The sequence below is a fragment of the Pyrus communis genome, chromosome 5, assembly GCF_963583255.1.
Source record: "Pyrus communis chromosome 5, drPyrComm1.1, whole genome shotgun sequence".
Lineage (NCBI taxonomy): Eukaryota > Viridiplantae > Streptophyta > Magnoliopsida > Rosales > Rosaceae > Pyrus > Pyrus communis.
In genome coordinates, this window is record NC_084807.1 from 28,618,319 (window position 1) to 28,744,746 (window position 126,428).

The 126,428-nt window shown below is 35.9% G+C and overlaps 5 protein-coding genes and 3 pseudogenes across 5 annotated transcripts; all 8 read right to left on the bottom strand.

The window, feature by feature from the left end:
- Window positions 1-1,151: 1,151 nt before the first annotated feature.
- On the bottom strand, window positions 1,152-3,210 carry LOC137734564 (cyclic nucleotide-gated ion channel 1-like; annotated as a pseudogene).
- A 1,769-nt stretch (window positions 3,211-4,979) lies between these two features.
- Window positions 4,980-6,493, bottom strand: LOC137734565 (protein CNGC15b-like; annotated as a pseudogene).
- A 3,424-nt stretch (window positions 6,494-9,917) lies between these two features.
- On the bottom strand, window positions 9,918-19,084 carry LOC137733238 (cyclic nucleotide-gated ion channel 1-like). The gene is made up of 8 exons (XM_068472386.1): window positions 18,917-19,084; window positions 18,752-18,823; window positions 15,665-16,109; window positions 15,367-15,561; window positions 11,494-11,831; window positions 11,279-11,390; window positions 11,072-11,158; window positions 9,918-10,798 (listed from the first exon to the last, which is right to left on the bottom strand). Exons 1-8 carry the CDS (start codon window positions 18,952-18,954, stop codon window positions 10,328-10,330), a joined length of 1,758 nt encoding a protein of 585 aa, XP_068328487.1. The 5' UTR covers window positions 18,955-19,084; the 3' UTR covers window positions 9,918-10,327.
- An 18,956-nt stretch (window positions 19,085-38,040) lies between these two features.
- LOC137734566 (cyclic nucleotide-gated ion channel 1-like) lies at window positions 38,041-48,977 on the bottom strand. The gene is made up of 9 exons (XM_068473806.1): window positions 48,913-48,977; window positions 48,536-48,560; window positions 48,178-48,401; window positions 47,877-48,045; window positions 47,580-47,775; window positions 39,713-40,019; window positions 39,478-39,589; window positions 38,626-38,872; window positions 38,041-38,549 (listed from the first exon to the last, which is right to left on the bottom strand). Exons 1-9 carry the CDS (start codon window positions 48,975-48,977, stop codon window positions 38,041-38,043), a joined length of 1,854 nt encoding a protein of 617 aa, XP_068329907.1.
- Window positions 48,978-50,536: 1,559 nt separating this feature from the next.
- On the bottom strand, window positions 50,537-57,703 carry LOC137734567 (protein ANTAGONIST OF LIKE HETEROCHROMATIN PROTEIN 1-like). The gene is made up of 3 exons (XM_068473807.1): window positions 57,696-57,703; window positions 51,645-52,751; window positions 50,537-50,606 (listed from the first exon to the last, which is right to left on the bottom strand). The coding sequence occupies exons 1-3, from the start codon at window positions 57,701-57,703 to the stop codon at window positions 50,537-50,539; spliced, it is 1,185 nt and encodes a 394-aa protein (XP_068329908.1).
- Window positions 57,704-71,497: 13,794 nt separating this feature from the next.
- Window positions 71,498-75,334, bottom strand: LOC137734569 (cyclic nucleotide-gated ion channel 1-like). Its single transcript, XM_068473808.1, has 8 exons — window positions 75,270-75,334; window positions 74,524-74,856; window positions 74,217-74,391; window positions 73,912-74,103; window positions 73,300-73,604; window positions 73,065-73,176; window positions 72,210-72,458; window positions 71,498-72,133 (listed from the first exon to the last, which is right to left on the bottom strand). Exons 1-8 carry the CDS (start codon window positions 75,332-75,334, stop codon window positions 71,627-71,629), a joined length of 1,938 nt encoding a protein of 645 aa, XP_068329909.1. The 3' UTR covers window positions 71,498-71,626.
- Window positions 75,335-90,398: 15,064 nt separating this feature from the next.
- Window positions 90,399-93,874, bottom strand: LOC137733145 (cyclic nucleotide-gated ion channel 1-like). Its single transcript, XM_068472305.1, has 7 exons — window positions 93,807-93,874; window positions 92,710-93,175; window positions 92,411-92,608; window positions 91,842-92,146; window positions 91,608-91,718; window positions 91,147-91,399; window positions 90,399-91,046 (listed from the first exon to the last, which is right to left on the bottom strand). Exons 1-7 carry the CDS (start codon window positions 93,848-93,850, stop codon window positions 90,570-90,572), a joined length of 1,854 nt encoding a protein of 617 aa, XP_068328406.1. The 5' UTR covers window positions 93,851-93,874; the 3' UTR covers window positions 90,399-90,569.
- Window positions 93,875-99,697: 5,823 nt separating this feature from the next.
- LOC137734570 (cyclic nucleotide-gated ion channel 1-like) lies at window positions 99,698-113,291 on the bottom strand (annotated as a pseudogene).
- Window positions 113,292-126,428: the final 13,137 nt, after the last annotated feature.

Consider the following 126,428-nt stretch of genomic DNA (forward strand, 5'->3'; position numbering starts at 1 on the left):
TTTAAAAAAGTAAAGAGCACCTAGACTTGATTTAGACATGGTAATCGTGTTGTGTTTATCTTGTTCGTGTTGTTTTCGTAACATATCAGATAACTTAAAGGATCATGTCGTGTCAAACTCGTTAAAATGAACAAAAAATATAACCCAAGCCGAATTCTACCCGTTAAAATTAACAGATAATATAACACGACCCGTTATTGACTTGATATTCTCACTTTAAGATCCATGGCACCTTGTATTTGGCCATTTCATGTAAAAGAGGAGGGAATCTTGATATGCCAGAGACTTAAGAAAATCATTCCCGCCCAACTCTGCTGCCAAACGGTTGGAATATGCTGAGGAACAGTTTGCATTCTTGTGCAACTCTTCAACAGATAAACTCTTTGGATTAATCTTATTTTCCACTATTATCACATATATTTAATTTTGTAAATTTGTCATTTGAGATAAGTGTATCTTGTAACTGATTGATTGATGTAAAGCTTGATACATACAACACGTACACTCACTCATGGTTAACTGAGTTGATTTGATCATGCACAAAGCCATTTATTCTCTCACTGCAAAATGTTTAAGTCAAACTAAAGACTAAAGTGAATTACAATTCGAGTTAGTCAAACCTCACCTCTTGAACAGTAATACGGCCGTTGCTGTGCAAACAACATTCCCCTCTTTTTCTTCCTTTCCATTCTCTCCTTTTCATCCTCCCTTCAAATAAATTCCCAACTTAAAACTACAAACTGGAAGTATCGGGTTCGAAACCCACTGCTTGTGTGAAAGCCAAACTTGTGAGAAATGCGTGTGTGAGTCTTATCGGCCCTCGGAAAAAACTGTGGCTTGCCACTAGTTGTCTCAGTTGTTTAAAAATTACTTTTGGTCGACTATTACACATGAAAGGTTAAATGGATTGGCAATCTTGTGCATTGAGAAAGTAGTTGTAAAGGCTTGATTTTGAACACTTGTAGTTGACTTAATTACTTAAACCACTTGTGCTAATGTCTTCTTCTTGTTTGATTTTCAAAACATATCTAACATCAAGCACTATGTATATAAGGTTTAGATTACACATGATCAATACAAAAACAGAGAAACCCTACCCTGGCTAAATATCAACAATATTGTTTCCAGGCCAGAGCTACACAAAATGTACCCAGCTAGAGTTGTGTATGGAACTCTTGGCCATAATTTGAGCGTCTCCACTTTGACCTCTCTCAAGATACTAATTGCCTACTGTCAATGGCAAGCTCTCACCATTGACATCCGCTATTCTAGCCGGGGACAAGGCGAGCGCATTGGTATACACACGACGGATGGTAGCAAGTGCCACCTCTTCAGGACTGTTACATTGCACAATTCTCAATATGTTTTGCATCTGGAGACTACAGTTTCCAAGTCCTGGGACATGAGCACAAATGCTTCTACTTTTGTCCGTTTTGACATGTTTGCTGGAGACTAGAAATTCGGTGAAACAGTTTGCCCAATCGACAAGTTCTTCCTTGTAAAAGTGACCTTTCCCGAGGGGCTTGATGGCCATTGATGAGATTCTTTGCCCACCATGACTATCACTTGACGACGCATAGTTTCACATTGTCCCTTTGATAATGAACAGCATGCAATCGAGTGGATCATCCCTTCGACAAAATGAAATTGTTCTCACTGTATATCACTGGCTTTAGATAGTCGCATATGAACGTCAACACCTTTTCATCCGTCTTTAAGCATATTCATCTATAATAATAACACATGTGCGTGCACGTAGAAACATATATCATCAGAACAATATTGCAGTGAAAATGGATGCAATTAATAGAAGGTGAGAGATTGAGTTTTGAAGAACATACCGTTCTAAGTGTATCCATCAAAAGATAGCGTTTTACAGATCTTCTGGTATGCCAGGGAAGAATAAGGAATGGATTGTGGACATCATCTTTGTCTTTTTTCAATGGTTGCACTAGGCTATTCATGATTTCGTTCTGGATATCATCTGGGAAATTATTTTCATGTATCCACTTGCATACATCTAGCTTCTTCATCCGAATCTTCTGCCTTATCATCTCTTTTTGCATCTTTTTTTTTTTTCTCATCCCCTTGTCTCTTAAAACTTCCTCTATTGTTATAGCTCTTTGTCTCATCTCTTCTGTTTTTGTAGCTTCCATATGCATAAAAGTCTGACTCGCCACAAATGAAACAATTACGTAATATAATCAGAACAGTCTCCGCAGTCCCAACTCCCAAACATGGAAAAATTGTTGAAAGTTAATGTATAGAGAGATTCAATATACCAACCTGCACATTTCCAATGTGAATATAAACAGTAGCAAGCCAACTAGAGAGAGAGAGAGAGAGATACCTGAATGGCTAATTTTAGGAGGCTTTCAGTTTACAAGGTAGATCAAGTAGAGAGAGCGCATTCGAGTGGCAAAAACTGAAGCAAATAGCTACATGTTTCATGCTAATGACGATGTTATAATCCAGAAAATCCCTTTTCGAATACAAATCAAAGTTCTACTTGTTAATGTAGAATTAGTGTTTCGTTTAGACGAGCTACGAGCTGTTTAAGTTCCTTTATCATAATGGCAGGTAGTAGCATTGACCAAGGTTGTTAATCTTCTTCTCTTCCAAGTCCCAAATCTTTTTGTAATATGTTTGTTGTCTTACTAAACCAAATTATGCAAATCTTACAAATTAAACATGACCGAGTCGGGAATCGGATTGAACTGGCATTTGATGAAGACATTCTCTACACCTGTTTGGATTCACATATCTCCACCAAGAACATATACGAGCATATGATAATCCAACTCGTTAACATATGATAATTAATCCAAGTCCAAGTCGTGAACATATAATAATTGATCCAAGTCCGAGTCGTTAACATATGGTAATTAATCACTAATCAGAACACGCAAACAACTAATTTATTGTTGCTGTGAAAATGAAAGTTGCAGGAAAATTAGTTTGATTAATATTCCGCTCATAACAATTAAAAGTCAGACCTCGCGTCAATGTCGGGGATTTCAGTGTTGGCGTTGGTTTCGTGGTTCCCTCGATGAGCGGCACACACGGCGGCAGACATAGTAAGTCCGCTGCATGATCGAACGAGGACTAGAACCTACGTTTCCAAGAACGACCGCCATTTTTGTTGATTTTTGAGCCGCTGCTTCGACTGGAGGACGACGAGCACTGTTTGCTTTCGTCTTCCCGCTTCATCTCATCCAGCTCTGCGTGTGTTCTTTTTTCTTTTCTGGGTTGGGGCAGTCGTTGTCCCTTTGTAAAAAAAGGTAACAATCTGTGACTCTAGGGCCCGTTAAATGGGCCTATATGTACAAAATGACTTAATGGCCCAAACCTTGCTAGGTGACTAGATTTCCACACACCAAATGATGGAAGAATTGGGGAAGAGAATTCGAACACGGAGTCTCGAGTTTGGGGATAAGATAAATATTTTTAATCACTTGAACAACAAGTTTCTTGAGCCAACGGACAAGATTCTTGAGCTAAATGATAATCACATATTTTTGTAATTTTTCATTACTCTATTTAATCTTGTGCGTTGTTTTCTTTCCGAATTAGAGTCAAATTTTTCTTGCAAGTTGCTCTGCTTGACTAGGTATTCTTAAAAGAATAATCGAAAGGTGGCTTCTTGGTCTTTCCTTCCTTTCTTTTTTCTTTTTTCTTTTTTTTTTTTTGGAAAAAAAAAAACAATATTATCTATACTAAGGAAGCAGGGGTGGGCTTAGCCTCACAATAATGTAGTTCAATTTCACATTTGGCGAGAATCGAACATAAAACCTCTGCATTATCATCACAATTAATCTCTAAGTGTTTAAAAATGAAGAAAAGGCATCTAGGCCTGCCTAGTTGTCTGCCTTAGACCTGGCGATCGTATTGTGCTTGTTGTGTTCATAATATACTCGATATCTTAACGGATCGTGACATGTCAAACTCGTTCAAATGAACAGGTAATATAATCCAACCGAAACTCAACCCGTTAAAATTAACAGGTAATATTAGCCACCTGTTACTGACTTCGTATCCCCACTTTAAGATCCATGGCACCTTGTATTTCGCCATGAAATTTATAAGAAGAGGGAATCTTGATAAGCCAGAGACTTTCGAAATCATTCCCGCCCAACTCTACTGCCAAACATTTGGAATATGCTGAGGAACGTTTTGCATTCTTCTACAACTCTTCAACTGATAAACACTTTGGATTAATCTTATTTTGCACTATTATCACATGTATTCAATTTTGTAAATTTGTTATTTGAGATAACTCTGTCTTCTAACTGATTGACGTAAAGAATGACTGAACAAGATCCTTACCAGGAATGAGGATTTCATTCATTGGGTTGGAATACATATACAACTGTGTTACTATAATCAGGGATTACAATCAAGTAAATATTATGTAAAAAATAAACTACTATCAATTACAATCAAATCATATATTCAGCTTCTAATCTATCCCTGACTTTGTGGGATAGGGTTGATGTTGGTACTTGGTTGCATAAGGTAAGAACAAAATGGCAGAAGCAATGGTATAAGTTAATTTCACTAGTCATAACCACAGAAGCAAAACTTTCAACAACTCTTAGATTTATTAACATGTCGAAACAATTCCAACGAGATGTGGATCCGAAAAATGCCCAATATTATTGGATTGTTGAACTTGTACGAGATGTTATTTTTATTTAAAATCCATCACTAAAACACTTGCAGTTGACTGAATTACTTAAACCACTTGTGCTAATGTCTTGTTATTGTTTGCTTCCCAGAACATATCTAACATCAAGCACTCTATATATATAAGGTTTAGATTGCACATGATCGAATATATAAACATAGAAACGCTACCCTGGCTAAATATCAACAATATTGATTCGCGGCCAGAGCTATACAGTATGTACTCAGCTAGAATTGTGTATTGAACTCTTGGCCGTAATTTGAGCGTCTCGACTTTGACGTTTCTGAATATACTAATTACCTGCTGTCGATGGCAAGTTCTCACCATTGACATCCGCTATTCCAGCCGGGGAGAGGGGCAGGCGTCGCTGTGCCTTGGTATGGAAATGATGGATGGTAGCAAATGCCACCTCTTCAGGATTGTTACATTCCCAATATGGTTTGCATCTGGAGACTACAGTTTCCAAGTCCTGGGACGAGCACAAACGCTTCTACTTTTGTCCGAGTTTTAACGTGTTTGCTTGGGTATATATTAACAATCTGTGATAAACTTATATATGTTAATAATAAATGCGAATAAATATATTACAAAGAATAAACAAAATGAAATAATATTAAGTAGATAAACAGAAGATCGAGGCTTGCGTACCGCAATGTCCTTCAAACAAAAATTTTGTCTCTACTCAGTGCTTGTAGTTCTACGAACTTCTGCTTCATCAGGATTCAACGATCTAAATTAGAATTCCAGCACCGGAAAACTAGACTTATGGCGAATTTCTTTATGGTACTCTCAGTATGCTTGGTATATAGGGATTGATGATTTTCAGTGAATTGAATGATATTCAGATGCATGTATTTATGATGAGTATATGTTTGTTCGCAACAAACATGTTTTTGGGAGGCGACTGTTCAACACAAAGGGTGTGTTGCTCTATCTGTTTCTCAGATATTTTCATAAGCTCTCAGACTTCATCTGAAAAAATGAGTTTGTTCATATAAAAATTAATTTAATTAATTAAAGAATTTAATTTTCATAGCCCAAAGGCCCAAGGCCCATCGTTTGAAATTAATTATCAATTAATTAATACACCCCAAAGCCCAATCTCAAGATTTAGCCCAATTTTATTCTTTATGGTCCATCACTACAATCACTATTTATAAGGGACAAAGCCTTATAAAATAAGGAAACCTTTTGAAAATGATTATTGTGAAACAATGAAATTTCTACTCAAATTTTCTAACAGTGAAGACTTAACTTCGGTGAAACAGTTTGATGCCCAATCGAGAAGTTATTCCCCGTAAAAGTTACCTTTCCCGAGGGGCTCGATAGACATTGACGAGATTCCTTGCCCAGCATGACCATCACTCGATGACTCGTAGGTCCACATTGTCCCTTTGATACTGAACAGCATGCAATCGAGTGGATGTTCTATTCGAAAAACGAAGTTGTTCTCACTGCACGTCACTGGCTTCAGATAGTCCCATATCAACGTCAACACTTTTTCATCCCTGTCCTTAAGCATATTTACTTACACAATAACGCATGAGCGCGCGCGCAGACATATATCATCAGAAAAACATTGCAGTGAAAATGGATCGCATTAATAGATGGAGAGAGATCGAGTTTTGAAGAACATACTTTTCTAAGTGTATCCATGAAAAGAAAGCGTTTTATAGATCTCTTGCTTTGCCAAGAAAGAGTAAGGAATCAGTTGTGGACTTTAGCATCTGGGTTTTTTTACAATGTTTTCTCTATGCTATTCCTGATATCGTTCTTGATATCATCAGGCAATTTGTTGTGAAACATTGTTCAACTGTCAACTTTCAGTATTATCACGTCCTGGAACCAAATAGTATAGATGCACTGTGAAAGCATTATTGATTAATTATTGAGGGATTCAAGATGACCCACCAACATGGAAATGGATCTCCGGATCCTTTCTTCCTAATTCACCAAATCAGCGAATCAGTGCTGTTGAAATTTAATCAAACAGCTGAAGTTAATATAACTTTTAAAGTGAGTCGTGTTTGTAGCCGTTTAATCAAATTTCAACGGCACGAATTCTCCGATTTAGTAGATTAGGAGGAAAGAAATCCTGAGAGGATCCCCTTCCTTCGATTATGTCCTGTTAAAATCCCTTTTCGGACTAACCCTCTTTGATCAAAGTTTGGTCTTTTTTCTTGCTTTGTTTGTATTCCCTTCCTGGGGCTGGTGCTTTTTGGCCTTCTTTGTTGTTCTCGGCTGGATTTTACCCTTTTTAATAAATTCCCCTTTTCGACCATAAAAACGACACATGTGGCACGCATGTGTGGAACTCACAAGGCTAATTTATTTTCTGAATTTGGATCCTCTGCATGTTTTTTTTCCCTGTAACACCATACAAGGTTTTTAATCCTAGCCACTGAAATTCATCTGTTGGCTTTCAATTATGCCACGTAATTTAGTTTGAATTTTATGACCCCTTCACCACTGCCCACGACTGTCTGCATCACTTTGAATTCAGTGCCATGGTTATCCTCCGGTTCTTTTCCCTCCCTCTTCTCACTATCCTGTCGGCAGCTGAAGAGTTGAATCACCATCCAACGCAGACATGGAAATTCCTTCAAACCAAGAGCTTTTTTTTTTTCTCCTGAGAAAAAAAAAAAAGCTTAAATAATAGAATCCCTAGGACAACCAGTACACATAGCGTCGAAGTGTAAGGCATTTCTCACGCTTGCAGCCACAATATTAAACCAAAGGAGATATCGGAAATTCAGTTATTTTGGGGTGGTGCTATTTATATATATATATATATATATGTATATTTTTTTTTTTTTTATGTTTTAATTAAGAAAGGATGCTAGAACTGCCTAGGCGTCTGCATTAAACCTTGCGATCGTGTCGTGTTTATTTTGTTCATGTCGTTTTTATGACATACACGATATCTTTATAGGTTGTGTCATGTCATACTCGTTAAAATGAACGAGTTATATGAACCGACGCGAACTTGACCCGTTAAAATTAACATGTAATATGATCCGATCTGTTACTAACTATGTATCCCCACTTTAAGATCCATGGCACATGGCACCGTGTATTTGGCCATGAAATGTAAAAGAAAAGGAAATCTTGATAAGCCAGACTTTTGAAAACCATCCCGCCCAACTCTGCTGCCAAACAGTTCGAATGTGCTGAGGAACAGTCTGCATTCTTCTACAACTCTTCAACAGATACTCTTTGGTTTAATCTTATTTTCACTATTATCACATGTATTTAATTTTGTAAATTTGTTGTTTGAGATAAGTCTATCTTGTAACTGATTGATTGACGTAAAGCTATATATACATTATCCAACACGTACATTCACTCATGGTTAACTGAGTTCATGATTCACAAAGCCACTTATTCCTTCACTGCTACTGTCTTCTTTCACTGTATATTACAAATGTTTAATTCAAGCTAAAGACTAAAGTGAATTACCACTCGAGTTAGTCGAATGGTAAGGGTGAGTAGGGTGCTAGGTAGGAGTAAGTTAGGTTTAGGAGTAGACGAAGCAACGAAATTTAAAAGGCTCAAATAAATTGACAATTAAAAAGAAACTTACATGACTTGCAAGGATGTAAAGGAAAAAATTGAATGCTCCTTCGGCCCATATTCCAGTTTGTGGAAGGTTGTCAAAGAGGATAGGTGAACTCGGTAAATCCATGGAAGATATTGGGCAACAAGAACAAAATTTAGAGCCTTTTTATTTTCCAAATATCCAGGGCCTATCATCTTGAAGAAAACACCTACTACAAGCACCTGGGCAAAACAAACAGAGCTAGTTAAACCTATAGCTACTCATATATTTTACAAAAGACATTAGTAAGTTGTTATTACCGCTTAAAAAAAGTTACTCTGCACTTTAAACATTAAAATATAAGAGAGAAAAATAACTTGAAAGAGTGCATAACCATTTTTCTAGAGTTTTAATAACATCCAAAAATTGATCAAACTTCAAAGATCGAGAGCCACGACAATTTCCCGGCTACTGCCATTTCTCTTGAGTTGATAGATTTAATGGCCTGACGAGCGAATTCGATGAATAATATGCACTGCGAAAATGTGATCCGTGAGGAGTCGCAAAAGAAGAGTTACAGTCTTCACCTTTTTGTCCATTCCAAGGCACTTCTTGTCTTGATTGATGAATGGAATGTAAAAGAACAAAGGGTCAAGTGACACATGAAATTACAGATATTTTGTTCCACAGTGGGTTATTTGCAAGAAGTTGATCCACTTTAGGCCTCTTAAACTTTTTAGGTTTTTTAATTAAAATGATTCTTGAGATTTGCATAGTTTCTCACTTTAGTCCTTGAGATTTGAAATCAATATAAGTGGTCATGGTTTTATCCACCATCAATCATTATGTCATTTGTGAAAGTTTTGTTCATTAATGACCAAAATGATAAAAATACCCTCAATTTAATAAATAATGGGTAACAATGTTTTGACAAAAATTGAAGGTATTTTTGTCATTTATCCTTATTTAATGAATTTTTTAACGAAATTACCAAATGAAGATTTTTAACAAAATAATTAAAATAATTGATAGTGAACAAACTCAAGAACTACATCTATTGATTTCAAATCCTTAGGAGCTAAGTCAAACCTCATCTCTTGAATTTGACAAAAAAAAACCCCCACCTCTTGAACAGTGACAGGGCCATTCCTGAGTAAAGGGCGGGAAGGTCGACTGGTTAGGCCCGCATCAAAGGGGCCCCAATTTTTTTTATATATTGGTTATACATATATGAACAAAAAATGGAACATACATATATATATATATATATATATATTTAATATTAGCGTTAAAAATACAACTCAAGTATGGTAGAGGAGCTCAAATGAACAATATATTGACAGAATAAAAAAAAAGTTCATTATATCTCTTTACCAAAAGTATTGTGCAAACACCATTTCCCCTTTTTCTTTCCATTTCTCCTTCTCAATGTCCTTTCAAATAAGTTCCTCTAAAAAAACTAAGAAAAATAAGTGATTCGACTAAAGTTGTTAAAAAATTATTTTAAGTCAACTATGACACGTGAAATGTTAAATGGAAAGGTATTTGTAAAAGCTTGATTTTAAAAATATGTGCCTCATGATTTTGACACTAGAAATACTAGAAGAAGATTCTTATATATTTATTGTGGCCAAATTAATATGTTTTAAGCACAGAGAAGGGATAAAAATTTGTACATTTTATTTTCTTGTGAAAATAATGTGTAGGAAATAACCCCATTTGTTTATCGCCCTAGGCCATTAAAAACTCAAAAACTGCCTTGAAATAGTGAATTACCATACAGAACATCAAGCACGATATATAAGGTTTAGAGCTTTCCATGCCTAATAACTTAAACCTCATAACTGCAAATGTTTCAGACCATGACCAACATAAACATATCTTTGAGAGAAATGGTATTGTGGCTACCACTGCTTAATTATTGAAACGTACGGCTAATTATCAACCAGTAATAATATTATTTTGAGGCCAAAGCTTATACAAAATCTACGCAGCTAGGTTGTGTATGGAACTCTTGGCCATAAAGCGTCTATACTTCGACGTTTCTGAAGATACTAATTACTTGCTGCAGATGGCAAGGTCTTACTATTGTCATCCCCTATTTAAGCCAGGGACGGAGGCGGACGTCGTTGCGCCTTGGTATGGAAACGAAGAACAGCAGAAAGTGTCACCTTCTCCACCTCTTCAGGATTGTTACGATTATGTGGTCTGAGTAGAGAGACTACAGTTGCCAAGTCCTCGGCCATGAGCACAAATGCTTCTACTTTTGTCCGACTTTTGACATGTTTGCTGGAGACTGGAACTTCGGTGAAACAGTCTGATGCCCAATCGAGAAGCTCTTCCCCGTAAAAGTCACCTTCCCTGAGGAGCTTGATGGCCATTGATGAGATTCCTTGCCCAGCATGACTATCACTCGACGCGTAGGTCCACAATGTCCCTTTGATAACGAACAACATGCAATCGAGTGGATCTCCTGTTCGAAAAACGAAGCTGTTCTCAATGTACGTCGCTGGCTTTAGATATTCGCACATCTTCTTCCACACTTTTTCATCCATGTCTTTAAGCATTGGTATCTGTAGTATACATACACAGGTTAATCTATTGTACTCTTTAATTTGAACAGTAATTTTGTAATGAATGTAACATTAACCTAGTTTTAGTAATAACAATGTGATTCTGTGTTGTTAACTAACTTAGCATTATTGTATAACTATGGACTATAAACTTTAAGATTATAGTGCAATCTTATCATTATTGTAATTCAAACATCGAATGTTAACATCATTTTGTTTTAAAGCAATGTATTCCATAAATTAATGGTGAGAGATAGAGGTTGAGGAACATACTTTCTTAAGTGCTTTTTCAGCTTCCTGTTTTTTTTTACTTTGTCGTCTCATGTCCACTGTTTTTGTAGCTCCCATCAGTATAAAAGCCTGTCTCGCCACAAATCAAACAATTACTTAATATACTCGAAGAATGATCTCCACAGTCCCAACTCCCAAACACAAAAAAATTGTCGAAAGTTAATGTACAGAGAGACTTAATATACCAACCTCCACGTTTCCAATGAGATATACAAACAGTAGCAAGCCAATGACTGAAATGAGAATCGCAAACAAGTTTTCCAACACATATGTACTTGTGACCAGATTTGTCCCAAAATTACTGCAAAATATTAGACAATGTTGCCGAATTAGATAATCCCAAAAATTTTATTCGTTACATATTTTTCTGAAAATTGTTGGTTGCCAATGGATATATAATGTACCTTAGATTTCGCAAGCCCCACCAGAAAGAGTATACAAACTGCTTTCCGAACTCTTGATCTGGGTTTTCATTTTTAAGGGAATCGAGAAATATTCCAAAGTTAAATCGAGGTGAAGCACCATCTGGAGTATCCAACGGGCAACTATACTTTAGATATTCGGTCATATTTATTGCAGTAGAATTCACAGTAACCAAGCAAGTCTGGTTTAGAGGTCTGGTAGTTTGCGCACTATCGCAGTACAAAGTGTCCTCGCATTTACCAATACATTGTTTACAAGCCTCATACCAACATGATACCGCTCGTTGAATAGAAAAAAAGTACCAAAAAGCTCCGAGTACCTAAACCCATAACGTGCAAACAAAAAACTCTAGATATTAGTCTACCTGTTAGCATATAATTAATTAATCTAGAATTTTCTCGTAATTAACAAATGTAATATCAATGGTAATTAATTGATTTAGAACTTCTACCACATATGGGTTTTCTCAAAGCCTATATTTATTGTAAACATTATACATAATTAATCAAGAAGTTATATTTCTACCTAGTATCATTCCTCCACCAGAGTCTAGCAATCCAACCATATCATCTTTTTTGCAGGCAATAAAAAAAAAACTTACGGTCGTTCTCTTCTTGTAGGACTTTCTCACACCAACAATAAAAAATAAAAATAAAAAACAAATCACAGCAGCCTTTACTCCCTTATTGCAGTCTCACTCCCATAGTTTCTAGGGTTTTTGTCTTGATTCTTCTCCTTTCCTTAAGGTACCGTTTGGTACGTGGGACGGGAGGGAACATAGTGGGACAAGGTGTTCCGTCCCACATTTGGTGCGCCTAAAACGAGTGGAACGAGCTGTTCCACGGGACGAGTTTTGGGTGAATTTTCGTTCCACCTCACCCCCTTGGAACGACTCGTTCCACATCCGTGGAACACAAAATTATAACCTCTCCGTCTCCTTCTTCTTCCTCCTTGTTTCCATCCGAGGGCATCTTTGCTCCCGCTCCGTTCCGTTCTGTCCTGTCCCGTCCCGTCCCGTCCCATTTCGTTCCATCCCATCCCGTCTGCATACCAAACGATACCTAATGGCGTCTTCAACCTGTCATGTCTGAACTTCCTTCTTGCCTGAATTCTTCCAACACTATTTCAAATCTATGACTTAGGTACTGATTTCTTGCTTTTTCAAGGTGCAAGGATGGGTTTGTTCTTTGTCCCCGTCGTTTACTGTCTCCGATGTCCACCATGCCTTTACCGCTATTTCATCATCCACTTAGCACCAATGACTTGGTCGTCCTTCGTCGCCTGTCATGTCTCGCTTAGGTTTTGATATCAAATCAATAAATTTTTTGTATGGGATGCGCTCTTAGCAAATCAAGGTAATTTTCTATTTATTCTAATACTAATAATTGTGCTTTCTATTTGTTTTATATCGTTCATTCTAATGTGTGATGTCTCTTGTTGGTTATGTTATAGTTTTTTTCATTATATTTTATTCAACGATAATTTTTTTGCTACTCCTGGATCTATCTGAAACGAAAATTGGAAATTTTTGATATCTTCAAAATCTTTCTGGCTATGGTTCGTAATATCTTTCAAGCTACTATTCAAGTTCTCCAAAGTGATAAAGGTACGAAGTATGTTAATCAATGTTTTTCTACTTTTTGTCATGAGTTGGGTATTGAATAACGCTACTTTTGCCCCCACTCACAAAAAAATGGCTTGCCAAATGAAAGCATTGCCATATAGCCACCTTAATACAAGCCTTACTCTACACTGCAGGGCTCCCTTGTGAATTATGGGCTAAATATGCCTTCACAGCCGTCCACCTCATTAATCTTCTTCCTACCTCTCTCCACACCTAATTTGCAGTTACAAACCTCCACCGAGGGCCCAACTTCTGCCAGATCCAGTCTTGCAACCTCCCACTACTTCTCTTGTGCGGTCCAGTCCATGTGTCACGCCTGGCCCATTTCTACCTACTGACCTACCAGTGTCTGACCCCTCTCCTAATTCCCAGTCCCACCGCCACTGTTCAGCCCCCAACTTTCCCAAACAGCCCAGCGCACCAGCCGTCATCATCAATACGCTAGCTTTCGCACCAGCTCGCCCCGGGCCGGTTTCCAATGCGCTCACTTCAATGCCAAGCCCAGCGCTCAAATCACATTTCATCCGCCTCAGCAACCCACGTCCATAACATTAAGGCCCCACGACACAAACGCGTGTTTTCTCTTATGCTGCCGTGTCTGCCACCAGCACCAACAATGTCTCAGCGTCTCTTGCTGCCCCCTTCCGTCGCCTGCTTTGCGCTGACTACCTCCGTTGTTCAGTCCACTCGTCCCATGGTCACTCGGCTACGTGACGGCATCTCCAAACACAAAAAACTCGAATTGATATCACTGTTCGGTATCCTCTTTCTCATGCTCTTTTAGCGTCTATTGATTCTAGTAATTCTCAAGCTTCTAAGCATCCTGAATGGCGTTAGGCCATGAATGAAGAAATAATGCTTAACTTCGCAATAAAACATGGTTTCTTATTCAATAAGTCATTTTTAGCTTCTTACACACTAGTTTTATTTTTAGCTATCGAATTGAATAAATCAAACGAAAACACAGACAAGATTAAACATAGGTATGTTTGAAAGGTTAAAAAAGATTAATGTCTAAAACAAAAAATTAGTATTTTTTTCAAACATAGTTTAGTATTTTCTTAAAAGATTAAGGAGGGCCCATTTAAATTTTCGCACAAGACCTTCAAATTTTCACAAACGACCTTAATCGCGAGTTAGTTGACTCCTTAGAGTATCTTACTTGAACTTGCCTTGATATATCTTTTGTTGTCAATCATGTTGCTCAATTCACGAGTTCCCCTCGCATTTCTCATATGATTGCAGACAAACTGATTCTCTGCTATATCAAAGGTACTATGGATTTGACATCACTTTGACTCCTTAACTTGCTTCTGATTTGCTTGTTCTAACATAAATTGAGCGAGTTGTCTAGAAACTCGCCACTCCACCACGGGCTACCGCATTTATCTTGGCACCAATCTCATCTTTTGGTGCTATAAAAAGCAACCGACAATGTCTTAATCTATCTTTAAACTTAAATATAGGTCCCTTGCTCATCAATGTGCTAATTATACTACGTGGCTTTATTTTCTTCTTCGCGAGTTTGGTGTTTGGCTATCCTTTCCAATTCTACTTCATTGTGACAACCTCAGTGCCACCTATCTTGTTACTAATTCAGTTCACCATGCTCGTACTAGCTGCATTGACCTTTTTATCATTTTGGTTGTAGAAATGTGGCTCTTTATGGTCATCCCGTTTGTTACACCTCTTCTGCTGATCTTCTTACTAAAGCTCTTCATCAACCGCATCATGGTGTACTTTGTTTCATTCTCGTCCAATCAGGATTGTCCAATTGTAGGGGGTGGTGAGTGGTGGTGGTGGTGGTTGTGTTTTTTCTTTGAACAAACGATAATATTTACACAAAGAGAAGTGGGAGAGTGGGCTAAGCCTCACAATGTGGTTCAAATTCGTCTTTGGAAAGAATCGAACCTATGACCTCTCACTTACAAGTGAGAAGGAATACCACTAAACCGTATTACTAAATGGCATGGAGGTGGTGTTAGGATAGAATTAATTAGTCTAGAATCTTCTCCTTAATTAAGGCAACGTAATATCAATTGTAATTAATTTAGAAATCCTACCACATATGAGTCTTCTCAAACCCTGTATATTATAAACGTTCTACATGATTAAGTTAAAGAGTCATGTTTCTACACTATCATTTTCGAAAACAACGGCATTGGTCCATAATCCAACATTAGTAATTAACAAAGTAATAAAATATAATGACAATTGAGTTGAAACTTACGTGTCCGGCAAGAATATAGAGAAACAAGTTGAAAAGACCCTTAGCCCATCTCCCATTCATCCTTTTGAATGCCTTGGCCGACAGGTGAATTCGAAGAACCCTCGGAACATATTGACCCAGAAGAAACACATTCACAAACGTTTTGTGTTCCACAAATCCTGAGCCTTCCCTTGGGTAAAACATTAGTATTATCAGCTGAAGAAAATTAAAAGATAAACAAGGGTTAGGACATAGAACCATCAATTTCAGCTAGCTACCAAAAAAAAAAAAAAATTAGAGTTTAGTTAATTTCTCTTACTTGTGGGAGGGGAATAAGAACTAAAACGTCAATTATGATGGATAACATATTCTGAATTATTTTCCTGGCAATGGCATATTGAATCAACTCTCTGGCATATTGAATCAACCCTCTGGCTTTCCATTTCTTACCGGAATTTCCCCCAGTTTGTTTCACTGCCTCGGACTGTTCATTTTTCGAGATATTCATTTTGAGGGCTGAAATTTCACATATCAAATGCACGAGGAAAATGACATCCGTGAGTGATCGCAAAACAAGAGCAACAATTTCCAACGTTTCGTCCGTATGAAGGCACTTTTCATCCTCTTTGAAATTCACAACATAAAAGAACAAAGGATCCAGAGAGACAGCAAATGCACAGGAGATCACAAATATACTGTTCCACATTCTAAGGTGAGTCCCCTGATCCTGACGCACATCAAAAATCTTCTTTATTTTTGTTATCCTGGGAAACACGCAACAAACAATGAATGAAATTCATATGCATTCACTCTAAATCCTAATAATGAGGCCCTCGAGCTAATAAATTAAACAAGATAAAATGAGATATAAATCCGATTCTAATAGCAGCTATTAGATGTATTTCAGAATTCTTCGCTAAAACAAGTATCCGTCCATAACGTAGCATAATAATGAATAATAATAATTTTCTAAGATTGACTACAATACTTATCTCTATTAATCTCTATTAATTAATAAAAGCCTCTTTGTCAATCAAAAGAAGGTGAAAATACTACTTAATCTTCTATCACACAAAAAAAATGATGGACAATAATATACTTTCACATGTTCAAATTTTACTTTTTTTTATTGAAACCTCACCTTCAGGTCAGATGATGTTAAAATACCTTCAATATTTAAAATAAAAAAATAAAAAACCAAAAACAAAAATCTCCCACTCCCCCGCCCCCCCCCCCCCCCCCTCTCATTTTCTAAAAAAAAATGTATTCATACACACAAAGTGTGTAGGGAAATGTTAGTATATATTTAATAGAATTACTATCTAATGATCTAATATAATTCATGTGAACAGTTGTAGACCACCACAAGAAGTCTAAATGAAATCAGACTACTACCAAAATATTTTAGAAATTTTCACTGTACACAACAAAATACAAAAACTACCTCTCTTTTTTTTTTTTTTTTTTTTAAAAAAAGGCCAAATCTCACTTTGATATTCTGGATGATAAATCTACATATTGCTATTTGTCAATTTTCCGTCCCGAATTTGTGTTGAGCTTCCAATTTTCTCCTAAACTTTAATGGCAAAATTTGAAATAGGTCCAATTTTATAGACTACCTTTTGAAATAGGTCCAATTTTTAGTGACTTTTGATTTTTGAAATATGTCAAATTTTTAGTTATTTTGGACCTATTTCAAAAAACCCCAACTTTAATTCTAGCCAATTTTTCCCTACCCTAGGATGTTAATTATTGGAATTTTCATGTAATTTTCTATCTATTTTGGTCATATGGCAAATGCTTGAGGGTAATAAAGTAATTTTATCCTTCATGTGGACAACATATTATTATTTTCTTCTTCTTCTTCTTCTTCTTCTTCTTCTTCTTCTCTTCCACTAGTTGACTCCGTACACTTTATGTTTGAATTATTCATGGAAGTTTAATTAGGAGTTACAAAGTATTGGCTTTGCACCCAATTTAACAAAACAAGAATACGTTTTTGCTCTTATATAGTTGGCATAGGTTATCCGTGTGACTAATTGAAAAATGGGGCTTTTAGATCTAGGTCCAAAAACATAGATGATTTTTAGGAGTGAGTCCAATTATCTAATTACATGTTTTTATTTCTTTTATACTCATTTTATATTTTTTTTAAAATATTAAAAATCAATTAAAATCTTCTAATATTATGCATTTTTCAACTCCAAAAAATCTAATTAATATCTTACAAAAAAAAAAACTAATATACTAACATAAATTATCTACAAAACATTGTACCTTAACTCAAGTAACAAATACATGAATATATATATATATATATATATATATATATATATATATTATACCTATAAGTGAGATAGGAAATCTAACTAAAAGGTAGGAAAAAAACACAACATACCTACAAGCAAGACACATGAATCTGTGACACGTTGATTATAAAAAAGAATTTGTCATATAGATACATAAAAATAATTAACCTGTGATATAGGTTGATTATAAAAATTAAAAATAAAATCTATAAATGGGGTTTAAAGTAGGAGGAAGAACAAGAAATAACAAAAAAATAAAAATAAAAAGAAATAATCAAAGAGATAATTAAGAAGAAATTTGATTTTTATAATAAATCTTATCATTGAATAGATAATTATTGATAATTAAATAATTAAATTTAAGGAATTGGACTTATTTTAAAAAATTTGGCTATTCTTACCATTGGCTAAAAAAATTGGACTTATATCAAGTTTTCCCTTGAAAAATTAGATGAAAATTTCAAGATCTAACACCAAAGGAAAATTGACTATTTATAAAAATTCAAGAGATAATCGGCTAATATTAACTCAATGGAGAAATTGGCGCTACACAAGTTCGCATAAATCAACAATTAGGTCATATATGTATATATATTTCTTTTCTGAAAGGAAACGATTTCATTAGAACTTCAAATCAAGTAAAGCTAACTTGAAGGAGGGCATCCTGAAGAAATGCAGGAGGGACCTCACTCCAAAGTAATATTATATATGATTCTGTGTATATTTGTAGCCAATCCCATAAATTAGTATAAGAGTGAGTTTGTCTATGTTGAATGTGACGCAACGTTTCCTTGGAGGAATGGTTATGAACGGGTCACTGTGTCTGTGTTTGTAGAAAGAAGTTTGTCTTTGTTAAAAGTTTTCACTGAAGTCAACTCCTCACGTCTTTGAAGTCTGAATAGTGAATCAAATTGGCTACCATATGCAACTCCGATGCCAGCTACTGCCTCTCATCCGATTAGATGAGTTCCGTAGCCTCGCTGCCGGCGCCACTATGTTGTATTCGGCGTTTTAAAATTTAAAAATAAAGGAATAGAAGGTGTTGTAATAGCCATATATAATCAAGTGTAGTGTTTCAAATAGCATAAATTTCGTACACATTTTGGGACTCTCCGTGGATTTCCAACGCTTTATCATTCCCACCGCTGCGCCATGGTGCGCTGCTATACCTTGAGAGTGACAAATAACAGCAAGCTAAGATAATTCGAAATACTGAGAGAGAGAGAGAGAGAGAGAGAGAGAGAGAGAGAGAGAGTACGAACCTGTCTGTTACTGCCTGGTTCTCCATATCTGGATCCATAATAACTTAAATGTATATGGACTCAATGACCTTGATGATGAGTAATAAAGATTACCTAATAAATAGCTACGACGAGGTTTTCAGTTTACTCGGTGGAGAGAGACTGGCAGGCAGAGGGATAGCATTTGGGTTGAGTGGCAGAAGCTGAAGCTGCTAGCTGCATTGCCATTCTATTTAATAAAATTCAAGTTTGTCTTTTTATATGACGTAAGTCATTTTATAATATACATTTTACTTAAAAGTGAGAGGTTTTAGATTCGAAACTCTTGAATGGCGAATTTGATACCAAATTAGGTTGTCCATTGTGTGGCTTAACCAAACTCTACATCCTTTTAGTGTAAAAATATCGATGTATTAAAAAAAATAATTTAGTGGATAGGATCCACCAACACATTTGAGATTCACATTTATCAGATCATCTCCAATCTTTGGGTTAAAACCTAAAACTTTTAACCCATAAACAATTTTTCTTCTCCAACCCTTTTGGGTTAAAATTTTAACCCAAGATGAGGATAATTTTTTTTCTAAAGTAACGCTTAAAAAAAATTATGTGGACTATCCAAATTTAATTTTATGAATATTTTAACCTAAAAATATTTATATTCCAATAAATATTGAAAAATCACTAAACTGACACCATGAAACTCGTGGAACATTACCAAAGTATAAGAAACACATAAATATTTTTTTTTAATTTCTGTAGCCGTTGGATTTAAATTTAGACTGTTATATATATTTTACCATTGAATTTGATCAAATTAGATCTGCACCGTTGGATTCAATGAATTTATAAATAAATATATATATATTGTGGATCAGCCTCACTAACCCAGGATAAATCCTGGGCTAAATTTGACCCATAAATGAGTTTTGAGTTTAACGCATATTTGCCCCAAGGGTTGGAGCAAATTAGGATAAGTTTAAAACCTAAAATTTAAGTATTACCCCAAGGGTTGAAGTATGTCTTAAAGAAATTATACAAATTTATTTTACAATAAAAAACCCAAATTCGTAACCAGTGGAATAATGAGAGGCCCAACCCATCTCAAGAGACATATTTGGGATTGAAATAATGGGTTCGGCCTCTCATTATTTCAGTCCTGAACTCTAAATGAAGAGGCCCAACCCATCTCAAGCAAATTCCAGATATATGGCAGATGAATGTAGCTTGGGATGGCAAATGGTAGGTAGTTTCAGGCAGACAGATGATAAAGTATGTGCCCTGTCATTAAACGGACGAGATTTCTATATTCCAACTAGAGTCATGCTTTCCTAAGGTACTCATTTTGAGGACCCATAAGAACCAAATGTATGTTAATTAAAAGATTATATTAGTTTAGATTCAAATGCTTAAAATATTTGACAATTTAATAAACCCAAACAAGAAAATGAGTTTTCTAATGGTTCATAGATTTTAAGTTGGATTTGGTTTATTAAGTTGTTAAATATTTTAAATCTTTAGATTTAAACTAATATAATATTGTAGATAATATGCATTGGTTGTCCTTAAAATAAAGATCATAGAAGAGTAAGACTGATTCGAACTATATCAACAAACAAACATGTAGAAAATTGGGCAACAATCAATGGAGTGGACTGGTCGGAATCGCTCTGGGAAACCAACTTGCAAGCCGAAACAAGAAACTTTTCTTATCTACTATATCAACAAACAAACATGTAGAAAATTGGACAACAATCAATGGAGTGGACTGGTCGGAATCGGTCTGCGAAACCAACTTGCAAGCCGAAACAAGAAACTTTTCTTATCTACTATATCAACAAACAAACATGTAGAAAATTGGACAACAATCAATGGAGTGGACTGGTCGGAATCGCTCTGGGAAACCCACTTGCAAGCTGAAACAAGAAACTTTTCGTATCTTCTTCCATGTGGGCCTCAAACCCAATTAGTGGCCCAATTTTTAATTCCTTTTCTGTTTGTTTTTCTCTTCTTATTAGTGGTTTCTTTTTTATGGTCAGTTTTGGCATAATCTTGAATTTTAAATTAACTTGAAGATGCCTTGAAAGGCTCAGAACAAAAGGAGGGGAGAAGACTGAAGGGGAGAAAATTCAAATCCTTACACTAGGTAACACATAATTATTGAATCTCGTTATTCTTATCTTATTCCATGTGGGCCTCAAACCCAATTAGTGGCCCAATTTTTAATTCCTTTTCTGTTTGTTTCTCTCTTCTTATTAGTAGTTTCTTTTTTATGGTCAGTTTTGGCATAATCTTGAATTTTAAATTAACTTGAAAATGCTTTGAACAGCTCAGAATAAAAGGAGAAAATTCAAATCCTTACAATACGTAACACATAATTATTGAATCTCGTTATTCTATATTGAAAGTAATGCTTTTTACGTAACTCTCAACTTTCAGTTTTATCACTTTTCGGAACCAATAGATGCATTATGAAAGCATGTAGGTTTATTTGTTAATTATTGAAAGATTCAAGGTAGTCCGTCAACGTCAAAAACGTTGGATTATTTGTTAATTATTTGAGGGGCACACCAACTGGAAAATCAAGTAAGGAAGTCGATCACGTTGGAGTAGCCAGCTGTCTTTTTGTGTTTTTCTGGGTTAGTGGGATGTCTAGGATTTGACCACTAACCCTTTTTAACAACTGTTTGGTCTTTTTTCTCGCTTGGTTTATAGCCTTTTCCTGGGTTTTGCCGCCTTTGTCGTTCTCGACAGGGTTCTGCCCTTTTTAATACATTCTCCTTTTTGGACCAAAAAAAGGGTTGGAGTAGCTACTAGCTAGCTCATGGGAATATTTTTAGGCCACCCTTAAATGACGGTTACGTGCATCTTTTTTATTATTGTTAGATGAATTTAAATCTTGAGTATATATAAAAGATAGATACAAATTTCAAAATTTTAACTCATCCAATGATAATAAGTAAGTAGTAAGTATTACAACCACTTAAAAGTGGTGAGCAAAAATGCACCTAACTAATGTTGGCGTGTGACATATGCATGACACGTGTGTGGGACCCACAAACCTAATTATTTTATGAATTTGGATTCTTCGCATGTTTTTTTCCTCAAAAGTACACAAAGCTTACCACTTAGTACTACAGTCTAATGCTATTTATTTTCACTTGTAAGTAAGAGGTTTTATGATAGATTCTCACCAAAAGCGAATTTGAACATATTATTGCTAATCTATTATGAAGCTTAGACCACTCCCGACTCCCCACCTTAAATAGCGACTCCAACGTTGGTGAGCCCAGTTGCTCACCCAGTCGATTATCAACTAGCCCAGCCCTCAAGCCAAACGGTGCAATGTTGAAGTCACAGTGATGTCAACCATTATTAAAAAACTAAAACAAAAATTAATTAAAAATACAAAAAAAATTATGCAAACAATAGTTCTTGCACCTTACAACACATTTCAATGTTTTCAATTACTTTCAACTAATTTTTTTATTATTATCCAAAATTATAAATAAAAATATATTTTTTAAGATGCACTTAAATAATTACTCTTCACTAAGGAGATTGAGTTGCCTATAGCCCATGGATTTTAATCGCAACAGGATTTTTAATCCCAGTGTTTTTTCCCCCACTAGATTATACAAGGCTTTTAATCCTGGCCATTGAAATTCATCTGATGCCCCTCAATCTGCCACGTAGTTTTAATGATTCCAAATTTACTTGGTTTAATTTTTATCACCCTTTCACAACTGCCCACGCCTGTCCACTTAGATTTCGGTGCCAGGGTTCCCTTCTTGTTCTTTTCCCTCCCTCTTCAGTCTTCTCACTAACCTGTCGGCGGAAGAGGACCTAACTCTGTTGAATAATTATCCAACGCAGCCATGGAAAATTCCTTCATACCAAGAAGGTTTTTTGTTTTTAAAAGAAAAAGAAAGCTTAAATAATAGAACCTTTAGGACAACCAGTACACATATGTTTGGACCTAAAATTACACCATCGGCCCGTGGTATCAAAGTCGTTAAGATAATTTTGTTGGCATTACTATTGATTTTAATTGTAGTAATTATCTTGATGATATCCTTAAAGCTTACAGAGATACGCATGAGATTTTGTTGCAGAAAATTTATCGGGTTGTGGAGAAATTAAAGGAGATTGCGCAGCTAGCTGCTTGCTAACCCCTCACAATTAATACGGCAGTGGAATGAGTCATGGAAGGCTTGCTGTGCAGCTTGATATCTAGTCAGTTGCATAGTTCCATATTTGAATGGATTTGCATGCAGATCCACGTGGAATAATAGGATAAAGGAAAATCAAAGTCTTAGATAATGATGACACAAGGAATCTAAGTAGGCTAGACTTTTTATTTTTATTTTTTATGGTGTTTTGATGATCAGATAAAGCATGGCTACTGATAGGTTTTTATGAAGAAATGAGAAGCCTAGGTGGGCTAGAAATGTGATGTGATAAGTGTGAAACCAAACGAGCGTCTAACAGTATCAGCCAATATTTTGTCTGATGTTAATTTGATGCTTTTGTCCCATCGTGGAGAAAATTGCTTGGCTTTTACCTCAATTGGGCAATCAAACAATTTGTCTCAAATTTTGTTGCACTCGTGTTCTAACAGTTCCTGTTTAGAGTAGGCTAGGCCTTGCTTAAGTGTTAGTTCACCGTCACAATTAATATTTAAGTATTTAATAAAAAGTACAGAGCATTCAGACTTACTTTAGGCATGGTAATCGTGTTGTGTTTACTGTATTTGTGTCGTTTTAATGACATATCATATATCTTAATAGATTCTGTTGTATCAAACTCGTTAAAATGAATGAAAAATATAACCTGACCTGAATTTTACGTGTTAAAATTAACAGATACTATAACACGACCGGTTATTGACTTCATATTCCCACTTTAAGTTCCTGGCACCTTGTATTTGGCTATTTCATGTAAAAGAGGAGGGAATCTTGAGATGCAAAAGACTTATGAAAATCATTCCCGCCCAACTCTGCTGCCAAACAGTTGGAATATGCTGAGGAACAGTTTGCATTCTTCTGCAACTCTTCAACAGATAAACTCTTTGGATTAATCTTATTTTCCACTATTATCACATGTATTTTATTTTGTAAATTTGTCATTTGAGATAAGTCTATTTTGTAACTGATTGATTGATGTAAAGCTATATATACAACACGTACACTCACTCAAACTGAGGAGAGAGGATCCTCATTGGATCCTCTTTGTGAGGATCCTTTCTTCAATCACATCCGTTTATTGTACATCGTGCGATTAGTTTTAACAATTACTATTTATATTTTAAATTAAAAAATTTATAATAATTTTGACCGCACGATACAATGAACGGATGTGATTGGAGGATAAAATTATCCTATTTGAGTCAAACTAAAGACTAAAGTGAATTACCATTGGAGTTACTCAAACCTCACCCCTTGAACAGTTATACGGCCGTTGCTGTGTAAACAACATTCGCCCTCTTGTCCAAAAAAAAAAAAAAGATAAAAAGACAACATTCCCCTCTTTTTCTTCCTTTGCATTCTCTACTGTTCATCCTCCCTTAAATAAGTTCCTATTTTAAAACAAAAAACTAGATGTATCCGGTTTAAAACATGTTGTTGCTGTGAAAGCTAGACTTGTGACTTGAGAAAGACTGAAATGTCTATGTGAATCTTCATGGCTTCAGAATGAGTGGATAACCACCGGTTGTCTTCTTTTATTTAAAAAAAAAGAAAAAGAAAAAGAAAAAAAGTTTCCCAACCTAGTTTTAGTTCTTTCACAATATAAGAAACTAATTAAGACAGATAATTCAACTGAAGTTGTTTTAAAATTACTTTTGGTCGACTATTACACATGAAAGGTTAAATGGATTGTCTTTTGCATTGAGAAAGATATGTTGCAAAGGCTTGATTTTGAACACTTGCAGTCGACTTAATTACTTAAACCACTTGTAGTTGACTTAATTACTTAAACCACTTGTGCTAATGTCTTCTTGTTGGTTGATTCACAAAATTAGAGAAACGCTACCCTGGCTAAATATCAACAATATTGTTTCCAGGCCAGAGCTGTACCCAGCTAGAGTTGTGTATGGAACTCTTGGCCATAATTTGAGCATCTCCACTTTGACCTTTCTCAATATACTAATTGCCAGCTGTCAATGGCAAGCTCTCACCATTGACATCCGCTATTCTAGCCGGGGACAGGGCGGACACCGTCGCGCATTGGTATACACATGATGGATGGTAGCAAGTGCCACCTCTTCAGGACTGTTACAATTGTGCAATTCTCAATATGTTTTGCATCTGGAGACTACAGTTTCTAAGTCCTGGGACATGAGCACAAATGCTTCGACTTTTGTCCGTTTTGACATGTTTGCTGGAGACTGGAACTTCGGTGAAACAGTTTGCCCAATCGAGAAGTTCTTCCCCATGAAAGTGACCTTTCCCGAGGGGTTTGATGGCCATTGATGAGATTCTTTGCCCACCATGACTATCACTTGACGCGTAGGTTCACATTGTCCCTTTGATAATGAACAACATGCAATCGAGTGGATCTTCCATTCGGAAAACAAACTTGTTCTCACTGTATATCACTAGCTTTAGATGGTAGCATATGAACGTCAACACCTTTTCATCCGTCTTTAAGCACATTCACCTATATAATAATACATGCGCGTGCACGTAGAGACATATATCATCAGAACAATATTGCAGTGAAAATGGATGCAATTAATAGAAGGTGAGAGATTGAGTTTTGAAGAACATACTGTTCTAAGTGTATCCATGAAAAGATAGCGTTTTACAGATCTTTTGGTATGCCAGGGAAGAATAAGGAATGGGTTGTGGACATCATCTTCGTCTTTTTTCAATGCTTGCACTAGGGCATTCATGATTTCGTTCTTGATATCCTCAGGGAAATTATTTTCATGTGTCGACTTGCATACATGTACCTTCTTCATCCGAATCTTCTGCCTTATTGTCTCTTTTTGCAGCTTTTTTTTTATTTTTATTCTTTCTCATCCCCTGGTCTCTTAAAGCATCCTCTATTGTTATAGCTCTTTGTCTCATCTCTTCTGTTTTTGTAGCTTCCGTCTGCATAAAAGTCTGACTCGCCACAAATCAAACAATCACGTAATATACTCAGAACGGTCTCCGCAGTCCCAACTCCCAAACATGGAAAAATTGTTGAAAGTTAATGTATAGAGAGATTCAATATACCAACATGCACGTTTCCAATGAGAATATAAACAGTAGCAAGCCAACTAGAGAGAAAGAGATATTGTTTGGATCCGATTTTACATTATCGTCTCGAGCAATCGAAGTCGTTGGTTGAACATAGTTTCAAATCGACGGATGAAAAGGTGTAGATAATTTTGTTATTAAAAAATGATATTATTATGGTTTTATCATAATAATTATCTTTTAATAAAAAATTATTTTTATATAAGGTAAATGAGATGCAAACTATATCTCAAAGCTTTGAGACTCTATTATGGTTAAGCAACAATTTACGTGCAAATTAAATGTTGGTCAAATGGGACTATAAGGAGATATGGATGAGATTGAAGAGTATTGCCGTGCAAAAGTTGGATTTGCAATTCACATTGTATGCGTGGTTGCACCTGAACAGATATCATGGAAAAGAAAGTTTTATAGTTGCATTGGGAGTTTTAATGGGATAAAGCAAGGCATTGATGGGAGTTCTGACTATGATGTGATAAGCCTAGAACTCTAGATAGGTTTAAAGCCACGGAAAGCAATTTGAAGGACAGGCCTCTGACACAGGTCAGTTTTTGCTCCGCGAGTTTGAGTTGCAGCTAGACTCTACAATATTATCACACCTTGCCAAGCAGAAAATATGAATACTATAAATACAAGACTTGGTGCATTATTCGAGCCACCTCCAATTCAACCCACAACTGCACTGCGTAAAATCTCTCAAACATCTTGAAATTTTTTTTATTTTCTTTTTATACCAACACATCTTCAGTTTGGATAAATAACACTATGAAGGCAACCGGTGAACATTTTCAGTTTGGATAAACAACATTGTTTCCGTAGAATCAGCAAACCAAAGAGCACCTTCAGTTTGGATAAACAGCACTGCGCCGAGGCCGACTGGTTACCTATCCAAGTCTCGGTCGAGAAGGGGTTTCGAATCCTTATTGGCAGAGGTTATCTCATTAGTCTTTCGGCGAAGTGAGGTGTTACAAGTTACTACATTCGGCACATTGAAAGTCGAATTTGATATTGAACTTCACAGAATTAGCAGCCTTGTCTTCAGGCTCTAAAACCCGAAGGCCGAGACTTGTTCATTCCTCGGCTGCAGTTGCAAGATCAAGAAGTTAGCAACGCTCTCAACGCAACATCAACAAATTTTACTCCTCGGCCGAGCTCGGTCGACGAGTTGGCACGCCCTGTATACAATTAAAGGACGTAGTTAGCTCATTAGTGACCCCGTATACTATAAAAAGGAAAATACTCACTCACCTGTGGTCCGCGCTATAACTCCCTAGCATGAATATCGAGGCGTCATGAACAATCGGCACATGTGGCCAAGTCTAATTTGACCAGGAAAAGCCCCAATTTAGCTCAAACCCGTCGGAAACCCTAAGGTGGGTGTTCTTCGATTCTCCTTCCTCAGTGTTCCAACGCCCCTACCACTGGTTGAGTCTTATTCCTGGGCTCAAGGAAATTTGATTAAGGGTAGTGCTGGGTAGTGAAACTTGCCAAAATGGAGGAATCGTTGTCGAGCACCTCTAATGCTCCGGTGGAGTTTGTGAAAGAGGCTGCAGGTGATGGATGGGTGTAGTTGGCTTGAAAAAAATGGTGGAGATGACCAAAATCACTCTGAGTCGAACTGGGTCGTTGCGCGAGTGTACGGGTCGAAGGGAAAGTTAGGAGCTTTCTCTTCCTTTCTTGATTGGTCCCTCTTTCCTCCCTAATTTCTGATTGGTCCATTACTCTTTTAACTTGATTGGTCCCTTCAACAACACATACCTAATTGGCCTGAAACCAAGCCTCTTATTGGTTCTCATTCCCACATAGTGGGAGTTTAATTAATTCAAAACCTATAGTTTAGTAGAACGATTTCAAACGTCCGTAACTATACCGTTATAATTCGGACTCGCAAATATTTTTCGCCTATACGTTCGTGGCAATGACTACTATGCAAATACTCTACATCTTTCTAAACAATGGCCAACGAAAATCAAAATCCTTGCTTCTAGGGCATTTTCATCACTTCACACTTTTAAAATTTATAAAACGTAAGACGGGTTGTCACATAAATTATGTCTACACACCATAATAATAATGTGACGAATATATATATATATATATGTAATGGTTTACCTACAAAATATAAAAATATTACTTTATTTCAAATGCATATAATTATAAGAGGTTGAAAAAACGTCATGAGGAGTAATTAGAATTTAATGCCCATATTATGTGGGCATGATTGAAGCCAAAATTGGAGGGTTGTGTGTGTGAGCAACGTTAGAAGTGTTGTGATATATGTTGTAAATTATCTGAAGTAATGGGTCATTTAATTTCTCATGTGGGAAAATTTTGAGTTTTGGGTTTATATTAGATGTTTAAAGATAGGTGGGTTTTAATCTAAAAATTACAAGTTGTATGGACCTTTATCTAAAGAATCCCAAATTTAAATCCAACTATCAAAATAACATCATTAATTAATACAAATCACATCCAACACTCAAACTCGCCAACACTCTATAAATACTCATCCATTTGTTCACTAATCCATAAAAATATTCAATTTTCTCAACAATTTCTTTTGTTCAGAATTTAAATTTTTTAACATCAAATTGTTTGCAAAAATCAAACAACATAGATTATAAAAAAACTGATTCCAAAATTATTAGCAAAAAAAAAGGTTGTTTTACACACACACACACTACATTTTGTTTACTCTATCCTACATCCTTAATTGTAACATCCCACATCGTCTAGGGGAGTGGATCATCTAAACCTTATATGTATATTCTCATCCTTACCTAGCACGAGGCTTTTTGAGAGCTCTCTGGCTTCAGGTTCCGTAGGAACTCTGAAGTTAAGCGAGTAGCGCGCAAGAGCAATCCCATGATGGGTGACCCATTGGGAAGTTTTCGTGTGAGTTCCCAGAAACAAAACCGTGAGGGCGTGGTTGGGGCCTAAAGCGGACAATATCGTGCTATGGTGGTGGAGCAGGCTCGGGATGTGGTGGGGCCCGAGCCGGGACCCGGGTCAGGATGTGACAATTTGGTATCAGAGCCAATCCTTGGTTGGATGTGTGCCGACGAGGACGTCGGCACCCTAAGGGGAGGTGGATTGTAATATCCCACATCGTCCAGGGGAGTGGATCCTCTAAACCTTATATGTATATTCTCATCTCTACCTAGCACGAGGCATTTTGGGAGCTCACTGGCTTCAGGTTCCGAGGCATTTTGGGAGCTCACTGGCTTCAGGTTCCGTAGGAACTCCGAAGTTAAGCGAGGAGCGCGCGAGAGCAATCCCATGATGGGTGACCCACTGGGAAGTTCTCGTGTGAGTTCCCAAAAACAAAACTGTGAGGGCGTGATCGGGGCCTAAAACGGACAATATCGTGCTACGACGGAGTTGAGATTGAGATGTGGTGGGGGCCCGGATCGAGATGTGACATTAATACACCTCACCTTTACATTTTAAATTAAATTTATTTTCATACACCTCACATACCTTACACCCACATTCTGTGTGAAATTTATGATTTCCTTTTTATATTCTCTATTCAAGTTTCTGCACATTTAGTTTGGTCGACTCGAAGGTTTAGTCTTACATCAATTTCATAGTTTATTTTTATTGATCTTGATTCACGACATACTTAGTCTTCATCGTTGAAGACGTTCGAGTTTTCAAGGGATGGATGAAATGGTGTGGTTATTCCAAACTTCTTTCATGTTGTTAGAATATGGGAGAAAACGTAATATGATTATGGAAAATTGGGCTGCTGCTTAGGTTAGTTGTAGGACAAGTAAACCAGAACTGGTCTAGCTTGGTCCACCTTCAATCCATTTTTGTTTTTATATTTATAGAATTTTTATTTTATTTTATTTTTTATGAAAATATGACTTTCATTAACATGAGGAATCAACAAGCAAATCAGACAATAAAAGAGGAGAGAGCCAACTAGGCTCCTCTACAATCCCATATTTAAAATCATCAACACGAACCGCATGCTGAGCTAGTTCATAAGCTATAGCATTCGAAGCTCATGAACAAACATTCAAAAAGTTTTCCCAACATTTGTATATTCTCCATGATACAACCCTCTGAACCCCAACACTCATCCATAGACGTAATATCAGCCACCACCACTCCCTTTACGTCGTGATCGAGAACAATACCTTTAAGACCCAAATTAAAAGCAAACATTTCAACGACTTTAATTGGAAGGCGAATAAAATTTTTTTAATTTTTAATATTTTTAATTTTTAATATTTAAATCATATAAATTATAATTGTATAAATAAGTTTATAATAATTATTTTTTTTTTTTACAGAAATTAGATGGAAATGTTTTTAATTGGCTAACGGAGATAAACATAAGGACCAAATTGAAAACATAGGAACTAAATTGATCCAATGACTAAAATATATAGACCATTTTAACATTTAAGCCTTACTAGAAATTAAAAAAAAAAGGTTAATTATATCTTGCGCCTATCTCTTTCCCAAAACTATTGTGCAAACAACATTCCCCCATTTTTTTTCTTTTCTATTCTCTCCTTCTCAATCTCCCTTCAAATAAGTTCCCAACCTAGTTTTAGTTCTTTTATGATATAAGAAACTAAGAAAGAGGTTGACACACATCGACCGAAATCAAGGCGTGTTGGCCGTCACGTGAGGGTGACGTAGCCATGTGCATATTGTGTGACAACCCGTTCCAAATTTTACGTTTTTATTTTATTTAAAAAGCGTGAATTTACGAAATTGCCCTAGAGGCAAGGACTTTGACTTCTGTTAACCATCGTCTAGAGAGACGTATGACTTATTCTTTTAACATATTCTCGTAATACTCGTGGATGTGAAAACATAGGCGAAAGCCGTTTGCGAGTCCGGATTATAACGGTATAGTTACGGACGTTCGAAATTAGTTATTCAAGGTTTAGTGTTGATTAAATTAAATCCCCAATCAGAAATTGGTTATTTAAGGTGAAGCCCAATCAGAAAAAGGAAAGAAAAAAAAAATCCCAGCTTTCCCGTGGGTTTTTCCCACTCGCGACCACCCACTTTCCAAGGCCGATTCCGGCCAACTCCGGTGGATTTTTTCGATGCCACCACCACCATCTTGAAGCTCTCATTCCCCTCTACAAAACCCACCCAAGAACCACCTTGATTAACCATGGTATGAGGCGGTTTGAGGCCACGAAAGTTGACGAAAATCAATGGTGCTCCGGCCACCCTTCTCGATTTTCCGGCAAATCGGCAAAGCAATGGCCGATGCCACCACTTGGGCTTTGTAGCCCATCATCCCAGGAGCAAAACCCAACCAACCTTGACCCCGTTGGACCACCGTAGACGACGAATCGATGTCGGGAAGTTTTAGGCACCCGCCGGCTTCGTGGGCAAAATTAACCATCTTCCGTCCACTTTTGGACTTCGTGGCAGGTATGAAAGTTGCTCCACTCACTGAGATCTTCATTTCTGTGAAGTTTGAGAATTTTTGGAAATAGTTGAATTTTCCGGCGAGTCGGGGCGGCCGACCGCCACCCGCGGCGGAGCGTGGCCAGTGGGCCGCCAATGCTATTTTTAGGCTATGTCAAATGTCTTGAATTCAGTTTTGTCATTTGAATGACATAGGTTGATAGTTGAAACCTAAATTCGTTACGATACGTTACTTGATAAAATGTGAATCGATGATCCGACCATTGGATCGTCACCAAAATTGGATACATTATAATACGTAATATTTAAAGATTATAGGAATTTACGGATCGGGAATCCGACTTATGGATCTTCCTGAATTGGATTTGTAAGTTAGTAAAATAAATGTTCACGGCCACTTGTTTTAGGCAATTGGCGGAGATCTGATCGTTGGATCGTAATGAAATTTTAATATGTTATTCTAGAAACATATTGTGGATCGTTGGGAGTTGCGGATTGGAAATCGGATATGCGGATCTTCCGGGTCAAGTTATACAGGGTTGTAAACCCTACCGTCGATCTTTGATCGACGGTTGACTTGTGGTCAATGGGTATCAAACTATTTTAGAATGTCGTTGAGGTTGTGTTTTATGTGAATTACATATTCTACGGATAAGAGTTCTCAGATGTGATTTGATAATTGGTCACAGGGACCAATCATTCAGGACGCCTCGATGCGTGCGCTAGAGAATCATAGCGTGAACTCCAGGTGAGTGCATCTTTTCCTTTTTATCGTACATATTATTGAGAGTTCTATCAACACTTTTAAATTGATTAGGCATATTACTTTCATACATATTTATTGTGAATGCTTGAAGTACTATATGAACTACGAATGACTTGATCTCTGTTTAGGGTACGTAGGCAGTCTAACGAGACATTAGATGCAGCCATAAAATATTTGAGACAAAAGCCTTGCTTGGGAAATTGAGTAATGCGAAAGAAATTTGTAAAGGCAAGTTTTAGTTTTGTGAATTAGTTAGTTAAATTAGAGTTAATTGGGTTGTCATGGATACTTATCCCTGAAAATAAGTAGTTTGGGAGTAGGGCGTTACTAATTGTACACTTCACACCATATTGTTTATAATTGAAAATGCTACGACATGGTTAAGTAGTAGATTGCATCATGATATATCCATATGTATATTACTTGCATATAATTATTGGGAATGCTTTCAAGTGCAAAGGTGAACTCAGGACACCCAGGTAAGTTCAGGTGAGTTTATGGTAATAGTTGAATCGATTGCGTTATAGCATGACTACAGTTATGAGTTAGGCAACTTCGATACTGTCGTACTGGTTGCCATGAGTTGCACATGTTATATTGAGATGCATTGAGAGCTCATAAACCTGCACCCCGGTGTTAGTGCTCCCGCCCGTGGCCAGGGCACAGTCCTTCACGTGATGTTCACCTCCCGCACCTTACGCTCATCTTGGATTCAAGGTAGGTGCACAGTCTTGTCGTACAGACCACTTTAGGTGGTTCCGACTCGTAGGTGACCCGCGATTATTCGCCCAGTCTTCACGTGATCGTAGCACTTGAACGTATTTATTTACACCCAGTCCTGTCGTATAGACCACTTTAGGTGGTTCCGACTCGTGTGCAGGTATACTTATTGAGCTATTGGCTAGCCAGGATTGATGAGATATGGATAAGTCATACAGGTCACTATAGGTGACTCCGACTTATATGCCAGCCATGATTGATGGGATATGGATAAGTCGTACAGGTCACTATAGGTGACTCCGACTTATATGCCAGCCATGATTGATGAGATATGGATAAGTCGTATAGGTCACTATAGGTGACTCCGACTTATATGCTAGCCATGATTGATGAGATATGGATAAGATGTACAAGTCATTTTAGATGACTCTGACTGATATATCACTTTGTATTGATTTAGTTCATTTGGCCTACTTATTAATGTATGGTGGAGTTGATGGCAAACCGTGGTTTTGGTCATTTCTGAGTATGGTTTGGATATATGTATATATGTTGTACTGTCTTATGGAAAACGATACGGGTTTTACATTTAGGGGCATTACTTTTTGAGAGGTAGTAACTTTGGGAAGCTTGGTTTTATTGCTTACTCACACCTTCTGTTTGGTGCCCTCCAGGTTTTAACTGCTGAGTTTGTATCGACAAGAATCTGTGGCGAATCTTAGTATTGATGGATATTTTTGAGGGTATGATTCTTACCCACACTACTGTACCTTACTTATGCTCTGACATCGCGTGTGAAATGGGTTCGCTCCCACTCGTAGCGCACTCTGGTATTTAGACACTTTTAGATTCAAATTCATTCACTTTTTATACACTATCACATTTTATGGCTTCGTCACCTTCTAGGTGTCGGCCAGCACAGCTCGATTCAGGGTCCAAGTGGACTTTCTGGGTCGGGGTGTGTCACAGTGCGGAAGCAAAAATAATAATAAAAGTACCAATAAATAAAAACCAAACTACTAAAGAAGCTAGTTAAAGTAAGACACTAGTGCGAGACTAAGTGTGATAAATATAATCAGAGCGCAAAAAGCCTAAGTGCAGTCCAGAAGAACGAATACTAATTACACAACACCCAAAGGTGATCATACATTTGTGATGTTCTGTCAGAACGACCGTCAAGTCCTCATGAACCACCAAAGCGCTTCTAACTAGAACCTGAAAGGGCGCAAAACAGAAAGTGTGAGTGGGCAAAAACAATACTTTTCAAAATCATTTCATTCTCAAAAGTTCTAACCCCTCTCCGTAAAACCTATATAATTTCCCAGAAAATAGAATATATAAATAGATCACAACCATGCTCAAAGTAGCAACATTCACAAATATGTATATATGTAAGCCATGTCAACTAACTTAGCATATGATGTAAGTAACCCAGGTAATGTCAATCAATGCAGAATATATGTCAACCGGAGTCACCTAACGTGACATGTACGGCAGAATCTAAAGCTCAAATCCACATCTCAACAACTATACCTGCACACGAGTCGGAACCACCTAAAGTGGTCTGTACGACAGGACTGGGTGTAAATAAATACGTTCAAGTGCTACGATCACATGAAGACTGTGCGAATAATCGCGGGTCACCTACGAGTCGAAACCACCTAAAGTGGTATGCACGACAGGAGTGTGCACCTAACTTGGATCCAAGATGAGCGTGTGGTGCGGGAGGTGAACATCACGTGAAGGAATGTGCCTTACTCTGGGCGGGAGCACTAACACCTGGGTGCAGGTTTATGAGCTCTCCATACATCTCACATAACCACTAATTCACAACCGTAATCTATAAACTTACATGGCACTTACCTGTGTGTTCGCAGTACCAATCATAAATATATGCAACTACTAATGCATAATTAAAATAGGCAAACATTATGCATGGCATTTAAAACATATAAACATTCAATTTCATCTTCTGGGAAAAAGCTCAAGTATATAGGTATATACGGAAAACCAAAAGCCCACTCACTGGTATGTGGAAGGGTCGTAACCCCCGAGCCTTGAGTGATTGCGCTCGTCCTCAGGATAGGTCTCACCTATATGCGAAACAACTATAAAAAAATATCAATTTAAAGCACATAACCAAAACTAGGTAACAACTTCTGATACAATGCTCAAATGGGGTGTTTGGATACACCAACGTGATCTACTTAACCTCATGAACATCCCTATATTTTTAAAATTATTTTCTGACCACCCACACGCGGGCACATGCCTGGCACACGTGTGGTAACCCTAACGGCGTTAGGGAATATTCCGTCCAAAAATGGAATATACCGTTAAATACCTGACGTCGTTAGTAACGCCGTTAGTATATTCCGTCAAAGTTGACGAATTATTCCTTGTCTTCTCTGGTGAGTCTCGCCGCCGTCTGCAACTCGAATTCTCGCCGGAAACTAGAAAATTTTCAAAACTTCATATCTTCTTCATTTCTCAACCAAAATCCATGAAATTTGTACCAAAATGAAGCTTACAACAAGTAGAACAAAACCTTACCACTTTCAAGTCCTGAAATTCACGGAATCTCGCCAGAGAAGCCATGAAATTTTGGCAAAACCTACAACTCGCCACTCCTAGCCTTCCTGACGTCCAATTTTTTCCAAAATGCTTCTCCAAGCTTCGTGAGAGTATTCTAAAGCTTCCTATGACCTTAGAAACTTCTAAAAAATCCACGATCACGTGTGTATGAACAGTGCACCAAATCGGGGTTCCTTGGTTCTCAAGTTTTCGAGGGTTTCACGTCCAAAAATTGGTATGTATGAGTTCCTGAGCTTGCTAGGAGTCCAAAACCCACCTTCAAACTTGAGATCCGTGTGTGAATAGTTGTCTTCGAAATGGTCCGTACACTTTGTAAAGAAAATGGAAGAAATCCGAGAGAGAAGAGAGAGAGAAAGGTCACAGGAGTGTATGGTATGGATGTGTGTGTGCGTGTGTGTTCTGTAGAGTCAACCATCAAAAACAACAAAACAACACCCCAAAATGGCAAATACCCACCAAAGGCAAAATCGTCATTTCACACTTACGGTACGAATAATTCGGAACGGGCTGTCACATAGGTAATCTGATTGAAGTTGATAAAGGTCGACAACTATGACACATGAAAGCTTGGATTGTCAATCTTGTGCATTGACAAAGATATGTTGTAAATGCTTGATTTTCAAAAATGTGTGTTTGATGATTTTGACTCTAGAAATACTAGAAGAAGATTCTTAATATTTATTTTAATCAAACAAATGGTTATAAGCCCAGAAAAGAGTTATATAGAAAAAGTACATTTTTTTTTATTTTCTAAAAGGTTTTTATCACAAATGATCCTAAAATTGAATCATCCTATCAAAATGATCTCTGAAATTAAAAATCAATTAATGTAATATTTGAAAATGGATGTTACAAATCAATGTGATCCATTTGTTACAATTCCTTTAAAATTTCTGTTATGTGCTTATATGTCACATAAGTGGATCCCACAATTCTAATCTAATATTAGCATCTATATTTAAAATATTTAAATAATAATAAAAAAATATTTTTTATGTCAAAATAAAAATAAAAACTGATTTTTTTTTTTTTTTTTTTGCTTCCATTGTCTTCCTCGCGCAGGCTTGGCTGCCATGGCAGCCTTGCCCACTACCAGCCGAAGCGAGGAGGAGGTGGGTCGAATGGCTGTGCTGCTCTGCAGCTGGAAGTGGTGTTATTGTAAATATTGCCGATTTGGTGGGTGAGGATATGGTGGCGGAGGAAGCTCTGAGCTCTGTGGTGCTGCAATTGAAGAGCTTGCTGGAGATTCATGGTGGGAAATTACGGTTGATTGGCGCGGCGGCGAGCCACGAAGTGTTTAGAAACCTTTCGCTTTGGTTTTCGACGATTGAGAAGGATTGGGATCTTCATCTGCTGCCCATTACTTCTTCTAAAGCTTCAATGGAAGGAGTTTACTCGAAATTCAGGGGTTGTCTAACTCTGGTTTTTGCTTTAGTGCAAATGCTCAATATGCTTCTATGGATTGATTCTTGATGGGAATCGCAGAATGGCAAATCCATTTTTTATTTTATTTTATTTTATAAGTTTTTAATTTTATAGATAAAAATATTGCTTTTTATTTAATATTTTAATTACTTAGTAATATTTAATTAAACTTGTGGGACTCATTTATGTGTCATATAAACGCATAATAGAATTTTTGATTGAATTGTGACGGAATGACCATATTGATTTGCAACACTCATTTTCACAGACCACATTGATCGATTTTGAATTTTGATGAGATGAGTCAATTTCAGAAATCATTTGTGATAAAAATCCTTTTTTAAATATTGTGTCGGAAAGTGCTCAATTTTATTTTAGGAAAATTAATGAAAAAGATTTGAAAACTTTGAGTTTTAATAATAAAGACAAAATAAATGATAAAGTGAATAATATCAGGATTAACTTTTTAAAGTAAAAATATAATTTTTCGTTAAAATAAATAATATCTTGAGCTTTTCGTTAAACTTATCTTTACTTTCGAGCCTTAGGCCACTAAAAACATAAGAACGGCTTTGAACAGTGGACTACTGTGTCGGCATAAAAATGGTGAAGTACCATATTGTTAAATTAAAGATTAATTAAACCTCACTATCACATCGCCTTCAATTGTAAATTCGGCCAATAAAATTTTCAAAACATGTTTATACCTACTTAGGCACTCACCTAGACCTGCTGAGGCGCTGGCTTAGACCGCCTAGACACCCGCCTAGGCCGCCCAGACCCGTCTAAACACCTGCCTAGATTGCAACTCATTTAGATAGAAAATAGATAACTTTCCTTTTGCATTTTATTATTTTCAATAAATTGTAAGAGACTTATTAAACACTCAAATAAACACACATTATATGTTTGATCCCCATGTTTTCGTTATATTCCAATACTTTATAATATATATGTCATCCGCCTAGACTCTGCCTAACTGCTTAGGCGCTAGGCCCCAGCGCTCCGCTTGAGTAGGGTCTAACATCTTTTAGAACCTTGAGACAGAATGTTGTTGCTATGGTAGAAGTTGCCATGTCCTTCACCTCTTGAGAACCCTTCTTTTCGCCGTTCTCCCACTGTAGTGGGCATCTGAAGACTACAGTTTCCAAGTCCTTGGCCATGAGCACAAATGCTTCTACTTTTGTCTGACTTTTGACATGTTTGCTGGAGATTGGAAGTTCTGTGAAACAGTCTGATGCCCGATCCAGAAGTTCTTCCCCGTAAAATTGACATTTCCCGAGGCGCTTGATGGACATTGATGAGATTCCTTGCCCAACTTGACTATCACTCGATGCGTAGGTCCACATTGTCCCTTCGATAATAAACACCATACAATCGAGTGGATCTCCCGCTCGAAAAACAAAGCTGTTCTTATTGTACGTCATTGGCTTTAGATAGTTGCACAGCAGCGTCAACACATATTCATCCATGTGCTTAAGCACTTTTACCTATCACCAGAACAACATTGCTGTGAAAATGGAAGCAATTAAGAAATGGAGAGAGATCGAGTCTTGAAGAACATATTGTTCTAAGTGTATCCATGAAAAGATGGCATTTTACAGGGTCTTTGGTTTGCTTGGGAAGAATAAGGAATGGGTTGTGGACATCAGCATATTTGTCTTTTTCCCATGCTTGCTCTATGCTATTCTCGATTTCTTTCTTGATATTATCAGGGAATTTATATACGGATATCCACGTGCGTACATCTACCTTCTTTATCCCAATCTTTCGTCTTGTCTCTTCCGATTTTGTAGCCTCCATCTGTATTAAAGTCTGCCTCACCACAAGTAGAATTCATTCATAAGCTCGATCCATGATCTCCTATGTCCTAAACAGCTACATACCAGAAAGGCATGTTTCACCAAAGAACTTACGTATCTTAGATAATTTGAAATGGGACAGTTAGGTTCAGGTCCAAATAACGAAGCTCTTTTTTTAATTTGAATCCAATCGTAACATATCTATATCATGACAAGATTACACAATTTTAAGCAAACGTATTTAAGATAGAATCTAATACAACTAATTTTGAAGAGGTAGATCACAAGCAAAAAATATGATATGGGTAGATTGTCGACAAAAAAATATATGATGTGTATATATTAAATAAGTAAAAAAAATTGAATGTAGCATGATTTAAGGGATTTAATTCTTACGATTTAGATATTACAATTCTTTAAAATTTTCTGTTTTATCGCAAATTTAATAAAAAGATAATAGTACCTATTTTTAAAAAGTGCCCTATTCTTAATAATACCTTACAAAATTGGATTTTGAATTTACCCACCATTTCACAAGTATTTGTATACGACACGGGACCTAAAGAAAAACGATTGAAAAATAAAACTGATATATTGTGGGATTCAGTATATACCAACCTGTACATTGCCGATGAGATATAAAAACAGTAGCAAGCCAATGAAAGAAATAAGAATTGCAAACAAGTTTTCCCAGACATACGTACTTGTTGTCAGATTCGTCCCAAATTTACTGCAAAATATTGTAGGTACATGATATCATATTAGACAATGTTGCAGAATTAGATAACCCCAAAAAATGTATTTGTTACATATTCTCCAGAAATTGTTGATTGTCAATGGATATACTGTGAACCTTAGATTTCGCAGGCCCCACCAGAAAGAGAAAAGGAACTTCTTGATAAACTTTTTACGCTCCGTGTTTTGATTCTTAAGTGAATCAAGAAATATTCCAAAGTTAAATGAAGATGAAGCACCATCTGGAGTATCCAACAGGCAATGCTCGTTTAGAAGTGTTATATTTCTTGCAGTAGTACTCCGACTATTGCAATAGAAAGCATCCGTACATTCTCTGAGATCTATACTAGGATTTACACAAGTCTCGTACCAACATGATACCTCTCGTAGAATAGAAAAAAACGTACCAAAAAGCTCCAAAGTACCTAAATTCATAACATGCAAACACAAAACCCTAGATAATTAGTCTCTTTATAAGAATAGAATTAATTAATACAGAATATTCTCTGTGATTGAAAAAATATATGTCAATTGTAATTAAATTAAGATTCCTACCACATGAGTTTTCTCAAACCCTACTTAGGTTGCAAACATTGTACATGATTAATTCAAATGAGTTATATTTGAACACTTGATAGGAGCATTTTTATGCGACTTAATTGGCTTGTTCTCATGCATTTATGTTGTTTTTCCTTAGTTAGTTTAGTGTTTAAAGTCATTTTCGTGCAATTTCAGGTTTTAGTGTCAAACTATGCAAAAAGAAGCAATTTGGAGCATTCTAGAGCATTTTTGGGCCAAGATTGGATAGTGCAAGCATGGAGGCATGAGGATGGACGAATTTGAAGGCTTGAATTCAGTTAGGGAGCTGCAAGGGGGCCTAAAAACCTTATTTCTAGAAGGCTTTATCTATTCACACATGGTGCCTAATTTCTGTATTGGAAGAACAAGCCGTCCTAGCTTGTCACTAGCCGTCCTAGCTTGTCACTAGCCGTCCTACCTTATCTCCTAGCCATCCTAGCTTGTCTCCTAGCCGTCCTACCTTGTCTCCTAGCTTGTCACTAGCCGTCCTAGCTTGTCACTAGCCGTCCTACCTTGTCTCCTAGCCGTCCTAGCTTGTCTCCTAGCCGTCCTACCTTGTCTCCTACCTTGTCCAAGCTACACACATATATCCTTTAAGTGTTTCATGTATAGAATTTCTGGTACAAAAACCTTTTGGTTTCAACTAAGTTCTAAACCTTTCCTAGCCCTATAAATAAGGCTTTGCAGCAAGGCACTAAGGGAATCACTCATTCACCCAATTTTCGTCCATTCATCTAGCCACACCACTCTCCACATCCTAAAATCCTAGAAACACAATTCCAACCAAACACTACACCTTGCCGTGCCTATCCTCCATCCAATTCCATAATCCCTGATCCTAAAACACATCCCAACCATCCCATCCACCTTTATGCCGTAGCAAGGAGAAAGAAGGAAGGACTCTTGGATGCTCAAGCTTCGTCGTTGGTGCATTCTAGGTGTAATTCGTTTTATGATTTCAATGTTTAATTTATTTTCCTTTCATTTTGCTATGAACATGAATGGCTAAACCCCTATTGGTTAGGGGTGATTTCGAAGCCATAACTATGTGTGCAAGTTGATTTGATAAATTCCAGTTATGAGTTCTTGAATCGTGAATGCAATTGGCTTAACTGTGCGAGTAATAACGTATTTGTGTTTGTTAATTAGGGGTCGACACTTAATTGGCTTGCATGAATATGATGCTAGAATATAAGTTTGTTTCACATAATTGGCACACACTTATATGCACAAGTAGTGAAGATTGCTAGTCACAATCGCGTTAAGTTCAATTCCTAGCATAAGTGTCATGATGTCATAGTCACAAGTGCTTTGTTAATGCTTATAGTTTTCATTGAACGTAATGATCTTTGATTGTATCTTTATTATGATGTCATGTAAGGAACTTTTGAAGAATGCTTTGGGTTGTCGTATGATGTCATCCAATTCAATAACACAAGGAAAACTTGAGAATTAACTAGTGATGTCACGGTTAATTTGGGGCATTGTCATTCATAATTCTATGAAGGAATAACTGGAAATCGAGTCATTTGCATACTTGTCATGTGTGGAGAAAGAACCCCTAACTAGTCCATCATCCATTAAAAACCCCAAAAACGTTTCAAGATCAGTTTTACTTTGCAATCTGTTTTCTCAACTTTAATTTCGTCCAAATCAAATCCCCCTTTACTTTGAAGTCTCAATTTAGTTAGAAATTGTTTTGGTTCATGTTTTTAAGTGTTTTGAGTCATGTTTTCAACCAATTTCGTCCAAATTAGTGTAGGTGCTCAAAACTGCCCAGAAAGTGGTTTTTAGGCAGTTTTGAGTCTTCTAGTTGCTGTTTTGAGTTTTTGTTTTGTTTTAGTGTTTTAACTTTGGTTTTTCATTCTTTGAGTCCAAATTAGTGTTTTTAACTTTGTTTTGGACTTCTTAGGTCAGTTTTCAAGAGTTTAGCAATCCCTCCTAATCCCCGGTTTTGAACGATCCCTACTTACATACTTTGCTACAATTGTCAGAAAAGGGTTTAATTTGTGTGCTTAATATATTTTGCATCAAATTTTTGGCGCCGTTGCCGGGGATTAGCAACTTTGCTAATCCCTTGGATTGTTTTATTTTCGTTTATTTTATTTTATTCCAGATTCTTCATCTTGTGTTGTTTCTTGTTTCAGGTACTAGAGAAGCAAGGCATGGCAATTGCTAATCTTCAAGCTCAAATAGCGAATCTTATGTGTCAGTTATCACTGTATGCTAAAGGGTCCACAATGCAAAGTGTCCCTACATTTGGTGCTCCTTATAGGCAAGAATATCAAGCAAATCTATGTCCACAAAGAAGTTGGGAGAATGTCAATACTTGGGGTTATCAAGATCATAATCAATCAAGGAACAATTGGTTTTCCAACATGTACAATTCAGATTGGAGTGATCATTCAAACTCTATATGGTGGGAATCTCAAAAAGTTCAACAAGAAGGATATTGGCAGCCATATGAGGAGTTATATTCAAGCCCTATGCAGCCACCACAACCTCATATACAACCTGCCCAAACAAATTGAGGTGCGTCTTTGTATAATGATACGCTTATTAAGTTACTCACCAATTTGTCTCAGGGGCAAGAAAATCAAAAGAAAGCAATGCAAAATCGAGACAAAAGGTTGGATCACTTGGAAAAGCAAATTGGGCAGATAGCGGAGTTCGTAGGACAATTTCAATACCAAGGCAAACTCCCTATTTCAACCATTGCAAATTCGAAGGGAGGATTTGAAACCACCAATGCTATCACGTTAGGAAGTGGCAAAGAGGTTGGAACGGACCCTCAACCATCACAATCAAATCACAAGGAAGACGAAAGATTGCAATTTGAGGAAGAGGAGTTGGACAAAGCCACGGAAAGGGTGGAAACACCTTTGCCGCAGCCACCTCAAGACCCCAATTCGCCCACCATAGGTAAGGTTGTTCCAAATTTAATTCTTTCTAACCCTATTCCACCCAATGTCCCTATTCCTTGCAGGTTCATGAATTCCAAGGAAGAAGAAAGTGAAAAAGACATCTTGGAAGCCCTTCCAAAGGTGCAAAGTATGGAATATCAAGAATTCGTCAAAGAGGATGTTCTTGAGGCAAACAACCCCAAAGAAGTTGAATTTTATGACATAGGACAAGGAACAATCCTCACACCAAATCTGTCCAAGTGCAAAGTTCCTGAAACGTTCAAAGAAGATGTGTTTATCCTTGAGTTCTTGTTGGAGGACATAGGTAAGCCACCTCCTCCAATTTCAATTTCCTTTTATACTAATAGGTTGTTGATGATTCAGGCACCCAATCTTGAATTTAAACCATTACCGGATCATTTCAAGTATCACCTTCCATTCAAAGATCAACTCCATGCCGTGGGCACCAATGGTGCCTGAACGTGTTCTTCGTCCGGCTGCAAGACGTTAAAGAAAGCGCTACTTGGGAGGCAACCCATGCCATTCAACAAAGGAAGACCTAGAAAGCACTCCAATTCCAGATTTGCGTTCCTAAACCCTTCTCTTTGTTGATTCCTTCTAATCTGCCTATTTAGTTGTTTTACTTGCTGTTTGTGTGTTTCTTTGTGTGATTCTATGCTTAAAACATTGAGGACAATGTTTGATTTAAGTGTGGGGGGGTAACTAAGTGTTTTTCATTCAAATTCGTGGGATTTTATCACCCATTATTTCAAAACTTGTTCCTTGCTGTTTTTAAGTGTTTTTAAGCAGTTTTGGTGTGTTTTAGTATGTTTTGAAGTAAAAATCCGAAAATCAAAGAAAAATTTGAAAAATTTGTTTTAAAAAACCCAAAAAAGAGTTGTTTTTGTGTGTTTGTTTGTGTCTTAGGGTACCTTCCAACACAATGATGAGGATTTGGTTTTTAAATACATGGCTGTTAAAGAGAGTGATTAACATGGATGAAAGTTTGATTTACTCTATGTTTATGCTTGGTTGTGGTTATAACTTATGAATTCACATGCAATCATAAAAAAAAAAAATAAAAAAATAAAAAAAAAATCAGTTTTTGTAACATGCTTGAAGGAAGGAACTCAAATTACAACCTTGTGAGACTTGAACCTAAACGTTTATTTGGAGAGTTCAAATCTGTGCATTCTTTGTTTTCTAAAATCGTTGCATGATCTCATTATTCTTTGCTTGGTTGCTACTTAGAAGGCGTTTCATCATTTAGTTCCAAACACTAGAAGTCATGCCCATTTCATTCAAAGCATGGTATTGATTAGCATAACACATATTCAAGATGAAGTTGTGTAGTGACCACCACTTTAGCCAAAAAGCCGTGTGCCCTACTCCATTATATGTTTAGGTGTTAACCCCATTGAGCCTTGTTTAGCCTTTTCTTTGTTAACCCACATTACCCTCACCTAGCCTAGATTAGGACTATCCATACCCTCGTTCTTAAAGTATAGTAAGCATGATTCAAATGGAATTCCTTTATGACAGAAACCAAGTGTGGGGGAAGTTTTTATTTTGAGAATTATGTGCCATAAGCACGGGTAGAAAGAAAAGAAAAGAAAAATTCGTGAAAAAAAAATAAATAAATAAAGTATGAAAAGAGTTGAACAATATGAGAAAAAAAGTTCCAAGGTGTTGTTTGTTGAAGAAAGGGTCCAAAAAGTTGAATTCGGCCCCAAGAAGTTGTTTAAAGTCTTCCCCTTGTATTTTTAAGTTAATTTCTGCAAACTAAGTGAATTCTAAGTCTTAACTTCATTACTTTGCTTACTAATGCTTGAAGAACGTTTGTTTTCCCTATCCTTTCTTTGTTAACCAATACCCCAAGCCCCGTTGCAACCCTTAAACTTCTATCTTGAGTGTTATGTGTTTCAATTTGTTGAGTTTGAATTTGGTATGAGCATATGGTGTCACTGGTTCTCGCATCTAAGTAGTAGCATTCCATTCATGAGATCATATCTAAACATGCCTATTAACTCCGGAAATTGCGTTCTTTGTGATACATATATGTGAGCATTCGTTTTTATATCTACATCAATTCTCTCACATATAACTAGTATAGGGTGTGTAGTTAGAAAATCTGAGTGAAAATATAGTGCAAATCTATTAAGGATAGAAGGAATTCTCTAAGGCATGTTACTACATTCAAAACATTGTTTTAATTGGTTAATTGTGAACTAGTAAGTAGTGACTATGATTAAGCATGTGCTTAAGTGTTAAATTGACTCAAATCTGTGGGAATGATAATCTTTAACATATCATGTGCATTGGAAATCCCTGAGGCAAACGTTGGAAGGTTTAGATTATGTTTGTTTGTTTTGTCTTGTTTTATTTCTTTGTTTTGCTCGAGGACTAGCAAAAGCTAAGTGTGGGGGAATTTGATAGGAGCATTTTTATGCGACTTAATTGGCTTGTTCTCATGCATTTATGTTGTTTTTCCTTAGTTAGTTTAGTGTTTAAAGTCATTTTCGTGCAATTTCAGGTTTTAGTGTCAAACTATGCAAAAAGAAGCAATTTGGAGCATTCTAGAGCATTTTTGGGCCAAGATTGGATAGTGCAAGCATGGAGGCATGAGGATGGACGAATTTGAAGGCTTGAATTCAGTTAGGGAGCTGCAAGGGGGCCTAAAAACCTTATTTCTAGAAGGCTTTATCTATTCACACATGGTGCCTAATTTCTGTATTGGAAGAACAAGCCGTCCTAGCTTGTCACTAGCCGTCCTAGCTTGTCACTAGCCGTCCTACCTTATCTCCTAGCCATCCTAGCTTGTCTCCTAGCCGTCCTACCTTGTCTCCTAGCTTGTCACTAGCCGTCCTAGCTTGTCACTAGCCGTCCTACCTTGTCTCCTAGCCGTCCTAGCTTGTCTCCTAGCCGTCCTACCTTGTCTCCTACCTTGTCCAAGCTACACACATATATCCTTTAAGTGTTTCATGTATAGAATTTCTGGTACAAAAACCTTTTGGTTTCAACTAAGTTCTAAACCTTTCCTAGCCCTATAAATAAGGCTTTGCAGCAAGGCACTAAGGGAATCACTCATTCACCCAATTTTCGTCCATTCATCTAGCCACACCACTCTCCACATCCTAAAATCCTAGAAACACAATTCCAACCAAACACTACACCTTGCCGTGCCTATCCTCCATCCAATTCCATAATCCCTGATCCTAAAACACATCCCAACCATCCCATCCACCTTTATGCCGTAGCAAGGAGAAAGAAGGAAGGACTCTTGGATGCTCAAGCTTCGTCGTTGGTACATTCTAGGTGTAATTCGTTTTATGATTTCAATGTTTAATTTATTTTCCTTTCATTTTGCTATGAACATGAGTGGCTAAACCCCTATTGGTTAGGGGTGATTTCGAAGCCATAACTATGTGTGCAAGTTGATTTGATAAATTCCAGTTATGAGTTCTTGAATCGTGAATGCAATTGGCTTAACTGTGCGAGTAATAACGTATTTGTGTTTGTTAATTAGGGGTCGACACTTAATTGGCTTGCATGAATATGATGCTAGAATATAAGTTTGTTTCACATAATTGGCACACACTTATATGCACAAGTAGTGAAGATTGCTAGTCACAATCGCGTTAAGTTCAATTCCTAGCATAAGTGTCATGATGTCATAGTCACAAGTGCTTTGTTAATGCTTATAGTTTTCATTGAACGTAATGATCTTTGATTGTATCTTTATTATGATGTCATGTAAGGAACTTTTGAAGAATGCTTTGGGTTGTCGTATGATGTCATCCAATTCAATAACACAAGGAAAACTTGAGAATTAACTAGTGATGTCACGGTTAATTTGGGGCATTGTCATTCATAATTCTATGAAGGAATAACTGGAAATCGAGTCATTTGCATACTTGTCATGTGTGGAGAAAGAACCCCTAACTAGTCCATCATCCATTAAAAACCCCAAAAACGTTTCAAGATCAGTTTTACTTTGCAATCTGTTTTCTCAACTTTAATTTCGTCCAAATCAAATCCCCCTTTACTTTGAAGTCTCAATTTAGTTAGAAATTGTTTTGGTTCATGTTTTTAAGTGTTTTGAGTCATGTTTTCAACCAATTTCGTCCAAATTAGTGTAGGTGCTCAAAACTGCCCAGAAAGTGGTTTTTAGGCAGTTTTGAGTCTTCTAGTTGCTGTTTTGAGTTTTTGTTTTGTTTTAGTGTTTTAACTTTGGTTTTTCATTCTTTGAGTCCAAATTAGTGTTTTTAACTTTGTTTTGGACTTCTTAGGTCAGTTTTCAAGAGTTTAGCAATCCCTCCTAATCCCCGGTTTTGAACGATCCCTACTTACATACTTTGCTACAATTGTCAGAAGAGGGTTTAATTTGTGTGCTTAATATATTTTGCATCAACACTATCCACTTTCAAAAATGCTACATCCATAATCCAATATTAATAATTATAATACAAATGAATTAAAATAGAATGACAATTAAGGTTAAACTTACATGACTGGCAAGAATGTAGAGAAACAAGTTGAATAGACTCTTAGCCCTTATCCCATTACTCCTATTGAATACCTTGGCCGACAGGTGAATTCGAAAAATCCTCGGAACATATTGACCGAGAAGAAACATATTCACAACCTTTTGGTGTTCCACAAATCCTGAGCGTTTCATTGGGTAAAACACTATTAGCAGCTGCAGAAAATTAAAAGATAAAGGGTTAGAACATAGAAGTCCATCAATTTCAGCAAACTACGTACAAAAACAAAAATCAGAGTTTAGTTAATTTCTCTTACTTGTGGGAGGGGAAGAAGAGCTAAAACGTCTAATATGATGGATAACGACGACATGTTCTGAGCCATTTCCCAGGAATATTGAATCAACTCTCTGATTTTCGATTTCTCACCCGAATTTCCCCCGGTTTGTTCCCCCTCCGCGGATGGTCCATTTTTATTCGTTTTGGAAGTCCTCGGCTTTGTTTCCATTGTCTTACTCGAATTTCTCCTGGTTTGTTCCACTGCCGCGGAGAGTCCATTTTTTAGGGTATCTGTTTTGGAGGGTGGCCCATCCACACCAGTCCCTGAGTTTCTTTCCGATTTTGTCTTTTGAACAGAGTCACAACTTTCACATATAAAATGCATCAGGAAAATGACATCTGTGAGTGATCTCATAAGAAGAGCAACAATTCTCAACGTTTTATCCATTTGAAGGCACTTTTTATCCTGATCGATGATTACAACATAAAAGAACAAAGGATCCATGGAGACAGCAAATACACATGATATCACAAATATGATGTTCCACATTCGAAGGTAAGGCGCCTGATGCACAGTAAAAATGTCCTTTATTTTTTCCTTCATCTTCCGGTTTTTGGGCACTCGTCTCATTTCCAGCCATTGGTTTCGAACGTTCATTTCTGGGAAACACGCAACAAATGAAATTCATATGCATTTACCCTAAACCCTAATATGAGCCTCGACCTAACAAATTAAACAAGATAAAATCAGACAAAAATCAGATTGTCATATAGGTGCATTTCAGACGACGTTCGCTACAAGAAGTACCTGTCCTTGCATGTAACGGAAAATAATAAGGACAGTGCTATATTACAATTTAATTTTACAATCATTTGTATTATCTTTTTAATAGAATTAGCGTCCATTAATACATGGGGGTCTCATCTCTATTAAAGAGATGATACAATTAGATGGTAAAAATAACATTATTGCGATCATGGTGCCTTGCTATACTTTGAGAGAGACAGATAGGAGCATGCTAATTTCAGAATTCGAAATACTTAAAAAGAGAGTAGAGAGCAGAGAGAGTACGAACCTGTCTGTTTTCTCTTCTACCTGGTTCTCCACATCTGAATTTCTTTCCTCGACATTTTTACCCATAATAACTCAAATATATATGTACTCAATGACCTTGATGATGAGTAAAGAAGATTACTGAAATAAAGCTACAACGAGATCTTCAGTTTACAAGGTGGCGAGAGAACAGCATGCCGAAGCTAGCATGTGAGTTTAGTGGCAGAAACTGAAGTTGCTAGCTGCATTGTCATTCTCTTAGAGCAAGTCCAGCCCTTCTTCAATGGCCCGGCACCAAGTGAAGAAAATGGCCCGGCACTGTGTCCATCAGCTCCAGCCCGGAAAATAGGCTGGCACCCAGCCCGTGCCAGTCAAGAGGCCAGCCCAAAATGGACAGACCCAGAGGCCGGTCCGTGTGCTGGCGCGTGCAACACACGCGGTGGAACCAGCGAGTAGCCGACAGCGTCTGCAGCAGTGGGGCCCGCGGTGCAGGGCAAGTGGGCTGAGTCTGTCAAAGGGCTACGTGGCCCTCCTCAGAGCTGTTGGATTTCCAACGGCTAGTTTATGTAGGCCGTTGGATTTCCAACGGTAAAAAAAATTTAAATTTCACTTTTAAATTGGACCGTACGATCACAGATCAACGGTCCACGTTTTTTTCACCAAAAATTAAAAAAAAAAAAAAAAAAAAAAAAGGCCCAACGGTCAAAAATTTGATCGTTGGCCACATGGCGGCGTGTTGGCTGTTGGATTTGATTATTTTTCAAATCCAACGGTCCAGATTAATTACAACATTAAAATTTATTAAAAATTAATTAAAAAATGTCAAAAATTTTTTAAAAAATACAGAAAAATTTTAAAAAATTAATTTTTTTTCTATAAATACCTAACCCTCATCTTCCACCTTACACCACATTTCAATATTTTCTACACTTTCTACACTTTCTACATTTGAATATTTTGTACACTTTGAGAGAAAAAAATGACTTCGTGGAAGCTCAGTGAAGATGTTACGTTGTGTGAATGTTGGGTTCGCACTACTCATGACCCGATTACGGGTAATAAGATGGATAAGCGAGAAATGTGGAGTAAAATTACGAAATCGTTCAACGATGTACATGGAAAAGATGCAAGATCTAGTCAAGGTCTTCAAGGTCATTGGAAAAAACTCAACGCATCCTTTACTTGTTGGAAAAACGCCCTCTCTCATGCTTTTGGTAATCTGCGTAGTGGGACAAGTTTAGCGGATGAGGTAACAATATTTTTATTTATTTATATGCATTCCACCCACATCAATATTTTAATTTATTTAATTTCTTATGTAATTTTTATGTAATATGCATTCCACAATACTTATGTAATTTTTATGTAATTTTTATATAATTTTTATGCATTCCACAATTCTTATGTAATTTTTATGTAATAAGCATTCCACAATACTTATGTAATTTTTATGTAATTTTTATATAATTTTTATGCATTCCACAATTCTTATGTAATTTTTATAGACACTACAAGCACAAGCATTCTACAATGCAAAGAACCATAACAAATCATTCAACAAATGGGAATGTTGGCAAATTGTCAAAGATTGCCCTAAATACCAAATTGTGGCAACCGGTCCAGAAGTTGTCATGCACGGTATGGGTCTACACAGTTCGCCAGAAGCAGACACAGCCGAACAACAAGCCAACACATTTGAAGACACGGAAGGGATGCCTGAACAAGTGCCACAGACCCAACCGACTCGTCAGTCCCTCAGGCATCAAGGTAAAAAGGCATCAAAGAAAAAAGGTAGTTCTTCCAAAAATGACTACACTAAATATATGGAGGAACTTACTCGTCAAGGTGAACTGAACATGGCATGGGAAAAGACTAGAGATGAGGAAAAAGCTGCTGCTATGGCAACAATTATTGCAGCTACTGAGGCTCGTGATGCGGCGGCTGAGAGACAAAGAGAAATAGTTAATCGAGAGAACGAGATGATTAGAGAAGCACTTCATCGAGAGAATGAGATGCTTAGAGAAGAAAGGATGACTCAAACAGATCGTGACACTATGAACAAGTCTCTAGTAGGACTGTCTCCGAATTCAAAATATTTTTGGACATCAGAAAAAAGAGATGTCGTGCGAAGGAGGCGTGCAAGAGATGCCGAAACAAGTCAAGGGAGTTCCAGCTACAGAAATCCTAGCAACCAAGATCCTAGCACCACATATCCTAACTCCACAGACTTTATTTAATTTCTTATGTACTTTCTTATTTATTTTTAGAACTTTATTTAATTTCTTATGTAATTTCTTATTTACTTTTAGAACTTTATTTAATTTCTTATGTACTTTCTTATTTATTTTTAGAACTTTATTTAATTTCTTATGTAATTTCTTATTTACTTTTAGAACTTTATTTAATTTCTTATGTAATTTCTTATTTACTTTTAGAACTTTATTTAATTTCTTATGTAATTTCTTATTTACTTTTAGAACTTTATTTAATTTCTTATGTAATTTCTTATTTACTTTTAGAATTTTATTTAATTTCTTATGTAAACTTAAAACACCAAATAAAATTACATAAAACACCATTTAAACTTAAAATTACATAACCTCACCATTTAAACTTAAAACACCATTTAAACTTAAAATTACATAACCTCACCATTTAAACTTAAAAAAAAAAGCAAACACACTAAATAAGATTACTTAAAAAACAATACACTTTATTCTTCAACCACAAGCCTTATTTTAATTATCTTCGCCTTCGTGCAATCTCCACTGATGGTCAATCAAGTCATTCTGGCCGGCTATGTGCCAGTATGGCTCTTGCAATGAAGTGTATCGTTGAACGATCAATTCATTGTAACGTCCATCCCGTTCCAACGGCTCGTGTTGCACGGGATCTTCGGTCCGGTCATGAGCATAGTAGATTTGTGTTCTTGAGTTGTTCATCGGATCCGGCTCGTATTCATCGACGGCATCATAATCATACTCGTCTTCAACAATCATGTTGTGGAGAATAATACACGTCATCATGATGGATCGAAGAGCCTCGACATCAAACATTCTAGCTGCAGCCCTGACAATGGCCCAACGAGCTTGCAAGATACCAAAACAACGCTCGACATCCTTCCTACACCCTTCTTGACACTTTGCGAAGTGTTTCTCTTTTTCACTCTGCGGGTGTGGCACTGTTTTGACAAATGTTGACCACCTTGGGTAAATACCATCTGCAAGGTAGTATGGTCCCTCGTATTTATTACCATTAACCCAATATGTGCATCTTGGCCCACGCCCTTGTAGCAGTTCGTCAAACACTGGAGATTGGGCAAGGACGTTTAGGTCATTCTGAGCTTCTGGAACACCAAAAAAAGCATGCCAAATCCATGTATCAAAAGAAGCCACCGCTTCCAGAATGATGTTTTTGGCTCCTTTTCTGTCGCCATAAGCTCCTTGCCATGCACTTGGACAGTTTTTCCATGTCCAGTGCATGCAGTCGATGCTTCCAATCATGCCAGGGAAGCCTCGCATCTCACCCTTCCTCAGAAGCCTTCGCATGTCCCTTGTCGTGGGTTGCCGAAGGTATTCATTAGTGTAGAGGGCTTCAATTGCAGAGCAAAACCGCATCAGGGACTCCAGAACTGTTGTTTTTCCCATCCTTGCGATCTCATCCACTTGATCTGCAGATGCTCCATATGCAAGCATTCGCAAGGCAGCCGTAATTTTTTGCTCAGGAAGAAGACCTAGAACATGAAAAGCATCCTCTTTTTGCACAAAATATGGATCATGGTTGCAAACATCACTCATGATTTTAGCGAACAAACTTCGTTGCATTCTAAACCGACGTCTAAAAATATGATCAGGGTAAACGCTGTTGGGAATAAAATAATCTTCCAAGAGATCTTTACCTCGTCTTTCCCTTCTTCTATCGATGTTTGCCGCACGTCCGGGTTTGGCTATCTGACCCATAGCTTCCATGATACGGCGGGAATGTGAGGCCCTCCGCCTTCTATGGTGATCATCCTCATCCTCCTCCATTGCGAAGGCCTCATCTCCACCTCCACCTTGGTCAAGATTGACCAATTCTTCCTGTTGTGCCAACAACCTTTTCTGCTGCTCTTGTAACTGTTTATACGCTCTCCTTGAAGAAGACATTGTAAGAACTCAAGATTTGAAAACGATAAAGAATAATTCTGAGCTAAAAAAAAAGATTGAGTTTAGTGTGAGGATGGATGTAGGGATGTAGGGTTTATATGGACAAAAAAAAAGAAGATGAGGTTCTGGACAATGCCACGTGGCACTACGTGATTGGTTGAAAATCTTAGCGGAAATCTATTCAAAAAATAGTACGTTCGGATAATGACACGTGGCGTGACGAGATTGGTTAAAAATCTTATCGAAATCTTGCCTAAATTATTGTAAACAGGAAGTGACACGTGGGTTGTCGGGATTGATTGAAAATCTTAGCGGAAATCTATTCAAAAAATTGTACGTTCAGATAATGACACGTGGCGTGACGAGATTGGTTAAAAATCCTATCCGAAATTAAAACTTTTTTTTTTATTATTTTATAAAAAAATTATTTAATATTTTAAATGGACTGGGTGCCAGCGCATTTTGTAGGGGTGGAGATCGTTTGTGCCAGCGCATTTTTAGACTAGGTGCTAGCACATTTTTTTTGGGGTGGAGATGTTTTGGCCTATTACTGTTCATTGGGTCTATTACTGTTCAATTAAGTGGATAAATGGGCTGGGTGCTGGCGCAAAGTGGATAGGGGTGGAGTTGCTCTTAAAGACAACTGAATTCAATGTCTTTTTATACGAAGTTGGTCTTTTAACATGACCCAAGTCCTCTAATATGACGTAAGTCCTTTAATATGACATAGGTCTTTTAATATGACGCAAGTCTTTTTGCATTATGTACATAATTTAATATCTTAATAGATAGAGTATTAAATTCTTACTCATGCATCATGTGCTCTCCGGAAATATAATAGTTTCATATGCTTCCCTCTTCTCTCTCACCTTAATAAGGCCAATTTTTGACACACTTTCTGAGAGCCCACTCCACAACATTTTGCCAAAAATTCAAACCGTCCAAATCTCTATTTCATTATTTGTAGATTACATATGAATGAGGATCCTCTCCGAGTCCTATTTGTGAGGATTTAAAGGATCCTTTAATCGTATCCGTTTATCGTGAATCATGCGGTTAGTTTTCGTTAGGTATTATTTGTGTTTAATTTTAAATAAAAATTTTAAAATGATTTCTGACCGCACGATGTACAATAAATAGACACGATTGATCCTCACAAAGAGGATCCGGAAAGATCCTCATTGATCCCAATACTCCATCGACACAACAGTGCGGACAGAATATGCCACCTTTTATGGTAAGATTCAGTAAACATTTAGATTCCAATAAAGATTAGGAATGCAACAAACACGAGCATTGCCACTTAATTATACGGTCTAGTAGTATTTATCTTCACTGGTAAGTGAGAGGACTTAGGTTCGATTCTCGTCAAAAACGAATTTAAACCATATTATTGATAGCTCATTGTGAGGCTAAGCCCACAATCTCCCCTTAATGTAGATAATATTGATCGTTCAAAAACCCAAAAAAATAAAATAAAATACACAAACAAACACGATCATTCCTGCTCTTTGCCTATAGGAAACTATACATGCCTTGTTTTACTATAACCACTTGGACCACCAATGCCAACTGTTACAATGCCCTCTTTGCTTTACTATAGCAAATAATATCCGTTATCAAAGGACTGCAAGAAAAGCCGGCAGTCATTAGCGCATCTCATATATATAATATAATAAAGCATTGCCAGAAATCCCCCATTAATAGGTGAGGTCCCCGAAAATACACAGATGAAAAGATTCAAGCGATAATGGCATCCGGATTTTATTATAACCCAACGGTTAGTATTCGGCAGTTAAAATCAACTCATGCAGTGTACAAGACAATCTAATAGACAAAAATTATAGCAAGAATGCTCCATGACATTTTTACCAGCAGGAACACAATCCAAAAACCAAATATGAATCCAAGTCCCAAGCTTAGATAGCACCACATGTTGCTTGTTCAATTAATGTCAAATACACAACAAATCGAAACTTTTTTTTTTCCTTTTTTGGTAAGAGAAACTTTTCTGTTAACCAAACACGAATCCAAATATAAAAAAGTTGAAACCGTTGGATAATAGTAAAAATGTTTTTGAATTCCTCTAACGCCTTTCCGTGTTCTCATCTGTTTCGACATTAGATTTTGGTTTTATTTTTTAATTGGGTGTAAAGTTGGGTGAAGAGTGCTGCTATATGGGTTCAAATAAAATTTATCGTGAAAAAAATGTGTCAATATATATAGTGTTTCTTTGTGTCATACCTCAATGATCATGTATACTAAAAATCACTCAAATCTGAAACTATATAACCGTTGGATTAAATTTAGTGTTTCTTTGTAGAACCATATTAGTCTATTTTTTTTCACTACAAATGAATTTCTTAACGGTTTTTGAATTTGTCTAATGTTTTGTAAGGATGGTCTATGAATGTTGTATTAAAGTATAAATTGTTTGGATTGTTGAAATAATTACAAAATGTTTGTCAAAAGCATATGTCCCTAAATTTTAACATAATATATATATATATATATATATATAGGATCTGAGGATACCTATTTTGACACTCAATTTGAAACATTTTTTTGTGGTTCTATTAACCTTTTTAATGGAATGTGTGATAAGTAAAATGATGTGTGTGGATATCACATCCCTTCCATAAAATGAAAAGTCAAGTCATCAATCAGGTTTGTCTTTTTATATGACGCAAGTCACTTTGCATTATGCATGGTCTAATAATTTAGTAGATAAGACTCACGAATATATGAATCTCACATACATTGGAGAAATTGTATGAATATAATATGAAAATTTTGATAAGAGTAAAATTTTGATTTTACAATAAAAGCGCAAATCCGTTGCCAAAGTAATAATGAGAGGCCCAACTCATCAAAGTGTATAGAAATAATTAAGGTAAAATGACAACTTTTTTGGTTACGATCCCTACTTATATCATTACTACAATTGTCAAAAAGAGGGTTTAATTTGTGTGCGTATAAATCTCGCTTCAAATTTTGGCGTTGTTGCCGGGGATTAGGAGGGATTGTTAATCACTTGGATTTGACTCAAAAACGTAAAAACATAATATAAAACACTATACTAGACTCAAAGAAAGCGAAACTAAACTTTAAAACACTAAGACAAACCAAAGACTCAAAATGCTTTAAAAACACAAACTAAAATGATTTCTAACTAAATTGAACAATAAAGTAAGGGGGGATTGAGTTTTGGACGAATTTGAAAACAAAACAAAAACTTGGAAACAAAACAGATTGTAAACCGAAAAATGATGAGAAACTAGTTAGAGGGTTCCTTATCCACACATGAACATAAGCATATAATTTGACTCCCAATTATGACTTCAACAAACGATGAATGACAATGCTCCAAGTTAATTAGGTCCGCTTGGGATACGCATTACAACCAAATTATTCTTAATCAAAGTCCCTAACATGGAATACGCATGATAGAGACATTCAACAAAGATCATTAAGTTCAACGGAAATCATAAACATCGACTAGGCATTCATAACTATGGAATACGCATGTTAATCCAGCCTAGGGTTTACTAAACACAATCGTGACTAGCGATTTTTACTACTCATGAATATAAGTTCATAACGATTAGGTGAAATTCCCTTATATCCTAGCATCAAGTTTAGGCATGCAAATTAAGTGTCGACCCTCAACCCACATACATAAACAAGTTCTTAATCAAAACAGAAAAGTAACCCACATCTAAAGTTCATGAATTCATAACTGGAGTAAATCAAATCATAACCAACATATGTCCATGGCTTCAAATTCGCCTCTAACTAAAAAGAAATTAGTTCCACATGTTTAACATAATTGAACAACAAGTTAAATTAAACATGAAAACATAAACAAGAAAAGAAAGAACAAATTGATGGAATTGAATGGATGGAAAGTTAGCTACGGGGTTCATCTCCACATATGTTATACTTGCATAATAAAACGATTTCCAATTGCATTTCAATAAACCATTAATTCTCAATGCTCCAAGTTAATTAGATCCGCTTAAATTAACTTTCAAATCTTCCTAACGTTATTGAATTGGATGATTGCATACGACAACCCAAAACATTCCCCACAAGTCCCCTACATGATTGCATAATAGAGATACAAGCAAGAATCATTACGCTCTATAAAAATTATAAGTGTTGACGAGGCATTCGTTACTATGGAATACGCATGAAACTTATGCCAAGAATTCGTTTAACGCGATTGTTTATAAGCAACCTCCACTACTTGTGAATATAAGTTCGTAACTATTAGGTGAAACTCACTTATATTCTAGCGTCATATTCATGCATAAAAATTAAGTGTGCACTCTCAATAAACATACATAAATAAGTTATCAATCAAACAGTTAAACGAATTGAATCCACAACTTATGAAACGCAATTAGAAGTAATCAAATCAAAATGCAAGCATAAACATATATTTCGAATTCCCCCCTAGCCAAGGGGGTTTAGTTCCTCATGGTACAAAACAAATAGAATCAAAGAAACACCTAAACATTCCAACAACTTAAACTTGAATTGTATGAACGTTTAGACCCTCTTCTCTTCCATTCCTCATTCGTACAAAACAAAGAGTATTGGGCTAAGAGGGAAAATTTTGGAACTCATCATGCAATGCGTTACCACAGTCAATTACCAAGCCATTGTTAATGGTGAGCTCACTGATTCTTTCTCCCCACAATGTGGAATCAGACAGGGAGATCCCCTTTCGCCCTATTTATTTGTGCTTTGCATGGAAAAACTATCTCATATCATTAATGGATGCATCACTACTAAGAAATGGAAACCAGTTAAGCTATCTAGCAATAGGCCTCCTGTCTCTCATCTCTTTTTTGCGGATGATCTTATTGTGTTTGCGGAAGCCTCCTCAACTCAAGCCAGATTATTGAAGGATTGCCTTGATATTTTTTGTGCCGTGTCTGGTCAGCAGGTGAATTTTGATAAATCATGTATCTACTGCTCTCCTAATATCTCTCGAAGTAAGGCTATTGAAATTGCCAACATCTGTGGTTCTCCTCTCACTTCTGATTTAGGTCACTACTTGGGTGTTCCGTTACTGCATTCTAGAGTCAATAAAGAGACGTATGGAAACATTGTGGAAAAAGTTCAACGTCGACTTTCTGCTTGGAAGAGCAATACTCTCTCTATGGCAGGTAGGCTTGTCTACCTACAATCAGTTGCCTCAGCTATTCCAATCTACTCAATGCAATCTACTCGTCTCCCAGTTTCCATATGTGATAAAATTGATAAGTTGAACAGGAATTTCTTATGGGGTCACACTGAGGATAAGTCCAAGGTTCACCTTGTTAAGTGGGAGACAGTATCCACGCCTAAATCTATGGGTGGCTTAGGCTTGAAAGATACCCATGCTATGAACCAAGCCCTTCTTGCTAAAACTGGTTGGAAACTTATGCAAAGAGACCCGGGCCTCTGGGCACAAGTTTTGAAGGGAAAATATCTCAAACACTACGACATGGTGGGTGCTTGCTCTGCTAAGTTCACTAATTGTTCTCATACTTGGCGTGGAATCCTCTTTGGTGCCCAAATCCTTCCTAATGGTATGAGATGGAGAGTCGGATCTGGAAGCCAAATCCATTTTTGGAAAGACAACTGGCTTGAGAGTGGTGTACTCGAAAATTTTGCTACCATCCCTCTTTCAGCTGACATGCTTGAATGGTCTGTTGATGATTTCCTTACTGATGATGGTTGGAATGTAGATTTGTTATACTCCTGCCTTCCCCCTGATATTGTGGAACATATTTTCAGTTTACATGTTGGAATTGCGAATCATAGGGAAGATAAGGTAATTTGGAGCCTCACTAATTCTGGAACCTTCTCCGTGAAAACTGCTTATCTCTCTCTCTTTGGCGATGATGATATCATTCCTTGGAAATGGAATTTCATTTGGAAACTCAAGCTCCCACCCAAATTAGTGACTTTTCTTTGGACTATTGGTCATGGGAAAATTCTCACCAATGTGCAGAGAGCTAGAAGAGGGTTTACTATTAACCCGTGTTGTCCAATCTGCCCTAATATTGAGGAGTCAATGGATCATATTTTCAGGTCTTGTAGGCAGTCCCCTTTCTTTTGGAATGGTGTTGGAATCCCTCATGAAGTTGCCCATTCCTTTGCTCTTGATTTCCAGAGTTGGATGGCCATAAACCTTAGGACACACTGTTCTACCATATATGGTTTACCCTGGAACCTTATCTTTGCTTCAACTCTCTGGTATTGCTGGAAAGGGAGGAACAATCTTGTCTTCAACGATGGTCAACAACCGTCTGTCTCACCCCAGAAGTTCATTTTTCAATTTGCAAGGGATTGGTATGATGCCAACAAGTGTTCTTCTAGTAAGCCTCCTAGACAAATCATCTCAATCCATTGGATCCACCCGCCAATTGGTAGATATAAAATCAATACAGATGGGAGTTGTAATGACCCATTTAGGCACATAAGTGCTGGAGGTTTGATTCGCAATTCTGAAGGGGATTGGATTAAGGGATTTGCTGCTAATTTGGGCAGAGGAACCATCATGGAAGCTGAGCTTTGGGGTGTTTTCATGGGCCTTTCTATAGCTTGGGATGAGGGATGCAAGGATGTGATCCTTGAATGTGATTCTTGGGATGCTGTTATTTTGATCCAAAGACCTATTCTGGATTCGCATCCTCTCTACAATCTCATTATTGACTGCAAAGAAGCCATCGGAAAAAATTGGAGATGTGAAGTCACTCATATATATAGAGAAATGAATGCCTCAGCTGATCACATGGCTGACTTGGGTCATGGGCTATCCCTAGGCCTTCATGTTTTTGTTTCTCCTCCTACCTCTACTAGTAATGTTCTAGTTTCTGATTCTATTGGCAGGGCCCTTCCTAGGGCTGTTCTTGCCTGATTTTTTTGTTTTGTTGCCGGGCTTTGCCCTCCGTTGTACCAAAAAAAAAAAAAAACACACATCATATGACTAATAAACTCCTCTCTCTCATCATTAGCCACTTTGTGGGTCCTACCTTCTTATTAGTGGGGCTTTTTTTATATTTTATATTATCATTATTTTATTTTTATGGTAAGTTTTGGCATAATCTTGAACTTTGAATTAGCTTAAAAATGCTTTGAACGACTTAGAATAAAAGGAGGGAACAAGACTGAAGGGTAGCAAATTCGAAATTTAAAGTAATTTTAGAATATAGCTTTTCATTACAGTTTAGCGATATTCTTCTTTATTTATAATTGATATGTCTTAGGTTTGGTTCTTATTATAGGTGAATTTGAACCAAATTATATAGCTATCTCATTCTAAGACTTAATACATTCTCTTACTTTTTAGCGTAAATAATGTTGTATACATATTTCAAATAAAAAAAATTACATATCATCTTCTCGAAGATAATGTAGAAAGTTAGAAACATTGTTCAACTCTCAACTTTCTGGTTCATCACTTCTTGGAACCAAATAGTATAGATCCACAATGACAAGCACGCAGGTTTATTTGTTAATTACTTGTGGGGTCCAGCGTGACCCACCAAAGTGGAAAATGCAGGTTTATTTGTCAATTATTTGAGGGGTTCACGGTGACCCACCACCGACGTAGAAAATAAAACAAAGGTGTTGATTAAGCTGGAGTAGTTAGTGTTGTTTTTTTGGTTTTACCGAGTGAGGGGGATGGATCAGGATTTTTTCCTAATCTAAGGATAAGGATCCTCATGATTAAGGGATGTGGGTCGTTAGATGAAAATTCAACGGCTACAAATAAGAAGGTTCCTTTAAAATTATAATAATTATAACCGTTAGATTTTCATCCAATGACTCATATCCCTTGATTATGAGGATCCTCATACATAGATTAGGAGAGGATCCTAATCCGAGGGGTATGCCTAGGATTTGGACAAGAAGTTGCTCTTTTTGTCTTGTTAGAGCAACTCCAGCGTTGGAGCCCTCCCCCCTGGCAATGCACTATTCAATCCACCTAATGAACAGTAACTGCCCTTAATGAACAGTAAATAGCCCTGGCAATAGAATTTGCATCTCCACCGTTACACTTCAATAGCCCTGACAATAGGCAATAAAATATTAGTAATTTTTTTATTTATAAAATAATACAAAATAATTTTAATTGTAATATCGGATAAGATTTTTAATCGTTCTCGTTGCGCCACGTGTCATTATCCGAGGTATTATTAAATAATACAATTATTGGTGATGGATTTCTGATAAGATTATTAACCAATCACGTCGCGCCACGTGTCATAATCTGTTCACAATCTTTGAGGATAGATTTCCATCAGATTTTTAATGAATGACGGCATGCCACGTGTCATAATCTGTTCACAATCTTTGAAGATAGATTTCCATCAGATTTGTAACGAATGACGGCATGCCACGTGACATTATGCACAACCTAATCCTTTCTAAATCCTCTATATAATCCACCATCCATCCTCACAAATCTCACACCAAAATTCTCAAGATCTCTATCATTATTCATAGTTTCTGCTTCCTTATTCACAAAAATCTGTATCATTATTCATAGTTTCTGTTTCTTTCTTTCAATGTCTTCTTCTTCTTCCTCAAGGATGATGTGGGAATTCAATCAGGAAGAGGAAGAATTGTTTAACGAATCAGAAGCAATGTTCAATCACCAGGGGGTAAGAAATGAGAGGGAAGAGGATGAGGAGCGTCAAATGAGAAATGACGAAGTAAGAAAGGGCAGAGCCTTACATTCCCGTCGAGTCATCCAAGCTGCGGCTCAGATCTGCAGGCCCAGCCGTTCCGGAAACCTTAATAGAAGCAGGCAACGATGAGGCAGAGGGTAATTCTTAGTATAAATAACTTACCAAATTAATTTAAATAAATATTCAAGAAATTAGAAACAACATAAATAATACAAACAATAAATAATAAATTACAACCCAAAGTGATTGGAAAATTATGGGCTCCGATTACAAAAAGTACTCTATTCATCATCACTTAACCAATTTGTGGTGCTAGGATGATCTTCTCTTGTGGTGCTAGAACCACCTTGGCTTGCTATCGTTTCTCTTGCACGCCTCCTTCGCACCACGTCCACTTTCTCTGACTTCCAAAAAAATTTAGAATTTAGAGACTTCCCTTCTAAAGACATGTTCATAATCTCACGATCTTGTTGAGCCCGTCTTTCTTCTCTAACATGTTCCCTTTCTTGCCTAAGTAGCTCTCTTTCTCTCTCATTAGCATAAAATTCTCTCTCAACAGCTGCTGCTTTTGCTGCCTCTCTAGCCTTATCAGCCTCTTATTTCGCCATTTCCCTCGCCAAAGTCAATTTACCTTGGCGAGTAAGTTCTTCCATGAACTTTGCATAATCATTCTTGGAAGCACCCCCTTTTCTCTTTGAAGCCTTCTTACCTTCAGGCCTAATTGGATAACGGGTCAAACCCGACGCTTGTTCAGGGAGGGGCATTTCGGACACTTCTTCTGCATCATCTTCATGAACATGATCGGGTGTAGCGTGTAGAGGGGTGCTGTTCATGTGCACTTCTGGACCGACTGACACAACTCTAAATTTAGGACAATCTTTGACAATATTCCAACATTCCCACCGGTTGAATGATTTATTTTTGCTTTTGGTTTTGGCAGCGTACCAAGCTTGTGCTTGAAGTTCCTACACAATAAAAATAAGTAACAAATAAATAATTATAATGAAAATAAGTAACAAATAAATAATACAATTGGCTAAGTAAATAATACAAATAAATAATTATAATGAAAATAATATAAACAACATAATTATAATGTAAGTCGGTAACAAATAAATAATACAAACCATAAATAATAAATTATGTAGGTAACAAATAAATAATACAAACAATAAATAATAAATTTTGTATGTAACAAATAAATAATACAAACAATAAATAATAAATTATGTAGGTAACAAATAAATAATGCAAACAAATAATTATAATGTAAATTTGGGTATCAAATAAATAATATATTGTTACCTGATCCGAGTAATTTTCCCCACTTCGAATATTACTACTAGCTTGTGCCAAAGCGTCTCTCCACGTACTAAACGATTGGCTAAGTAATTTCCAACGACTGGACATCGATTCTTTGGTTCTTTTCCCACCAATTTTCTCAAGAAAATTGGTATGAATAAGACTCCACATTTCTCGCAACTGCATCTCATTACCCGTAAGCGAACTATGAGTAACTTCAACCCAGCTAGTACACAATGCAACATCTTCAATAAGCGACCAATTCGTACCTGCACCAGTAGTCATTTTGTTGAAAAAAATGGATTCAAACTTTGAGACAAAGAAAGGAATGTGATTGAAAGTAGTTGAGAAAATATGAAATTGTTGTGTAAGGTAGATGATAATGAGAAGGTATTTATAGAAAAGTAAAAACAATTTTTTTTCAGATTTTTTTTTGAATTTTTTTGAATTTTTTACAATTTTTTAAAAATTTTTATTCAATTAATTAATCTCTGCCTTTAGATATAAAAAAATTTGAATTCCAACACTCCAGATTGTGCCACGTGTCACAACAATAACTTTTCTTAATTTTAAAACTGTTTTTTTTTTATTTTTTTATAAAGAATATTAATATCCACCGTTGATCTCAGATCGAACGGTGGATATTAAATCTGATTCTTTTCTTTTTTTTTACCGTTGAGATCGAACGGTCCACATTAAGTGACCGTTGAGATCTAACGGACCGTGGGAAGCCACGTGGCTTCCCAACGGTAACTGACAGACTCTTTTTTTTTCTGATTTTTGTGTCGGCGACGCGCCCCCAAACGCGGGTGGGGTGCACGCGCCTCACACAAAAAAAATTAAATATTGCGCTGACGCCAGCCTGGCGTCATCATGACGTCACGTCCACCTCGGGCTCTAGGGCTGGCAATCCCCCACGGACCCGGAGCTCGGGCCTCCACCATCCATCGGGCTGGCCCACACTGGAGCTGATCGCCTGGCCCTCGGGCCGTTGTTCCGTCCACCTTCCCCCGAGCAAAAAGCCACGCTGGGCTTGCTCTTAGGCAAAAAGAGCCGACGTTATGACCATCAACAAAGGCCAGGACAGCCCACGCGGGGCCCGCGCCAGTCAGCAACTCAGGACAGAGGAATTCTCTGCGGGCCGCACGACAAGCAGGGGTTCTACACTTTACATTGGCGGGCCGCCTCCTGGGTTCTGATCCAGTATGACGCTCCAGATACATCCCTTTTAAATCCAAAGGCTCAAATTCAATTTAATCATTTTTAACAGTAATAAAAACGATCCATCGGCTTAAATTTAAATCCAACGGTCAAAATCACATCATTAATTAATCCAAATCAAATCCAACCCAAAACTCACCAAAACTCTATAATTACCCATCCATTTGTTCACTAATCCATGAAAAAAATTCAATTTTCTCAACAATTTCTTTTGTTTAGAATTTAAATTTTCTAACATTGAAGTGTTTGCAAAAATAAATAATATAGATTACACAAAATCTAATTCCTAAATTACCAGCAAAAAAGAAAAGGTTGTTTTATACACACCCTACATTTTCAATAAATTGTTGATTGTCAATAGATATACTGTGTACCATGGATTTCGCGAGCACCACCAAAAAGAGTAAAAGAACTTCTTTCTGAACTTTATATGTTTTGAATTATGATTCGTAAGGGAATCGAGAAATATTCCAAAATTAAATGGTGGTGAGGCACCATCTGGAGTATCTAACGGCCAATGCTCGTTTAGAAATGTTGTATTTCTTGAAGTAGTAGTTTGACGCCCGCAGTAGAAAGTATTCATACATCTAATAGGGTCTGAACTACGATTTTCACAAGCACTGTGCCAGCATAATGTCTCTCATTGATTAGAAAAGACATACCCAAAAGCTCCAGGTATCTACAAAAGTAACAAATTCATAATCAAATTAATTTTCAATTAAGGAATATGTAATGCATTATGCAGGACAATGCTATCAGTTTTTACATTAACTAAATCGAACAAACAAAAAGTTGTCTTGCAATTTTCATGACGAAAGTAAGTTTGAGGGTATGTATAATACGAAACACGCAAACAAAATTCAAAGTTAGTCCAAGGTTTCTAAAAGAAGGTTTCAGCCGGCAAAAGTGAATACAATATTATAATGAAATGATAATCCAGACGAAACTTACGTGACTGGCAAAAATGTTGAGAAAAAAATTGAATAAACCTTTAACCAAAATTCCAGCAGTATTTCGAAGTTCATTGGACAACCTGTGAATTTGACATATCCTTGGTAGATATTGATCAAGAATGAAGATATTCAGAACCTTTTTATGTTTCACATATCTAATGCCTCTCATATGGTAAAAGTAAATATTATCAGCAGCTAGAAAAGAGAAATAAATAGGAGTTAGAAGTCCACTAATTACAACTAACTGGTTAAGAATAACTGCACAAATTGCTAGATGTTTCATGCAGATGATGATGTTATTTATCGATTCCGGTAACCCTTTCGAAAACAAATCATCAAAGTTCTACTTATTAATATATATGCAGTTGGTTTGGACTAATTAGTGTTTCGTTTAGACGAGCGGTTTGAGTTCCTTTATTATAATAAGAGACTAAGACTACACATATTAGTTTGATTTTTCTTTTGGTCGAATCAAACCTTTGTGCGCAGTTTGACTCAAATAAGAGACTAAGGCTATAAATAATAATTTGATGATCAAGCTTTATGTGTAGTTTACTTACTTAATCTTCAGTTTTTCTCTTTGTTTAATTTTCAGTTCTCATAATGCAAGGTCGATTTTCTTATAAAAAAAAGGTAGTTGATTAGATTAGGTTATATGATAAACAACAAATAGAATATGAGTTTTAATCATAAATGGTCTCTAAAATGGACTCACCCCATCAAGATGGTTTATGAAACTGAAAATTTATCAATATAGTCTCTAAAAATGAGTGTCGCAAGTCAATGTGTTCCTTCCACAATTTTGTCAAAAATTCTATTATGTGCTGATACATAACTAGGTCCCACAAATTTAATTAAATATTATCATTTGAATAAAAAAAATTTATCTAATATTTTTAATTCACATGACAATGTTTAATTAGATTTGTGGGATCTAGTTATGTGTCACGTTAGCACATAGCAAACTTCTGACATAATTGTGATAGAAAGATCATATTGATTTGTGACATCCATTTTCAAGAACTACATTGATCAATTTTCAATTTCAGAGATCTTGTTGATTGAGTGGATCAATTTCGGGCACAAGTTATAATAAAACCCCATAAAAATTTGAATGGGAATCACAAATATCTCAATTACATCTTTTAAAGAAAGTTTCAGCCCGCAAAAGTGAATGCAATATTATAATGAAATGATAATCGAGGCGAAACTTACATTACTGGTAAGAATGTAGTGAAAAAAATTGAATAAACCTTTAACGTAAATTCTAGCAGTCTTTTGAAGTTAATTTGACAATCGGTGAATTCGACATGTCCTTGGTAGATATTGACCAAGAAGGAAGATATTCAGAACCTTTTTATGTTCCACATATCCAGCGCCTCTCATATGGTAAAAAGTAAGTACCATCAGTAGCTAAAAAAGAGAAATAAATAGGAGTTAGAAATCCACTAATTACAACTAGCTGGTTAAGAATAACTGCACAAAAAAAATTTGACTTCAGTTTCTCTTACTTGTGGTATAAGAAGAAGAGCGAGAAAATCATTTACGATGGAGAAAGATAACCATGACATATCCTGAACTTTCACATGGTAGTAAATTTTATATATAAAAGGTATAGTGAAAATAATATCTTTGAGTGATCACAACACAAGAACAGTAGTTTTCAGTTTTTTGTCCATTTGAAGGCACTTGTTATCTTGATCAATGATTAAATGTAAAGAGGATCTAGTGAGACGGCAATCACACAGGACATAACAAATATCACCCTTATATAAAAAACCAACAACACCTTTTGGGGTCACAAGCTTCACCAAAAAGTTTTGGACAAAAATGCTCCCAAAACAAAAAATTTCAAAAGCAACCCAAAATAATACACCAAATAATGCAGGGATATTTTTGTCATTTTAACTGTGTTTTTTTAATAATTAATTCTTTTTGTACATCTTTTTTCTTTTTCTTTTTTAATTAGTACCTCACAATAGGCTAGCAATAATGTGATTCAATCAGTTGTTCATTAAATATTATTTTCTCTATTTTTTAATACGTTCAAAACATTTTAAGAGGCGTGTAACACTAGTTATAAAAAATATCTTTCGCACGGGCATAATAATGTGGTTAAATTAGTTGTCAAATGATTTTTTTTTTTTTTTTGAACAAACGATATTATCTACACTAAAAGGGAGAGGGCGGACTTAGCTTTACAGTGGGCAAGCAATATTGTGATTCAATCAGTTATTTATTAAATATCATTTTATCTATTCTAAATGTCAATTCAATTGAATGTAGATGGAAATTGAAAGACCGATTTTATTATGTGAATTCAGCTGCTTTGATTGGCTTGTGAGGGGTTTTTTCTAACATGATCTAAGATTATTAAAAAAATGTCTTATGCAAGCACGTGGGCGCATGCATAAAGGCTAGTAAAGGAAGAAAAGGGAGTATGTGAAAGAATTTCCCCTGTTCATCACGCATTCCCTTTATTAAGGCATATAATGCCATTGTAATCATTGGTTTCAGATGTACTGTAACAGATCTTGAAATGACACTAAAAGAACAAATTTCACCCATCAAATCGAGACAGATCCTTAATAAATACCCAACCTACGAAATTTATAGAGATCTTAAGAGAGTAATCCCAATTAGATCGTGAATTATCTAGAAGGGAATCTAGGTTAAGATATCTAATCCTCGTAGGATTATGATTACTTGCCAAATCCCTAAGATATTCTAATTTGACTTGAACTAGGGTTTCCTTACTTGGAGACATGTAATACCTGTAGCTGAGTGGTTGTTTGACCACACGCTACGACAAGTCCGCTCATCGAAATAGCTTATTTTGATTTTGACTAGGAAGCCTAACTAGTCAAATAGTGTAGATGCATTATGAAAGCATGTAGGTTTATTTGTTAATTATTACAAGGTTCAAGGTAGCCCGCCATTGAAAGGTTCATGATAGCCCGCCAACGTAAAAACGTTGGATTATCCATTAGTATTTGACGGGCACAGGTAACCCACCAACGTGGAAAATGAAGTAAAGGTGTCGATCACGTCGGAGTAGGTAGCTGTCTTTTTGTGTTTCTCGGGGTTAGTGGGATGTCTAGGATTTGACAGAAGTTGCGCTTTTTGTCTTGTTATAAATCTCTTCCGGACCACTAACCCTTTTTAACTACTGTTTGGTCTTTTTTCTTGCTTGGTGCTTTTCCTTGGTTTTGCCTCCTTTGTTGTTCTCGACAGGGTTCTGCCCTTTTTAATACATTCTCCTTTTGGACCAAAAAAAGGGTTGGAGTAGCTACTAGCTAGCTCATGGGAATATTTTTAGGCCACCCTTAAATGATGGTTATGTGCATCATATTTTTTATTATTGTTAGATGAATTTAAATCTTGAGTATGTGTAAGAGATAGATACAAATTTCAAAATTTTAACACATCCAATAATAATAAGTAGGTAGTGAGTATTACAACCACTTGAAAGTGGTGAGCAAAAATGCATCCAACTAATGTTGGCATGTGACACATGTATGACACGTGTGTGGGACCCACAAACCTAATTATTTTATGAATTTGGATTCTTCGCATGTTTTTTTCTTCAAAACTACACAAAGCTTGCCACTTAGTACTATGGTCTAATGCTATTTATGTTCACTTGTAAGTGAGAGGTCTTATGATAGATTCTCACCAAAAGCGAATTTGAACACATTATTATTAATCCATTATGAGACTTAAACCACTCCCGACTCCCCACCTTAAATAGCAACTCCAACGTTGAGTGTCTTCTAATCCATTGGGCTCCGGGTGAGCCCAGTTTCTCCCCCAGTCGATTATCAACCAGCCCAGCCCTCAAGCCAAATGATGCAATGCTGAAGTCAGTGACGTCAACCACTATTAAAAAGTTAAAACAAAAATTAATTAAAAGTACCAAAAAAAATTATACAAAAATTAATTAAAAATACAAAAAGTAGTTCTTGCACCTTACAACACATTTCAATATTTTCAAATACTTTCAACTAATTTTTTTTATTATTATCCGAAATTATAAATAAAAATATACTTTTTGAGATGCACTTAGACAATTACTCTTGACTAAGGGAATTGAGTTGCCTATAGCCCATGGGTTTTAATAGCAACAGGGCTTTTAATCGCAGTGTTTTTTCCCCCACAACACTATACAAGGCTTTTAATCCTAGCCATTGAAATTCATCTGATGCCCCTCAATCTGCCTCGTAATTTTAATGATTCCAAATTTACTTGGTTTAATTTTTATCACCCCTTCACAACTGCCCACGACTGTCCACTTAGAATTCGGTGCCATGGTTGCCCTCCTGTTCTTTTCCCTCCCTCTTCAGTCTTCTCACTAACCTGTCGGCGGAAGAGGACCTAACTCCGTTGAATAATTATCCAACGCAGCCATGGAAAATTCCTTCATACCAAGAAGGTTTTTTGTTTTTTAAAGAAAAAGAAAGCTTAAATAACAGAACCTTTAGGACAATCAGTACACATAAGACATAACATCAAAGTGCAAGGCATTTTTCACAATGGCAGCCACAATATTAAACCGAAGGAGATCTCGGAATTTCAATTATTTTTGGGTGTTATTATCTACATACTTATTTTTACTTCTTACATATTTTTTTGATTTTCAATTGTCGGATCAAATAAATTAAGGAAAATCAACAAATAAAAGCAATAGATATAAGTATATAGCATTACCCTTATTTTTTTTCATTTTTATGTTTTGATTAATTTCATCATTGACGACTTGACTTGGTGGATAAGAGTATTGGTTGACGACTTGACTCTTTTTATGGAAACAATTGACGACTTGATTTTGGTAGTTATTTTATTATAGGGATGTGCTATTCACACACCTCATTTTACTTCTCACACACCCCTTGATAATTTCTGTCTGTTGATATTCTTCAATTTATCTGATCCGACAACCGATAATTAAAGAATTATGTGAGAAGTAAAATGGGGTGTGTGAATATCACACCCCTTTATTATATTGCTATAGATAATGTAGAAAATTGCTCGTTTGCCAAGTGTGAAACCTAACGAGCGTCTAACGGTATCAGCCAATATTTTGTTTGATGTTAATTTGATGCTTTTGTCCCCTCGTGGAGAAAATTGCTTGGCTTTTCCCTCAATTGGGCAATCAAACAATTTGTCTCAAATTTTGTTGCACTCGTGTTCTAACAGTTCCTGTTTAGAGTAGTCTAGGCCTTGCTTAAGTGTTAGGTCACCGTCACGATTAATATCTAAGTATTTAATAAAAAGTAAAGAGCATCCAGACTTCCTTTAGACATGGTAATCGTGTTGTGTTTGCCGTATTTGTGTCGTTTTAGTGATATATCATATATCTTTGGTTGGGCCCAAAATTACACAATCGACCCAAGCGATCGATGCCGTTGAGTAAGTGAAGTTCTAACCGTTAGATGACTTAATAAGGATAATTTTTAGTTATTATTAGGGAATAATATTGTGATTTTTCAGACATGGTAATATTCCTTAATAATATGTTAAATTATTCTGACTTGGTTTGATCTTAAAATCTAGCTGGTTTGATTTGTATTCTGAGGCGTTACAAATATTCTTCCATGCATGATGCATATGTGTGTGGGTGAGGGACTTTACATGCAATTCATGTTTGCGTGGAGTGATCAGCACAAAGACACTTAAAAGGGATTAGCATGTTCTGCATGGATGAAGTTGGAACTTGACCAAGCAAAGAGTTGGTGATGATTATCATCGAAAAGTGGTAATCATGGTGCCATCTGAAATGAGGTATAAGTTGAAATGGACATGGTCTCTCTTGGGGCATGCGAAAGATAGAGGTGGTAAGGAATACAATAATATTCTTTTGTTTTCCTATATGATCAAAACAACCATATACATTGAATGTTGCCAATAATCTAGTCAAAAAAAGATTGCATAAAGATAAATCTTTGAAAGCCGAATTTGATGGAAGGTCAGGTTCTCAAGTTGACAGCAGGTTTTGATTGATGTGATATGGTGTGGGGTTAGCAACAGATAAAGACTCTGAGTCACAGTGCAATTGGGATTGGTTTCCACGACTTGAGCATGCGGGTCTCTATAAATACCAGAGTCGCAGACAACATTAAGGAGGTCCAATTCAAAAAGGTCTAGACCTACTTAGGCACTCACCTAGACCTGCTGAGGCACCGGCCTAGACCGCCTAGACACCCGCCTAGCCCATCCAGACCCACCTAAACACCTGCCTAAATTGCAACTCATTTAGATAGAAAATAGATAACTTTCCTTTTGCATTTTATTGTTTCCAATAAATTGTAAGGGACTTATTAAACACTCAAATAAACACATATTATATGTTTGTTCCTCATGTTTTCGTTATATTCCAATACTTTATAATATATATGTCATCCGCCTAGACTCTGCCTAACTGCCTAGGCGCTAGGCCCCAGCACGCCGCTTGAGTAAGGTCTAACATCTTTTAGAACCTTGCGACGAAATGCTATTGCTATGGTAGAAGCTGCCATGTCCATCACCTCTTGAGAACCCTTCTTTTCGCCGTTCTCCCACTGTAGTGGGCATCTGGAGACTACAGTTTCCAAGTCCTTGGCCATGAGCACAAATGCTTCTACTTTTGTCTGACTTTTGACATGTTTGCTGGAGACTGGAAGTTCTGCGAAACAGTCTGATGCCTGATCGAGAAGCTCTTCCCCGTAAAATTGACATTTCCCGAGGCGCTTGATGGCCATTGATGAGATTCCTCGCCCAACTTGACTATCACTCGATGCGTAGGTCCACATTGTCCCTTCGATAATAAACACCATACAATCGAGTGGATCTCCCGCTCGAAAAACAAAGCTGTTCTCATTGTACGTCATTGGCTTTAGATAGTTGCACAGCAGCGTCAACACATATTCATCCATGTGCTTAAGCACTTTTACCTATCACCAGAACAACATTGCTGTGAAAATGGAAGCAATTAATAAATGGAGAGAGATCGAGTCTTGAAGAACATACTGTTCTAAGTGTATCCATGAAAAGATGGCATTTTACAGAGTCTTTGGTTTGCTTGGGAAGAATAAGGAATGGGTTGTGGACATCAGCATATTTGTCTTTTTCCCATGCTTGCTCTATGCTATTCTCGATTTCTTTCTTGATATTATCAGGGAATTTATATACGGATATCCACGTGCGTACATCTACCTTCTTTATCCCAATCTTTCGTCTTGTCTCTTCCGATTTTGTAGCCTCCATCTGTATTAAAGTCTGCCCCACCACAAGTAGAATTCATTCATAAGCTCGATCCATGATCTCCTATGTCCTAGCTAGCTACATACCAGAAAGGTATGTTTCACCAAAGAACTTACGTATCTTATATAATTTGAAATGGGACAGTTAGGTTCACGTCCAAATAACGAAGCTCTTTTTTTAATTTGAATCCAATCGTAACATATCTATATCATGACAAGATTACACAATTTTAAGCAAACGTATTTAAGATAGAATCTAATACAACTATTTTTGAAGAGGTAGATCACAAGCAAAAAATATGATATGGGTAGATTATCGACAAAAAAATATATGATGTGTATATATTAAATAAGTAAAAAAGATTGAATGTAGCATGATTTAAGGGATTTAATTCTTACGATTTAGATATTACAATTCTTTAAAATTTTCTGTTTTTATTGCAAATTTAATAAAAAGATCATAGTACCTATTTTTAAAAAGTGTCCTATTTTTAATAATACCTCACAAAATTGGATTTTGAATTTACCCACCATTTCACAAGTATTTGTATACGACACGGGACCTAAAGAAAAACGATTGAAAAATAAAACTGATATATTGTGAGATTCAGTATATACCAACCTGTACATTGCCGATGAGATATAAAAACAGTAGCAAGCCAATGAAAGAAATAAGAATTGCAAACAAGTTTTCCCAGACATACGTACTTGTTGTTAGATTCGTCCCAAAATTACTGCAAAATATTGTAGGTACATGATATCATATTAGACAATGTTGCAGAATTAGATAACCCCAAAAAATGTATTTGTTACATATTCTCCAGAAATTGTTGATTGTCAATGGATATACTCTGAACCTTAGATTTCGCAGGCCCCACCAGAAAGAGTAAAGGAACTTCTTTATAAACTTTTTACGCTCCGTGTTTTGATTCTTAAGTGAATCAAGAAATATTCCAAAGTTAAATGAAGATGAAGCACCATCTGGAGTATCCAACGGGCAATGCTCGTTTAGAAGTGTTATATTTCTTGCAGTAGTACTCCGACTATCGCAGTAGAAAGCATCCGTACATTCCCTCAGATCTATACTAGGATTTACACAAATCTCGTACCAACATGATACCTCTCGTAGAATAGAAAAAAGGTACCAAAAAGCTCCAAGTACCTAAATCCATAACATGCAAACACAAAACCCTAGATAATTAGTCTCTTTATAAGAATAGAATTAATTAATACAGAATATTCTCTGTGATTGAAAAAATATATGTCGATTGTAATTAAATTAAGATTCCTAATTTCCTACCACATGAGTTTTCTCAAACCCTATTTAGGTTGTAAACATTGTACACGATTAATTCAAAGGAGTTATATTTGAACACTATCCACTTTCAAAAAAGCTACATCCATAATCCAATATTAATAATTATAATACAAAAGAATTAAAATAGAATGACAATTAAAGTTAAACTTACATGACTGGCAAGAATGTAGAGAAACAAGTTGAATAGACTCTTAGCCCATATCCCATTACTCCTTTTGAATACCTTGGCCGACAGGTGAATTCGAAAAATCCTCGGAACATATTGACCGAGAAGAAACACATTCACAACCTTTTGGTGTTCCACAAATCCTAAGCGTTTCATTGGGTAAAACACTATTAGCAGCTGCAGAGAATTAAAAGATAAAGGGTTAGAACATAGAAGTCCATCAATTTCAGCAAACTATGTACAAAAACAAAAAAAAAAAAAAAAATTAGAGTTTAGTTAATTTCTCTTACTTGTGGGAGGGGAAGAAGAGCTAAAATGTCTAATATGATGGATAACGACGACATATTCTGAGCTATTTCCCTGGCATATTGAATCAACTCTCTGATTTTCGATTTCTTACCCGAATTTCCCCCGGTTTGCTCCCCCTCTGCGGATGGTCCATTTTTGGGGATATTCGTTTTGGAAGTCCTCGGCTTTGTTTCCATTGTCTTACTCGAATTTCTCCTGGTTTGTTCCACCGCCGCGGAGAGTCCATTTTTTAGGGTATTTGTTTTGGAGGGTGGCCCATCCACACCAGTCCCCGAGTTTCTTTCCGATTTTGTCTTTTGAACAGAGTCACAAATTTCACATATAAAATGCATCAGGAAAATGACATCTGTGAGTGATCGCATAAGAAGAGCAACAATTCTCAACGTTTTATCCATTTGAAGGCACTTTTTATCCTGATCGATGATTACAACATAAAAGAACAAAGGATCCATAGAGACAGCAAATACACATGATATCACAAATATGATGTTCCACATTCGAAGGTAAGGCGCCTGATGCACAGTAAAAATGTCCTTTATTTTTTTTCTCCTATTTTTTCCTTCATCTTCCGGTTTTTGGGCACTCATCTCATTTCCAGCCATTGGTTTCGAACGTTCATTTCTGGGAAACACGCAACAAATGAAATTCATATGCATTCACCCTAAACCCTAATATGAGCCTCGAGCTAACAAATTAAACAAGATAAAATCAGACAAAAATCAGAGTGTCATATAGGTGCATTTCAGACGACGTTCGCTACAAGAAGTACTGTCATCGCATGTAACGGAAAATAATGACAGTGCTACACTTACAATTTAATTTTACCATCATTTGTATTATCTTTCTAATAAAATTAGCGTCCATCAACACATGTTAGTCTCATCTCTATTAAAGAGATGATACAATTAAATGGTAAAAATAGCATTATTGCGATCATGGTGCGTTGCTATACTTTGAGAGAGACAGATAGAAGCATGTTAATTTCAGAATTCGAAATACTTAAAAAGAGATTAGAGAGCAGAGAGAGTACGAACCTGTCTGTTTTCTCTTCTACCTGGTTCTCCACATCTGAATTTCTTTCCTCGACATTTTTACCCATAATAACTCAAATAGATATGTACTCAATGACCTTGATGATGAGTAATGAAGATTACTTAAATAAAGCTACAACAAGATCTTCAGTTTACAAGGTGGCGAGAGAACAGCATGCGGAAGCTAGCATGTGAGTTAAGTGGCAGAATCTGAAGTTGCTAGCTGCATTGCCATTCTCTTAGAGACAACTGAATTCAATGTCTTTTTATACGAAGTTGGTCTTTTAACATGACCCAAGTCCTCTAATATGACGTAAGTCCTTTAATATGACATAGGTCTTTTAATATGACGCAAGTCTTTTTGCATTATGCTCATAATTTAATATCTTAATAGATAGAGTATTAAATTTTTACTCATGCATCATGTGCTCTCCAGAAACATAATAGTTTCATATGCTTCCCTCTTCTCTCTCACCTTAATAAGGCCAATTTTTGACACACTTTCTGAGAGCCCCCTCCACAACATTTAGCCAAAAATTCAAACCGTCCAAATTTCTATTTCATTATTTGTAGATTACGTATGAATGAGGATCCTCTCCAAATCCTATTTGTGAGGATCTAAATGATCCTTTAATCGTATCTGTTTATCATGAATCGTGCGGTCAATGTTCGTTAGGTATTATTTGTGTTTAATTTTAAATAAAAATTTTAAAATGATTTCTGACCGCACGATGTACAATAAATAAACACGATTGATCCTCACAAAGAGGATCCTAGAATATGCCACCTTTTATGGTAAGATTCAGTAAACATTTAGATTCCAATAAAGATTAGGAATGCAACAAACACGAGCGTTGCCACTTAGTTCTACGGTTTAGTGGTATTCCTCTTCACTGGTAAGAGAGAGAGCTTAGGTTCGATTCTCGCCAAAAGCGAATTTGAGTTATATTATTGATAGTTCATTATGAGGTTAAACCCACAATCTCCTCTTAATGTAGATAATATTGATTATTCAAAAAATAAAAATAAACAAACAAAAAAACAAACACGATCATTCCTGCTCTTTGCCTATAGAAAACTATACATGCCTTGTTTTACTAGAACCACTTGGACCACCAATGCCAACTGTTACAATGCCCTCTTTGTTTTACTATAGCAAATAATATCCGTTATCAAGGGACTGCTAGAAAAGCCGGCAGTAATTAGCGCATCTCATATATATAATATAATAAAGCATTGCCAGAAATCCCCCGTTAATAGGTGAGGTCCCCGAAAATACACGGATGAAAAGATTCAAGCAATAATGGCATCCGGATTTTATTATAACCGATTTAGTAGAAACACAACTTTTAGTATTCGGCAGTTAAAATCAACTCATGCAGTGTACAAGACAATCTAATAGACAAAAATTATAGCATGGATGCTCCATGACATGTTTACCAGCGGGAACACAATCCAAAAACCAAATATGAATCCAAGTCCCAAGGTTAGATAGCACCACATGTTGCTTGTTCAATTAATGTCAAAATACACAACAAATCGAAACTTTTTTTTTCTTTTTTGGTAAGAGAAACTTTTCTGTTAACCAAACACGAATCCAAATATAAAAAAGTTGAAACCGTTGGATAACAGCAAAAATGTTTTTGAATTCCTCTAACGCCTTTCCATGTTCTCATCTATTTCGACATTAGATTTTGGTTTTATTTTTTAATTTGGTGTAAAGTTGGGTGAAGTGTGACATCCCACATCGTCCAGGGGAGTGATCTTTAAATGTATCTTTCCATTCCTACCTAGCACGAGGCCTTTTGGGAGCTCACTGGTTCGGGTTCCATGGGAACTCCGAAGTTAAGCGAGAAGGGGGCTAGAGCAATCTCATGATGGGTCACCCACTGGGAAGTTGCTCGTGAGTTCCCAGAAACAAAACCGTGAGGGCGTGGTCAGGGCCCAAAGCGGACAATATCGTGCTACGGTGGTGGAGCGGGCCCGAGATGTGGTGGACCCCGAGCGGGGATGTGACAATTTGGTATCAGAGCCTAACCCTGGTCGCGTGTGTGCTAACGAGGACGTTGGGCCCTAAGGGGGGTGGATTGTGACATCCCACATCGCCTAGGGGAGTGATCTTTAAATGTATATTCTCATCCCTACCTAGCATAAGGCGTTTTGAGAGCTCACTGGCTTCAGAGTTCATCGGAACTCCGAAGTTAAGCGAGAAGGGGGCTAGAGCAATCCCATGATGGGTGACCCACTGGGAAGTTGCTCGTGAGTTCCCAAAAAACAAAACCGTGAGGGAATGGTAAGCCCAAAGCGGACAATATCGTACTATGGTGGTGGAGCGAGCCCGGGAAGTGATCCACCCTGGGCCGAGATGTGACATGAAGAGTGCCACTATATGGGTTCAAATAAAATTTATTGTGAAAAAAATGTGTCAAGATATCTAGTGTTTCTTTGTGTTATACCTCAATGATCATGTATACTAAAAATCACTCAAATCTGAAACTATATAACCGTTGGAATAAATTTAGTGTTTCTTTGTAGAACCATATTAGTCTATTTTTTTCGCTACAAATGAATTTCTTAACGGTTTTTGAATTTGTCTAATGTTTTGTAAGGATGGTCTATAAATGTTATACTAAAATATAAATTGTTTGGATTGTTGAAATAATTACAAAATGTTTGTCAAAAACGTATGTCCGTAAATTTTGACATAATATATATATATATATATATATATATATAGGATCTGAGGATAACTATTTTAACACTCAATTTGAAACATTTTCTTGTGGTTCTATTAACCTTTTTAATGGGACCTATAATTGAAGATGTAAGGCAGTTGTTGTCATTAATCGCTAGAGCTGCTGCGACCCACATCCATCTCCAAGCCAACGACATTGCTCATAGACTTGCTCGTTTTGCTCTCCACTCTATTCTGGTGTGACTGTATTTAAGTTGTTGTAGTTTTAAAATTTAAGTTGTTGTAGTCTTTAAATTTAAATAATAAATTATGTTTGGCCTATGACCATTTGACCCCCTCGGTTGAAGATTGTTTTTTGTCACATGGCTATGTTTGACCTATGACTCTTTGGCCCCTTAGTTGGAGATGGTAAGAAATATAGTCTAGCGCTGTTCATTAAAATATTAATTTCTTGAAGGGTTATAAGGCTAAAAGGAGTAATTTGGCCTTCCTTTGGTTGGAGATGACCTTAGTGTTTCGTTTAGACAAGCATTTTAAGTTCATGGGTAATGTTAGGAAGATTAAATTTTTAGACTAAACATTAAAAACTAAAAGACATGGAAGTTGATGATTGGTTTATTACTTAAACGTTGATAGACGTGCTCATTTCTATTGGTGACACATTATTTAGTTTGCGATAAAAATCCATAAAGTACTATTGAATATGAACCACAAATATCTCAATTGAGTAAATTGTAGCTATGATCCTCTAACTTTAACTCAATTGGAGCAAAGGTCTATCAACTAAAAATTCATTATCATTGGTCCCTTAACTTATCAAAACGTGCAGTTATGGTCCCTCAACTAAAAATTCATTATCATTCGTCCATCAACTTTAATTTAACTGGAGAAAAGGTCTTTTAACTTTAACCCAATTGTAGCAATGGTTTTTCCAACATAACTTGTTTTAATAAATTTTTGACATAGTTAACGAAAATGACCATAATTATACAGTTTGATGAGTTGAGGGACCCTAATTATATAAATGGTTATTCTAACATAACTTATTTTAACAAAATTGATGAAAATGACTATAGTTACACATTTTGGTAAGTTGAGGGACTAATGGTAATGAATTTTTAGTTGGGGGACCATTGCTCTAATTTGATTAAAGTTGAGGAACCATTACTATAATTTACTTTAACTCAATTACATTTTTAAAGATTCTCTCACACACCCAATTTTCCTTTGAAGTTATAAATAGATTAAGAACAGAGACATCTTTTCTTGGTGTGTGTATATAATATATCTACATGCAAAAATTCTTAAGTGTTCCAAAGTAATCAGTATTTTAGATGTTTTAACCAATAAATCTTAAATTTTATGTGTTTAACAAAAATTTAACGATTAAGAACATCCAAGAAAGTCCCCTCTACATGTAGGAAAACCAAGTGTTGGATGAATTCAAATTTTATTCACACAAAGACATCTCTTGGTTATCTACATTGTAGATAGTTGGATGTACATTTATCACCTCGAGTGCTTCAAAATAGCTGAGTCTCTTTCATTGGTTTAATTGCTCACCTGTGGGAACAGCTAAGCAATTTTCTACACATAGGACAATAACATCAAATCAACATCAGAAAAAATAGGAGCTTGCTTTTTTGCCATCCCACTTCCCATACATTCCCATCATCTCTTATTTTATGTAATTACAGTTAAATCACGTCAATATTTTATATTAATTTTTTTATAAAAATAATAAGATAAACAATAATAATAATATAAAATATTGACGTGATTTAATCGTGATTTCACAAAGAGAAGAGAATGGAAGTGTACGGTGGAATGGCAGAGAAGCCAGCTCCGAAAAAATATGGTCTTATGCTCGTTTGGTTGGTTTCACACTTAGCTACCGCCAGCTGTATCATAGCAACATAATAACTACCTAAGGCAAGTCGTCAACTGTTTCCCAATAAAAGAGAAGTCGTCGTCGACGTAAACTCTGATCCATCAAATAATCGTCAATGATAAAATTAATCAAAACATGAAAAAAAAAATGGAAATTTTTTGAATCTTTGGATTATTAAAAAGTATTTTGCAACTCAGTTGTTCGAAATTATTTATTTTTACACTTGTGGTTTTGTTTAAATGGCCTCTCCTGTTAATTTAAATGAGTAAGATTGGTAATTCTAATCGTTAAACCCGATAATCATAAATAATCGTCTGAATAGATTGAATTTGAGTATGAAAATTTAGATATATTTTGAATATGAGGAAAAATTGTGAATATTATTCTGTTATGATTATAGGACCCCAATTCGATCTGAATAATATATAATATAATAGTATTATATATATATATATATTCATTATTCACCGAATCTATTACTTTGAGAATACAAAAGTTGCATTTTATGAAAAAAAAGTTCAAAATTTTGAATCAAAACCAATGAGAATTCAATGGTACTTACCGGAAATATCAAAGATCAGTCAACATCATCAATGCTTAGCTTTAATTTTTATACTCTACAAGATTCATTCATTGAATCATTTTAGACATCAAATATTTGATAATGAAATTAATATTTACTAAATTATAATGTGTCAACTGAACGAATATATTTTTTGTGTTAACGAAAATGGATATAACCGTTAATTGATGGAGAGTCCGTTATCCGGTGGGTATAGTTATGGATAATACCCGATGATTATTTTGTGGTTATAAATATGATTAATTTTTGTGGATATGGATATGAATATAACATTTTCGTCCCCAAATCGAATCGTTGCTATCCCTACAAATGAACACATATGGATTCTTTTATTATTTGTAAAATTAAAAAATTTAAAAAAGAAAGTCTTGATTATTTACTGAATAAATGGTTTTGGACTTTGCCTTTGATCCACGAAAGACTCACAATTCTTTCAATTGAGATTGTCCTTTATACACTTGGATGAGGGTTCCGTTCAGCCTAGGAAACTCTCAAACTCTATTACACGAGAACTTCTATGCAATGATAATGTTATGGTAGCGGTATATTCAAAACTGTAGCTACGTAAAACTTTGAAAAACATAATTAACTCGTAGTTACTCAGCTATGGTGACATGTTAGATAAATTGCCGCCAATTTGGCAGGGACTGAAGCTGCTGGCTGCATTGTCACTTTTTTTTTTTAAGGAAAATTAATAAAAAATAATTTGAAAATTTTGAGTTTTAATGATAAAGATAAAATAAAAGGTAAAGTGAATAGTAATAGAATTGATTTTTTTAATGTAAAAATGTGATTTTTCGTTAAAATAAACAGTGTTGGAAACTTTTCGTTAATGTTTTTTTTTTTTTTTTTTTTTTAAAGACAACTGAATTCAAGTTTGTCCTTTTATATGACGTAGGTCTTTTAGTATGAGGTGACGTAGTATTTTACATGACGCAAGTCATTTTGTAGAAAGGAAAATACTTGGCTGCTGAACAGTTTAGCAAGAACTCCTACTTACACTCAATTTTAAATAGACATGTATCTAAATTTTAATTAAAAAAATTAAAATTTAAACACGTATTCATCCGAAGTTAATGGTAAGCATGAACTCCTGCTGAACTTTCAGCAGCCAAACAGCGTTCGAGAATAGCGTGTGAAATCAAATTTTGTTCGCGCAAGGCATCTCTTGGTGTGTGTGTGTGTGTGTGTGTGTGTATGGCTGCACATTTGTCAGTGCATTAAAATATCTGAGTCTGTTTCATTGGTTTAATTGCTTACCTCTGTGGAAACAGCCAAGCGATTTTCTACCCAAAGGACAATAACATCAAATTAACATCAGAAAAATAATGACTCATGGTCGTTTTGTTGGTTTCACACTTAGCTACCGCCAACTGTATCATAGCAAAATAATAACTACCTAAGTCGGCAACTGTTCATAAAATAGAAGTCAAGACTTCAACGTGAACTCCTCCTCTTCTTTTTTTCCTTTTTTTTTTTTTTTTTTTTAACAAAAAAAACACGCCAAAGGCAAATTTAAGCTCTTGGACGATCTCAAACCGACCCGATCAAAGGATCATACATCAAAATATAATTTATTTTAATACGAAAATCATCTTCAACCGAGAACTAAGCTAAAGAACATGTGTGCCCCAGCAACTCAGTAGGCTGGCCAAAAGGAGCCAGCCCGTCTGCACCAGCCCAAACCTATGCTAGTTGATGTCAGGTTACTATTGGATTTGATTTTTTTTTAGACGAATTTTTTTTTTAATAAAATTCTAATTTTTTTCTATAAAGACCTAAATCATTTCTACCTCATTTTATTTAAATTCTTCACCAATTCTTCATATCATTTTCATTATATACAGATAAAAAATCCGGAAGCTTATTCATTTAGCAACAAATAACACTCAAAATATATCTGAAAACCTTATTTTACTATAATAGTTTAATTTAATCAACCATATTAATTCAATTAAAATAATAACTTTTTAATGGGGCTAAAATATAGCCCATTTGCTGAAGATGAGTTTTTTGTCAAATAAGCTATGTTTTGGCCTATGGTCCTTTGGCCCTCTAAGTTGAAGAATGGTATAAAATACAGTCTGACACTATTCATTAAAAAATAGCTTCTTGGAGGGTTATAGGGCTAAACATGATCATTTGGCCCCCTTTCGGTTGGAGAAATTGTATTAAAATGGTTTAGGTATTTATAGGAAAAAAATATTAGAATTTAAAAAAAAAATTCTTAAATTTCGTTTAAAAAAAAAACAAAAAAAAAAACTACATGACATCAACTAGCAGCACAGCTGAACCCAACTTTCAGGACTAGCTGGCTGGCTAGGTTTGCCTAACATTTTTACCTATACACATGGGCGAGCACATACGTACATCATCAGAACAACATTGCAGTGAAAATGGTTGCAATTAATAGATGGAGAGAGATCGAGTTTTGAAGAACATGCTTTTTTTAGTGTATCCATGAAAAGAGAGCGTTCAACAGATCTTTTGGTTTGCCAGGGAAGAATAAGGAATGGCTTTGTGGACATCAGCATCCTTGTCTTTTTTCAATATTTTCTCTATGCTATCCATGATTTCCAAGGTATATCAAGTACAGCTCTGCCTGGTTCTCCACATCTAAATCTTCTCTTTTGTTAGCCATAACTACTCAATCAAGTTTATGATACTCCGTGATGATTGGTAATTCAGTATTCCCAGCTATACTGACTGTAAAAACAAATTGTGAGAGATTAGAGAGAGAGAGAGAAAGTTAAGCTACATGGAAGCTTACAGCAATGACACCTGAATGGCTAAGTTTAGGAGGCTTTCAATTTACAAGGTATATCAAGTAGAGAGTGAGCGCACTCAAGTGGCAGAAACCAAAGTTTGGTATCATTCTCTGCAGCAAATAGCTAGATGCTTCATGCAAATGATGATGTTATCGATCCAGAAAAATCCCGTTTCGAAAACAAATCAAGGTTCTATTTATTAATAAGCAGTGGGTCTGGACTAATTAGTGTTTCGTTTAGACGAGCTGTTTAAGTTCCTTTATTATAATGACTTAGCTGCAGGCAGTATTGACCAAGGTTCTTAATTTTCTTTAATCCCTAGTCTTGTTGTAATGTACTTGTTGCTTTAACAAACAAATTATGCAAACCTTACAAATTAAATAATACTAAATAACAACCTTCATGTCAGAAATGCAGATTAAACTGGCATTTGATGAAGAAATCTAGCCTTTGATTAGCAGAAAATACTCACTCCTACACCGGTTTGGATTTACACTTGGCAACCACTACATATGCACCAAGAACATATAGGAGCATATGATAATCCAAGTCGTGAACATATATATGATAATTAATCCAAATCCAAGTCGTTAACATATGGTGATTAATCACTAATTAGAACACGCAAGGAACTAATTATTGTTATTGCGAAAATGCAAGTTGCAGGAAGGAGTAGTTTAATTAAGATACCGCTGATAACAATTAAAAGTTAAACCTCGCGTCAGTGCCGGGGTTTTCAGTGTTGGAGTTGGTTTTCTCGGTCCCTCGATGAGCGGCTGCTGGTTGGACTGGACGACGACGAGCACTGTGTTCTTTCGTCTTCTCGCTTCATCTCATTCAGCTCTGCGTGTGTTCTTCATTTTTCTTTTCTGGGTTGGGCCCGTCGTTGTCCCTTTGAAAAAAGGTCAAAAGTTGAAAGCCTAGGGGCCATTAAATGGGCCTAAATATACAAAAACGTAAACCCACTGTTCAAAAATGGCCCAATTTTTAAAAAGATCAATTGACCCAAAAAAAAAAAAAAAAAAAAAAAAATCGAAGGATGGAAGAATTGGGAGAGAGAACTCGAACACAGAAACTCGAGTGTAGAATTACTTTTGAGCTAATTGACAAGATTCCTTAGCTAAATGATGAACATACAGTTTTTTTGACATTTTTTTACACCTCTATTATAGGACCTTAACCCCTCAAATTCAATTTCTTTCATTTAAAACCCGACATAACCTTTTTACTCAAATAAAATCCAATGAATAAACTCCACATAAGCAAATTCATTAATTATGTTTTACTTTACACATTTAAAAATTTTCAAATGCCTAAAATACCCTTTTTGCATGTTTAATGTGCGCAATTAAACATATGCAGATTTTAAGGAGGATTAATGATTTTACAAAAATAAAAAATAAAATAAAAAGGCACTGTTATTCCAAATGCATTGCATGTTATTTGAGAATTCAAGATTTCTACGTTTTGTAATTAATTTGGTTGATTTATGTTTCTCTCACTCCATAAAATTTGCTTCTAATTTGATATAGGAATTAATTTGCAAAGTTTTCTTAATCTTAACTGACACACCCCGATCGAGATCAGGGCATGCTGGCCGTCACGTGGAAGTGACGTAACCATGTGCACAGTGCGGAAGCTAATAAAATAATAATGGAAAATGTACGAATAAGTAAAAACTGGTTTTACATAAAGTAATATCAAGTGCAAGCGTAAGTGTGACGCTAAGTTCAGAGCATAAAGCCTAAAGCAGTCCAAAAGAAAATGACGCAACAAAAGTACACCCGAAGGTGGTCCTACGCTGGTGATCGTCTGTCAGATATGCCGGGAAAATCCTCAGGGAAACCACCAAACGTGCTAGCTAACTAGAACCTGGAGGGGCACAAAACAAAAGCGTGAGTGGGCAAAAACAAAGCTTTTCGAAAACCATTTAATAAATAAGTTCTAACCCCTCGCCGTAAAACCTGTATACTTCCCAGAAAATAGAGTATATATATATATATATACCAATGCTTAAGAATATGCTATGCCAAAACCTCAAAATGAAATGCAAGTGCTCAGGTAAAATCATATCACTGTCATATAATCTGTCAGCCGGAGTCACCTAACGTAACCTGTACGGCTGAATCTAGAGCTCAAATCTCAATCTCACTAACTAGACCTGCACACGAGTCGGAACCACCTAAAGTGGTATGTACGACAGGCCTGGGTGTAATCTATATATACGCTCAAGTGCTACGATTACGTGAAGGCTGGGCGAATAATCACGGGTCACCTACGAGTCGGAACCACCTAGAGTGGTCTGTACGACAGGACTGTGCACCTAACTTGGATCCAAGCTGAGCGTGTGGTGCGGGAGGTAAACATCATGTGAAGGACCGTGCCCAACTCTGGGCGGGAGCACTAACACCGGGGGTGCAGGTTATGAGCTCTCTAAGCATCCCAAATCACTACTGAATGTAAACATGAATTACACTTACCTGGCACTTACATGTGCGTCCGCAGCACCAAATATACATATATATAAACAATTAACAATGCAATTAATCATGCATAACAACCGGCAATATAAATATGGCATGTAACGAATAAACGTTTTAAATCACTTTCTGTGAAAAATATAAGTATATAGGTATATACGGAAAACCAAAAACCCACTCACTGGTATGTGGAAGGGTCGTAACCCCCCTACCTCGAGTGACCACGCTCGTCCTCGTGATAGGATTCACCTATATGCGAAACAACTACAAAAACGTTAATTTTAAAACACATAACCAACCTTAAGAAGTAACTTCTCATACAATGCTCGAATGGGGTGTATGAATACACCAACGTGATCTACTCAACCTCAGGAACATCCCCATATTTTTAAAATAATTTTTCACTGCCGCACGCACCCCACGCGCCAGCCAAGGCACGGCCACACGCGCCGGCCACGCACAGGCACGTGCCTGGCACGCTGGCGGCGTCAGTTAACTCCATCAGGAATATTCTGTTATCCCTAACGGTAACCGTCAACGACGTTTGGAATACTCCGTCAGTTTTGACGGAATATTCTGTCATCTTCTCCAGCGAGACTCCGGCGCCGTCGCCGGCGCCGAAAAATCGGGAAATTTTCAAATCGTGATATGTTCTTCGTTTTTCAACCAAATTTCACGAAATTGGTACCAAAATGAAGCTCACAACGAGAGGAACAAAATCATACCACTTTCAAGTGCTAAAATCCACGAAATCTCACCTGGAAAATACCCCCAACTCCGGCCAACCTCAAAACTCGTGATCCCGACGTCCAAAACCTTCAAACGAACCACCCCGGGCCTCCTAAGGACCTCACCAAGCTTCCTACAAGTTTGAAATTCCCAAAAACATGAGAAATTACGTGTGCATGAACAGTACCCAAAATCGGGTATCCCGAGTTCGACGTGAAAACGAAGGTATCCTTACCTGAAATGGGTACGGTTGGACTCCTACGAGCCTCACGAGCATGGATATGTACTTTGTTTCTTCGATCTGTGAATGTTTGATGTGTTTGTGTGTGTGTCCGTACGTTGGAATGGAAAATGGGAAAGGAAAGGGAGCTCGGGACAGGTGCAGGGATAGGGAGAAAGGGTGAGGGGAATGTGTGGTCCACCATCAGCCAACCACTAACCAAAAATAACCACAAAACGTAAAGAAATCGCACTAGGGGCAAAATCGTCTTTTCACGCATACGTTTTAAAATTTTCGGAACGGGCTGTTACATTAACAATACTTTTCAATTTAAATATATTTTTTTAGTGAAATAGTCTATATTTTAAAATATTTATCAATAAAATAATGTACCTGTAACTTTATACCGTAATTTATCTATCATATAAGATTTGTGGAATAATAATGTACCTATTATTTAATTTTTACAACACTAATGTATTTTCAAAAATAATTTACTAATGTGTATAATTTGTAAAGCTAATGATGTACCTATTGTTTAATTTTTAAAAATGAATGTATATACAAAAATAATTTATCTATTGTTCCAAATTTTAGGATAAAAATTTACATGTTCTTATTTAATAGTAATGTATCCATAATTTTATTTTTGTATGAATATAATTTACCTACTTTTTAATTTTATATCAAACTAATTTACCTACTGTGACAATAATGTATCTACGATTTTATTTTTGTATGGATATAATTCACCTACAATTTAACTTTTCAAAAAATGTATCTTCTATTTCACGATTTACTATTACATATGTGTTTCTGTGTTGACAAAATAATTTATTTAAAGTTATATGGAAATTGTTAAAAATGTTAGCCATAATGGTTAGCTAATGGTTGTATGAGAACTGACATACCCCGAACCAAATATCGGGGTGTGCTAGCCGTCATGTGAGGGTGACGTAGCCAAGTGCGCAGTGCGGAAGTACTAGAGTGAAAATACGAGGAAATAAAGCCGATAAGATAATTTACAATAAAAGATTAGTGAGTAATAGACGAAAACAGAAAGAAAAAAAAATGTAAAGTATAAGTTCAAATATCCTAGGTGCAATCTAGAATAAACAAGTATTGCACAAGCGATAACTAGAAAATCCTACATGGAGGGTGCTCTGTCAGAACTGCCTCGATGCCTCGTTCACCGCCAATGTCACCGCTACCTAAAACCTGGAAGGGCGCAAAACAGAAAACGTGAGTGGGCAAAAACAAAGTTTGCTTTTCAAACCATTTCAATATCAAGTAATAACCCTTCACTGTAAAACCAGTATACTTCCCCATAAAATACTATACGTACTCATATATCAAATCATGCTAAAAACGATAAAGCTCAAATATGCCATGCCAGAAAATATACCATGTCAGAATATCCAATCAAACGGTATAAGCATCAAGCAAGTGAGATAAAACAAATCATAATATGCTGGTAATATCAGTACGTCAGCTGGAGTCACCTAAAGTGACCTGTACGGCTGAATCTATAGCTCCTCAACCACTATCCTGCACACGAGTCGGAACCACCTATAGTGGTTTTTACGACAGGCTGGTGTATATAAATATGCTCAGTGCTACGATTACGCAAAGGCTGTGCGATGTATCGCAAGTCACCTACGAGTCGGAACCACCTATAGTGGTCTGTACGACAGGCTGGCACTTACCTTGGATCCAAGGCGAGCGTACGGTGCGGGAGGTGAACGATCACATGAAGGCTAGGCCCTACTATGGCAGAGCACAAGCACCGAGGTGCAGGAATATAAGCTATAACTCAATCTCGGCAACACCACATCTATCACTAACAACATACTCACCTAACTTACCTGAGCGTCCGCGGTACCAAAGCATAACCAACACAATCACAATAATAATAATAATAATATCGACGATATTTGACATGGCATTTCAATCATAAACCATTTTGATTATAAAACCATTAAAATGTAATTTCTGGGAAAATACCAATCATAATATATATATACTGAAAACAAAAGCCCACTCACTGATACGCAGAAAGGTCGTAGGCCCTAAGCCTTGCGTGGTTGCGCTCGTCCTCAGAATAATCCTCACCTATATGTGAAACAACTATAAAACCGTCAATTTAACGCACATAACCAACTTTAAGTAATAACTTCTCGTACATTGCTCAATTAGGGTGTTTGAATATACCAACATGCTCTACTCAATCCCACGAACACCCTCATATTTTTAGAAAAAATTTCGGAAGCCTCACGCTCCCCCACGTGCTGGCCAAGGCACGACCACATGCGCCTCCCACGCGCAGGCACGTGCCTGGCGCACGAACGGAATCCCTAACGCCGTTAGGGAATATTTCGTCAAAACCAGAATATTTCATTAACTTTAACCTTACGCCACTAGTCTTCGTTAGAAATATTCCATCAACTTTGACGGAATATTCTGTCGTCTCCTACCTCAGTCACTGGAATCCGGCGTCGACAGCCGTTGTGTCGCCGGATTCTGGAAAATCTTCAAACTTACTTTTCTCACTCATTTCTCAACCAAACTTCACAAAATTTATTTCAAAATGAAGCTTAGGACAAGGGAAAGAAGTTTATACCACTTTGAAGCACTAAAAATGTTGGAATCTCGCCGGAGAAATCTTACAAAATCCGGCCAAACTTTACAACTTGCTATCCCGACGTCCAAAATCCTTCAAACTTGCTCTCCAAGCTTCGTGAGAAAGTTTTAAGACTCCTTGTGATCTTAAAACTCGATAAAACCTCCACGATCAAGAGCATGTGAATAGTACCATCGACGGAGTCCACAGATTCATAGGGTTTTCGAGGGTTCCAAGCCAAACCAAGGGTATGAGCGTGTTGGTTAGGTCACAAGGAACACGAAGAGGGTATTTGAAACCTCGATCCGTGCCAAAATTGTGAAGTGTGATGCTGTCCGTACAAATATGGTGAAAATGGAAGAAGTGTCGAGAAGGATGAGAGAGAGAACTAGGAAAGGAAGAAAATGGTGCACATGTGCATGTGTGGATGTGTGTGTGTGTATGTTTTAACCAATCACAAAAGCCAATCCAAAACGTAGCCCATTCACATACACACAACCACTAACAAGTAAGGGCAGAAACATCATTCCCACGTTATCGGTAAATTATTTCAGAACGGGCTGTCACAGAACAGTTAAAGAAAGCTATGGCATAAATTGTAAATAACTTATATTAATAGGTTACTTATTTTCTTATGTGGCAATTTATTTAAATTTTGAGTTTTATTGGATGTTTATTCATAGGTGAGTTTTTATCCGAGGTATACAAGTTGTATAGGCCTATACATGGTCAGAAATAAAGATAGCGAGTGTGAGAGATTATTTTTCATGTGGAAGAGAAGACTTTTTCGGATTTAATTTTATTATAAAAATAAAAATAAAAATAATTAGAAATTAGGGTTAAACATTGTTTGCACATAGATATCGACAAAGAACTTGTCCAAGTCTTTTCCAAATATTCCCCTAACCTTCCTTTTATTTATTTTTTATTTCTTTTAACAAACGATAGTATCTACACTAAGGTCATGGGGCTACGTAGTACTACGGTCGGGTGGTATTCGCTCCACATTACCTTAGATATGCTAGTTTCTTATTTGAGTGTGTCAGGCTAATCAATTTCTTTTTTATTTTTTTCATCTCTTCAATTTCTATAAAACCTTGTAACTGCAAATTTTGCAGAACATGACCAACATAAACATATCCAAGACAGAAATGGTATTGTGGCTACCACTGCTTAATTATTGAAACGTACGGCTAATTATCAACCAATAAAAATATTATTTTGAGGCCAGAGCTTATACAAAATGTACTCAGCTAGGTTGTTCATGGAACTCTTGGCCATAAATAGAGCGTCTCGACTTTGATGTTTATGAAGATACTAATTGCCTGCTGTAGATGGCAAGATCTTGTCACCCCCTATTTCAGCCGGGGAGTGGGGAGGACGTCGTTGCGTTTTGGTAATGAAACGACGAACAGTATGACGTGCCAACTCGCATCTGGAGACTACTGTTGCCAAGTCCTTGGCCATGAGCACAAATGCTTCTACTTTTGTTTGAGTTTTGACATGTTTGCTGGAGACTGGAACTTTGGCGAAACTGTCTGATGCCCAATCAAGAAGCTCTTCCCCGTAAAAGTGACCTTTCCCGAGGTGCTTGGTGGCCATTGATGAGATTCCTTGCCCAACTTGACTATCACTTGATGTGTAGGTCCACATTGTCCCTTTGATAATGAATAGCATACAATCGAGTGGATCTCCTGTTCGAAAAACGAAGGTGTTCTCAATGTATGTCACTGACTTCAGATATTCGCACATCAACGTCAACATATATTCATCCATGTATTTAGGCTTTTTTACCTACACAAATGCCGCACAAATTTCATCAGAACAACATTGCAGCGAAATTGGATGCAATTGAATAAATAGATGGAGAGAAATCGAGTTTTGAAGAACATACTGTTCTAAGTGCATCCATGAGAAGATGACGTTTTACAGATCTTTTGGTTTTCCAGGGAAGAATAAGGAATGGGTTCTGGACATCAGCATCTTTGTCTTTTTTCAATGCTTGCTCTATGCTATGATTGATTGATTTCTTGATATCATCAGGGAATTTATTTTCGGCTATCCACTGGTTTACGCCCAGCTGCTTCACCTCAATCTTCTGTCTTATCTCTTCTGATTTTTCAGCTTCCAACTGTATTAAAGTCTGTCTCACCACAAGTAGAATTCATTAAGAAGCTCGATCAATGATCTCCTATGTCCTAGCTAGCTACATACCAGAAAGGTATTTTCACCGAAGGACTTAGGTATCTTATATAATTTCAAATCCATTCACAAATAATTGTACACGATAGAGGCGCTGAAGAATAACAATTGAAAAATAAAACTGTTATATAGTGAGATTTTGAATGTACCAACCTGTACATGCCGATGAGATATAAAAACAGTAACAAGCCAATGATGGAAATGAGAATTGCAAATAAGTTTTCCCACACATTAGTAGTTGTTGTCAGATTCGTCCCAAAATTACTGCAAAACATTATAGGTACATGACATCATATTAGACAATGCTGCGGAATTAGATAACCCCAAAAAATTTATTCGTTACTAATTCTCTTAAAATTGTTTATTGTCAGTGGATATACTTTTAACCTTAGATTTCGCAAGCCCCACCAGAAAGAGTAAAAGAACTTCTCTCCGAACTTTGTATGCTCTGAGTTATGATTCTTAAGGGAATCGAGAAATATTCCAAAATTAGATAGTGGTAAGGCACCATCTGGAGTATCTAACGGGCAATGCTCGTTTAGAAATGTTATATTTCTCGAAGTAGTAGTTCGACGCCCACAATAGAAAGTATTCGTACATCCTATAGGATCTGGACTATGTTTTGCACAGGCATTGTGCCAACATGATGTCTCTCGTTCAATAGAAAAGAAATACCAAAAAGCTCCAAGTATCTACAAAAGTAACAAATTCATAATCAAATGATTTATCAATTAAGGAATATACAATGCATTATGGAAAAATTATGACTAAGCCGACGTTAACAAAATCGAACAAACAAAAAGTTGTCTTGTAATAATTGATGACGAAAGTAAGTTTGATGGTACATATAATCCGAAACGTACAAACAAAGTCTAAGGTTTCTAAAAGAAAGCTTCATCCAACAAAAGTGAATACAGAATATATATTAATGAAATGACAATCGAAGTGAAACTTACGTGACTGGCAAGAATGTAGAGAAAAAAATTGAATAGACCTTTAACCCATATTCCAGCAGTCCTTCGAAGTTCATTGGACGACCAGTGAATTCGATATATCCTTGGTAGATATTGACCAAGAAGGAAGATATTAAGAACCTTTTTATGTTCCACATATCCAGCGCCTCTCATATTGTAAAAAGCAACTAATATTAGCAGCTAGAGAAGAGAAATAAAAAGGTTTTAGAAAAATCCACTAATTACAGCTAGCTAGTTAAGAATAGTTGCACAAAAAAAAAAACAAGTTTAATTTCTCTTACTTGTGGGACGGGAAGAAGAGCTAGAAAATCATTTATGATGGAGAAAGACAACCACGACATCTTCTGAGTAATTTTCTTGCCACCTTCAATCAACACTTCTCTTTTTGATTCCCGAAACAAATTTCTCGTGGTATTTGCAGCCACATTAGTCCTCAAATTTTTGTGCATTTCAACTTTAACACCATTGTAAATTTTATATATAAAGGGCACAGCGAAAATGGTATCCGTGAGTGATCGCAACACAAGAACAATAGTTCTTAGCTTTTTGTCCATTTGAAGACACTTGTTATCTTGATCAATGATTAAAATGTAAAAGAATAGAGGATCTAGTGAGACGGCAAACACACATGACATAACAAATATCATACTCCACTTGGGAAGTAAGTTCCCTTGTTCATCCCGCATTCCCTTTATTAGGGCATCTAATGCCATTGTAATCGCTGGTTTGCGCTGTCCTGTAACAGATCTTGAAACAACAGAAAAAGAACAAATTGCACTCATCAGAATCATGAAGAAACACAAAAAGATCCAGCAAAGTGCTGGTCGGAGATAGAGTTTATGAGGTATACATAAACTAGTGGATTGTATGTAAGCTACTATGAGCATTCTTTAGCGTGAAGCATACATAAGGGCCGTGTAGTGTAGAAGAATATGCATATGAGTGTTCATGAGAAAAAAACAGGCAGACAAATGAAATGAAGAAAACTAAATGCTCGGCATTTGAAAGCGTAAGGAGGCGTGTTTTCACATGTGAAGCAAAACGGCTACATGCACTACACGTCACCCCGTTGTGTTGTCACGTGTTAGGATTGAAAAGTCGCTACACGTGAAGAGGTGTGTTGAGAATGAACCCCATAATAATGAGAGGAGAAACCTTACATGGGCTTATGAGTAAGTTGGGCTACTCCTTATATTGTTAATTGGTTTTATAATGGAACCTCAACTTTCTTTTGATTATAATCACAAGTTACAGCCATACAATGGATGAAGTATTTGGCCAAAGCCAGTACATATAGAAGTCCCAGTGTTTGATACAAAGTTGTATCTGAAAAAATTAGAGACAAAAAATTGCAGTCTTAATGTAAAGAAGTGCTAACCTTGCCTGGTTCTCCACATCTAAAGCTTGTCTTCCACAAGCCATAACTACTGAATCGAGTTTATGATACACCGTGATGATCAGTATTCCATGCTAGCTTTACAGTAAAAAGAAATTGTGTGTGTGTATGTGTGTGTGTGTGAGAGAGAGAGAGAGAGAGAAAGTTTAGCTACATGGAAGATTACAGCAACGATGCCTGAATGGCTAAGTTTGGGAGGCTTTCAGTTTACAATGTGGATCAAGTAGAGAGAGAGCAGATTCGAGTGGCGGAAACCGAAGTTTGGTAGCATTCTCTGCATCAAATAGCTAGTTGTTTCATGCAGATGATGATGTTATCTTATATATAAAGTCAAGGGTCCAATGAACAGTGTTTTGGTGTAAGCTTCACAGAAAATAAATAGACAGAAATGCCCTTTAAACAAAAAAACTTTCAAAAGCAACCAAAAATAATGCATCAAATGTGGTAGGGGTATTTTCGTCATGTTAATAGTGTTTTTTTTTTAATAATTAGTACCTCATAATAGGGCAATAATGTGATTCACTCAGTTGTTCATTAAATATTACTTTCTCTATTTTTAAACACGTTCAAAACATCTTAAAAGGCATGTAATAGCGGTTATAAAAAATATCTTTCGCACGCAGATAATAATGTGATTAAATTAGTTGTCAAATTATTGTTTTTTTTTTGTAAACAAACGATATTATCTACACATAGGGGGATGAGATGGGTTTAGCCTCATAATGAGCTAGCAATAATGTGATTCAATTAATTGTTTATTAAATATTATTTTCTCTATTCTTAAAGTAAATTCAATAGAGATCGATTTTATTATGTGGATTTAGCTGCTTTAATTGGTTTATGACGGGTTTCTTCTAGTATGATCTAAGATCATTCATTTATTTCAAATATTTGATTTCCTTTTGTCAATTTACACCTATAAATACATTTAAAACGTGTAAGTTACGCGTAGCACACCGTGATTCAAAAAATACCTTATGCACGTGCGTGAGCGCGTGCATGAAGGCTAGTCGATTTAGAAAATCCCTTTTCGTAAGCAAATCAAAGTTCTATTTATTAACATGCAGTTGGTCTGGACTAATTAGTGCTTCATTTAGACGAGCATTTTAAGTTTTTGGGTAATTTTAGGAAGACTGAATTTTAAAAACTAAAAGACATGGAAGTTGATTAGTTTATTACTTAAGTATTGATAGACGTGCTTATTTTCATTGGTGACACATCATTTAGTTTGCAATAAAAATCCATAAAGTGTTGAATTTGAACCACAAATATTTCAACTACATCTTTAAAGATTCTCACACACACCCAATTTTCCTTTAAAGTTATAATTAAATAGACTAAGAACAGAGACATCGCTTCTTGGTGTATATATATCTACATGCAAAAAATTTTAAGTGCTCCAAAGTACTCAGTATTCTAGATGTTTTAACCAATAAATCTTAAATTTTATATGTTTAACAAAAATTGAACGATTAAGAACATCCAAGAACGTCCCCTCTACATGTAGGAAAACCAAGTGTTGGGTGAATTCAAATTTTATTCACACAAAGACATATCTTGGTATATCTACATTGTAGGTAGTTGGATGCACATTTGTCACCTCAAGTGCATCAAAATATCTGAGCAAACGGGTCATGGATCTGCGGGTCGGGGCGGGTATGGGACAAGTACATATATTGTAAATTCAAAACGGGGCAGGGCGTGGTGGGTACAAATTTCAGAGAAAACGGGCCCTCGGTCCGAACCTTTTCCACCGTTCATTATAGGGAGATTAAATTTCCACCGTTTATTTCTAACACATAGCCACATAGCTTATGTCGAATTCTCCAGACTCCCAGGTCCCCGACTCAATCGTTGATTTTCTTCTTCTTTTTCTGCTTAATTTTCGGGTTTTTCCGATTTAGATGCATGCAATTCATAATCCCGCGGATTTATATTTTTAGTCTACTTATTTTGTTGTTCTTGAATAATTTCAGGTTGCGGTTACTGATAGATGTAGTCGAACAGTTGGTAATCTCCTCTACAAGGTTAGTAATTTAACTTTAAGCCATATGTTAACATTTCTGATTAAGCTATTAAACCAGTAAATTAGTTAGGAAAGTATGGTTGATAAATATAAGGATGGACGCTTGTAGGATTTTCTCGCAGCGGCTAAGGAAGGAGCTTGGATGGGGTGATGTCGATGTGCTTCGGTAATTATAGAGGAGAGTGGGATATTGAAAATTGATCGATTTCATTGCTCCAGTTCTATAATTTGCCTTCGGCGACGCCCTCTTTGACTGGAAATCTGGGATACTGAAAATTAGAAAGAAAAAAAAAATGTACCCGTTGGACCTGTTCGGTTCTTAGTTTTAAAATAGTAAAATCCGTCCCATTCTATTTTCAAGCGGGTCCGGTCCGATCCCTTTAATTTTGAGCCCGATCCGACCCGTACCCACCGCTACCGCCAGCTGTATCATAGCAACATAATAACTACCTAAGGCAAGTCGTCAATTGTTTCCAAAGAAAAGAAAAGTCGTCGTCGACGTAAACTCTTATCCACCAAATAATCGTCAATGATAAAATTGATCAAAACATGAAAAACTAATGGAAATTTTGACTCTTCAAATTATTAAACAAGATTTTGTAACTCAGTTGTTTAAAAGTATTTCTTTTTACATTTGTGGTTCTGTTTATATGACTCTCCTGTTAATTTAAATGTGTACGATTGACAATTCTAATTGTTAAACCCAATAATCATGAATAACTGCCAAATAGATTAAATTTGAGTATGAAAATTTGGATATATTTTGAATATGAGAAAAAACCGTGAATATTATTCGGTTATGCTTATAGGGCCCCCAATTCGACCCGAATAATATATAATATAATAGTGTTTTATATATATATATATATATATATATATATATATATATATATATATATATATATATATATTCATCATTCACCGAATCTATTACTTTGAGAATACAAAAGTTGCATTTTGTGGAAAAGTTCAAAAGTTATGAATCAAAACCAATGAGAATTCAACGTAAACTCCTCCTCTTTTATTGTTTTTTTTTTTTTAACAAAAAAACAAGCCGAAGGCAAATTTAAGCTCTTAGGCGATCTCTAATCGATCTGGTCAAAGGGTCATAAGTCAAAATATAATATGTTTTGACATGAAAATCATCTTCAACCGAGGACTAGGCCAAAGGGCTTGTGAGCCCCACCAGGCCAGTAGACTGGCCAAAAGGAGCCAGCCAGCCAGCCCGTTTGCACCAACCCAAACCCATGGTAGTTGACGTCATGTTATTGTTGGATTTGTTTTTTTTTTTTAGACGAATTTTAAAAAAATATATATATATCTATTTTTTTTCCCTATAAATACTTAAGCCATTTCTACACAATTTCTCACATCATTTTCACAATTTCATACTATCTTACCTCATTTTAATAACAATCTCCAACTGAAGGGAGGGCTATTTTTTAGCCCCATCAATAATATATTATTTTAAGTTTGTTATTTAATTTTGTCGGTTAATTAAGTTAAATTACCATATTAAAATAAGGTTTCCGGACATATTTTGAGGTCCACTTGTCGCTAAATGTTGTTTTAAGTTTCATGTTATTAAATATTTTAATTTTACTTGCATGCTACCAACTTAGACATTAAAATGAGGTAAGATAGTATGGAAGGGTGAAAAGGATGTGAGAAATTTTGTAGAAATGACTTAGGTATTTATAGGAAAAAAATAAAATTTTAAGTTTTTTTCTTAAATTTTGTCTTAAAAAAAAAAAAAAACTACATGACGTCAGCTAGCAACACAGCTGAGTCTAACTTTCGGGACTGGCTGGCTGGCTATGTTTGCCTAGCCCTCTGGCCATTTGGCTATATTTTGGCCTGGTGGGTCCTAAATTTTTTTGGCTCAACCTTCCATTGGAGATGAGTTTTGTGTCAAAACAAGTTATGTTTTGGCCTATAACCATATGGCCAGCTCGGCTAGAGATAGCCTTAGATTTCTCTCCATTTGTTAGTGAGAGGTTTTAGATTCAATTATCGTCAAATGCGAATTTGAACCACATTATTGATAGCCCATTGTGAGGCTTAGCTCACCCCTACCCTCTTAGTATAGATAATATCGTTTGTTAAAAAAAAAAAAACTGAACATTCCACTACACCAACAAATGAATTTCTTCAATATACGTAATCTCTTATCCACTAAGTAGTCGTCAATAATAAAATTAATCAAAACATAAAAACATGAAAAAATAATGGTGATATTTATCAATATTAAATGAGTTTAAATTTCAAAATTTATGAAAGCATGCAAGTTTATTTGTTAATCATTGAGAGGTTCAGTGTAACCCACCAACGTGAAAAACGTTGGATGATCTTTTAATTATTTAAGGGGCTCAGGGTAGCCCACCAACGTAGAAAATGAAGCAAAGGTGTTGATCATGTTGGAGTAGCTAGCTGTTTTTTTTTATTTTCTGGGTTAGTGGGATGTCTAGGGTTTGGACAGAAGTTGCGTTTTATGTCTTGTTATAATCTCTTTCGGACCTCTAACCCTTTTAACCACTGTTTGGTCTTTTTCCTTGCTTTGTTTATAGCCTTTTCCTGGGGCTAGACTGCTTTTTAGCCTCCTTTGTTGTGGTTTTACCCTTTTTAATACGTTCTCCTTTTGGACCCAAAAAAAGTTGAAGCAGCTGGCTCGGAAATATTTTTATTCATCACTTTTAAATGATGGTAATGTGGATTATCATTTTTATCGATGTTAGATGAATTTTCTTGATATATGTGTAAGAAATAAACACAAATCTCAAAATTTAAATTCATATAATAGTTAAGTAGATTGTGACCGAGAGCAAAAATGCACCCAACTAATAATGATGCGTGACACATGTGTGGGACCCACAAAACTATTTATTTTATGAATTTGGATCCTTTGCATGTTTTTTCTTCTAACACTATACAAGGTTTTGTTACTAAGTATTACAGTCTTGTGATATTGCTGTTCACTTATGTGTAAAAGATCTTAGGTTCGAATCTCGTGAATGATGAATTCAATACTAATTTAGGTTGTCATTGTGTGACCTAGGCAAACTCTCTTATCTTCTTACTGTAAAATATATAGTTGTAATAAGAAATAAAATAAAAAAATTAAATTAAAAAAACACACTATACAAGGCTTTTGATCGTAGCCACCGAAATTCATTCATTGGGTTGGCTTTTTACACTATATGAGGATTTCATTCATTGGGTTGGAATAAATATATATACACAACTGTGCTTCTATAATCAGGGATTACAATCAAGTAAATATTATGTAAAAAGTCAACTACTATCAATTACAATCAAATCATATATTCAGCTTCTCTATCCCTGACTTTATGGGATAGAGTTGATGTTGGTACTTGGTTGTATAAGGTAAGAACAAAATGGCCGAAGCAATGGTATAAGTTAATTTCGCTAGTCATAACCACAGAAGCAAAACTGTCAACAACTCTTAGATTTATTAACATGCCGAAACCATTCCAACGAGATGTGGAACCGAAAAATGCCCAATATTATTGGATTGTTGAGCTTGTACGAGATGTTATTTTTATGCAAAAAATATCAATAAAACACTTGCAGTTGACTTAATTGCTTAAACCACTTGTGCTAATGTCTTGTTGTTGTTTGCTTCCCGGAACATATATAACATCAAGCACTCTATATAGATAAGGTTTAGATTGCACATGATCAATATATAAACATAGAAAACGCTACCCAGGCTAAATATAAACAATATTGATTCGTGGCCAGAGCTATACAAATGTACTCAGCTAGAGTTGTGTATGGAACTCTTGACCATAATTTGAGCATCTCGACTTTGACGTTTCTGAATATACTAATTGCCTGCTGTCGATGGCAAGCTCCCACCATTGATATCCGCTATTCCAGCCGGGGACGGACCTCGCGTCGCTGTGCCTAAACGACGGATGGTAGCAAGTGCCACCTCTTCAGGATTGTTACATTCCCAATATGGTTTGCATCTGGAGACTACAGTTTCCAAGTCCTGGGACATGAGCACAAATGCTTCTACTTTTGTCCGAGTTTTTGTTGGATTCTTAGATCGTTGGGCCCACCCTCATTCTAACGACACTGATACGTTAGGTGTGGGGTTGTATTAGTTAGATCGGGATAATTATATTTAAACCCCTTGGTTTTCTTTTCCATTTAGTTGTTCACACTTGAAGATCCACACATCGACTAACGTCAGGTGTGGGGTTTTACCACAAAAGGTTTCGGTATTAGTTAGAGTGGGGTAATCATATTTAAACCCCTTGGTTTTGTTTTCCACCACCGATGTGGGACTTTAACACTCTCCCTCACGTGTAACCCTATTTAGTTGTGAGGTTTTACCATAAAAAGTTTCGGTATTAGTTAGAATAGGGTAATTATATTTAAACCCCTTGGTTTTCTTTCCTACCACCGATGTGGGACTTTAACACTTTCCCTCACGTGTAACCTCATTTAGTTGTCCTCAACTTTATCACTTACACAATCCGTCAAGTGTGAGGTTATACTACAAAATACCACGATATTAGTTAGAATGAGGTAATTATATTTAAACCCTTGATTTTCTTTCCCACCACCAATGTGCGACTTTAACAGTTTTAACATGTTCGCTGGAGATTGGAACTTCGGTGAAACAGTTTGATGCCCAATCGAGAAGTTCTTCTCTGTAAAAGTTACCTTTCCCGAGGTGCTTGATGGACATTGATGAGATTCCTTACCCAGCATGACCGTCACTCGATGATGCGTAGGTCCACATTGTCCCTTTGATAATGAACATGCAATCGAGTGGATCTCCCATTCGAAAAACGAAGGTGTTCTCACTGTACGTCACTGTCTTCTGACAGTCGCATATCAACGTCAACACTTTTTCATCCCTATCCTTAAGCATATTTACATATACAACAACACACAAGCGCGCAGACATATATCATCAGAAAAACATTGCAGTGAAAATGGATGGCATTAATAGACGGAGATGGATCGAGTTTTGAAGAAAATACTTTTCTAAGTGCATCCATGAAAAGAAAGCGTTTTATAGATCTTTTGCTTTGCCAAGAAAGAATAAGGAATGGGTTGTGGACATCAGCATCTGGGTATTTTTTTTCAATGCTTTCTCTATGCTATTCATGATATCGTTCTTGATATCATCAGGGGATTTGTTGTGAAACATTGTTCAACTGTCCAACTTTCAGTTTTATCACGTCCCGAAACCAAATTAGTATAGATGCACTGTGAAAGCATTATTGATTAATTATTGAGGGATTCAGGGTGACCCACCAACATAGAGTTTCATTTTCTTATGGAAAGAGATTATCTTCGGATTTCTTTCTCCTAATCCATCAAATCATGGAATTCATACCGTTGAAATTTGATCTAACAGTTGAAGTTATTATAACTTTTAAAGTAAGCCCTTGTTTGTAGCCGTTGGATCAAATTTCAACTACACGATTTCTCTGATTTAGTGAATTAGAAAGAAAAAGATCCGGAGTATCCCTTTCCTTTAATTATGTCCTGTTAAAACCCCTTTCCGAACATCTAACCGTCTTTGATCGAAGTTTGGTCTTTTTTCTTGCTTTGTTTGTAGTCCCTTCCTGGGGCTGGTGCTTTTTAGCCTTCTTTGTTGTTCTCGGCTGGATTTTACCCATTTTAATATATTCCCCTTTTCGACCATAAAAATAAGAAATTTTTAATTATGATGGGAATACGGATGGTATACCACGGGTTTTTATATAAGTGTTGGAAAATTTTATTTTTTAAGTTATTAACTTTTTAACATACATATCCTACCATTTATATAACAACAAATGGTATACCATTCCGTGTGTTAATCACATTGAAAAATCTCTCTATAAAAACTACACCTGGCACGCATGTGTGGAACTCACAAGACTAATTATTTTCTGAATTTGGATCCTCTGCATGGTTTTTTCCCCTGCAACACTATGCAAGGCTTTTAATCCTAGGCACTCAATTATGCCACGTAATTTAGTTTTAATTTTATCCCCTTCACCATTGCCCATGACTGTCTGCATCACTTTGAATTCAGTGCCATGGTTATCCTCCGATTCTTTTCCCTCCCTCTTCTCACTATCCTGTCGGCGGCCGAAGAGTTGAGTCACTATCCAACGCAGACATGGAAATTCCTTCAAACCAAGAGCTTTTTTTTTTTCTTTTTTTTCTCAATAAAAAAAAAAAAGCTTAAATAATAGAACCCCTAGGACAACCAGTACACATAGCGTCGAAGTGTAAGGCATTTCCCACAGCCACAATATTAAAGCAAAGGAGATATCGGAATTTCAATTATTTTTGGGTGGTGCTATTTATATACTTTTTTTTTTTTTTTTTGATAACATTATTCTTTTTTTTTTCATTTTTTTATGTTTTAATTAAGAAAGGATGATAGAACTGCCTAGGCGTCTGCCTTAGACCTTGCGATCGTGTCGTGTTTGTCTTGTTCGTGTCGTTTTCGTGATATACACGATATCTTAATAGGTTGTGTCATGTCAAACTCGTTAAAATAAACAGTAATATGAACCGACATGAACTTGACTCGTTAAAATTAACATGTAATATGACCCGATCCGTTACTGACTTCATATCCCCACTTTAAGATCCATGGCACGTGGCACCTTGTATGTGGCCATGAAATGTAAAAGAAAAGGAAATCTTGATAAGCCAGACTTTTTTGAAAACCACCCGGCCCAACTCTGCTGCCAAACAGTTCGAATATGCTGAGGAACAGTTTGCATTCTTCTACAACTCTTCAACAGATACTCTTTGGTTTAATCTTATTTTCACTATTATCACATGTATTTAATTTTGTAAATTTGTTATTTGAGATAAGTCTATCTTGTAACTGATTGATTGATATAAAGCTATGTATACATTATACAACACGTACACTCACTCATGGTTAACTGAGTTGAGTTCATGATTCACAAAGTCATTTATTCCTTCACTGCTACTGTCTTCTTTCACTGTATATTACAAATGTTTAATTCAAACCAAAGACTAAAGTGAATTACCACTCGAGTTAGTCGAATGGTAAGGGTGAGTAGGGTGCTAGGTAGGAGTAAGTTAGGTTTAGGAGTAGACGAAGCAACGAAAATTAAAAGACTCAAATAAATTGACAATGGAAAAGAATGGTTATACATATATGAACAAAAAATGGTATATATATTTAATATTAGCGTTAAAAATACAACTCAAGTATGGTAGAGGAGCTCAAATGAACAATATATTGACAGAATGAAAAAAAAGTTCATTATATCTCTTTACCAAAAGTATTGTGCAAACAATATTTCCCCTTTTTTTTTCCATTCTCTCCTTCTCAATGTCCTTTCAAATAAGTTCCTCTAAAAAAACTAAGAAAAATAAGTGATTCGACTAAAGTTGTTAAAAAATTATTTTAAGTCGACTATGACACATGAAATGTTAAATGGAAAGGTATTTGTAAAAGCTTGATTTTAAAAATATGTGCCTCATGATTTTGACACTAGAAATACTAGAAGAAGATTCTTATATATTTATTGTGGCCAAATTAATATGTTTTAAGCGCAGAGAAGGGATAAAAATTTGTACTTTTTATTTTCTTGTGAAAATAATCTGTAGGAAATAACCCCATTTGTTTATCGCCCTAGGCCATTAAAAACTCAAAAACTGCCATGAAATAGTGAATTACCATATATAACATCAAGCACGATATATAAGGTTTAGAGCTTTCCATGCCTAATAACTTAAACCTCATAACTGCAAATGTTTCAGACCATGACAAACATAAACATATCTCTGAGAGAAATGGTATTGTGGCTACCACTGCTTAATTATTGAAACGTACGGCTAATTATCAACTAGTAATAATATTATTTTGAGGCCAGAGCTTATACAAAATCTACGCAGCCAGGTTGTGTATGGAACTCTTGGCCATAAAGCGTCTCTACTTCGACGTTTTTGAAGATACTAATTACTTGCTGCAGATGGCAAGGTCTTACTATTGTCATCCCCTATTTAAGCCAGGGACGGAGGCGGACGTCGTTGCGCCTTGGTATGGAAACGAAGAACAGCAGAAAGTGTCACCTTCTCCACCTCTTTAGGATTGTTACGATTATGTGGTCTGAGTAGAGAGACTACAGTTGCCAAGTCCTCGGCCATGAGCACAAATGCTTCTACTTTTGTCCGACTTTTGACATGTTTGCTGGAGACTGGAACTTCGGTAAAACAGTCTGATGCCCAATCGAAAAGCTCTTCCCCGTAAAAGTCACCTTAATTCCCTGAGGAGCTTGATGGCCATTGATGAGATTCCTTGCCCAGCATGACTATCACTTGACGCATAGGTCCACAATGTCCCTTTGATAACGAACAGCATGCAATCGAGTGGATCTCCCGTTCGAAAAACGAAGCTGTTCTCAATGTACGTCGCTGGCTTTAGATATTCGCACATCTTCTTCCACACTTTTTCATCCATGTCTTTAAGCATTGGTATCTGTAGTATACATACACAGGTTAATCTACTGTACTCTTTAATTTGAACAATAATTTTGTAATGAATGTAACATTAACCTAGTTTTAGTAATAACAATGTGATTCTGTGTTGTTAACTAACTTAGCATTATTGTATAACTATGGACTATAAACTTTAAGATTATAGTGCAATCTTATCATTATTGTAATTCAAACATCGAATGTTAACATCATTTTGTTTTAAAACAATGTATTCCATAAATTAATGGTGAGAGATAGAGATTGAGGAACATACTTTCTTAAGTGCTTTTTCAGCTTCCTGTTTTTTTTTACTTTGTCGTCTCATGTCCACTGTTTTTGTAGCTCCCATCAGTATAAAAGCCTGTCTCGCCACAAATCAAACAATTACTTAATATACTCGAAGAATGATCTCCGCAGTCCCAACTCCCAAACACAGAAAAATTGTCGAAAGTTAATGTACAGAGAGACTTAATATACCAACCTCCACGTTTCCAATGAGATATACAAACAGTAGCAAGCCAATGACTGAAATGAGAATCGCAAAGAAGTTTTCCCACACATACGTACTTGTGACCAGATTTGTCCCAAAATTACTGCAAAATATTAGACAATGTTGCCGAATTAGATAATCCCAAAAATTTTATTCGTTACATATTTTTCTGAAAATTGTTTGTTGCCAATGGATATATAATGTACCTTAGATTTCGCAAGCCCCACCAGAAAGAGTATACAAACTTCTTTCCGAACTCTTGATCTGGGTTTTCATTTTTAAGGGAATCGAGAAATATTCCAAAGTTAAATGAAGATGAAGCACCATCTGGAGTATCCAACGGGCAACGATACTTTAGATATTCGGTCATATTTATTGCAGTAGAATTCACAGTAACCAAGCAATTCTGGTTGAGAGGTCTGGTAATGTTCGCACTATCGCAGTACAAAGTGTCCTCGCATTTATCAATACATTGTCTACAAGCCTCATACCAACATGATACCGCTCGTTGAATAGAAAAAAAGTACCAAAAAGCTCCGAGTACCTAAACCCATAACGTGCAAACACAAAACTCTAGATATTAGTCTACCTGTTAGCATATAATTAATTAATCTAGAATTTTCTCGTAATTAACGAATGTAATATCAATTGTAATCAATTGATTTAGAACTTCTACCACATATGGGTTTTCTCAAAGCCTATATTTATTGTAAACATTATACATAATTAATCAAGAAGTTATATTTCTACCTAGTATCATTCCTCCACCAGAGTCTAGCGATCTAACCATATCATCTTTTTTGCAGCCAATAAAAAAAAAACTTACGGTCGTTCTCTTCTTGTAGGACTTTCTCACACCAACAATAAAAAATAAAAATAAAAAATAAAAATAAAAAACAAATCACGGCAGCCTTTACTCCCTTATTGCAGTCTCACTCCCATAGTTTTTAGGGTTTTTGTCTTGATTCTTCTCCTTTCCTTAATGGCGTCTTCAACCTGTCATGTCTGAACTTCCTTCTTGCCTCAATTCTTCTAACACCTCACAGCATACCCAAGTCTCCTGCCCGCACCGTTTTATAGACCCGACTCGGCTCCTTCCTTCGTCGGCGCTCACTTTGCTTCCCTGCCTGATCCAAATTATTAATCCGATACCCCAACTCATTAAATGATCGGACGATCTTCCATCTTTCATGCTTCTCAATTTTACAATAGCCCGATCAATGTTTATTTGCATAATGGTGAAACAAACAATGTTATCTATATTGGTATCGTTCATCTCCCTCTTGGTCCTATTAAATTTCATCTTCGTAATGTATTTTTTTTATTCCTGAACTTCGAAAAAATCTTCTCTCCTTGCTCTCTTTACTCAAGCAAATCTTGTCTTTTTTGGTTTTTGCTTCTAATTTATATCAAATCTATGACTTAGGTACTGATTTCTTGCTTTTTCAAGGTGTAAGGATGGGTTTGTCCTTTGTCCCTGTCGTTTACTGTCTCCGATGTCCACCATGCCTTTACCGCTATTTCATCATCCACTTAGCACCAATGACTTGGTCATCCTTCGTCGCCTGTCATGTCTCGCTTAGGTTCTGATATCAAATCAACAAATTTTTTGTATGGGATGCGCTCTTAGCAAATCAAGGCAATTTTCTATTTATTCTAATACTAATAATCGTGCTTTCTCTTTATTTTATATCTTTCATTCTAATGTGTGATATCTCTTGTTGCTTATGTTATAGTTTTTTTCATTATATTTTATTCAACGATGATTTTTTTTTGCTACTCCTGGATCTATCTGAAACGAAAATTGGAAATTTTTGATATCTCTAAAATCTTTGTGGCTATGGTTCGTAATATCTTTCAAGCTACTATTCAAGTTCTCCAAAGTGATAAAGGTACGAAGTATGTTAATCAATGTTTTTCTACTTTTTGTCATGAGTTGGGTATAGGATAACGCTACTTTTGCCCCCACTCGCAAAAAAATGGCTTGCCAAATGAAAGCATTGCCATATAGCCACCTTACTACGAGCTTTACTCTACACTGCAGGGCTCCCTCGTGAATTATGGGCTAAATATGCCTTCACAACCGTCCACCTCATTAATCTTCTTCCTACCTCTCTCCACACCTAATTTGCAGTTACAAACCTCCACCGAGGGCCCAACTTCTGCCAGATCCAGTCTTGCAACCTCCCACTACTTCTCTTGTGCGGTCCAGTCCATGTGTCACGGCTGGCCCATTTCTACCTACTGACCTACCAGTGTCTGACCCCTCTCCTAATTCCCAGTCCCACCGCCACTGTTCAGCCCCCAACTTTCCCAAACAGCCCAGCGCGCCAGCCGTCATCATCAATACGCTAGCTTTCGCACCAGCTCGCCCCGTGCCGGTTTCCAATGCGCTCACTTCAATGCCAAGCCCAGTGCTCAATCCACATTTCATGCGCCTCAGCAACCCACGTCCATAACATTAAGGCCCCACGACACAGACGCGTGTTTTCTCGTATGCTGCCGTGTCTGCCAACAGCACCAACAATGTCTTAGCGTCTCTTGCTGCCCCCTTCCGTCGCCTGCTTTGCGCTGACTACCTCCTTTGTTCAGTCCACTCGTCCCATGGTCACTCGGCTACGTGACGGCATCTCCAAACACAAAAAACTCGAATTGATATCACTGTTCGGTATCCTCTTTCTCATGCTCTTTTAGCGTCTAATGATTCTAGTAAACCCATTTGATTTTCTCAAGCTTCTAAGCATCCTGAATGGCGTTAGGCCATGAATGAAGAAATAATGCTTAACTTCGCAATAAAACATGGTTTCTTATTCAATAAGTCATTTTTAGCTTCTTAGACACCAGTTTTATTTTTAGCTATCGAATTGAATAAATCAAACGAAAACACAGACAAGATTAAACATAGGTATATTTGAAAGGTTAAAAAAGATTAATGTCTAAAACAAAAAATTAGTATTTTTTTCAAACATACTTTAGTATTTTCTTAAAAGATTAAGGAGGGCCCATTTAAATTTTCGCACATGACCTTCAAATTTTCACAGACGACCTTAATCGCAAGTTAGTTGACTCCTTAGAGTATCTTACTTGAACTTGCCTTTATATATCTTTTGTTGTCAATCATGTTGCTCAATTCACGAGTTCCCCTCGCATTTCTCATATGATTGCAGACAAACTGATTCTCTGCTATATCAAAGGTACTATGGATTTGACATCACTATGACTCCTTAACTTGCTTCTGATTTGCTTGTTCTAACATAAATTGAGCGAGTTGTCTAGAAACTCGCCACTCCACCATGGGCTATGCATTTATCTTGGCACCAATCTCATCTTTTGGTGCTATAAAAAACAACCGACAATGTCTCAATCTATCTTTAAACTTAAATATAGGTCCCTTGCTCATCAATGTGCTAATTATACTACGTGGCTTTATTTTCTTCTTCGTGAGTTTGGTGTTTGGCTATCCTTTCCAATTGTACTTCATTGTGACAACCTCAGTGCCACCTGTCTTGTTACTAATTCAGTTCACCATGCTCGTACTAGCTGCATTGACCTTTTTATCATTTTGGTCATAGAAATATGGCTCTTTATGGCCATCCCGTTTGTTACACCTCTTCTGCCGATCTTCTTACTAAAGCTCTTCATCAACCGCATCATGGTGTACTTTGTTTCATACTTGTCCAATCAGGATTGTCCAATTGCAGGGGGTGGTGAGTGGTGGTGGTGGTGGTGGTTGTGTTTTTTCTTTGAACAAACGATAATATTTACACAAAGAGAAGTGGGAGAGTGGGTTAAGCCTCACAATGTGGTTCAAATTCGTCTTTGGAAAGAATCGAACCTATGACCTCTCACTTACAAGTGAGAAGGAATACCACTAAACCGTAGTACTAAATGGCATGGAGGTGGTGTTAGGATAGAATTAATTAGTCTAGAATCTTCTCCTTAATTAAGGCGACGTAATATCAATTGTAATTAATTTAGAAATCCTACCACATATGAGTCTTCTCAAACCCTGTATATTATAAACGTTCTACATGATTAATTTAAAGAGTCATGTTTCTACACTATCATTTTCGAAAACAACAGCATCGGTCCATGATCCAACATTAGTAATTAACAAAGTAATAAAATATAATGACAATTGAGTTGAAACTTACGTGACCGGCAAGAATGTAGAGAAACAAGTTGAAAAGACAATTAGCCCATCTCCCATTCATCCTTTTGAATACCTTGGCAGACAGGTGAATTCGAAGAACCCTCGGAACATATTGACCGAGAAGAAACACATTCACAAACGTTTTGTGTTCCACAAATCCTGAGCCTTCCCTTGGGTAAAACATTAGTATTATCAGCTGAAGAAAATTAAAAGATAAACAAGGGTTAGGACATAGAACCATTAATTTCAGCTTGCTACCAAAAAAAAAAAATATTAAAGTTTAGTTAATTTCTCTTACTTGTGGGAGGGGAATCAGAGCTAAAACGTCAATTATGATGGATAACATATTCTGAATTATTTTCCTGGCAATGGCATATTGAACCAACTCTCTGGCTTCCCATTTCTTACCGGAATTTCCCCCAGTTTGTTTCACTGCCTTGGACTGTTCATTTTTCGAGGTACTCATTTTGAGGGCTAAAATTTCACATATCAAATGCACGAGGAAAATGACATCTGTGAGTGATCGCATAACAAGAGCAACAATTTCCAACGTTTCGTCCGTATGAAGGCACTTTTCATCCTCTTTGAAATTCACAACATAAAAGAACAAAGGATCCAGAGAGACAGCAAATGCACATGAGATCACAAATATACTGTTCCACATTCTAAGGTAAGTCCCCTGATCCTGGCGCACATCAAAAATCTTCTTTATTTTTGTTATCCTGGAAACACGCAACAAACAACGAATGAAATTCATATGCATTCACCCTAAATTCTAATAATGAGGCCCTCGAGCTAACAAATTAAACAAGATAAAATGAGATATAAATCCGATTCTAATAGCAGCTATTAGATTTATTTCAGACTTCTTCGCTAAAACAAGTATCCGTCCATAATGTAGCATAATAATGAATAATAATAATTTTCTAAGATTGACTACAATACTTATCTCTATTAATCTCTATTAATTAATAAAAATGAAAACTAACCACAAGGGCTTCAAAATTTTGAATTTTAACAAAAAACCATATACAAACTTTATTTAATGATAAGGACAAAAATTAAAAATTAAAAAAAATTAAAAAATAATCCAACCCAACCGCGGTAAGCACGCGCCAACCAATTCAAATATCAAATCAAACCTTTGCTGTAACTGTGAGCAGATAGAACTGATAAGAAGACTAACGTGCAGTGCAAAATAAGCAATGGGAGTAGTACAATGAATGATAAGATGGAATGGATGAATGAAATAAATTATTTTTAAAATGATGAGATGGAATGGAAATAAATTATTTTTAAAACATTTCACTAGGAAGGAAAACGTGAGAGTGAAGCTTCAATGACTCTTTTTTCTTTTAGAGAGGGAGAGAGAAATATGTTTACGTACAAAAAGAAAGAAAAGAAAAGTAGTAATTTTCAACAAAAAATCAACGGTGCAAAAGCATCACCCGAATTACTTTTTAAATATTTCATCGGGAAGGAAGAGAGGGAGTGTGTAAGGAAGAGAGATTGTGAGGGTAAAGCCAACCAAATCCTTCCAAACTGACATCAACAAACTCTAAAAAATTTAAAAAAGAGAGAGAAATTTGAGATAAAAAAATATATTGCTGACATCAATACATGACAATAATTTGTACAAAAATAGTTTAAAAAATAGTGATAGTGCTAGTGTTCAATTTTAAGAAATAGTCAGTGTTTAGTTTACGAAATAGTTAGCTTTTTGTTTAAGAAATAGTCGGTGCTTAGTTTAAAAAATAGTGATAGTACTAGTTTATGAAACAGTGATAATACCAGTATTTGGTTTGAAAAATAGTCAGTACTTAGTTTAGGAAATAGTGATAGTACCATTACTTGGTTTAATATATATAGTCTATTGTGTTCGGTTTAAGAAATAGTCAGTGTTTAGTTTACGAAATAGTAATAGTACTAGCGTTCAATTTAAAAAATAATCAGTATTCAGTTTACGAAATAGTCAGTGTTTAGTTCAAGAAGTAATGATAGTATTAGTGTTCCGTTGAAGATATAGTTAGTGTTTAGTTTAAGAAATATTATTCAGTTTAAGAAGTAGTCAATGTTTAGTTTACAAAATAGTGTTTGGTTTAAGAAGTGGTTAATGTTCAGTTTAAGAAGTAGTCAATATTCAGTTTAATAAATAGTCACAGTATTAATGTTCATAAAACTAAATAATGAAATTTTTCTTTATTTTTGATTTTGAAAGGAGAGAGAAGAGTGGGGAGGTGAAAAAATAAAAAATAAAATAAAAAAGAGAAAAAGTTGATGTGGATGAGTGAGGTGAAAGGAGAGAAAAAAATGGATGTACGAAAAAAGGAGAGAGAGAAAGAGGTTGCACGATTAAGTGAGGAAGAGAGAGTGTGTGTGTGTGTGATGTGACGCACTGTTTTTTTTGTGTTTTTTTGTTTTGTTGTTATGTAAAACTTTTGTTATTTTCATTAAAATTTGAGTCATTTTTATTAAAGTTTAAGCTTTTTTTTATTAAATAAAGTTAGTAGATGGTTTTTTTGTTAATTAAAAGTTTTGAAAAGTCATTTTCATTAAAGTTCCCTTAATAAAACTCTCTTTGTCAACCAAAAGAAGGTGAAAAGACTACTTAATCTTGTATCACACAAAAAAAAAAGGATGGACAATAATATAATTTCACAGGTTCAAATTTTACTTTTTTTTATTGAAACCTCACCTACAGGTGATGTTCAATTACCTTCAATATTTAAAATAAAAAAATAAAAAAACCAAAAATAAAAATCTCCCACTCCCCCCACGTTCTCTCTCTCTCTCTCTCCCTCCCTCTCTCCTTCTCATTTTCTAAAAAAAATATGTTCATACATACAAAGTGTGTAGATAAATGTTAGTATATATTTAATAGAATTACTATCTAATGATCAAATGTAATTCATGTGAACAGTTGTAGACCACCACAAGAAGTCCAAATGAAATCAGACTACTACCAAAATATTTTAGAAATTTTCACTGTACACAACAAATACAAAAACTACTTTTTTTTTTTTTTTTTTTTTTAAGGCCAAATCTCACTTTGATATTCTAGATGATAAATCTACATATTGCTATTTGTCAATTTTCCGTCCCGAATTTGTGTTAAGCTTCCAATTTTCTCTTAAATTTTAATTCTAGCCAATTTTCCCCTACCCCAGGACGTTAATTATTGGAATTTTCATGTAATTTTCTATCTATTTTGGTCATATGGTAAATGTTTGAGGGTAATAAAATAATTTTATCATTCATGTGGACAACATATTATTTTCTTCTTCTTCTTCTCTTCCACTAGTTGACTCCGTACATTTTATGTTTGAATTATTCATGGAAGTTTAATTAGCAGTTACAAAGTATTGGCTTTGCACCCAATTTAACAAAACAAGAATACATTTTTGCCCTTATATAGTTGGCATAAGTTATCCGTGTGACTAATTGAAAAATTAGTTGAAAATTTTCAAAATCTAACACCAAAGGAAAATTGACTATTTATAAAAGTTCAAAAGATAATCGGCTAATATTAAAACTCAACGGAGAAATTGGCGCTACACAAGTTCGCATAAATCAACAATTAGGTCATATATGTATATATATTTCTTTTTTGAAAGGAAACGATTTCATTAGAACTTCAAATCAAGTAAAGCTAACTTGAAGGAGGGCATCCTGAAGAAATGCAGGAGGGACCTCACTCCAAAGTGATATTATATATGATTCTGTGTATATTTGTAGCCAATCCCATAAATTAGTATAAGAGTGAGTTTATCTATGTTAAATGTGACGCAACATTTCCTTGGAGGAATGGTTATGAACGGGTCACTGTGTCTGTGTCTGTAGAAAGAAATTTGTCTTTGTTAAAAATTTTCACTGAAGTCAACTCCTCGCGTCTTTGAAGTCTAAATAGTGAATCAAATTGGCTGCCATATGCAACTCCGATGCCAGCTATTGCCCCTCATCCAATTAGATGAGTTCCGTAGCCTCGTTGCCGGCGCCACTATGTTGTATTGGGCGTTTTAAAATTAAAAAATAAAGGAATAGAAGGTGTTGTAATAGCCATATATAATCAAGTGTAGCGTTCCAAATAGCATAAATTTCGTACACATTTTGGGACTCTCCGTGGATTTCCAACGCTTTATCATTCCCATCGCTGCGCCATGATGCGCTGCTATACCTTGAGAGTGACAAATAACAGCAAGCTAAGATAATTCGAAATACTGAGAGAGAGAGAGAGAGAGAGAGAGAGAGAGAGAGAACGAACCTGTCTGTTACTGCCTGGTTCTCCATATCTGGATCCATAATAACTTAAATATATATGGACTCAATGACCTTGATGATGAGTAATAAAGATTACCTAATAAATAGCTACGACAAGGTTTTCAGTTTACTCGGTGGAAAGAGACTAGCGTGCAGAGAGATAGCATTTGGGTTGAGTGGCAGTAGCTGAAGCTGAAGCTGCTAGCTGCATTGCCATTCTATTTAATAAAATTCCAGTTTGTCTTTTTATATGACGTAGGTTTTTAATATGACGTAAGTCATTTTATAATATACACTTCACTTGAAAGTGAAAAGTTTTAGATTCGAAACTCTTGAATGGCGAATTCGATACCAAATTAGGTTGTCCATTGTGTGGCTTAACCGAACTCCCCATCCTCTTAGTGTAAAAATATCGATGTATTAAAAAAATAGTTTAGTGGATAGGATCCACCAACACATTTGAGACTCACTTTTATTAGATCATCTCCAATCTTTGGGTTAAAACCTAAAATTTTTAGACCATAAACAATTTTTCTTCTCCAACCCTTTTGGGTTAAATTTTTAACCCGAGATTAGGATAATTTTTTCTTCTAAAGTAACGTTTAAAAAAAAAATTATATAGACTATCCAAATTTAATTATCAATATTTTAACCTAAAAATATTTATATTCCAATAAATATTGAAAAATCACTAAACCGACATCATAAAACTCGTGGAACATTACGAAAGTATACGAAACACATAAATAATTTTTTTTTAATTACTTTAGGGTGAATCCTGGGCTAAATTTGGCCCATAAATGAGTTTTGAGTTTTAACTCATATTTGCCCCAAGGGTTGGACCAAGTTAGGGTAAGTTTAAAACCTAAAATTTAAGTATTACCTCAAGGATTGGAGTATGTCTTAGCGAAATTATACAAATTTATTTTACAATAAGAAACCCAAATTCGTAACCAGTGGAATAATGAGAGGCCCAACCCATCTCAAGAGACATTGCAAGCAAAACATGAGAAGAGGGAGAAAAACAACACACACAGTTACGACTTCATAGCTACGTAGCATTGAATATTACGTGTGTTTTGGTCTTTAGATTCAACTTTCATAATTATTAGATCTTTTTATTTCAATCCTGAACTCTAAATGGAGGGGCCAATTAATATCTGGTGCATCACCCTCTTGCACTCAAGTCGAACTCAAGCCATAAAGTATTTTTAATGAAGTATTGTTCAAAAGTAGCTTTAATAAGTTAGGCCATAAAGCATTGTTCATAAATTTGAAAAAAAAAAAAAAAATTGTCATGATTAAGAGTAGCTTTATAAAGTAGTTGACAACGGTTTCACTTGTAAATGATGAGACTAAACTCGCATCATTTAATTGGTGTCAAAAAGTTAGACCAGAGTAAAGTAGTGGTATTCTTCTTCAGTAGTAAGGTGTCTTAAGTTTGAATCTTGTGAATAACAAGTTCGTAACCAATTTATTTTCCAACCCGGTACACAACATGAGATTGCCAACAAGTGGATGCAAATATAAGTTTCTTTAGGCGGACATGCAAACAGGTAGGCAGACTTTGCTAGGCGAACAAGTAGGCTCCGCTACAACAGACAGGCGGGCAAGCAAATTCCAGATATATGGCAGATGGTAGGTAGTTTCAAGATGATAAAGTATGTGCCTTGTCACTAAATGGACGAGATTTCTATATTCCAACTAGAGTCATGCTTTCCTAAGGTACTCATTTTGAGGACCCATAAGAACCAAATGTATGTTAATTAAAAGATTATATTAGTTTAGATTCAAATGCTTAAAATATTTGACAATTTAATAAACCCAAACAAGAAAATGAGTTTTCTAATGGTTCATAGATTTTAAGTTGGATTTGGTTTATTAAGTTGTTAAATATTTTAAATCTTTAGATTTAAACTAATATAATATTGTAGATAATATGCATTGGTTGTCCTTAAAATAAGGATCATAGAAGAGTAAGACTGTTTCGAACTATTACTTAAACGTTAATAGACGTGCTTATTTCTATCGGTGACACATTATTTAGTTTGCAATAAAAATCCATAAAGTACTATTGAATATGAACCACAAATATCTCAATTGAGTAAATTGTAGCTATGATCCTTTAACTTTAACTCAATTAGAGCAAAGGTCCATCAACTAAAAATTCATTATCATTGGTTCCTTAACTAAAAATCCATTACTATTGGTCCCTCAACTTTAATTCAACTGGAGAAATGGTCCTTTAACTTTAACCCAATTGTAGCAATGGTCTTCCCAACATAACTCGTTTTAACAAATTTTTGACATAGTTAACGAAAATGACCATAATTACACATTTTGATGAGTTGAGGGACCCTAATTATATAAATGGTTATTCTAACATAACTTATTTTGACAAAATTGATGAAAATGACTATAGTTACACATTTTGATAAGTTGAGAGACTAATGGTAATGAATTTTTAGTTGAGGGACCATTGCTTAAATTTGATTAAAGTTGAGGGACCATTACTATAATTTACTTTATCTCAATTACATCTTTAAAGATTCTCTGACGCACCCAATTTTCCTTTGAAGTTATAAATAGATTAAGAACAAAGACATCTTTTCTTGTTGTGTGTATATAATATATCTACATGCAAAAATTCTTAAGTGCTCCAAAGTAATTAGTATTTTAGATGTTTTAACCAATAAATCTTAAATTTTATGTGTTTAACAAAAATTTAACGATTAAGAACATCCAAGAAAGTCCCCTCTACATGTAGGAAAACCAAGTGTTGGATGAATTCAAATTTTATTCACACAAAGACATCTCTTGGTTATCTACATTGTAGATAGTTGGATGCACATTTGTCACCTCGAGTGCTTCAAAATAGCTGAGTCTCTTTCATTGGTTTAATTGCTCACCTGTGGTAACAGCCAAGCAATTTTGTACACAAAGGACAATAACATCAAATCAACATCAGAAAAAATAGGAGCTTGCTTCTTTGCCATCCCTACTTTCCATACACTTCTATCATTTCTTATTTTATGCGATCATGGTTAAGTCATGTCAATATTTTATATTAATTTTTTTTATAAAAATAATAAGATAAAAAGCAACAATAGTATAAAATATTAACATGATTTAATCGTGATCACATAAATAAAAGATGATGAAAATGTATGGAAAATAGAAGCGATGGGAAGCCAGCTCCGAAAAAATATGGTCTTATGCTCGTTTGGTTGGTTTCACACTTAGCTACCGCCAGCTGTATCATAGCAACACAATAACTACCTAAGGCAAGTCGTCGACTGTTTCCCAATAAAAGAAAAGTCGTCGACGTGAAGTCTGATCCACCAAATAATCGTCAATGATAAAATTAATCAAAACATGAAAAAATAATGGAAATTTTTTGAATCTTCAGATTATTAAAAAGTATTTTGCAACTCAGTTGTTCGAAATTATTTATTTTTACACTTGTGGTTTTGTTTAAATGACCTCTCCTGTTTATTCGGTTATGATTATAGGACCCCAATTCGATTTGAATAATATATAATATAATAGTATTATATATATATATATATATATATATATATATATATCTATTCGTTATTCACCAAATCTATTACTTTGAGAATACAAAAGTTGCATTTTGTGAAAAAAAGTTCAAAATTTTGAATCAAAACCAATGAGAATTCAATGGTACTTACAAGAAATATCAAAGATCAGCCAACATCATCAGTGTTTAGCTTTAATTTTTATACTCTACAAGATTCATTCATTGAATCATGTTATACATCAAATATTTGATAATGAAATTAATATTTACTAAATTATAATGTGTCAACTGAACGAATATATTTTTTGTGTTAACGAAAATGGATATAACCGTTAATTGATGGAGAATCTGTTATCCGGTGGGTATAGTTATGGATAATACATGATGGTTATTATGTGGTTATAAATATGGTTAATTTTTGTGGATATGGATATGAATATAGCATTTTCGTCTCCAAATCGAATTGTTGCTATCCCTACAAATGAATACATATGGATTTTTTTATTATTTGTAAAATTAAAAAAAAAAAAAAAAGTCTTGATTATTTACTGAATAAATGGTTTTGGACTTTGCCTTTGATCCACGAAAGACTCCACTTGGATAAGGGTTCTGTTCAGCCTAGGAAACACTCAAACTCTATTAGACGAGAACTTCTATGCAATGATAATGTTATGGTAGCGGACTATTCAAAACTGTAGCTACGTAAAACTTTTAAAAACATAATTAACTCGTAATAACTCAGCTATGGTGACATGTCAGATAAATTGCCGCCAATTTGGCAGGGACTGAAGCCGCTGGCTGCATTGTCATTTTCTTTTTTTAAGAAAAACTAATAAAAATAATTTGAAAGTTTTGAGGATAAAAATAAAATAAAAGGTAAAATAAATAGTAATAGAATTAATTTTTTAGTATAAAAATATGATTTTTCGTTAAAATAAAAAGTAATTTTTTGTTAAATTTTTTTTTTTTTTTTTTAAAGACAAATGAATTCAAGTTTGTCCTTTTATATGACGTAGGTCTTTTAGTATGAGGTGACGTAGGTCTTTTGCATGACACAAGTCATTTTGTAGGAAGGAAAATACTCGGCTGCTGAACAGTTTAGCAAAAACTCCTACTTACACTCAATTTTGAATGAACATGTATCTAAATTTTAATTAAAAAAATTAAAATTTATACACGTATTCATCCGAAAATTAATTGTAAGCAGGAACTCGAAACTTCAGCAGCCAAACAGCGTTCGAGAATAGCGTGTGAAATCAAATTTTGTTCGCACAAGGCATCTCTTGGTGTGTGTGTGTGTATATATGGCTGCACATTTGTCAGTGCATTAAAATATCTGAGTCTGTTTCATTGGTTTAATTGCTTACCTGTGGAAACAGCCAAGCGATTTTCTACCCAAAGGACAATAACATCAAATTAACATCAGAAAAATAATGACCATGCTCGTTTTGTTGGTTTCACACTTAGCTACCGCCAACTGTTCATAAAATAGAAGTCAAGACTTCAACGTGAACTCCTCCTCTTCTTTTTTTTTTTTTTTTTTTTCCTTTTCTTTTTAACAAAAAAAAAAAAAAAAGCAAGCCGAAGGCAAATTTAAGCTCTTGGATGATCTCAAACCGATCCGGTCAAAGGATCATATATCAAAATATAGTTTATTTTGACACGAAAATCATCTTCAACCGAGAACTAAGTTAAAGAACTTGTGTGCCCCACCAAGTCAGTAGGCTGGCCAAAAGGAGCCAGCCCGTTTGCACCAGCCCAAACCCATGCTACTTGATGTTAGGTTACTATTGGATTTCATTTTTTTTTTAGACGAATTTTTTTTCCTATACCTAAATCATTTCTACCTCATTTTATTTAAATTCTTCACCAATTCTTCATATCATTTTCATTATATAAAGATAAGAAATCCAGAAGCTTATTCATTTAACGACAAATGACACTCAAAATATATCCGAAAACCTTATTTTAATATAATAGTTTAATTTAATCAACCATATTAATTCAATTAAAATAATAACTTATTAATGGGGCTAAAATATAGCCCCTTCGCTGAAGATGAGTTTTTTGTCAAATAAGCTATGTTTTGGCCTATGGTCCTTTGGCCATCTCAGTTGAAGAATGGTATAAAATACAGTCTGATATTGTTCATTAAAAAATAGTTTCTTGGAGGGCTATAGGGCTAAACATGATCATTTGGCCCCCTTTCAGTTGGAGAAATTGTATAGAAATGGTTTAGGTATTTATAGGAAAAAAAATTAGAATTTAAAAAAAAAATCTTAAATTTCGTTATTTAAAAAAAATAAAAATAAACCACATGACATCAACTAGCAGCACAGCTGAACCCAACTTTCAGGACTAGCTGGCTGGCTAGGTTTGCCTAACATTTTTACCTATACACATGCGCGAGCACATACGTACATCATCAGAACAACATTGCAGTGAAAATGGTTGCAATTAATAGATGGAGAGAGATCGAGTTTTGAAGAACATACTTTTTTTAGTGTATCCATGAAAAGAGAGCGTTCAACAGATCTTTTGGTTTGCCAGGGAAGAATAAGGAATGGCTTTGTGGACATCAGCATCCTTGTCTTTTTTCAATATTTTCTCTATGCTATCCATGATTTCCAAGGTATATCAAGTACAGCTCTGCCTGGTTCTCCACATCTAAATCTTCTCTTTTGTTAGCCATAACTACTCAATCAAGTTTATGATACTCCGTAATGATTAGTAATTCAGTATTCCCAGCTATACTGACTGTAAAAACAAATTGTGAGAGATTAGAGAGAGAGAGAGAGAGAAAGTTAAGCTACATGGAAGCTTACAGCAATGACACCTGAATGGCTAAGTTTAGGAGACTTTCAGTTTACAAGGTATATCAAGTAGAGAGTGAGAGCACTCAAGTGGCAGAAACCAAAGTTTGGTATCATTCTCTGCAGCAAATAGCTAGATGCTTCATGCAAATGATGATTGTATCGATCCAGAAAAATCCCGCTTCGAAAACAAATCAAGGTTCTACTTATTAATATGCAGTGGGTCTGGACTAATTAGTGTTTCGTTTAGACGAGCTGTTTAAGTTCCTTTATTATAATGACTTAGCTGCAGGCAGTATTGACCAAGGTTCTTAATTTTCTTTAATCCCTAGTCTTTTTGTAATGTACTTGTTGCTTTAACAAACAAATTATGCAAACCTTACAAATTAAATAATACTAAATAACAACCTTCATGTCAGAAATGCAGATTAAACTGGCATTTGATGAAGAAATCTAGCCTTTGATTAGCAGAAAATACTCACTCCTACACCGGTTTGGATTTACACTCGGCAACCACTACATATGCACCAAGAACATATAGGAGCATATGATAATCCAAGTCGTAAACATATATATGATAATTAATCCAAATCCAAGTCCTTAACATATGGTGATTAATCACTAATTAGAACACGCAAGGAACTAATTATTGTTATTGCGAAAATGCAAGTTGCAGGAAGGAGTAGTTTAATTAAGATACCGCTGATAACAATTAAAAGTTAAACCTCGCGTCAGTGCCGGGGTTTTCAGTGTTGGAGTTGGTTTTCTCGGTCCCTCGATGAGCGGCTGCTGGTTGGACTGGACGACGACGAGCACTGTTTGCTTTCGTCTTCTCGCTTCATCTCATTCAGCTCTGCGTGTGTTCTTCATTTTTCTTTTCTGGGTTGGACCCGTCGTTGTCCCTTTGAAAAAAGGTCACAAGTTGAGAGCTTAGGGCCCATTAAATGGGCCTAAATATACAAAGCGTAAACCCACTGTTCAAAAATGGCCCAATTTTTAAAAAGATCAATTGACCCAAAAAAAAAAAAAAAAAAATCAAAGGATGGAAGAATTGGGAGAGAGAACTCGAACACAGAAACTCGAGTGTAGAATTAAGATAGCATTTAAGTCTTTTGAGCTAATTGACAAGATTCCTTAGCTAAATGATGAACATACAATTTTTTTGACATTTTTTACACCTCTATTATAGGACCTTAACCCCTCAAATTCAACTTCTTTCATTTAAAACCCGACATAACCTTTTTACTCAAATAAAATCCAATGAATAAACTCCACATAAGCAAATTCATTAATTATATTTTACTTTACACATTTAAAAATTTTCAAATGCCTAAAATACCCTTTTTGCATGTTTAATGTGCGCAATTAAACATTTGCAGATTTTAAGGAGGATTAATGATTTTACAAAAATAAAAAATAAAATAAAAAGGCACTGTTATTCCAAATGCATTGCAAGTTATTTGAGAATTCAAGATTTCTATGTTTTGTAATTAATTTGATTGATTTATGTTTCTCTCACTCCATAAAATTTGCTTCTAATTTGATATAGGAATTAATTTGGAAAGTTTTCTTAATCTTGACAATACTTTTCAATTTAAATATATTTTTTTAGTGAAATAGTCTATCTTTTAAAATATTTATCAATAAAATAATGTACCTCTAACTTTATACCATAATTTATCTATCATATAAAATTTGTGGTACCTATTATTTAATTTTTACAACACTAACGTATTTTCAAAAATAATTTACTAATGTGTATAATTTGTAAAGCTAATGATGTACCTATTGTTTAATTTTTAAAAATGAATGTATGTACAAAAATAATTTATCTATTGTTCCAAATTTTAGGATAAAAATTTACATGTTCTTATTTAACAATAATGTATCCACAATTTTATTTTTGTATGAATATAATTTACCTACTTTTTAATTTTATATAAAACTAATTTACCTACTATGACAATAATGTATCTACTGACACACCCTGACCCAGAAAGTCCACTTGGACCCTGAATCGAGTTGTGCTGGCCGACACCTGGAAGGTGACGAAGCCATAAAATGTGATAGTGTATAAAAAGTGAATAAATTTGAACCTAAAAATTATTAATACCAGAGTACGCTACGAGTGGGAGCGAACCCATTTCACACGCAATGTCAGAGCATAAGTAAGGTACAGTAATGTGGGTAAGAATCATAAGATTCGCCACAGATTCTTGTCGATACAAACTCAGCAGCTAAAACCTGGAGGGCACCAAACAGAAGGTGTGAGTAAGCAATAAAACCAAGCTTCCCAAAGTTATTACCTCTCTAAAAGTAATGCCCCTAAATGTAAAATCCGTATCGTTTTCCATAACATATATACATATATCCAAACCATACTCAGAAATGACCAAAACCACGGTTTGCCATCAACTCCACCATACATTAATAAGTAGGCCAAATGAACTAAATCAATACAAAGTGATATATCAGTCAGAGTCATCTAAAATGACATGTACAACTTATCCATATCTCATCAATCATGGCTAGCATATAAGTCGGAGTCACCTATAGTGACATGTACGACTTATCCATATCTCATCAATCCTGGCTAGCCAATAGCTCAATAAGTATACCTGCACACGAGTTGGAACCACCTAAAGTGGTCTGTACGACAGGACTGGGTGTAAATAAATACGCTCAAGTGCTACGATCACGTGAAGACTGAGCGAATAATTGCGGGTCACCTACGAGTCGGAACCATCTAAAGTGGTCTGTACGACAGGACTGTGCACCTACCTTGGATCCAAGGTGAGAGTAAGGTGCGGGAGGTGAACATCACATGAAGGACTGTGCCTTGGCCACGGGCGGGAGCACTAACACCGGGGTGCAAGTTTATGAGCTCTCAATGCATCTCAATATAACATGTGCAACTCATGGCAACCAGTACGACAGTATCGAAGTTGCCTAACACATAATTGTAGTCATGCTATAACGCAATCGATTCAACTAGTACCATAAACTCACCTGAACTTACCTGGGTGTCCTGAGTTCACTTTTGCACTTGAAAGCATTCCCAATAATTATATGCAAGAATATACATATTGATATACCATGATGCAATCTAATACTCAACCATGTCGTAGCATTCTCAATTATAAACAATACGGTGTGAAGTGTACAATCAATAACGCCCTACTCCCGAACTACTTATTTTCAGGGATAATTATCCATGACAACCCAATTAACACTAATTTAACTAACTAATTGACAAAACTAAAATTTGCCTTTACCAATTTCCTTCGCATTTCTCAATTTCTCAAGCAAGGCTTTTGTCTCAAATATTTTATGGCTGCATCTAACGTCTCGTTAAACTGCCTACGTACCCTAAACAGGGATCAAACCATTCGTAGTTCATATAGGTACTTCAAGCATTCACAATAATTATATGAAGGTAATATACCTAATCAATTTAAAAGTGTCGATATAACTCTCAATAATATGTACAATAAAAAGGAAAAGATCCACTCACCTGGAGTCCACGCTATGCTTCTCTAGCGCACGCATCGAGGCGTCCTGAATAATCGGTCCCTGTGGCCAATTATCAAATCACATCTCAGAACTCTTATCTGTAGAATACGTAATTCACATAAAACACAACCTCAACGACATTCTAAAATAGTTTGAGACCCATTGACCACAAGTCAACCGTCGATCAAAGATCGACGGTAGGGTTTACAACCCTGTATAACTTGACCCAGAAGATCCACATAACAGATTTCCAATCCGCAACTCTCAACGATACACAATATATTTCTAGAATAACATATTAAAATTTCATTACGATCCAACGGTCAGATCTCCGTCAATTGCCTAAAACAAGTGGCCGTGAACATTTATTTTACTAACTTACAAATCCAATTCAGGAAGATCCGTAAGTCGTATTCCCGATCCTTAAATTCCTATGATCTTTAAATATTACGTATTATAATGTATCCAATTTTGGTGATGATCCAACGGTCGGATCATCGATTCCCATTTTTATCAAGTAACGTATCGTAATGAATTTAGGTTCTAACGATCAACCTACGTCATTCAAATGACAAAACTGAATTCAAGACATTCGATATAGCCTAAAAATAGCATTTGCGGCCCACTAGCCACGCACCGCCGCGGGTGGCGGTCAGCCGCCCCGACTCGTCGGAAAATTCAACTATTTCTAAAAATTACCAAAATTTACAGAAATAAAGATCTCAGTGAGTAGAGTAAACTTTATACATGTGGCCAAGGCCAAATTGGCTTGGAAGTACCTCAATTTCACTAAAACCGTGCGGAACCTTAGGTTGTAGGTGTGTTCAATCCGACTCCAAAACAACTCCGTCGTCCAAACCATTGCTTGGGCTTTGTTCTAGGCCTCAAGAGGATGCTATGGGTGGTGGAAATTGAAAGAAATTGCTTCAGGATTGGGTGATTTGAAGCCAAAGCCGCCGCTCCCCTTCTTGCGAATTTCTCTATTTTCAAGGCCAAATCTCTCCAAATTTAAGATGGAATGGATAGAGGGAAGGTTATGGAGGAGTTCTCAAGAGGTTTATGAAAGCAATTCGTCGGAAAAATGGGTGAAAATCGTCGAAAAGGGAGGTGTTGCCGACCGGGTTGAAAACGGGTTGCGGGTCAAGGGAACCCGACTTCCCCTCCTTCTCCTTCTCCCTCCTTTCCCTCCTGTTCTCTCATCTGGTTGGTTAGTGTCCTCATCTCTCTTCTCTTATCTTTCCCGATTGGGCAACTCGCCCAATCTTTTTTTTTTTTTTTTTTTTTGTTTCTTTCTTTTCTTTCTCTCCTCCATTTCTGATTGGGCTTCACCTTGAATAACCAATTTCTGATTGGGGATTTAATTTAATTAACACTAAACCTTGAATAACCAATTTCGAACGTCCGTAACTATACCGTTATAATCCGGACTCGCAAACGGCTTTCGCCTATACGTTCGTACCAACGAGTACTACGAGGATATGCTAAAAGAATAAGTCTCACATCTCTCAAGTCGATGGTCAACGGAAGTCATGGACACTCCTTGACATATAGCCTATGGCGGGGCATGGAGGATATGCTTCTCCATTTCTACACATAGACGACTATGAGTCTGGGAATATCTGTATTGGAGAGAGAATATGTATTGATCAGAGAGTCAAAGAGAGGTCCCGAAGAAGAACAAGAGAGATCCTTAATAAATACTCAAGTTAGGATTAGGGATCGGCAACGGTTATGGCTGGCGGGTAACCGCGGTTATTTATTCATAACCGTTTATTCTTATACCTGCATAACCGTTTACCCGTTGGTAATTGCTTAAACGGTTATACTCAAACCCATAACTGTTTATAAACGGTTAACCATACCCATAACCGCGTACCCATTTAACCGTAACTGTTTAGTACCGGTTTACCCATTTATCCTTTCTTTTTTACCATTTACTCATTTTTCACCCATCTATGTGTTTTTGTAACAACTTGAAAATTAAAAAAGAAAAATTTGTCATAATTTTTTTTTTCTGACAATTAAACACCATTATAGGTACATTCATCATACATTTCCACATTTTAATTTTTTTAAGTCCTTATACCGTTCTAATAATTCAAATAATAGTTTACAAATGATATTTTTAACTGTTATCAATGAAGGTAATATAAAATTTACTAAGTATTCTTGTGTTACAAAAACTGTTAAAAGACAATATTCTTGGGTTATTTAACTCGGAATGTAAAGTATTAACATAACATATATAATGGACCATAAAATTTAAAGTGGTTAAGGAAAACTATATTATATTAGCTATAGAAACCATGCACTATAGTCAATAGCATTGATCTAAGTTTTGTCCAATAGGAAACATGGTTTTATGTTAATTTTACATATATAAAATAAACGGGTAAATGGTTACCCGTTTATAACCGCGGTTAATACCCATAAATGCCCATTTAAATTTCACGAGTAAACGGTTATACCCATAACCGTTTATTTATCTAAACGGTTACCCATAACCGTAACCGTGAAATTTAAATGCGTGGGTAACTGCGGTTACCCATAAACGATGGGTATTTGCCCATCCCTAGTTAGGATGTTTATAGAGTGTTTATAGAGATCACTATAGAGTAATCCCAATTAGATCGGGAACTATCTTGAAAACAATCTAGGATAAGATATCTAATCCTCATAGGATTAAGATTACTGGCCTAATCCATAAGATGTGCTAATTTGACTTGAATTAGAGTTTCCTTACTTGCTAGACAAGTAATACATGTAGCAGAATGGTTGTTTGACTACGCGCTCCGACTTGTCAGTCCGTTGAAATAACTTTATTCTTATTCTAACTAGGAAGCTTGACTAGTTCGATCACCTGAGCTTTATGGGCCATGGGCATTCTGGTATTTCCTGCCACATGAGGTGAAATGTGTGGTACCAAAAAATCATTGTCCCACAATCCTATATTTAAAAAATAAATTAGGAAAATTGATTTTCGCACATTATTTTTTTTTGTACTGCTTCCTTGATTACATCAATAAAAATGTCACCAATATGAGCATATCGTTGATTATTAGCCCCTATGATTCGAATAAACATCAATTCTCAAGCCCCGTTGTTATCCGTTACATTCAAATGAGTTTCAGGTTGAATCATATCAATTTTTCTTTATTGGTTGTACTCATATGTTTGTTTTTATCTTTTGAATCTCTTTTGATTTATCCAATCTAAATCTCATAAATGAAAGAGGTTTAAAAAAAAAAAAAAAAAAAAAAAACATGAGAAGGGGAAAAAAAACAAGAGACACGGTTTCGGCTTCAATAC

Coding starts and splice junctions, on each gene's coding strand:
- LOC137733238 (XM_068472386.1), bottom strand. CDS start 18,954: ATGGATCCAGATATGGAGAACCAGGCAGTAACAGACAG. Junction 11,832..15,366: donor TCTATATTCTTGCCGGACAC/GTAAGTTTCAAC, acceptor TTATGGGTTTAG/GTACTCGGAGCTTTTTGGTA. Junction 11,159..11,278: donor ATCTCATTGGAAACGTGGAG/GTTGGTATATTA, acceptor GTGGCGAGACAG/GCTTTTATACTGATGGGAGC.
- LOC137734566 (XM_068473806.1), bottom strand. CDS start 48,977: ATGGGTAAAAATGTCGAGGAAAGAAATTCAGATGTGGAGAACCAGGTA. Junction 47,776..47,876: donor CTCTTCTTCCCCTCCCACAA/GTAAGAGAAATT, acceptor AATTTTCTGCAG/CTGCTAATAGTGTTTTACCC. Junction 39,590..39,712: donor TGGGGCCTGCGAAATCTAAG/GTTCACAGTATA, acceptor AATATTTTGCAG/TAAATTTGGGACGAATCTGA.
- LOC137734567 (XM_068473807.1), bottom strand. Junction 50,607..51,644: donor CATCAGTGGAGATTGCACGA/AGGCGAAGATAA, acceptor GCACTTGTTCAG/GCATCCCTTCCGTGTCTTCA.
- LOC137734569 (XM_068473808.1), bottom strand. CDS start 75,334: ATGGGTAAAAATGTCGAGGAAAGAAATTCAGATGTGGAGAACCAGGTA. Junction 74,857..75,269: donor GTAGAAGAGAAAACAGACAG/GTTCGTACTCTC, acceptor CGTGTTTCCCAG/AAATGAACGTTCGAAACCAA. Junction 74,392..74,523: donor GACTCTGTTCAAAAGACAAA/ATCGGAAAGAAA, acceptor AAAGCCGAGGAC/TTCCAAAACGAATATCCCCA.
- LOC137733145 (XM_068472305.1), bottom strand. CDS start 93,850: ATGGCTTGTGGAAGACAAGCTTTAGATGTGGAGAACCAGGCAAG. Junction 92,147..92,410: donor TCTACATTCTTGCCAGTCAC/GTAAGTTTCACT, acceptor TTACTTTTGTAG/ATACTTGGAGCTTTTTGGTA. Junction 91,719..91,841: donor TGGGGCTTGCGAAATCTAAG/GTTAAAAGTATA, acceptor AATGTTTTGCAG/TAATTTTGGGACGAATCTGA.